At 38.8% G+C, this 144,179-nt stretch overlaps 10 protein-coding genes and 1 long non-coding RNA gene across 11 annotated transcripts; 3 read left to right on the top strand and 8 right to left on the bottom strand.

Moving 5' to 3' along the window:
• Positions 1–1,328: 1,328 nt before the first annotated feature.
• On the bottom strand, positions 1,329–5,178 carry LOC102796361 (chemerin-like receptor 1). The gene is made up of 2 exons (XM_006794767.2): positions 5,067–5,178; positions 1,329–2,440 (listed from the first exon to the last, which is right to left on the bottom strand). Exons 1-2 carry the CDS (start codon positions 5,176–5,178, stop codon positions 1,329–1,331), a joined length of 1,224 nt encoding a protein of 407 aa, XP_006794830.2.
• Positions 5,179–17,867: 12,689 nt separating this feature from the next.
• LOC148100502 (uncharacterized) lies at positions 17,868–19,824 on the bottom strand. Its single transcript, XM_087847747.1, has one exon. It carries the CDS (start codon positions 19,704–19,706, stop codon positions 18,264–18,266), a length of 1,443 nt encoding a protein of 480 aa, XP_087703873.1. The 5' UTR covers positions 19,707–19,824; the 3' UTR covers positions 17,868–18,263.
• A 4,284-nt stretch (positions 19,825–24,108) lies between these two features.
• Positions 24,109–33,370, bottom strand: LOC102783111 (chemerin-like receptor 1). The gene is made up of 2 exons (XM_087847748.1): positions 33,349–33,370; positions 24,109–25,178 (listed from the first exon to the last, which is right to left on the bottom strand). The coding sequence occupies exon 2, from the start codon at positions 25,162–25,164 to the stop codon at positions 24,109–24,111; it is 1,056 nt and encodes a 351-aa protein (XP_087703874.1). The 5' UTR covers positions 25,165–25,178; positions 33,349–33,370.
• Positions 31,897–32,877, top strand: LOC102794800 (uncharacterized). The gene is made up of 3 exons (XR_436927.3): positions 31,897–32,066; positions 32,211–32,376; positions 32,529–32,877. It is a non-coding gene; the product is annotated as an uncharacterized LOC102794800 (long non-coding RNA).
• Positions 33,371–43,529: 10,159 nt separating the features above from the next.
• On the bottom strand, positions 43,530–44,581 carry LOC102794150 (chemerin-like receptor 1). The gene is given in 2 exon segments (XM_035909490.2): positions 43,530–43,576; positions 43,579–44,581. Coding segments are annotated over 2 exon segments (1,050 nt in total).
• Positions 44,582–61,401: 16,820 nt separating this feature from the next.
• Positions 61,402–62,448, bottom strand: LOC102793858 (chemerin-like receptor 1). The gene has a single exon (XM_006794939.2). The coding sequence runs from the start codon at positions 62,446–62,448 to the stop codon at positions 61,402–61,404; it is 1,047 nt and encodes a 348-aa protein (XP_006795002.2).
• Positions 62,449–83,146: 20,698 nt separating this feature from the next.
• On the bottom strand, positions 83,147–84,232 carry LOC102796076 (chemerin-like receptor 1). The gene has a single exon (XM_006794766.2). It carries the CDS (start codon positions 84,230–84,232, stop codon positions 83,147–83,149), a length of 1,086 nt encoding a protein of 361 aa, XP_006794829.2.
• Positions 84,233–93,585: 9,353 nt separating this feature from the next.
• Positions 93,586–97,043, bottom strand: fpr1 (formyl peptide receptor 1). The gene is made up of 2 exons (XM_006794765.3): positions 96,988–97,043; positions 93,586–96,239 (listed from the first exon to the last, which is right to left on the bottom strand). Exon 2 carries the CDS (start codon positions 96,226–96,228, stop codon positions 95,092–95,094), a length of 1,137 nt encoding a protein of 378 aa, XP_006794828.3. The 5' UTR covers positions 96,229–96,239; positions 96,988–97,043; the 3' UTR covers positions 93,586–95,091.
• Positions 97,044–102,881: 5,838 nt separating this feature from the next.
• On the top strand, positions 102,882–104,144 carry LOC102795480 (trypsin-3-like). The gene is made up of 5 exons (XM_006794764.3): positions 102,882–102,943; positions 103,110–103,263; positions 103,364–103,626; positions 103,728–103,864; positions 103,944–104,144. The coding sequence occupies exons 1-5, from the start codon at positions 102,904–102,906 to the stop codon at positions 104,091–104,093; spliced, it is 744 nt and encodes a 247-aa protein (XP_006794827.1). The 5' UTR covers positions 102,882–102,903; the 3' UTR covers positions 104,094–104,144.
• Positions 104,145–107,693: 3,549 nt separating this feature from the next.
• has1 (hyaluronan synthase 1) lies at positions 107,694–109,770 on the top strand. Its single transcript, XM_006794763.1, has 4 exons — positions 107,694–108,389; positions 108,487–108,712; positions 108,828–108,960; positions 109,095–109,770. The coding sequence occupies exons 1-4, from the start codon at positions 107,694–107,696 to the stop codon at positions 109,768–109,770; spliced, it is 1,731 nt and encodes a 576-aa protein (XP_006794826.1).
• Positions 109,771–127,683: 17,913 nt separating this feature from the next.
• Positions 127,684–132,619, bottom strand: spaca6 (sperm acrosome associated 6). Its single transcript, XM_006794762.2, has 9 exons — positions 132,373–132,619; positions 132,197–132,283; positions 131,935–132,006; positions 131,687–131,710; positions 131,504–131,581; positions 130,919–131,022; positions 130,367–130,523; positions 128,075–128,255; positions 127,684–127,916 (listed from the first exon to the last, which is right to left on the bottom strand). The coding sequence occupies exons 1-9, from the start codon at positions 132,584–132,586 to the stop codon at positions 127,838–127,840; spliced, it is 996 nt and encodes a 331-aa protein (XP_006794825.1). The 5' UTR covers positions 132,587–132,619; the 3' UTR covers positions 127,684–127,837.
• Positions 132,620–144,179: the final 11,560 nt, after the last annotated feature.

Below are 144,179 nucleotides of genomic sequence, written 5' to 3' on the forward strand. Positions count from 1 at the left end.
ACAGTGGTAATGACTCTTAAGGCTGAGTTCAGACCGAGTAAGCACCAGTAAGTAATTAAAGCCAGAAGCAGTGTCTGCAGCACTGCACATCATGGCACCTGAAGTTTGAATTCCTACAACATATTGTTCTACCAGGAAGCAAAAACTTTTCTGTGAAGTATCTGGCGGATTTTTCGTTTTTGTTTTTTAGTACTAGGCTGACCATGCCAGTTAGTTTTGGATTCTTTTCTTCTTTTTAAGAGAAATATAGTTTTATTGTTTGGACCGCCTGAAATTTGCCTAATTTGTTTTTTTGTGGACTTAGACAAAACCTGCCAGGGGAAGTTCACTCTGGGATGGAGGAAGATGTAAGAAAGACAAAAGGGGAAGAAGAGAAGTTTGATTTAAAGCAAAATCCTGCAAAACAAACTAAGTATGCTAATATTGTGTTCCCTTTCACTGCCTGTGTCCTAAATAACAGATTCAAGGTGAGTACATTCGTTAGAGTTAGAATTTAGATTTGAAAAATTAGCATTTTCATATATTAATATTACTTTATTGTCATATGAATATAACAAAAGTTCCAGTTACCTTTGCATGGTTACATTTTGCTTCAAAGTTTAACTGTCATGTATCCAAATGTAAACCACTTGTCTAGTTATCATTTTTCTTACACTGATTATATTTCAGAGCCAGTACCATTTTACTTTTACTTGATTATTGAAGTTGATTCAGTTTTTCAACTTTTATTAACTTTAACTTTTATTATTTAGCAGAAGTATATATACTTTTATTTAAGTACAGAATGTCTGTACTTTGGCCACCTCCGAGTATATCACGGTTGTCATATATATTAACAAGAAATAACACAGACTTCTATGTTAAACAAATAAATGAATGTTAAAGAAATAAATACATTTCATGAGCATTACAGGCTGATTTATTTAATGAAAATGAACAGACAGACTAAATGAGTTATACTTGGAACATTTAACTTGCTAACTTAAATAATATCTTACGCTGTGGAAACTATCATGTATCCAAATGTAAACCACTTGTTACTGGTTGTGTAACAGAGCCTCAATCAGAAAGAAATGTAATGCTGATTTTGAAATCAATGAATGATTCTTTTCACAAGAAAGTGGCATTGTATAACTGCTTTTAGTTCTATAAAAAAGTAACCTAAATGGACTGCTGTGATTCATAGATTCATACAGTCATGTATCAGATTAATGCTATGGCTAGTAAAAAAGCCCCAACGCATTTTGAAATATTTTTGAAATATTTTGAATCATTTTTAAGATAGTTGTCACAATTGTCTGCCATTTACAGTTTAATTATTTGGTTTCTTATACCTCAGTATTCAAATCTGAGCTATTTTTGCTTTGACTGGTGACCACTGACCCTGTGTAAGTGCGAGTGCGTGTCTCCTCTTCCTGGAAGACAGTCTCCAAAACATTTCGGATGGATTTGCGGACTTTGTCCTTAAAATCATGGCCCATGAACACATACAGCAGTGGATTAAAGCAGCTGTTGAGAAAGGCCAGACTGGTGGCCAGAGGCATCCCGACACCTATGACAAGGTCTAATGTGTTGCTCTGAGTAGCAGACGTGAATTTCACTAGTTCAATTACACCAATTATGTAAAAGGGAGCCCAACACAGGAAAAAAGTGACAATAACAGCAGTGACAATTTTAAACGTGCGTGTTGATTGGCTGGCCATGGTGCGGTTTCTCCTCAGATGATGGATTAGGACAGCATAACAGGAGACAATGACAGTGAAGGGAACTGCAAATCCCAGGAAGAGACGAGTGATAGTCATGGCTAGATGACGAAACTGAGTCACAGATAGTGCTGTATAGTTATCAGAAAGAGCATAGTTGCTGAAACAGAGGATTTGGTTTTCAGACATTTTCTCAGTGTCCCTGAAGATGAAATATGGAGCACTGAGAATCAAAGCCACCACCCAAACACACAGACTCACATAGGATGCTTTGCGTACATTTCGGTGGTTCTGTGCCCAGATGGGCCACACCACAGACACACATCTGTCCACACTGATCACCACCAGAATGTAGACACTGGCAAACATGTTCAGAGAGCTTATGGTGGTGTTCAGCTTGCACATGAACTTGCCAAAAGGCCAGTGGAAATCCAAAGCTACGTAAGTCACACTGAGGGGAAGAAATGCAGTGAAGAGGAAGTCAGCCACAGCAAGGTTGAGGTACCAAACTGTGTTAACAGTTTTCTTCATCTTGAACCCAGTCACCCAGATAACCACTCCATTCCCAAGCACACCGAGGACAAAGGCCACCGAATAAAGGATTAGAGACATTGTGTTGAGAGACTGTTTCAGCCCATCATACTTGTCAACATACACAGAGTCATTTTTATCAGGTGCAGCAGTTGTATTAATTTGATTGAAAGAGTTGTTGGTCATCTCCATCAATGTCTTCAGATCTGCATAGAAAAAAACGTGAATTTATGTAAAAGCCATTTTTGATATTGATAATAATTCTGTCTTCACATATTGCACAGAAATATAAATAAATTACTCTTAAATTAATGTTTAATTTATAGTTAGTTATGAATCTTAGACAATAAATGCTCAAAATGAACAGCAAATATAATGCATTTAGCAGTGAAGGTCATCACTTGTAGTTGAGAGCACTGTTTTCAGCTCAAATTAGATTATAATCCATCCATTCAGTGTTAATGGCTACTTCAGTTCATGATTGCACTACTGTGGCAGCAACATTCACAATGTGATATGAAAATTCTTAACTGGCTGCTGAGCATAATGTATTCATGTACTAGTCACAGTTATCAGGAAACTGAAGAGTGTCCAAATCAGCAATGATGTTACAACACTAAAAGAGTATGTCACCGTAATTTCCCAACAATTGAACGCAAACATGAAAAAATAAATATCTGACCAAGAACTTCAGAAAAACTTAAATTATTCTTAAAATTTGCAGTCCTCAAAAAAAAAAAGTATACATTTTTATTTGTTGGAACTGATTGCAACTGAATTAGAAGAAAAACAATGCAGACTTGTGGAATGCAAAGGAACAACAAATGCTATATTGAGAAGCGTCACAGAAAGAGCAATTAAACTTCAAAAATATCTGTACTCATGTTTTATTGATGACATGAAAGCCTTCATTAGCCATAAAAATCTAATAGTTATTATTAGTTCTGAACAATGGCAAAAAAGACCTATTATGAAGAGCATGCACTTGGAACAAACTGTGGCAATCAGAAGTGACAAAGAAATTTTCACTTCTGGTTTCGAAATTTGTCAAACTCAGAAGTGGTGTGGGGCAAATTTGTGTGTTGTCAGCTGATCTGTTTCCTCTATACAGAGATTATATCTTACGAGATTAAAGGAGTGCCAGGCATTGTGGTTGATGGGCACCTCATTAATAACCCGAGATGTGCAGATGACACTGTAATCAATTCAACATCTACAGAAAACAAATAGTTATTGTATATAAGAAGAGTGAAGAAGTGGGACGGACATTAAGTCCCACATTCATTTTCTTGAATCTCAAGTAAACTTAGACAATGATCATTTCCAAAAAGAAAGACAATGTAGTGCAACATCATACTAAAGAATTCCACACAACAAGGCAATAAGTTTAAATATTTGGGTATTACCGTGAGCAGTGAAGATTGTTACATAAAATCAAGAGGAAATCAAAAGGAAAGAAAGCTACCTCTGCAAAGATTACAGTTGATTGACAAATTTCCTTCAAGACAAGAAAGTGAGTCCTAGATGTCTGCATCACACCTATCTTCATGTATGGAAGCAAAGAAAGACTGACTAATGAAAAGGTTTTAAAACGCGCACACACCAAAAGATCATTAAATAAAACATCAGAGAGAGACAAGCAAGACTCTCTGGACAAGTACTGAGAAAAAGACAATTGGAATTAAATCTGGAAAAGATTAAAGGGACCAAAGACAAGGCAGAAGGCGAGAAACCGTCACTGGCAGAATACAAGACCGAAGGAAGAAAACACCAAATGAGTTGCTGGACTGTGTGAGAGAGAGGGCATCTAGTCTAATCGCCAATGCCATCCAATAAGACACTTAAGAAGAAGAAGAAAATATGGCTCTTCTGTCAGGTGTGGGTGGATGTGCAGTAGAAGAATATCAGAACAAGCTGTGACACATTAATACAACCTAGACTAAACAATGTGTATTTGCTTTTCAAAATTAATCTTAATATGCTCAATTAAAAAAAGATCATTTAAATTATAGGTGATATTTTTCAGCTTTGTTGGCCACTTGTTGACTGACCCATGATAAGTAGTTTCTCAGTTTACTAAATAAAATAACTATTAAAGGGTTTTTGACAATCCAATCACAGGTTTACCTAATCGTCCATTTGATGTACTAAAAGTTGGGCAATAACATCCATCATAATGGTCATGATGGCTGTGTGGGGTTGGGTGAGAATGTGGACTTTAATACTGACTGTGCAGTGGCTGAGCAACACTATGTCAGTGGAATTGGAAAAAAAAAATTAAATTACAGCTTGTTTTTCTTCAGTGAAAAAGACCTTTACTTAACCTCTAGGTCTGACAGATGATAACAAACTTCTGCAAACTTCAACACATTTTGATGAATAAAGAGGTCAAAGAAGTTATAACTATGCAAAGAACCTTACCGGCAATTACTTTAAAAGTCACTACCCTCATGAAAGTAATGCTGTCTCTTAAGTTCAGTGGTTTAACTTAATTTTAAGAAATTAGCCTATTTGGTTATTTAACACTACACTTCCAGTGAATAGATATCCCAGCAGTCAGTGTTTCTACGTTATGCAATAGTGTAAAAAAATGAATTTCCTTCTTTTTAATTTTTTTTAATATATATGTATAAATATATATTCCATCCATTCATGCATATAGATATTCAGGGAACTGAATTTTTGGGGGCGGAATCTCGAAAATGTATTAATCATGAGTGACTTAGTAATTAAAAACTGGGAAAGTCTTAAGTGTCAGAGGTTTATCTATTAAAAAGTAAATACGTGATGATTTTACAATCGTACAACAGCAAAGAAACAAAGACGGCATACCTTTAGTAAAGCTCTCTTGTTGGTTGTTGAAGAATCTTCTGCAGATGAATGCCTCATCAAACTCTGGCAGGTTATTATAACTGAGACTAATTTGCGGGTATTCTTTCACCATTCATAACAAGGCAGATCCACCGGAAGTTTGCAAAAGTTTGCAGACAAATGAAAGAGAAAGAAAAAATGAGAGACAGCACTGTTGTCTTCAGCATGGCCTTAGTATCACTATCTTATTTTTCCATTTTCCTCCAGTTTCTTTCTTAACTCTCTAAGGCAGTGGTTCTCAAATTTTTCACAATGAGTATCACCTCATGACATATATGGCTCTTGAAGTACTCTTATGACCGACATTAAAGTACACCACATACAGTTCACACGAGACAATTTTATTTCTTATGTAAATGTTATTTATTCTAACTGTCATAAACAGGATGTGACAAGTGATAATAATAACAACTGTACTTCATTAAAACATTCACAGCAGGTGGCATATCCAGTCTTTAAGTGATGACGTATGAACCCTGCTTCCGGGTCAAAACTACTCTGCATTTATTAAGGCTGTTGTGTTTTTAACATGTTTTATTGCTTTGTATCTTGTTCTATTTAATCTGAACAAGCCCCTAAAAAAAGTCAGTGACCACTGTCAGCCTCTCTCGGTTTTTATCATCACTATTCATTTTAAAGCTCAGTTTTTAAAACCTTCCGATGCAACTACAGCCCAGCCCTTGCAGCAGTATTTTAATTACTAACCTCATATTGTGGATAGCTTATCTCAGTTGTTCTCCTGACTGAAGCTTGGTCCGTTTACATCATTGCAGAATAATTATTACCTCTATAAAGTCACCACCTATAAAAAGTCTTTAAATGTTATAAAGCATAAAGGAAAGACTTACCAGATCTCTGGGAAAGTACAACTGAATTGGGCAGAGAAAGAACAAGGTGTTTAATGAATCCTCTGGTGTGGAAGTACAGAAAAGTTTTCAAAGGAAGAAGTTGTTAGGTTGGCTCAGGTTTACTGATTTGGAGATAAAGTTAAGGAGGTGAGGCTGAGATGGTTTTAACACGTGCAGAGGAGGTGGAGGTGGATAATTCACTGCGGCAACCCCTAAAGGGACCAGCCAAAAGAAGAAAATCGAGCATTGAGCAACAGAAATCAGAATGAAAACTGTTTTTCCCTGTCTATCAACATCCTGTTTTGCAGTCTTGTTTAACTCTACTTCTTACTCTAAAAGTCAACTCTCCACTTCTTGTATTTTTTCATGTCATGGAATAATTCCATGACATTGCAAGGAAGTGTAAAACTACTTGTGGAAACACCTTATGTGTTGTGATCAGAATGTAAACCATAGACCTACAATATGAGTGGGAAAGCAGTTAAGCTAAAAATATGTTATTAATCGAAATGTTATTCACAAAAACAACTAAAAACACAAAGTATTCATAAATAAGTTTAAATTATATGGTAATATAAAATATATACCAAAGCTGCTGAGTTTGTTATGATTTTGTGATTCATTATTTTGGATTCAATAGATTCTCAAGTTTTATTTCTTTATTTGTTTTTTGTGTTACTTTTGTATTCTCTAAAGCATTGGAGTTTGTTATTTCAAGTTCCTGGTTCTTGTTTTATTACGTTAGTTCCCTTTCATGTACTGTCATTTCCTGACCTTGTCTTGTCATCATCATATCTTGTTATTGTCTATCTAGTCTCTGTTTTTTGTTATACATTGTCTCCTTGGTCATAATCCTGTATTTGCCTGGGCTTTCTGTGTTCTGTCTGGTTTCTCTGTCCTTTTGTCTAGTCCCTGTGTCAAGTTCAAATGTCTCAATCTAGGTCTCAGAGTGTGTTGTTTCCTGTTTTATTTTGATAGACTCCTGCCTCATGTGTATGATGTTCAGTTTTGCTTCTCCTATCTCATCAGTCAGATTCTTTTTAGCTGTGTTCCCCAGGTGTGTCCTCTGTGCCTTATCCCTTTTCCGGTGTATATTTTGTCTGTCTTCCAGTGTTCTTTGTTGTGTTCTCTCTCATGGTGTGTGAGTTTTCATCCGTCCGTCTGTCCATTCCTCAGTCTGTACGGTAGTTTGGTTAGTTGGGGGTCTCTCATTGCCCCTGTCACACCTGTCTCCCCCCTGCTTTAGGGATGGGAATCATTAGGCTGCCTATCAATCCTGCTTATCGGTTTTCACCATGATGTGTGTCGGAGGAGGAAAATAGTGGTGCATTTTACAGCATGGATATGGACATAACTTTTATTTTTATTGCACAAAAGGATGAAAGCACGATGGTAATGTGGAGACTGCTCCAGGACAGAAACTACTGCATCATATTGCTACCACAACTTTGGCTCTTTGCAAACACCTGCACAGACACCATTGTAACGCTAAGCTAGCCAAGTACCCAGTCTGATGTTAAAGCTGAGCAAATTCTGACCCCTGCCCAACACTGTGATGAAGTGAGCTATCATTTTTGGTGAAACTGCTGCTGAACTTCAACAGATAACAAACTGATGAGCAGTCAGGCCACAGCCTCGGTTTCTATTGTTTCTATCGTTTCAATCGTCACAGTGATTCTACTTATGTTTCTACAGTAGAATTACTGTGACGATTGCTTTGAAGTCTCTTTGTGCTGATTTTCATCTTTGCTTTGTGCTGTCGGCTTTGTGTTCATACCTAAATACTAAGAGAAGGATCACCTGTGTCCTCACTAGAATAGGGATTTGTGTTGGTGTGTGGGGCTGTAGCTTGTAGGTGTATTAATTGGTAATTATGAGACAGTATATTTTAGATTATTTTACAGAGTAATATGAGTAACGTAACGAGTATTATAACCAACGTCTTTCTCCTTACTTTCAAGAAAAGTGTCCTGTGTAATAACTTTTGTATTTTACTTAAGTTGTTTACTTTTGAGTAATGACCAAACACTGATTACAACAAAGAGGGGAAATACCTCCAACATGCATAATCATTTGACCAAGCAGCATATAATTAATTTGCATGTAATGTAATGTCTTTAATATGCTACTTAGAGATAGTAGTGACTCTCAAAGTGGAGCCAGTGGGAATAGATAAGGAAATGACTAAGTGATAGAAATAATGGAATCAGAATAATTAAATTCTTATCAATTCTCATCCCTACCTTTCAGCATTGAAAGATTGAAAAATTGTCATCTGTTACCTATGGAATTGGTAATAGATTTCCTAGTTCCATAGGTATTAATGTGCCTCTTTTCTCTTTAGTCTGAAAATGCATCTATATTTTCCAGAGAGAATTGAAAGTTCTTTTTGGAACAGTTACATGACAAAAGTTGAGGGTTAGTTAGATATCTAACTACCAGTCAGAAGTTTGGACACCTTGTCATTTAATGTTTTTTCTTTATCTTCATGACTATTTACATTGCAGATTCTCACTGAATATATGAAAACTATGAATGAACAGATATGGAATTATACAGCAAATAAAAAAGTGAAATAGTCAAAATATGTTTTATATTTGAGATTCTTCAAAATAGCCACCCTTTGATTTGATTACTGCTTCACTCTTGGCATTCTCTTGATGAGCTTCATGAGATCACCTGAAATGGTTTTCCAACAGTCTTGAAGGAGTTCCCAGAGATGCTGAACACTTGTTGGCTGTCTTGCCTTCACTCTGCGGTCCATCTCATCCCAAATCATCTCGGTTGGGTTTAGGTCAGGTGACTGTGGAGGCCAAGCCATCTAATCCACCACTCTCCTTCTTGGCTAAAGAGCCCTTACACACCCTTAACGTGTGTAAATGGTAGCCATTCTGGTTCAGTGTGCCTTCAATTTGGAGTAAATCCCCAGTAGTGTCACCAGCAAAGCACCATCACACCTCCTCCTCCATGCTTCATGGTGGGAACCATGCATGTAAAGATCATTTGTTCACCTGTTCTGCGTCGAACAAACACAGCGGGTGGAACTAAAGATCTCAAATTTGGACTCATCAGACCAAAGCACAGATTTCTACTGGTCTAATATCCATTCCTCATGTTTCCTGATCTAAACAAATCTCTTCTGCTTCTTCCTTTTCCTTAGTAGTGGTTTCTTAGCAGCAGACCATAAAGGCCTGATTTTTTTTTTTTTTTTAAATTTTTAATTTTTAGCAATTTTCCAGACTGACTGACCTTGAGTTCTCAAACTAACGATGAACTGTTGTTTCTCTTCACTTAGCTATTTGGTTCTTGCCTTAATATTAATTCTAACAGTTGTCTAATAGGACTATCAGCTGTGTACCAACCTGACTTCTGCACAACACAACTGATGGAGCTCATCATGAAGCTCATTGAGAGTAGACCAAGAGTTCACAACGCTGTCAACAAAGCAAAGGGTGGCTGCTTTGAGTAATCTAAAATACAAGACATATTTATCAATGTATTTATCATTTTTTTCTTTGCTAAACAATTTCATATATCTTGCTTCATATATTTAATGTCTTCAGTGTGTATCTACAATGTAGAAAGTGAAAATAATGAATTACATGAGAAAGTTTAGAAACTAATGACTGGTAGTGTATATATGAAACAATCCAAGAAATATAAAGTCAAACACAAGCAGGCAGTATTCAGTATGACATGAAAACTAACCCAAACCCAATATGACAGGGAAAGTAAAACTACAAAAAAGACACAACAATCAAAGTAGAACAGAAACTCACTGACAAACATTTAGAGAAGACTCTGGTACAATACAATTGTATTAGTACCTACTCAGATTGACTTGACATGGTTCACCATGGTTTTCAGGTTTTTCCATTAGGCCATAGAACCTGATACCAGGTACATTTTTAGAACCAGCTCGGCTTGGGTTCCAAGCGATCCAGCCAGGTACTAAATTGTGACGTTGTCAGACTGCATGCCACCGATTGGCTGGCTAGTAGTTTTCACTCGATGAGTCATGAGAGCATTTCGTTCACAAAAATCAAAACTTTTTTTAAAGCCTATTTTTAAGTCTATTCATAGTCTTCGTAATTTCTGAGATCATTCCACAATTTATTGATATAGCCTTTTTTTTCTTTGCCCATCTTTACTTCTTCTGCCTATTTAAGGTAATCTTGTCTCAGTCTTGTTACTGACTTGTTGCCAGTTAACCCAATTAGTTGCAAAATGTTTCCTCAAGCAGTTTCTTTTTAGAATGACTTACTTTTCCAGCCTTTCGTTGCCCCTGTCCCAACTTTTCTGTTGCTGCCCTTAAATAAAAAAACAACAACAACCAGTTTTTGTCATGAATAGTAAAATGTCGCAATATAAACCTTTGACATACTTTCTGTCTTCCATTGTGAATAACATATGGCTTTATGAGACGTGCAGGTTGTTATGTTTTTTTTTTTTGCAGGTTTGAGGTTGCAGGTCTAGATTCCAGTAAAGAATGTGATGAAGAAGCAAACAGCTGTGATGATGGCGAATTTATGAGATAAACTAAACAATCTGAATCTGCAAAGTTATCATAAATTAATATCTCTAGAAAATTAAAACCGCCGCCCAAGCATACAGATCACTAATAATTATAGCTCACTAATGATTATTTACTTTCCTTGACCGCAAGTAAAGACATGTTGATTCATAGAGTTCATGGGATTTTACAATTCATGAGAGGGACGGAAAAATTAGAATATAAACAAGCATGCTGATCCACACAGGTGTGCACACAGGTGTTCACAGATACAAACTACACCTTTCTTGGCTGCTACCTCAAAGCACATTGTGCGCTGTCAATCTTGCGTACTGCACAATAACATGCAATATTTAGTATCTACTGTTATCTACTGTTAACTAGTTTATTGTGATGGTGTTGTATTTATTATGTTTCTTTTTTATTTGTTTTCTCTTCTGTTTTTTCTTATCTCCATACAGGTGATCCAGGTGTTTTGTTTGTTTTTCTTTTTTTTATTCCCCCCTTTCTCACATCTCTTCTCTCCCTCTCATTCTTTCATTCTTTCTCCCTCTCCTATCACCTAGTCATGTCTGTCCCGTCTGTAACAACCGAAAATCAAATCAAATAAATGCATAATTATAATAAAGGTCAATCAAATGGACCAATGTGGCAAGGCCATGATGATCCAATTGGTAAAGTAAATCCGCTTGGCATCTTTCTTAGCCTTCAGACAACAATTCTGATGGCTAAAGATCCAAAAGGGATAGGCAAAAAAAAGGAAAAAAAAGAATATAAACACTTGTGTGCCGATCCTAATAGTGGTAACATATCTCACAGATGTCACTGTGACTTTCAATTTGGAAATAAACATGAAAAAGGAACACCAAAGGTTTCAGGAAATAACAGTTTTGAAACATGGGGTAGCATGATAGTTAACACTGTTGCCTCACAGCAAGAGAGTCCTGTTTTCAGATCGACTGTGTGACCGAGGCCCTTTCTGTGTGGAGTTGAACCATGAGAAGTTGGTATTCATAAAACTATTAGAAACAAAAATAAAACAATGCAGTTGTTTGTTTTCATTTTTAAAAATGTGTTTTTAATAAAAATGGAAGTGTAACTGCCTGTCCTTTGACTTGAATGTGTACTCAAAGTGGCATTTGTTATGTTTATCATAATAACTGTCGCTGCCTGGAGTTGGGTGAGAAAGTTCAGTCCAATAATCACCGTGTAGCTGCTGAGCAAATGTACTTTATTGAATGTAAAACTAAATTATGATTTCCATCAAATAAGAATTAAATAAAGAAACAAAATACCCATTTCTTATCCACTAGGTCTTACAGAGTTCAACCAAAACCAAAACTATATCATGAACTACCACAGTTACTCAATACATGTGGCTTCTTGCTCCATGTTGTTTTGCATGTCTGTATTTATGTGTGTGTACAAGTTAGTTTAGCCTGTATGAATTCCTTTCTCATAGTCACATGGATATGTAACTTTTTTTTCCCACTTGTTTACTTTACGAAGAACTTTGAACTCTCAGGTTTTGATTAATCCCCTATTCAACAAGTTTCCAGTCCGATTTATGTGCAAACTAGATAATAGGTGTTTTGTTATATATGTTTGAAATTACTATTGTAAGTAGTTATATATTTCTTGCCTTATCTATTTACACATGAGACACTATTAGAAACACATTTCAGTGAAGTTTCTTTTTAACATTATTACGAACGTACACTGCAATTAAAGCTGATAAACTCCTTATTAGAAAGTATTTAACTCCTTGGTGTGAAGGGGGGTGTTGAAGGTAGACTGGTACACCCTGACACTAACACAGAGCATAACCAAGGAGCGGCTGCCTTAGGAATGTGTGGGGGTTATGGGAGGATGGTGTTCCTGTATTTGTGATACCGCAGCAAGGTACAGACACTTTAAGGCTGACCCCACCCTAGAGGAAAACATGTAGAGTTAAAACCTATCCATAACAACTGCAGAACTAGGGTGGACTTTTCTCATACAGAACAAGACCCCTGACTGGAGGACAGGTACGATTGCCATGCGGAAAGGCCACAAGGAGGACTAACCAGGGAGGGCTAAAGTTTAAACCATGGCCTCTCTCCATTGATAGCCAATCACAAGTATTTTCTGTTTTGAATATATTATTTTAGTTACGAAATGTACAGGACTTCTGGGTGTGCACACTGCTTGACACTGAGAAGTCCACAGTCCTGGGGTATCGAAAAACATGGCAAATTTGTTTATTTCACAGCTAGTTGCTAGTCAATACAATATGCTGCCAGATCCCAGAATACACGTGTATGTTACAGTCACAACATTTCTTTAACAGTCTCAGCATTTTTCCTTCCTTGTTTCTATGGGTATTTCTCCAAAACATGCATTAATCATAATTGTTGATTCTCTGGTATATTTAATACTACTACTACTACTACTAATAATAATAATAAATCATTCTTGAGAATTCTGCATTGCTAGCAATGCAATGGATCATTATTTCACAGGGGAGTATTATCAAGATGTGACAATAGCAAAAGTGGCCAGTAGGTGTCACTGTCAAGCTTGGTTTCAGATTGTTTTGAAACTTTTGCACAACGGCTTTGAATGTGTCATTTGTTTTCACAAAGCCTTGCTTTGCTCATTACTGGCAAACACTGACATTGCTCCAAGAACAGGTGCATGATCCCTTACAGATAAGTGGGGAGCAGTGTTGGTCAAGTTACTTGAAAAAAGTAATCAGTAACTAATTACTGATTACTTCCCCCAAAAGTAATCCCGTTACTTTACTGATTACTTATTTTCATAAGTAATTAGTTACTTAGTTACTTTTTAAAAACTTGATTTACAACCTGAATAGGTAATAAAGCAATAGATCTTTCAGCCCAATTCTACTTACTGCCTAATCCATCATATAAAATGTAATCAAATGGAAAAGTCTCTTTTTAAAATTTGTTTTATTAGTTTTAATCTTTTAACTTTATGCATCAAGCAAAAATTAAATTATATGCAACATTCTCTGACTGGAAGAAATTTGTTTAACATTTAAACCTATTTTCTGCACATTCCAGCACATCAAATAATTTTTTTGTGTGTTTACACTCACTCTTTCAAATAGATGCAAGTAAAACACAGCAGAAAATAAATAAAATCAAAGACTAGCGGTTATGTTGCTCTATTTTCACCTGTATAGCAGGAGTGGGGTAGGCGTAGGTTTGCCATGGTGTAGGTGTGTTGTAGCGGTCAGTGGAAGAATTCGCGAGTTTGTCTGTGAATTTCCCATTACGTGGTAGCGTACTCGGTGCTTGCTCGGAAGTTAAGGGGTTTTTTCTCTGTAAAAAGACGTTTTCTTCCCACGCAGTGAACAGCGGACGCTAATGTTTTTGTCACTTTTTATGGAATCAAACCCAAAATAAGGTCAGTACTTCCACGCTTTAAACGCTGCACGGTCATATTCTCTCCCGCATTTGATATATTATCTATTCTTGATTTGCACACAGCTGTTGCCACGAACGTCGCACTCGCTTACGTCATTGTCATGAGACACTCACAAAAGAATCACGGTTTTAGTAACGCAGTAATGCAGCGTGCTTACGGGAAAGTAACGGCAATCTAATTACCTTTTTTGCAAAAGTAATCCCTTACTTGTTACTTGAAAAAAGTAATCGGAATGCGTTACTGTAATGGGCAGTAACGCGTTAATCTCTGGTGGGGACCCAGGACAGGAATCCAGGACACACACACACACACACACACACACACACACACACACACACACACACACACACACACACATATATGCAGTGACATGTAAAACAATAACATACAGTAAATGCAATGACAATGATCTCAAACACACTGACATTGCAGTAAAAGCATACCTGTGTTTTTTGATGCAAATATATGGTCACAAATATAATTTGTTTTATCAGTTAGTTGGTGAATAGGTCTTCCTTACTTTAGTATTGAAAATAATTTTACATGGGTTTATGGAAATGTAATTGTTCAGCTTTGCCACAAGGGGGAACTAAAGCTGGGTATGGTAGGCTGCTGACCTACCATTCCCTGACAACAGATGAGAAAGAGCCTGCAGACAGAATTATCTAATCCAAATGCAATTCTAAAGATTGAAAACCTTTGTATGTGTATCTTAAGATATATAGAAAAGGATTCAAAGCAAACTGATCAGAGTGTTATTACTCGGAAACTTTTTTGTAAAGGACTCTGTGAGATAACGCAGTTATTTTGTATATTTATAGACAGAAAACAAAGTAACCACGTGGATTAACAGTGTGATTTGATGTTGTGGTTTTTGTTACGAGAAAATTGTGGAGAAAAAGATAAAAGAATGTGTACATGAGCATAAAGGATAAATATGAAAATTCTGTTTAACAAAATGAAATAAAGGAAGCAGAACTCACATCTCCCGTATCTACCTTTTGTATATAAATCAGAGCCACCTGAAGGCTTGCTACAGTTTTCCTCTTTAGACTGCTGCCCTTTAACACTGAAGCATTTATATAAAACAGCTCCCTCTGCTGGTATATGTAATGTGTTTTCTGTGATTTTTATGATTTCTCATCAAATGAGTTGTAGAAATGGCTGTTACGTTCCCCTAAAAGGGTCCAGGCGATTAGGGAAAGTAACAAAAAGTGTCCGGGTAAAAGGAGGCAGAGAGGCAAAATGATTAAATTAAAGAGTTTTATTAAAGTTTCTATTATTAACTGAACTAAAAGAGATGAACAAGCCACTATCACCAATTTAAGAAACAAAACAAAACTCAAGCGTCGGTCAGTAAACTGAAAAGTAAGTCAGAAAAGGGTTAGTAACCAAACACACTACTCTCCACCAAGCAGGAGCAAACAATCACAAGATTCAGCTCACTAGCTGCAACCACCAAACACTCACACAGCTCACTAGGTAAAACCCCTCACATGGCACTCTGGCACCAGACCTCACTCACCTTTCTCTGCCCTTAAATACCTTTAATTGCTGATGTGAGTCAGCTGTACAAAAGAAAAAGGTGGCACCTAAGGAAGGAGAGATGGTAGGACATGCTCACATAGGCAACTTCAGGAGGAGGCCTATTGAAATTCCTCTTGAAAAATTTATATTAGGAATAGGATTTTGTTTAGTTGACTCATGTAGTGATTAAGATGTGAGCTGTAGCTCTGTATCCATATATATCTATATCCATCTATGGGCAAAAGTAGTTTATTAATGTGTGACAAACAATACTACCAATGAAGCACCACTCTCATGTTTCGCAGGTGGGACGCAGATAGACTCAAAGGCAGGCTGACATAGACCAAATAAAAGAGTCCAGGGAAACAAAGTCCATTCTGTGAAACAGCAAAGTAACCAGCAAGTTCCCAATAAAGGAGTAAGGGGGGTGGGGGGACAAGGAAGACCGCTGGAAAGAAAATGCAGTTATATGCCAACAGTAAGGGGATAATCGGTGGGGGGTGGGGGGCTGAACTGATTACCAGAAGGCACAAAGACTATCAAAATGAAACAGGAAGAAGACAAGAAACACAGAGACAACACAGAGTTCTGAAATTAGGAAGGTGGAAGGTGAAAATAGGAGAGACAGGATAAACTTACAATTAATGAACAAACTTTGGACTAGAGATGGACCTATCCAATATTACGTATCGGTATCGGTCCGATACTGACCTAAATTACTGGATCGGATATCGGAGAGAAATAAAAAAATTAATCCGATCCATTAAATATCACAAAAGCACCTCAGAAAACTTATGACATGGCGTAACTCAGCTCATAACCTTAGCACGTCGGAGCTGTGGCGTGAGAGACCTGTCGGTGGTGTGGTTGAGCATTTGAAGCCTCGCTACCAAACCGGCATTTCATCTCCGAGGAAGTTATCCCATGAGAGAAGTAGTGATGGGTCGGTCGCAAACGAAATGGCTCTTAGAGCCGGTACTTTGACGTGAACGACGCGAGCCGGCTCCTTATCACGAGCCCTGTTTTGTTTTTTTTTCTTTCTCTCATCCTCTCTCTCGCACTTTTTTTCCACTTCACTCAGCATGCGAGCCTTGTGCTTTACGCTGGGAAGAGGGGGGAGGGGCGGTAGTTACACAGTAGCACAGGAACAGAGCAGGAGGGAGAGAAAGAGAGCCAGGGACAACAACTTCACATTAGAAAGGTATAGTAATCATCCACTGTACTCAAGCGCTTGAATTCAACCTAAAAGCTGTGCTGTCATACAGAACCAAGTACCCTCCGTGGAAACTATAGCTAATGTCACAACTGGATCTGATGAGACAGCTATGATTTCTGGACTCGAAGTAAATAATCCTGAATCAATTTATACAACATCAGTTTGTTTGTTTTGCTTTCATAACAAATAGTTTGAGCCTTTAAAAAAAAGAAAATAAAGTATCATCAAGAGAAAGACAATAAGCTGCCTAGTTTGTTCGAAATACACCGCAGTATAATATTATATCACATTTTTTATCTCTAGTTTTTCGTGTCCAGTTATTTACAAATGAATACTGTGTAATGCTTGTGTAAGTGAAAACCTGTCCGTCTACCTTGATCAGATTTTTACTGCACTACAAACTTCTAGTATGATTAAAAAGAACAAAGAAAACACAATGAATATAAACAGAATATAATGCTTTTCACTTAAAAGTAAATACTGCCCAGAGAGTAAACTACTGTGGTGGAGTGCTTCTGGTTTACGATATAATTTACACGTAAGCCTTGAATTCCAGTTTATGAAATGGCTCTTGGTGATCATGCAAATACCTCTCTGCCCTGTCCTCACTTTCTTATATCTTTGTTCCATGAAGTTGGGACATATTAATGATATTTTTTCCTGTAAAATTCAGTAACTCTTCCTTTTGCTAACAGTTCCAATGTGTGTCAAAGTGTACATGTCCTTCTCAAAAAACTATGATTTTGTGATAAAGTTCATTATTTTCTGTAATGTACTGATAAACATTAGACTTTCATATATTTTAGATTCATTACACACAACTAAAGTAGTTCAAGCCTTTCATTGTTTTTATATTGATGATTTTAGCATACAGCTCATGAAAACCCAAAATTCTTATCTCAAAAATTAACCATATCATGAAAAGGTTCTCTAAACAAGCTATTAACCTAATCATCTGAATCAACGAATTAACTCGAAACACCTGCAATCATAGAATGATTAGAATATTGAAAAAAACAAATGCCTGAATCCTAAATTGTGGATATCCTATTGTTGTGGTCTAAAATGTAACACTAAATGTGATTAAAACACTAAAAATCTGGACTCCTGGGCTCAACGACTGCAAGGATCACCAGCCCGAGGAAAACACAAAATACACATGACCCCGTGACAAAGACAATTCATTCTTGAATGAAGACATTGATCTGACTTTTTAAAATTTTGCCAATTGTGTTTATTATTAATTTGGGAAATAGAAAGGGGTGTGTGTGTGTGTGTGTGTGTGTGTGTGTGTGTGGGGGGGGGGGGGGGGGGGGGGTTGTAAAGAAGAAGGGAAAGAAAAGGGATAGAAAGAAGGAAAGAGATAGAGGAGAGAAAACCCCAACAATCCCCTCTGAGCAAGCACTAGGTGCGACAGTGGATAGGAAAAACTCCCTATAAAGGAAGAAACCTATGACAGAACCAGGCTCTAGAGGGGGCAGTCAACTGTCGGGACTGGTTGGGGGGTAAGGGTGAAAAGAGAGAGAGAGAGGGGGGGGGGAGAGATGGGACAGGTGTTAGGAGGTAAAGAGAGACAGGGGAGGGAGAGGTGTCAGGAGAGAAAGGGAGAGGAGAGGTGAAAATTAAGATGGGACAGAGGTGGAGGAAGACGAGGTGACATCAGCAGTAGAAAAAGTAGAAAAAGAAGAAAAAGCAGGAGTGTTCTTCCTCCAGAAGAAGCGGAATCTTTTTTTCTTCTTTTCCATCAGCTTTTCCACGAGCACTTTTTTCTCTAGGATGAGGGTTCTCAGCTGATCGATTGTCTCTGCATTCTCCTTCTCAAGTCTCTTACATGTTTTCTCCACTTCTTCTAATTTGGCTTGTTTGTCTTCAAGCCTTTCTTTCATTTCTTTAGATGTTGCCTCCTGCGTTAGCTTTGCCTCGTGCAGCTCTGTATGACTCTGTTGTAATTTGTTGTGCGTGTCTTCCAACTGTTGACTGCTCCTCTCGATTTCTTGAAGTGTACACTGCAGGTCTTCGTTTGTTTTCTCCAGTTGTTGCTTTAGCACCTGCATCTCAGTGTTTTTGCACTTCAAGTTGTCTGAAAGTTCCTCGAGTTCTGTGTTTTTTCTCAGCATGTCATTGAGCTTACTCTGCATCTCTGAGCATTGGTTTTGCAGCTTTTCCTTTTCCTCTTCCAGTTCAGTTGTTTTGTAGTTCAGTTTGTTATAAAGTTCTTGCAGGTTTTGTTTTTTCCTCTCAAAGTCCTGGAGAATTTCTTTGTCTTCTTTCTGCTTTATTTGCTGTTGTTCTTGGTCTTGAAGCAGCTCTTGATATTTGTGCAGTGTTTCATCAAGCTTTACCTGCAGCGCTCCGTGTTGTTCCTGCACACCTTGCATGTCTCTCTGGTTAATGTCCAGTTTTTCTTTCTCTTCAAGAATTTCTTTATTCTTTTGCAGAGCTTCATCAAGCATTACTTGCAAGCCTTCGTTGTGTTTCTCGATGTTCTGAAGCTTGCAATCCAGATGTTTCTGTTTCATGTCTTGCTGTTCTTTCTCTTGAAGGAAATCTTTATTTCTCTGCAGTGCTTTATCAAGCTTTATTTTCAGCGCTGTGTATTTTTCCTGCACGTCTTCAAGCTTGCAGTCCATCTGTTTCTGTTTAATTTCTTGTTGCTTTTGTTCTTGAAGCAACTCATTATTTTTGTTCAGTGTTTTATCAAGCTTTACCTGAAGCGCTTTGTATTTTTCCTCCATGCCTTGGAGTTTGCACTGCTTCATGTCCTGTTGATCTTTTTCTTGGAGGAGCTCTTTATTTTTTTGCAGAGCTTCATTAAGCTTGATTTGCAAGCCTTTGTTGTGTTTCTCCACGTCCTGAAGCTTGAAATCCATTTCCTTCTGTTTTATCTCCTCTAGCCTTTTTTCTTGAAGAAAGTCTTCCTTTGTGTGCGGTCTTTCATCAAGCTTTACCTGCAGCGCTCTGTATTTCTCCTCCATGTCTTGGAGTTGGCACTGCAAGTCTCTCTGGTTTATTTTCAGGTGTTCGTTCTCTTCAAGGATTTCTTTATTTTTTTTTCTCTGAGACATGTTTGAATCTGTAAACTGTCACTCTCAAAAGGATCCAAATGTTTTAAAAGATTTCTCTGGCGAATGTTTGAATGCTACGAACATAAATGCTGCGAATAACGGACTAAAAGTGGTTGTGTCTCACCCCTGTTTGAGGGTTTTTTAGGATCAAAGGATCAAAGGACAAAGTGGTCATAAGATTCTAAACGTGTCATAGTTGCCAACAGATGGTGGCAGTTGTTTTGCATTTGAAAATAAACACTGGGCTGATTTCAACACCATTACAAGAAGTGTTGTTAATCATTCTTTTTAAATCATAATCAGGTTACCACAAATTGTTTTTTAATTTAGTAGAACTCAAAATGTTTGTCAGTGGGTAAACAATTCATAATGCACCTTCAGGAACATCAAGTTATTCTTAGTACTGCATACTTGCAATGAATAAGTTGTCCTAACAGTCATCTTAAGTAAACTTTACTCAATTTTTTGGAGGTAACGAGTTTGCATAGTTTTTTTGAGTTCTGGGAACTAATTAGATTTTACAGTGCAGTAGTTTGAACATTTATAATAACATTTCTGCACACTGGAACAAACCTGTGTCCTTTTCTAGAACTGTTGCTAACACTTATGAGATGAAAATGAATCTTCCATTGTGAAGATAGAGAGTGACAAATGTTACTTTTCTTTTTTTCTTTATATCTAAACTTTAAAAACAAAAAACTGTTGAAATTACCCGGACTGCCTCAGCCCAGGTGATGTAACATTAGCAGACAGAGGGTTTGATGTTGCAGAATCTTTGGAGCTGTACCATGCTGAACTGAAGAGCCCAGCTTTCACCAAAAGGAAGAACTAACTGGTGTTATGTGTCAAATTAACTGACATGTTAGCTGGTGGAGTACCCACTGCATTATATATATATATATGTATATATATATATATATATCATCTCTTTTTTATAATAAATAATCAAAAACTTTATTTAAACTAAGATTTTAAAAATATGTGCAGTGATCGATGTGCTCTCAGGCATGTGCTTCAATCCACACACAAATACAAAACGACCTGACCACACGTACAACTGTTTCACAAACTCTATAAAGCATTCACACTCCAATGGATGCATCAGAAAGCAACTTGGGATTACAATCTTGTCCAAGGATATTTTGCCTGCAGACTGGAGCAGCCAGGGATCAAACCAGAAAACTTTCTGATCAAAAGCTGACTTGTCCTAAATCCTGAACGGCAGACACCCCATTTTAGCCAGCCAAGATTAAATGGCACATTCTTTAATTACAGAGTTAGGGATTGTTACATGGAACTCAAAAGAAATGTTGAACCCATCTCGTGTCCTGTGTCTTCTAAAGCTGTCTGTACTTTTACAGACAAAAGTTCATCAGCAAACCGTTTGCAGGCCTCTAATTATCAGGCTGTACTCAAGCGCTTGAATTCAACCTAAAAGCTGTGCTGTCATACAGAACCAAGTACCCTCCGCGGAAACTATAGCTAATGTCACAACTGGATCTGATGAGACAGCTATGATTTCTGGACTCGAAGTAAATAATCCTGAATCAATTTATACAACATCAGTTTGTTTGTTTTGCTTTCATAACAAATAGTTTGAGCCATAAAAAAAAGAAAAGAAAGTATCATCAAGAGAAAGACAATAAGCTGCCTAGTTTGTTCAAAATACACCGCAGTATAATATTATATCACATTTTTTTATCTCTAGTTTTTCGTGTCCAGTTATTTACAAATGAATACTGTGTAATGCTTGTGTAAGTGAAAACCTGTCCGTCTACCTTGATCAGATTTTTACTGCACTACAAACTTCTAGTATGATTAAAAAGAACAAAGAAAACACAATGAATATAAACAGAATATAATGCTTTTCACTTAAAAGTAAATACTGCCCAGAGAGTAAACTACTGTGGTGGAATGCTTCTGGTTTACGATATAATTTACACGTGAGCCTTGAATTCCAGTTTATGAAATGGCTCTTGGTGATCATGCAAATACCTCTCTGCCCTGTCCTCACTTTCTTATATCTTTGTTCCATGAAGTTGGGACATATTAATGATATTTTTTCCTGTAAAATTCAGTAACTCTTCCTTTTGCTAACAGTTCCAATGTGTGTCAAAGTGTACAGGTCCTTCTCAAAAAACTATGATTTTGTGATAAAGTTCATTATTTTCTGTAATGTACTGATAAACATTAGACTTTCATATATTTTAGATTCATTACACACAACTAAAGTAGTTCAAGCCTTTCATTGTTTTTATATTGATGATTTTAGCATACAGCTCATGAAAACCCACCCTCTCTTTCCGCTTCACTCCGCATGCGAGCCTTGTGCTTTGCGCTAGGAAGAGGGAGGAGTTGCGGTAGTTACACTTGCAGTATCACAGGAACAGAGCAGGAGGAAAAGAGAGAGAAAGAGAGTCAGGGGCAACAGCATCACATTAGAAAGGTATAGTAATCATCCACAACTATTTTTTTTAGTTGCGGATGATAAAGGATTCAGAAAGTTTATTCATGTAGGCCCATATGACAGAGAATATGCATCTTCTTTTTGTTTTCATATTTCAATTTATATTTAATTGTGTTGTGGTTTGCAGTGTTTTGTGTTGTTTCACTTTAAATTTTTCGAAAAGAAAAACCTGAAAATTTAAATAGTTAAAAGTTGAAATGTGAATAGTTGATTTTTGTATTATATGATTTATTTATTACTTATTATTTTATGTGGAGTGAACAAAAGACAACAGAAGTGCTCCAGGATGCTAGGGGCAGTGTTAAACTTTTTGGAGTTTGTACGTGTTTTGTCTCTAGGGGCCACCACATATATTTATATATATAAACATATATAAATAAAACCACTTTTTTTTTACATTAGTAATTCCTTTTGTGCATAATTTTATATTATTGTTAATAATAAATTAATTAAAGCAACAAAACAACCTGAAGAGCCGGTTCGGAGCCAAAAGAGCCGGCTCTTTTTAGTGAGCCGAGCCGAAAGTGCCGGTTCTCTAAAAAGAGCCGGAAATCCCATCACTAGAGAGAAGTAAAGCAAGTGTTTACGTTCATCTCTGAATGTTTCTAAAGCATTCTCACGTTAAGCTTAACAATCGATATATGGGGGGGGGGGGTTCACCATGAAAAATGAAGGGACTGAGACAATCTCATTTAAAATATCTAGCTTTTAATAAATAATTATCTGAATCTTTCACCCAAAGTTTTAATCTCTTGTAAAATGTATAGAAGTCCATTACTGTATATAGCAACTATTAAGTCTAATATACTCTAGTAAGCTATAGTACCAGACTTTGGGACAGTACTATCTTTGCAGTCTGCAGTTCTGTTGAAGAAAGATGTTGAATCTATTTAATTATTGTGGAAAAATAATTGATTTCTGTGAATTTTCTTTTACACGTGCATTAAATTAAAGTTGATTACATCGATTAACGCATCACAAAGTGGAGGGTGGGGGGTGGTTCCCTATTTTTTTTTGGTGTCAATCCTATTAGTTAGGTTGCTTAATATTTCTGCTAAGTACTGTTTAAAATACCAGAATAGGGAGGATCGTGTAGGTTACGTTTATTAGATTGATCAGTATTGCTGAACTATAAAATAGTTTTTGCATACAGACATAACAGAATAGCTTTAGTGGTTTTTTTTTACTTGAGTATGAACTTATACAAAATGCAGCAAGATATTTTATTGATTAAAAAATACACTATATCGGATTCATATAGGTATCGGCAGATATCCAAATTTATAATATCGGTATTGGTATCGGACACAAAAAAGTGGTATCGTGCCATCTCTACTTTGGACACAGAGAAAACTAGGTTCTAAAATAAGTAAAACTAAGAAAACATAAACACAAAACTGAGACAACCAGAAAGAAAACAATCCATTTCCACAATTTGTAAATAAAAGTACAAAACCCAAAATAAATAAACACAAATACAAAAATTATTGCGAAAATAAAAACTTGGGCAAAAGATACAGGGACTGAGACAATTGCAGGTAGTATAGATGGATATATTAAGTTGCTCCTGTTTGTCACTTTTTATGTGTTTCTCACTTGTTTTTGGTACATATGGAGAATACTGTGCATAATAGGCATTGCATTATTTTGTTTTTTGATTACGAATGTTAAGAAGGTACACTAAAATATTTTAGCATTCCAAGGTGTTTCAAATGCCCCCTTACACTTGCTGTACAATATCACAGTAATAATATATAATATAGTTAAAAAAGAGAATGCTTTTGATCAACATTCCTAAAATTAATATTATTAAATCATAAGAGATTAACTCTATAATTTGAGAGGATCCGATCCATGCATTTAAAGAAAAGGTTATTTGTTAGACACAGTTAAAGTCACTATGTACAGTACAATGTTGTCATCTCTTTAATCGCATTACAACTGTGTGTCAGACTCTGACTTCTTATTGTTCTGAGTGGTTGCATTTGTATAGATATAAGAGCGAGGAACTTCTTCCTGGAAGGCAGTCTCCAAGATGTTGTGGATAGATTTGTGGACTTGATTCTTAAAATCCTGGCCCATGAACACATACAGCAGTGGATTCAGGCAGCTGTTGAGACAAGCCAAACAGTAGGCGAGAGGGATCCCGATAGCCAGGACAAACTCTAATGTTCCACTTATAGTAGCAGATTTGTGTTTCTCAAGTTGAATTAGACCCATAATGTAAATGGGAGCCCAGCACAGAAAGAAAGTAATGATTATGGCAGTGATGATCTTAAAAGTGTGACTTGATTTCCTTGCCAGAGTGCAGCTTCTTCTCAGACGATGGATTATGATGGCATTACAGCAGACGATGACAGAGAAGGGGATTGCAAATCCCACGAGAAAGCGGGTGACTAATACCAGCTGAATGAAAGATGATGATTTTAAGTCATCATGAAGAGCAAACTTGTTGAAGCAGATAATTTTGGCTTTAGTGTCATTCATTTCCTTTGTTTCCATAAAGAAAAACCATTGAATGCTGAATATCAGATTCACCAACCAAATACACAGACTCACATAGGATGCCTTGCGTACATTTCGGTGGTTGTGAGCCCAGACCGGCCACACCACAGAAACACATCTGTCCACACTGATCACCACCAGAATGTAGACACTAACAATTAAGTTTAGAAAGAGTAAAGTGGTGTTTAACTTGCACATGACTTGGCCAAAAGGCCAATGAGACTGTAACAGGTATGTAACTGTAATGGGAAGAAATGCACAAAAGAAGAAGTCAGCCACAGCAAGGTTGAGAAACCAAACTGCATTAACAGTTTTCTTAATGCAGTTCACCCAGATAACCACTCCATTCCCGAGCACACCAAGGACAAAGACCACGGAGAGAAAAATGGCACACATAATGTTGAGAGAATGTCTCAACTCAGCATACTGGTAAACAGGTGCAGTGGTTGTGTTGAATTGATGAAAAGATCTAGTGGTCATCTCCATCACTGCCTTGGGACCTGTAGTGGTATCACACAAAAAAAAAGAAAAGATAAATGCATTACGTAAAATTCATCTTTCATTTTTTGTTTCTTTTACAACTAATTGCATTATGAATATTTAGTCATTTTTTTCAATTGGTACTTAATGTCTAGTTAGTTGTAAATAAATCTTAAACACTAACTACTTCAATTAAACACTGACTGCATTTAGCAGTGAAGGGTCACTTGTAAGTCAGATCCCACATAGCAGACAGGTCTGGCCCGGATCTGGTCTCAAGCCGGCACTGCTGGCTGACTTCTGGCATGGTAAGTGGTATGTCATCCATATATGGGCCAGGCCTGGGGTAGATGGCACTGTTTATGTGATGGCATGGGACATCTGGCCCAATTGTGGTTTGGTTTATGTGATTGATTGATTGATTGGTCATTTATTTCAACATCTGAACAATATACAGGTACATTTAGAAAAGAAAATAAGAGAGAAAAAAAAATACTATACAAAATACATACAAAAACCCCGTTCTGATTATGTGGCCCAGGCTCATAGAAAACAGGTCTTCCCTGGGTCTGGCATCAAGCTGGCACTTCTGACCGACTGGCGTCATGGCAGGGTGTATGTCAACCAGATGTTGGCCAGGCAATAATGTCACTATTTATGTTCCTATTTTCCTATTTTATTTAGAAGACCCAAATGCCATGTGTGACAAAGTGGCTAGGAGAGAAGTCATTTACTTGGTAGCAAACGTATCAAATGCAGGTTTGAAAGGTTTGTGAGAGTACACTTTATCCAAAACCTAGTGAGGGTTTACTCGTGTCTACCACTGGGTTGCTGTAGCTCAGGAGGTAGAGCAGGTCACCTACTTATCGGAATATGCCGTATATTCTGCACCACATCACTGTGCGTTCATCATTTGTTTGAAGCCAGCTCACCTCCTGCAACCACTTTTCCGAGAATACGCACTTCTTTTGCAGTTCGGACTCCTTCTGACATTTCTTTGGAGGTGGAGGAACACCAATGTAATTGCTTAAAGGAGCTTGCTTGTTTGACATCTTTAAGAGTTCTAAACAAATTTTGCGGTATGTGGGCCATGTGTAAACACATTGTGTGGGCCATACCTATTTTGCTATGTGGGATAGCTCAGATGTAATCAAGACTATGAAAGCGGCACAGAAAAAAAATGTAGTTAGCTTTTGTTGTATAGATTATTTCTTGATAGAAGACCATGAACAGTGACAAATTCCTTTACAGATTTTGAAAATGAATTAGTTCTAGACTTCAGTAGTAATGAGTAGGGATGGGTAACGGTATCCAGAATCAGAATCAGAATCGTGTTTATTGGCCAAGTATATGTGCAGACACATACAAGGAATTTGGTTCCGGTAGATGGTGGCTCTCAAGCACAGCAATGTAAATCACACACACACACACGCACACACACACACGCACACACACACACGCACACACACACGCACACACACACGCACACACACACGCACACACACACGCACACACACACACACACACACACACACACACACACACACACACACACACACACACACACACACGTCTATATATACATTACACATGCATACACATACATACACAAAGCTGTGTAAGCCAACTATAAATAACCAAACTAAACTTATATATATAAAATACAGAAATGAAATGAGGTGGAATGAATACAGAATGTACATAAGGTGCAGTTGCAGTCTGGCAGTGGGAGCAGTGTGACAGGTCAACTGTTTAGAAGGGTGATGGCGAGGGGAAAGATGTCGGGTGGTCCTGGTCTGCAGGCTTCTGTACCGTCTGCCAGGGGGCAGCAGATCAAAAAGTATATGTCCAGGGTGTGAGGGGTCTGTGATAATTCTCCCTGCCCATTTCCTGGTTCTTGAGAGGTACAGATCCTGGATGGAGGGCAGGGGGGTGCCAATGATCGTTTCTGCTGCCCGTACAGTCCTCTGCAGTCTGCTCCTGTCCTGTTTAGTGGCTGCACCATATCAGACTGTGATGGAGGAGCACAGGACAGACTCAATGACCGCAGTGTAGAACTGGATTAGCAGCTCCTGTGGAAGACTGTACTTCCCCAGTTGTCTCAGGAAGTACATCCTCTGCTGGGTCTTTTTGAGGATGGAGTTGATGTTGGTCTCCCACTTCAGGTCCAGGGAGATGGTGGTACCCAGGAACTTGAAGACCTTCACAGGCGACACAGGGCTGTCTGATATGGTAAAGGGGGGCAGAGTTGAGGGATGTCTCCTGAAGTCCACTGTCATATCTACAGTTTTAAGAGTGTTCAGCTCCAGATTGTGCTGACTGCACCAGAGTACCAGCAACTCAACTTCCTGCCGGTATGCAGACTCATGACTATCCTGAATGAGGCCAATGACAGTGGTGTCATCTGCAAACTTTAGGAGTTTAACAGCCGAGTTCTTGGAGGTGCAGTCATTAGTGTAGAGGGAGAACAGTAGTGGTGAGAGGACACATCCTTGAGGGGCACCAATACTGAGGGACCAAGTTTAAGAGGTGATCTCCCCCAGCCTCACTTGTTGATTTCTATCTGTCAGGAAGCTGGTGATCCACTGACAGGTAGCTGGTGACACGCTGAGCTGGGAGAGTTTGGAGGAGAGAAGTTCAGGCACGATGGTGTTAAAAGCCGAACTAAAGTCCACAAACAGGACCCTGGCATAAGTTCCCGGGCGGTCGAGGTGTTGCAGGATGTAATGCAGCCCCATGTTCACTGCATCATCCACTGACCTGTTTGCCCGGTAGGCAAACTGCAGAGGGTCCAGCTGGTGGCCTGTAATGTCCTTCAGATTGGCTAACACCAGTCGTTTGAAGGATTTCATGACCACAGACATCAAGGCGACAGGTCTATAGTCATTCAGTCCTGTGATGGTGGGTTTCTTGGGAACAGGGATGATGGTGGAGCGTTTGAAGCAGGAGGGAACTTCACACAGCTCCAGGGATCTGTTGAAGATGCGAGTAAAGATGGGAGCCAGCTGTTCAGCACAGGTTTTGAGGCAGGAGGGTGAGACACCGTCTGGTCCGGGGGCTTTCCTGGGCTTCTGTTTCTGAAATAGTTGGCTCACATCCTCTGTGTGTATTCTGAGTTTCAGGGAGGAGGAAAGGGGGGTGAGAGGTGTGATGGAGGTCGTTGAGTCTAGATTGGAGAGGGTGGTGGTGGTCATTGAGTCTGGATTGGGGAGGGTGAGGGTGAAGGGGGTAGAGGTGGGAGGTGTGTTGGGGGTCAATGTCTGACGCAATGTCTCTGGGGAGGGCAATAGCCACATTACTTTGTGTGGTGGCTATCGCGGAGCTTCCACAGTTTCAGTAACATTAGCAAGTGGTGGAGGCCAGCAGGTGGATGAGGGAAAGGGGAGGCAGCAGGAACAGGTACCCGAGGCGGCCGCCGGTCCGAGTGTCAGGTGAACTGAACTTCAGGTAAGAAGTTATGACCTGCAGTCTATCTGGGTCAGATATGAACCAAGTTTAGGTGGAGTTTATTTTCGTTGTGCTGACTTTTTCGTACTGCGTACTAGCTTGCATGACTGGGTTTCTATAGGTGGGTGGGTGCTATGATGTTCCTAAAAGTGAACTTTATTTTGTTCATAAGGTTAATTATTAGAGTTGCCAACCATCCCGTAAAAAACGGAATCAATCCGTATTCAGAGAAAAAATTACGCGTTTCGTATTGAGGTGAAAAGGAACACAGTTTGTCCAGGACTTCAGCTACAATGAAAAACAGACAAAGCTGGAGTTATTCTGTGTCTTTGCTGCACAGCTGCCTCTTATTCTCTTATTCTCTCCCCCTCCCTCTCCCGTTTCTACTTCAATCATGAAACTGATCAATGATCAGCTGATCGGCTTTTGTCTCTTGTTTGTTTATCGCCCACTTTACACCAGAAAGAAGAAACCAGCGGAGGTCGCGTTAAACAACAACAGCACGTTTAAGCTTGATCAGCTGTTGTTAGAATTTATTTAATATTACTTTCTAGTATCAGCTGATGTTTGCTGGAGCCACAGCTGTAAAAGCTGCTGGTCATGATGTCGGTTTGGATATCTGGTGAGAGGGAAACGTGAAGATGAAACCAGGAGATGTCCTTACTGAATCATCAGAGCTGAACAGGTGATGGAGAAACAGGTTTACCTTTTGGGTGACATTAATGAGTTGAAGGGAAGTTATGAACTGTTTCTAAGAGACAAATAACACCAGGATCCTTTTCTAAGCAGCTGACAGCTGGTAACTGTGCAGGGGCGGGTCTAGCAAAGTGTTGCCAGGGGGGGCAGGTAGGGCATTAACAGGGAGAGGGGGGCACAAAGAAGTACTTTTCTTTCTTATTCTCATTTAAAATATCTAGCTTTTAATAAATAATTATTTTATTGAATTCTTTAATCTGAATCTGACAACAAACGATTGATAGATTGATACATATCATCAGAACAGTGTACATCACTGTCACAACAGCATTTGTTTTCATTCAAAGGCTTTATGATTTTTCCTATAATGGTGGGCCGGTCCGTCAAAGCGCCTGGGCCGATTTTTTGTCCCAGTCCAGTCCTGTATGCAGCTCATCTGCAGTCTGGTGTTACCTACATCTTCCTATTCAGAAGGAAGAATCTCCAAGTTCTGAGTACAATCGAAAGCACCACGACTGCAGTTTTTGTGTTGGATGTAAAAAGCGCACATGACGCTGTGACGTAGGCTAGAATCATGTCTGCGATCAACGATGGTCCAGGGGTGAGATTTCTCTCGTGGAAATATGCAAATTATCTTTTCCTTTCTATTGGTAGGTGGCACAGTGCACTTGTGGCAAATAAGCAAGCTAGAAGACTGGCACTCTCGCTGGGTATCCAGCTATGGAAGCAACACATTAACAAGAGAATTCTGAGTAAAACCAAAGTTACTTTCCCTAGTAACTAGTTACTTTGAAAGTAACGAGTAACTTGAAGTAACTGAGTTACTTTTGATAGAAGTAACTAGTAATGTAACTAAGTTACTAATTTAAAGTAACTTACCCAACACTGTATATCATATTTGTATATTTGCTGATTATATGTTATATCAAGGAAGACTGATTTTTAAATGATTACATGCCATTAAAGGAGGTAGTGTTGTTTTTGTGTGACATGTATACACACTGGTATAACATATTTAATGGTGTCACTATGTTGAGTATGTTGAGTTGAGTATTATGACCAAAAAGCTCAAGTTGTGTTTGACCTATATAGACAGGTTAACTGTTGTCTACATTTATATCATATGTTACACTACTTATGCATGAACACCTGCTGATGCACAGCTGTTGTTTTGCAGACTGATAATTCATATAAAGAGGTAGTTTAGATAGTTTTATGTTTGGTTTTAATAGGTTCATGTTTCTAAAAAGAGGACATTTATTATTATTATTATTATTATTATTATTATTATTATTATTATTATTATTATTATTATTATTATTATTATTATCATCATCATCATCATCATCATTATTATTAACATATACGAAATAAAACATTGAGTCCATCAAAATTAAGGGACATGACTGGAATAAAAACTGAATGAAAACTGAAAATGACTAATGACGCTATCAGTCTGTGAGAGGTGTCGGAAAAGGAGGTCATGGACATTTTGTATTTCTTTGTCTGCCATGATGTATCACTCATGAAGCAGCATCTATAACTTTGTCAGTTTTGTTGCTTTGTGTTGACTGACAACCATGAGAAGTCAGCACTCAGTTAGCTAAAAGAATTAAGAATCACAGGGTGACTTTTTATTTGATTTCAATAAGTCAAAAACCTTGTTGCCTATCCATTATGTCTGACAGAGTGAAACCAAAATAAAAAGAGGATAATGAAGAAACTCTGGCACTCAATAGATGTATGTCACTGCTTGGACCATATTATAGAAGTTGGTGTGTGTATGTGTTCATTTATATTTGCATGCAGGTTGGTTTATCTAAATTACTATACTGCTGGTCACATATATTTCATTTGTGAAGACTTCAAACTCTTTGACTCAGAGGGTTTTAAATTCGATATGCAGTAAATAGCTGTTTTTATACAAAAAATAGTAATTTGCTAATTTCACCAAATTTTACATTATTACAATACACTGGTCCTTAACAATCATAGTTACACACAAGAAGGCTTATTTCACCAACCTGACCACTGAGTCTACCGCTCATGTCACTAAATGTAACAATTAGTGGGTCATTTGCTTTGATCAGTGTTGTTAATTTAGTCATTCTCTTGTATTTAATCTATTTAAATGTGTTTGTTTTCTCTTTTAATGAGAATTGCATTGGAATTATGTTAAAACTCACCATCTTCACAAAAGCGGTGCTCTTTCTTAAAGAAAACAGTGTAGCTTATATACTTAACCTAGGTTAAGTATATAAGTATATATACCCACAACAACTTACTTAACAGGGGTTTGTTGGTTTTATATTGTATAAAAATAGAATACACATGGTTTGCTGCTGTTTCTCTTATTATTTATTATACACAATGACCAACAGGAAAAAACAGCCTAACATGCCAAAACATTAGGCAGTTTTTTCCTGTAATTGATCATAATTTTCATTACATAATAAATAATAAGAGAAATAGCAGCAAACCGTGTGGATTCTATTTTTGTACAGTGTGAGGCCTGCTATCCAGCATTCTTGTGGAAACCTTATTTGTAAGGGTGAGCACATTGTCTTATTGGACTCTTGTCTGTTTTTAGGGAATAATTTCATGTCTGCAAGCCGCTGGATGATCAGTTTGGAGGGCAAGGTATTTTATGAGCCTGAGCAGATGCATGACTTTGCCAGCACCCTTGCTGTCTTCTTTGCGTCATACTACGTTTTCAACCTTGAGTATCAGGAGTCAGCGTCCATCACACTGGAGATGATACAGAGGTAAATACTTTACACCATTAAAGCTTACACCATTTAAGAATGAAATATATGTGATAGCTTGACTACAGTTGCAGAAACATATAGGTGATTGCTGTAATGTATGTTTTAATTTTGAAATTAAAGCAGCCTTTTTTCCGTTAAAAGGTTCTTTGTGAGGATCAATCCAGACATGGGAACAAAATGCCCTGCAAAACTTGGTACAAGCCGCAAGACAGGTCGTGTCGTAAAGAGGAAGGTTACAAGCATCAGCCCTCGGATCACCACCTTCCTCCAGCGGCTCTCTGAGTTTGAATGGAGGACTTCCAACTAGGTAAGAATACAGAGATGATAATATTTTTTACATAGCTGATAATTATATACATACTGTACACACATCCATACAACAGTATGAATGATCTCAGACAGATGTGAACAAGTGAATAACCTGAGCAAACATGAATATTGATGATGTGTCTTTGACAGGTGGTGATAAAGACTACGCTGAACCCGACCATCCTGGTAACGGAAATCTAAATCCCATGTCACATTCTATTTCCTGGGACCCACTGATAATTATTACATTTTGTAAATGATTTTTGTTTTACAATTGTAATAGTTTATTTAATGTTCATGCTGGTGGGTTTGTCCTGTTTTTAGTGGAATGAAAAACTGTTTTCCTTAAAAAAATCAGACACAGAAAGGTGAAGGACTGTGTAGTTTTCGTGTTCATGCTTCTATTTATTTTGGTTATTGACATTGTTTTTATTCAGTTGAAAAATGTTTTTCTTGTTAAAGAAAAATTATCAACAATAAATGTTGGTTTAATTCACTATTCTGAGACTACTTTATTGAATTATATTGTTTTTTGTAAATGTTCTTATATTGAATATGAATGTTAATATTATTTTATATGCTGTAAAACACAATTACAGTCTACACAAATTATACTGTACACAATTACAGTGTTATACCATAAACCACATTTGCAGTACAGTGATACTATAAAACTTAATCACGGTAAGTCTTTCTAACTGTAAACCACGTTTACAGTAAAGCTGCATTACCACAAACAACATTTACAGTAAAGCTGTTATACTGTAATATATGTTTGCAGTAAAGTGGTTGAACTGTAAAACATCACAACAGTAAAGATACTGTAGATCAGTAATTACAGTAACTTACTGGCAATAGTGTTGCCAGTAAGTTAATGTAAAAATACAATAAAATGTCTAACAGTGCTTAACAAATTAGTTGAGTTCATTATTGCCAATTTTACAGCAGCAAAATAATAAATATTATTTACCTTTAGTAAAGCTCTGTTGTTGGTTGTTGATGAATCCACTCCAGAAGAGTCACTGATCAAACTGTGACACATTAATATAAAGGAGGTATGTTCAACCCATTCTGAGAAAAAAACCTGCTGAATTTGGCTTTCAGAAAAAGTCTGAAACCAAAATGAGATCATCTGTATTTTCCAGTGGCTACCGTATGGGGTTTCTGTCAGCATCCTGTTTTGTAATCTAAATGAAGTCTCTTTATTAGTCGTGAAAGACGGCTGTAGTGAAAGAAGTTTGAAAAAACACCTTGTGTGTCTTCAAAAAGTAACATGTGACTAAAACATCAACAGCATCAAGGTTGGATTCTTGTGGAAACATAACGTGAGGATTGAAGCTAAACTGATTTTTTAAAAAAAGATTTATTGAAAGAAACCTTTGCAAACAGATCAAAACCAGATTTGGACAAATGAGAAGGATTTCCCGTAATAATGTCAGTTTGCTTTTCTTTTTAATGCAACATTTCTAAAAATACTCTATGATCTCACAGGATGACGTTCATCCTACACACTCTGCTTCACTAGAATTGGTTTTCACAACCACACATTATATTTAAGCCTGTGAATTCTGAGCCATCATTGTTGAGGAATCTAACCCTACGCGAAGTTTTGCTTTTTCTAAATTGTTGCGTTGTCAGCAAAGAATGTAACAATTCCTACTAACATGCATCAAAAATGACATTTTCTCCAAAACATAAAGGTTATGGTTAGGGTTTAGGGTCATCGTCGATGCTGACTTATATATCTTTATATTTTTAAAGCAAAACATAACAAGGCCTCATCTGCTGGTTAGGGGTAAAGTAATATAATTTGTCTTCTGCAGTCTAAATGATCAATATGATCATATTTTTAGTCAGTCAACAGACAAACAAGTCGCTCTGTAACTGTAACACTCTGTAAGTGTTTTGTGCACTCATGTTTGGATTATGATGGGAGATGTAGGTTTATGAGTTGGGAAGCAGTTAAGCAAAAATATTTTATTGATGGCAATGATAGATTGGATTGTCCTTTAAGACAACCCCCACTATGGTTTTTCTAAGAGGGGAGAGGAAGAACCTGATGAAGGAATTCGGGCTGTAGAAGCTAAGAGGAGGAGTGAGGAGGGACAGGAAGTTAAGGAGGATTCTCAGATAGGAGGGAGTGGAGACAACAGGAGGGAAAGAAGGGAAAAAGGTGGAGAGGAGGAGGCGGAAAAGGCAAGAGAGGAGTAGTACTGATCAAATGGTTTACTCTAGGAAGAGAGCTGAGAGGGTAAAAAACAGATGCAGTCTCGTGAATTTTCTCAGCCAGGAGGTCATAGGGAAAAGTTGGTGGAGCAACAGGTGCCCTCTAAGTGTCCTTTACGGAAAAAGGTAATTGTTAATGAAAGAGGGGAGGGGTCAGACAGGGGAGTAGGAAGAAAGGGAGGAGGTGAGGATGACAGGCTGTGAGGAAGAGGAGCTGTCAGACTTAGATGTGTCAGGGCTAGAGACCAACTGTGAGGACAAAATAATTTCTTGAAGAACATGAAAAATAAGAAAATGTTTCTCTGTTTTCATTTTTTCCTGGAAAAATGATTATTATTATTCAGGTTTGGAGTTCAACACTACAGCTGTAAAAGAACTATATAAAGAAAGATCTCTAATAGTAAGAGGAAGTTTTCAGGGAATGAATCTCATGTTTGTTAATGTTCATGCTCCTAATATAGGTGGGGTGAGCCACACACAGTTTCTGCAAAACTTTTGGGTAATATGCTGAGAGTCTGAGGCCTTATTGACACATTTAGGTCTATGTACCCATATAAAACAAGTTTGACATAATAATCATGTATACTTTATTGATTCCTCTTTGCATTTAACCCATTCACTCAGTGAAGCAGTGGGCAGCCATTGGGCACCTGGGGAGCAGTTTGTAGGGACGGTACCTTGCTCAGGGGTACCTCAGGGTAGCTGTTCATGGGAATGGAATCCCTGACCTTCCGATCATGGTGCAGGCTTGGGGAAGGAGACATGACAAGAGCAAGGCTGGATCATTTTTATATATCTTTCTGTTCATGCTAATAAAGGCTGAAATTTTTCCCTCGGGTTTTTCAGACCATCATATTGTTTTGTTTGATTTTATGTTCTGTCAACAAGAGTCCATAGGTCTGCACGTTGAATTTTCAAAGTGAGGCTTTTGTAAAATCTCTTTTTTTGTCTAGGTTCAGAGACTGGCAGGTACAGAAACAGAAAAAGGAGGCCTTTGTATCTTTCTGGGCTTGGTGGGATGTGGGGAAGGTACAGAATAGGCTATTTTGCCAGTAATACTCGGCTCTGTCCTCTGCAGAGCTGAAGAGGGTATGAGCTGATTTAGAAAAAAGTATTAGTGGCTTGGAAGTATAAATTATGGGGGAAGGGGTTGGGGCTCTTGCAATGACAAACTACAGCAGGTGTTGACGCTCCACAACAGTCTGGGAGTTCACCTGCTGGAAGAAGCAAAAGGGGCATGCACCAGAGCTAGAACCAATGTGTTCAAAGGAATAGATACATCCTTTTTCTTTGTCCTTGAAAAGAGAGTGGCTGAGAGGAAGACCATGCACTGCCTAAATCTTGCCACTGGGAGAATAATTGCAGAGGATATGTGCGAGGATCGGGTATAGTTTTACTTTGAATTACTTAAAGCAGAACAAATCGACAGTGACTTTCTCCTGTCAGAGATTCCTCAAATCTCTGACTCTGACAAGACTTTCCTGGATGGGCCTGTGCTTCCTGATGAACTGTTAAAAACTTTGTCTCAGATGGCCATGGCGCGGGCTCCCGGGATAGAGTTTTTGAGACATTATTGTAGGTCTTTTCAGGACTGCTGTCTTTTATCTGTGAATTATTTAGTATATAAACATTTCCATTCTCTGGTAAAAATTATATTAATAATTTTTGCATCCTGTTTGTGGTGATTTATTAATGGTAAATTATCACCCATGTTAGATGTCTTACAGATGGAAGGAATTGATACACATGGAGTGTGAGACTTTTATTTATAAATGTACATTACAAAAATATTTTTGTTTTGTGCACAAAAAATGTTCTCATAATATAAATCATGATTTGCAAGAAAAGCCATAACTGTCATTATCATCATGTACTCAGTCACCGAGGCTGAATAAAACTGACAGAAAGAGCTTATTCATGTGTTTGTTTAGACAAAGAAGAGAAGTATAAAACTTTTAAAAAATAATTGTACAAAGCAACTGCTACATCAAGCATAATAAAATCAGTTATCATATATACACTGTTCAAAAAAGTCAAAAGAACACATAATAATTTGAGTAAAGCATCAAGTCAATTAAACGTCTGGGATATTTATCGGGTCATTTAAGTAACAGGAGGGGTTAATAATTTTCAGCTGCTTTTGTATTTCTGAAATTAACAACAGGTAGACTGTAATGTGCAATAATGGGATAAACCCCAAGACAGGAATGATTTTACATGTCGAGGCCTCATTGTTTCAGACTGTTTGTTCACTAGTTTTGCATTTTGCTAGGGCCAGTGTCACTATTAGTATTGATCCCAAAGGAAACTGGGTTAAGGTTGCAGGCAACCATCTCCATCTTACGCTTCTGACTGTACATACAGACATCACATGGGGAAGGCAGGTCGGAGAGGTAGAACAATGGAAATACACAATATGAGGAAAGACGAGGAGAAAAAAAGAACTCCACCAAGACTGAGCTCCTAAAGGGAGATTAATCTGGGAGAACAGAAAAAAAAACACCTCAACACACAGGATATGAATCATCACATCCCACAACATAGAAGACATGCATTGGAGGCGTTTGAAGGTGGAGGGTGGGGGCTGGGGGCTGGGGGGTCTGTGTCAGTGTACATGCGTATGTGTGTGTGCGTCCCATGTTCAACTGAGAGAAGGTGTCCCTTCACCCAATTAAGTCAAATTCAACAGTTCTTCCGTCGATGCACGTGGATGGGGTTCGAGTCAAAACACGGTCCCGTTATCAGGGAGAAGAATTTATTGTTCTGGAGCCGCATGAGTGAAGAAAATGGTTGTTTGGGTTAGTACAAACAACTGCCTTCCAATTTCGCAGTTTGTCTAATGTCCATCACTGGTCACCAAGTCTATCAATTCCCATTGAAGAGCCATGAGCTTCTCCGAGATCGTATCCATATTGCGTTCAATAAACACAGTCTGAGTAATCATCGTCAAAATGACGGCCAGCCTTGTGGGGCTTTAAACAGCTGTAGCTACTTCCTTTGTTCTTTGATAAGCCAGGTCTGAGCCAGGTCCGATCAGCCAGAACTCTGTTATCATCGTTCCGAATAGGTAGATGTCATTCAATGTCCTCCATCGACAGTGTCACAAGGCACATAAAGCAACTGACCATTGAGTATCTGGCAGCAAACGTCTGCAGGACAATGCTGCAGGATAGGCTTCTCAATAGGGTTTTAAATTTCGTTAAGGGACCAGTTGATCAAATCCATAATTCTTTAGGTTTCAGAGAACACGACTGACAGACTCTTAACACTAGAATTACTGAGCCTTTTTTTCCCTGCTGCAGTCCCTACTACTAGATTTACTAGCCTGCGCAGATTTGCGTAAATTCCCCCCGACCCTAACACCTCTTGGCACCCCGCTGAGATTTTCACAGGTCTTCAGCTCCATTGTTCTCCTGCTTTTGTTGTGCAAAGACACCCTCCCCCAACCCCCAACCATGAGAGATTCAGGTCTTTCCTTCCCTGCAAGGCTACTTTCCTTCCTTACCTGCAGCGTACAATACACCATGGTAGTTCTTGTCAATCCTTGTCACTACATTGCATGCCTGCCCATAAACACATATACACAGAGTTGTACATATATTTATATACCCACACCTTACATATTATGCATAAAGTCTAGTTATACACACACACACACATCTATATCTTTATATATCTATCTATATCTATATATCTATATATCTATCTATATATATATATATATATATATATATATATGTATAAATGTATGTATATATATATATGTATATCTATATGTGTGTATATATATATATATATATCTATGTATATAGATATATATATATGTAGATATAGATGTGTGTGTGTGTATACATACACCAATATTTTTGAATACACGTATCCATATTTATGTTTCCAGATTGTTTGTATACTGCACTTTCTATACCGTGCTCTTTGTACAGTTTTTATTTAGCTGCTTTTGTCTTGCACTGTCCACTTTTTTGCAATGACAATGCAGATTTTCCACTTGTGGGACAAATAAATGCAGATTTGCTGTGTGTGTGTGTGTGTGTGTGTGTGTGTGTTTGTGCAACATTGGCATTTGTTTACTCAGATCCAAGGCAGGCAAAACCTCTGTGTTACAACCTACATACAAAAGACACACATTCACAATATATGGGTACACAAGTCTTTTTTATTTCAAAGTATTTCCGACTTTACAGCGTTTGCAGACCCAGTGTCCATCATCCCTGCATTTGGCACAAGTGAATTTCTGACATGTTGCACAGGTAAACCTGCTGCGATTCCTGTTGCAGCTCTCTTGCACCTGGCACTGCGTCGTCTTTACAGTCCCTGGCACAGCAGCTGCAGCAGCTTCAGCAGCCTGCCTCTGTGCTAATATTTCCTTGAGCTGCATGAATCGGCAACGAAGTTGCTGAGCTAGAAGACTCAGAAACAATCTTCTTTTGCCTGTCCACCCTGTACATGCCTTGTACAAAATGTAGGCATTCACTGCCGCCAGGTCCAGCATATTGTAGAAAACCGCTACTGGCCACCTGCATGTTGCTGCTCTTACGGAATACATCCGCGCCATTTGGTCCAACACGTCTACACCATACTGTAAAAGCAGAGACAGAGTCATGAGTATGTATTTTTCTATAGGCCTGTATAGCACACATCAGAAAACATTGTATCACTGGTGTAAAATTGTACACACATTCACATACCTTCATGTGGTTATAGTCTGCTATCGTGTTGGGTTTCCTCTTTCTGTCGTCACCGATCATCACGTCTTGGTGCATGGAACTTAGAACACACACAGTCTTGTTTTTTTAGGTGCATAAATTGTCAAGGAGACACCGCCACTTCTAAGCACTGAAGTGGAGAATACCTCTCGCTTTGCAGTATCTTTTGCAAGTTGAGGATGTTCACGCCGGACTTTATTCACCGTGCCCAGTAACGTTGTTTTGCGCTGCAGCAGTCTGTGCGACAGTGACAGTGAAGTAAAGAAATTGTCCGTTGTGACGTTTCTCCCATCATCCAAAAACGGCTCCATCAGTTTCATGACCACGTTCTCTGCCAGCCTCTCTCCCTTCTGATGACTGGGGTCCTTTCCCAAGTAAGGAGATGCACTGCAGACATATTTGGTGTCCAAATCCGTGGCCATCCAGAACTTGATCCCAAATTTGTCTGGCTTGGTTGCAATATACTGTGTGAATGGACAACGAACCTTGGTAGGGAACAGCTGTTCATCTATGGTCATGTGTTCTCCTGGAGTGAAACTCTTAGCACAGTTCTCGTTGAAGCGTGTCCAGATGTCTGAGATCGCCACAAATTTGTCTGTTTTCACCCGTTCTGCCCGCGTGTCCCTGTCATCAAATCGAAGGTGTTGCATAATTGAAATGAATCTATCTCGGGGCATTGTCTCTTTGATTACTGACACCAGAAATCCTTCTGACCAGCAATCCACAATGGCACCAACAGGACACATGATTGCTCTTACATACAGGACTGAAATGAATGCCATCAGTTCATGAACTGACAAATTCCAGTCCGGCTCTGTTCTGCGAGCTTGATGTACCGTACAGTCTCTGATGGTCTGCAGCATTCCCACGTCTAACAGGCAAAGGAAGCTTTGGAGCACACTTGTAATCTTACGTTGTCAGAAGATAAACAAATAGAGAATGGTAAATTTACATGAACTTCACTCTAAATGGGTTTATATAAATATCATATGTAATATGGCAATGAGGTGTGAATGTGTGTCTTTTATATTTGCAGGTCAGTCAATGTGTGGGATATTTTGTATAGATACGGCAGGCATTTCTGAAAGTTGTAACACAGAGGTTTGGCCTGACTTGATTCTGAGCAACTCAGAGTAAACAAATGCAAATGTGCCAGGCCTCAAGGATAATGGGTGGTTTGCACAACAAAAGCTGGAGGAGAAACGAGCTGACGACCTGTGAAAATCTCAGCAGGGGTGATTAACACCTCAGGACTTGCACCAGAAAATAAAAAAGCCAGTAATTCTAGGGGGGTTTGGGTTTAGGGAAGTTACGCAAATTTGCGCAGGTTAGTAAACCTAGTGTTAAAGGGGTAGAGTTACACTAGACAAAGACATGAGAAGCCAAGCATGGAAAGATAGGGGAGAGGGAGAGGAGAAAATGCAGAAAGAGGAATCTGCTCCTTTGTACATAGGGGAGCAGGATTCGCACTGCCAAAGCTCTACATTATTAATATTAAAATGTATAGACTTTATAGATTTGTCCACTAGGGCCAAGAAACATAAAAATACATTATGTTCATGATAAGTGATTTTTCAAGTTCTTTAGGTTCATGAAAAAGACGTGATGTATCTGCAGTTCTACAAATATGTTATTTTGTGAAGCTCTTTTTTTGTGAATGAATTCAAACTCCTCAAGATGGGTGGTGACCATGGTGGCCATTTAGAAGTCGGCCATCTTGGATACAACTTTTGTTTTTTCAATAGGAAGAGGGCCATGTGACACATCAAACTTATTGGTAATGTCACAAGAAAAACAATGGTGTGCTTGGTTTCAATGTAACTATATTCTTTCATGAGTTATTTACAAGTTTCTCTTTGTTCACAGCCATTGACATGTTGAAGAGGTTAACACGTGAGGAGCAGATCGAAATTGTGTTGATATCTGGTGAACGTAGTAACCAGGTCATTGCAGCAGATTTCAATGCAAGACACCCTACGAGACCACCCATCTCTCATGCTACAGTTAGCAAACTGCTTGCTAAGTTTTGTGAAACTGGTTCAGTGTTGGATTTGCCAAAATGTGGATGCAAGAAAACTGTCACTAATGAAGACACATCAGTGGCTGTCCTAGCTTCATTCAGCAAGAGCCCACAGCGTAGCACTCGCCGCATGTCACTGGAGAGTGGCATTAGTCGAACTAATCCCTTCGGCGGATATTAGCTACTCACAAATGGCACCCTTACAAACTCCAGCTACTGCAGCATCTCAACAAGGATGATCCAGATCGGCGTACAGAATTTGCAGAATGGGCAAAACAAAAATTGGAACAGGACCCTCAGTTCACGCAGAAGATTTTGCTCAGTGATGAGGCAAACTTTTATGTGAATGGTGAAGTTAACAAACAAAACCACTGCTATTGGTCTGACACTAACCCACATTTGATGGATCCCTCCAAGACCGTTGGAACAACTAAAGTGATGGTTTGGTGTGGTATATGGGGTACAACGATAGTGGGTCTATTCTTCATGGAAACCTCAAGGCCACTGGATATTTGAAATTTCTACATGATGATGTGTTTCCCTCTTTATGTACTGAAGCTGGCACGTTCCCTGAGTTTTTCCAGCAAGATGGTGCACCACCACATTATGGGTGCCAGGTCCGAGCATCCCTAGATGAACAGTTTCCTGGAAAGTGGATTGGTCGTCGTGGGCCAGTTGAATGGCCCCCAAGGTCTCCCGATCTGACCCCCTTAGACTTTTATCTTTGGGGTCATCTGAAGGCAATTGTCTATGGTGTGAAGATACGAGATGTGCAGCACCTGAAACTATGGATACTGGATGCCTGTGCTGGCATTTCTCCTGCGGTGTTGCTATCAGTGTGTGAAGAGTGGGAGAAGAGGGTTGCATTGACAATCCAACACAATGGGCAGCACATTTAACACATTTTATAAGTGGTCAGAAACTTGTAAATAACTCATGAAAGAATAAACAACAAGTTGACATGTTGGAAATGTAACCAACATGTCAACTTCTCAAGGAATAGCAGCTGAAACAGTATCTGTAACAACAAAGGATAATTTATTATAATTTTTCATTTTTCTGGAATGGAGTGTGTACATTCTTACCATCATCATCATCATCAGCCTTCTCACATCTGCCCTGCATTTGGGATTTAAAGAAAACTTAACTTACTCTAACAATTACCAAAATTTGACCCTTTGAGCGAGTATGGTAAAATCTGATTTTCTGCTCCTTTTAACTTCTGATCAGAATTGAAATGGAGAATTTTTTGTTTTTTTGCATCAGTTACAACACTTCCGCTGATGCTGTATTACAACTCATTTCTGCTTAATTCTGAAACATGTGCATATTTTCTTGAAGTTATGGAGTCCTTTCTCATACCTTGAAAAATAAAACTATAATGTCTTCAGCAAATGGCAAGAGAATGTCACTAAATAGTCCTTGAAATAAAAATGTAGAAGCTAACCACCAAACTTAAAAAAAATAAATAAAAAAATGTGTATCTATATAGATCACCACTCGCAGCAAGGAGAAGTAATTTTCTGATGCTGAGTTATAAGGCTGTTAAAGACGTGAATAAACGGTACTGAGTAGAAATAACTTTATAAGAAATCACTTTTTAAACAATTTTTAATCAAAAGTTCTCTTTGAGTTTGAGTTTGTATATATGTATATGTATATTTGTATATATTTATTTATAGATATACAATAGAATACAAAATATATATATATATATATATTGAGCCCACATGTGGTGATTATAGGATGTATAAGTGGAGAAACAGTTAAGTCCAAATATACTCTCAAAATTTAAATGATGGTATGAAAGAATGATCATCATTGTCATCTTTTATTGATGCCACCATAGCTGAGAAGAAGTGAAAAAGTGGAAAAGTACATATTCTTTACATAGACATAGAAGCTTTTACAAAGAGTTCATTTTGTTAAAATTTTAGAAAAATATTATACAAAGCAGATGAGCGTAAGAATATAATAATGATGACAAATAGTGAAAAAGGAATTTTACAATTCCTTTGAATTTCAAAAACAAGCAGCCTGAATGCACAGCTGTGAATCAAAGAAACCAACAGCAAGTCTGCATAGAACAACTGCATCAGTCACATATCTGAATCATACTTAAGGTAGTAAAAAGCCCATAAGCAATTTGACATATGCTTTACAGCTTAATTATTTTGTTTCTTATACCTCAGTATTCAAATCTGAACTCTCTTGGTTCTGACTGGTCTACTGACTTTGTGTGTCTCCTCTTCCTGGAAGGCACTCTCCAGCACAATCAGGATGGATTTGCGGACTTTATCTTTAAAATCTTGGCCCATGAACACATACAGCAGTGGATTCAAGCAGCTGTTGAGAAAGGCCAGGCTGGTGGCTATTGGTAACCCAATTATGGTGATATCATCTAATATCTCACTTGAATATTCTGGCATGTGATTTGCCATCTCAATTAGACCCATGATGTGAAAGGGAGCCCAGCACAGAAAGAAATTGATGATAATGGCAGCGATGATCTTAAAGGGGCGACTTGACTGATTGGCCAGTGTGTGGTTTCTTCTGAGACGATGGATTATAACAGCATAACAAGAGACAATGACAGTAAAGGGCACAACAAATCCCAGTAGGAAACGCGTGATAATCATGGCCTGATGAGTCTCATGATATGTGTCCTCGTCACCAGAAAGAGCATAGTTGTTGAAGCAGTTGATGATATCCTTATTGTGGTACGATGGTCCGACGTCCCTGAAGATGAAGTATGGAGCACTGAGAATCAAAGCCACCACCCAAACACACAGACTCACATAGGATGCTCTGCGTACATTTCGGTGGTTCTGAGCCCAGACGGGCCACACCACAGACGCACATCTATCCACACTGATTACCACCAGAATGTAGACACTGGCAAACATGTTCAGAAAGCTGATGGTGGTGTTCAGCTTGCACATGAAGTTGCCAAAAGGCCAGTGGAAATCTGAAGCTGTGTAAGTCACACTCAGGGGCAAAAATGCAGTGAAGAGGAAGTCAGCCACAGCAAGGTTGAGGAACCAAACTGTGTTAACAGTTTTCTTTATCTTGAATCCGGTCACCCAGATAACCACTCCATTCCCGAGCACACCGAGGACAAAAGCCAGGGAGTACACAACGATAGACATGGTGTTCAGAGAATGTCTCAACTTAGCATACTGGTAAACAGGTGCAGTGGTTGTGTTGAATTGATGAAAAGATCTAGTGGTCATCTCTATCACTGCCTTGGGACCTGCAGTGGTATCACAAAAAAATAAATAAATTAAAAAAATAAAATAAAATATATATATATATATATATATATATATATTTCTTTCTGTTATAACTAATTGCATTGAATGATACTCAGTTATTTTTTAAATTGCTACTTAGTTGTGCGACTATGTCTAGTTAGTTGTAAACAAATCTTAAACAATAACTGCTTCAATTAAACACTGACTGCATTTAGCAGTGAAGGGTCACTTGGAAGTCAGATAGCTCAGGTATAATCAAGGCTATGAAAGCAGCACATATGAAAAAAAATTGTAGTTGGCTGTTGTGGTATAGATTATTTCTTGATAGAAGAGCATGAACAGTGACTAATTCATTTACAGATTTAGAAAATGAATTAGTTCTAGACTTCAGTAGTAATGAGTTAAGTAAAAGGAAGAATTAAACAGTGAAGATAATACATTTACGAGACTATATAAAAAACAACAGCAAAGTTATCACAAAGATAATTGTTAATATATAAAATGAAAACTACTGTACACTCCACACAGAATGTCATTTTTTTTTGTCTTGGTTGAAAAATTATATATTATTTCATGTACATTGTGTGCATAATAAATGTTGTATTTATATATCATATGTGTATATTCGCTGATTATATGTTATATCAAGGAAGATTTTCTGATTTTTAAATGACTACTTGGCATAGTGGCAAGGCAAGTTTATTTATATAGCACAATTCAACAACAAGGTGATTCAAAGTGCTTTACAGACACATTAAAAAACAAAAACAAATAAAAATCATGATTTAAAATGGGGGGGAGGAAAAGTAGATAAAACCAGTAGTTAAAATGTAAGTTTTGAAGTTTAAGCTTACAAGTAAAACAGTGTGGATTTGGTGCTTTATTCAAATGCACAGGCAGCCAGTGTAAAGACCTCTGAGCTGAGCTGATGTGGTCCACTTTTTTGGTCTTAGTGAGGACTCGAGCAGCAGTTCCGAATGAGCTGTAGTTGTCTGACTGATTTTTTTAGGTAGACCTGTAAAGATGCTGTTACAGTAATCAAGCCTACTAAAGATGGCAGGTAGTGTTTTTTTATGACATATATACACTGGGATAGCATATTCAATGGTGTCACTATGTTAAGTATTTGACTAATAAGCTCAAGTTGTGTTTGACCTATATACACAGATTAACTGTTGTCTACATTTATATCATATGTTAACTCTTGATGCACAGCTGTTGTTTTGCAGACTAATAATTCACATAAAGAGGTAGTTTAGATAGTTTTATGTTTGGTTTTGATAGGTTCATGACTTATACTTCTAAAAAGAGGACAATTTGTTGTTACTTTATTATTCCTATTAACATATACGAAATAAAACATTCAGTCAATCAAAACTAAGGGACATTGCCAGGATACAACTATAACTGAAAGTCACTAATGACGCTATCAGTCTGTGAGAGGTGTAGGAAAATGAGGTCATGGACATTTTGTATTTCTTTGTCTGCCATGATGTATCACTCATGAAGCAGCATCTATAACTTTGTCAGTTTTGTTGCTTTGTATTGACTGACAACCATGAGAAGTCAGTGCTCAGTTAGCTAAAAGAATTAAGAATCACAGGGTGACTTTTTTAATAAAGATTAATTAGTGTCACCCTCTGTACTTTAACGTGAATATGTGCAAAATATGGCATTTGTAGGCAGTTACATATGTCATATTTTTAACAGTGTTGTTGGGTGAGAAGAGGAGGTTTCTGACAGATTCAGAATAAGCTGAGCAATTGGATTTCAATAAGTCAAAAACCTTGTTGCCTATCCCTTATGTCTGACAGAGTGAAACCAATTTTTTTTTTTTTATTATTGACAATTTTACAGCAGCAAAATAGTAAATATTATATACCTTTAGTAAAGCTCTGTTGTTGGTTGTTGATGAATCCACTCCAGAAGAGTCACTGATCAAACTGTGACACATTGATTATATATAAACCCATTCTGGGAAAAAAAACCTGCTAAATTTGGCTTTCAGAAAAAGTCTGAAACCAAAATGAGATCATCTGTATTTTCCAGTGGCTACCGTATGGGTTTTCTGCCAGCATCTTGTTTTGTAATCTAAATGAAGTCTCTTTATTAGCCATGAAAGAAGCTGTAGTGAAAGAAGTTTGAAAAAACACCTTGTGTGTCTTCAAAAAGTAACATGTGACTAAAACATCAACAGCATCAAGGTTGGATTCTTGTGGAAACATAACGTGAGGATCGAAGCTAAACTGATTTTTTAAAAAGGATTTATTGAAAGAAACCTTTGCAAACAGATCAAAACCAGATTTGGACAAATGAGAAGGATTTCCCGTAATAATGTCAGTTTGTTTTTCTTTTTAATGTAACATTTCTAAAAATACTCTATGATCTCACAGGATGACGTTCATCCTACACACTCTGCTTCACTAGAATTGGCTTTCACAACCACAGTTACTTTTAACATAATAAATAAGCCTGTGCGTTCTGGGCCATCATTGTTGAGGAATCTAACCCTACGCGAAGTTTTGCTTTTTCTAAATTGTTACGTTGTCAGCAAAGAATGTAACGATTCCTACTAACATGCATCAAAAATGACATTTTCTCCAAAACACAAAGGTAATGGTTAGGGTTTAGGGTCATTGCTGATTCTGACTCATATATCTTTACATCTCTAAAGCAAAACATAATGTGGTGGCGCGAATCAGGGACACACACAGACTCACACAGGATGCTTTGTGTACATTTCGGTGGTTCTGAGCCACATCACAAACACACATCTGTCCATACTGATCACCACCAGATTGTAGACACTGGCAAACATGTTCAGAAAGCTGATGGTGGTGTTCAGCTTTCACATGAAGTTGCCAAAAGGCCAGAGGAAACCTGAAGCTTCGTAAGTCACACTCAGGGGAAGAAATGATACAAAGACGAAGTCAGCCACAGCAAGGTTGAGGAACCAAACTGTGTTAACAGTTTTCTTCATCTTGAACCAGGTCACCCAGATAACCACTCCATTCCTGAGCACACCACAGATAAAGGACGGGGAATAGAGTATGAGAGACATTGTGTTGTGTATCAGCCCAATATCATTGCCAATATCAGGTGCAGTTGTACCGATTAGATCAAAGGAGTCGTTGGTCGTCTCCATCACTGTCTTAAGAATGACATAAAGAAACAACAAAATTAAATCATTTTGTAATGTCTGTTTTTCAAAGCTCTTCTTTCAGATGTGCATGCACACTATCAGTAAAAAGTTTGGACACACCTTCTCATTTAAACGTTTTTCTTTATTTTTTGTACTTTCTACATTGTAGATACATAGTGGGGACATCAATTACATGATGCAAGATATATGGAATTATGTAGCAAAGACAAAATGGATAAATAACTTTAAATATGTTGTATTTTTTAGATTCCTGAAAGTAGCCACCCTTTGCTTTGTTGACAGCGCTGCACTCTGATTGGGGCCATTGTCTTAAGGTCATTGCCTTGTTGAAAAATAAATGATTGTCCAACTAAATGCAAACCAGATGTCATTGCAGAATGCTGTGGTAGCCATGCTGGCTCAGTGTACCTTCAATTTTGAATAAATCCTTAAGATGAGCGGGTGAATTTTAAGACTGAAGTTGTTGAACAAGCTTATTTGACTGAAAAGAAACAAGATCCTTTTTTTAATCCACTAGGACAAAGAGTATTATCAAAACTAAAATTGTATAATGAAATACTAAAATAATCAATAATGAAAAGATTTTTTGACAGAAAAGCACTGAGATTTAAGACATGCAGAATGTAAGCTTATCGATTCACACAAGGCAAGCAAGAAAATCGTTTGACTTGAGCAATGGTGTCAGCTCTGAGTTTTACCATGTGAGAAAGTGAAAATAATGTAAAGAATAGACAAGCAGGCATACAGCAAGACAGGTGAATAGAATTTCTCTTTATTGAACTTAACCATAAGCTTGATTTTGGTGTTTTGTTTTTGACGTTGCAGATAGATGGACGAAATCAGTCACAGTCTTAAAAACAAAACATACATTGACCAAACGGTTTATAGAAGCTACAAATATGCCAGGAACCTTACTGTGAATTACTTTAAGTCACTATCCTATCAATTGGGCCAACCTACTTAATTGTAATAATGCCAGTGACAACATATTCCAGAAATCAATGGCCAGGCCTGAGGCTTGGGGACGCCATGAGCAGCTGCACTGTGGATTTTGAGCTGATGTGTCCCCAGCTTCTCACAGGCAGACTGCAAAATGTGCGCAGCGACAAAGACTGTTGAGCAGATAGTCCAGTTCATATGCACTCTTGAAAAAAGTTCCTTTTTCAAAGTTTTGCACAATAAAATACAATAAAATAAAAATAAAAAAGAACCATATATAATGCAAATGTTCTTTGAAACCTATTTAACACACTGTACTCCTTTTAAATGGAATTTTAATTTTTTTCTAAATATTATAAGCGTTATTAATTACATTTTAACATATATTACGGAACTCACTTTAACCACCAAAGAATTAAGAGAAGTTGTAATTCTGACAGCTATAATTTAAAATATGTTACAAAGTCATTGTCCTTACAAAAGCAACACTTTCTGTGAAACACAGTGGTTTAACTTATATAATCTTAATAAATAAGCCTATGTTATTATTTCGATCAGAGTTATGTCAGCATGATTTCACAATTCTCCAAGATCAAAACAGGAAATTATCAAAGAAAGATTGCATAACTTTAGTAAAGCTCTGTTGTTGGTGTGGATGAAGCCACTTTTGAAGAATCCTGGAACAAAGTATGAAAGGTTAATATAAGTCAAGCTAAACTGCATAAAAACAAAAAACAAAAGGAAAGGTGAAATAAGAGAGCAAAATAAGAGTCAATGTACCCATCACAAGCTAAAATTAAAAAATAAATAAATAAATAAATAAAAAAGCAGAATTTTACTGCAAGCAGAAGAGAGGGGACCAGTGTGGGGCTGCTAACATCCTGTTTTGCAATCTTGCTCGTATAACTTCGACAGTTAGCTGTCTAGCTTTGGTTTTTGACCAGTGTAAAGTTACAAAATCAATTTGAGGAAACCCACAACCAATAAGACATAATAGCATAGAGTAGAACATACTATTTAGCTTGTTCCATCTGTTCCTGATGTTTCTGCTATGAAGAGCATCCACATCAGATTTTAACTGACCAAAGATATTTCTCTGCCATCTAAAGCTTACTTGTGAGCTTTATTTTGATGTCCCTGAACTAAATTCACATCAGTTTAGATTTTACTAAATCATTAGTAAATTTAAATAAGTTTGTCTGCCTAGTGCAATGTAAAGACTAGATGATATACATGTAGCTTAAAACTACTGGGTTAGTTTTAACCTTATTTTTAATCTTTATTCAACTTTAATGTCATAGTATTTAGTGGATGAAGAAAATGAATGCATGGATGGACAGTTTCCTATGTCAGACCAAAGCTAAACTCTTAGCAGTTTCCTCCTGTCCAAAGTGAAAGACCCAGGATGTTATGGCATGCCATCTCCAATACCAGAGAACCTCGGGGCCAAGGGCGTAGATTTGGCATGGACGGAAGGGACATGTCCCCACCAATATCCAGCGATTATTGAATTGTCCCCACCAATAACTTGATCTCTTTGAGTAAAGAAAAACAAACCCGATAGAAAGAAAAAAAAAAGATCTGTCAACGTCTCATTCACCCAGTGGTGCAGAAAGAGTTAAATTACGTTCTCTACTGCAGTCCTACGTCATGTGACAAATATGGCCAATGTGATTGGCTGTGCCTTTCAGGGAGCTCTGTTTAGTTTTAGCAGCGGCAAGCCTGCCCTGCGAGGAGGAGAGGAGGATGGCAGCAAAAAGGAAGAACCTGGATATAAGAAAGTATTTTTCAAAGAAACCTGTAAGCCACTTAAAGTCAAGTTCACTCATAAAATGTGTCCGCCATAATAACGTTACAGGCTATGCTAGGCTTTAGCCCACATCAGTCTAAAATTGTATGTAACCATGAATAACGTGTTTTGGAAACTAACTGCACAACATGCAGCACTATTAGTTATCTCAGTCTCCCAGAGTAGCATTTCTAATTTTGATTGAAGCTGTCAGAGAAAACGGCAGCCTCGAGCAAGCCAGGATATTAGTTTACAGAGGTTGTTAAAATTATATGTCTAACGTTAAAATGGTGACACAATAATTTCATCCTAATGGTACTGACATATTCATAGGGTTCATTTTTGAGACATGATTTTGCAAATATTCCACCTTGTAGTGCAGTTTGCACAAATTGTTTTAAAAATGCACTCAGCTTACAAACATTACTGATAAGTCAAGATCTGCACAAACTGACAGAAACACTGAAGCAGCTACACATTTTATTCTTATTGTCATGTATGTCCTATTTGTCAGGTGACAGAAGAACCAACACAGAGCTCAGAGAGTAATGGTGATGCAAGATCACAGGTGAAATTGGATGATGACTTGTTGGTTCATGACTGTATTTGAAGCACATGTGTGACTGCATGTATGTAGAATGTCTCACTGTTATTCATCAGGTGACAGAGGCAGCTCTGCCATGTTGTAGCTCAGACAGAGGTGAAGATGCGAGGTCACAGGTGACTGACTGATGATTTGGTGCTATAGATTAAATAGTATTTATCATCATAACAATTGTTAGGCTGCTGATGTAAATTGTTTCATTAGTGTATATTTGACAAAGAATCTGAATTGACATGTCTCACTTTTTGTATGGCATGAATCAATGTGTTATTTTATCAGGTGGCAATATGTCCTAGTGCAGTCAGAGGGGAAGAGCCAGGGCCAAACATGAGGAACATCAAGCACAGAATAATAATTTTAATATGAGGATAAAACACATGTGCTGAGGCTGAAAGAAGCTTCAGTGCTCTCAGAAGACTAAAAACATGGCTAAAGTCAACAATGACTCAAATGAGATTAAACAATGCTGCTGTATGCCATGTCCACCAGGAGAGACTGGACAATATAGATGTAAAACAAATATGCCAGCAGTTTATCTCAGTTAATGAGAGAAGAAGGCATGTGTTTGGCTCCTTCAAATAGTGGACATTGAGTTGTTGTGTGGGACACCAGTAGTCCATGTCTGTTGCTGTAACAGTAATTCATGTTTAGAAGAAAAAAAATCCCAGCTCACTGACTTGATCGGGGCAATTGTGCCTAAAATATTGCATAATTTTGCTGAGAGATCTTTTACTTTGTGGTAATCTTAGATGAGTAGTTTTATGGACAAAAACCACCAGGTCATTCAGTGTTCCCTTAGTGCTAATGTATCAGAGATGTTGGTGTACTATAACTGAAGTAATGTTGTTAAGTCCTTAAAGTCATATTCTTTTATTGTCATGACTGTATTTGAAGCTATTTTTATTTTTGTATGATACCTGATTTATATGGAATATGGCTGAAGTAAACTAAAGTCTAAAATACTTAGTCATTTGTTTAATAGTAATTTAACATTATATAATTCACATATAAAACGATGAATTGTAATTGGTTTAAAAGCATGTAGAATAGCATATGTAGGCAAGTATATTTCTCCTTTTTTTTATTATCAAGAAGCACAGACAAAAAGGTAAAAAAATAAGAAACAGGGCAGGGTTCGATGGTTGAATCATCTGTCCCCACCAATGCCAAAACCAAATCTACGCCCTTGCTCGGGGCTGTGTCCTGAGTCAGTTTCTCTTTTCCCTCCACACTAATGACTTGATCAGCCCTTCAACAATTACAGAATAGCTGACGTAGATGAAATGACCATAGTTGCACTGTTTAATCCGTTTAATGACAATAACTTAGTTGCAGCCTAAACACACCTGAAGGTAATAGTTAACTAAATGGAAAACCAGCATTTCAATAAGGAGAGATCTAGAAAGAATGAACATGGTTTATTGATTGACAGAAATTAGAGGTGTTTGGCGGTTAGGCTCCGATAGCCCCTCTTGATGGACTGGAACCTCAGCTGTGAAAGGGATTAGAGCAGGGCGCCGAAGAAAGAAAGAAAGCTCGGCAGTTCTGGCCTGCACGTTAGGAGTAATGCATAGCACTGAGAGGCATAGCAAGCATAAGCACCGAGAAGAGTGAGAAACTGGGAAGGTCTGAATGGATCTCGAACAAGACTAAAGGCGAGTCTGCTGGATTGAGTAACAGACTGTCTGGAGCATCAGCATGAATGTTGGGCCTGGTGGCCACCTTCCAGTGCCATTCGATCAGAAGATGTCAAGGCCAGGAGAGAAGTACAGCTTGGGTTAAGGCACAGCACTGCAGATGGCCAAGGGAACAGAAAGGAAATAAGAGCTTCAATGGTGTGGGGCCGCTGATGGCTGACAGAACAGAATACCTGCAGAAGGCTGAAATTGCAAGTGCAAGAGCCCAGCTTAGACTCGGGGCTGTTGATGGCATAGAGATAGATAAGAAATCATGCACAGGCTTAAAATGTAACCCCACAGGTCCAAATGACTCCACAAAACCTCGCTCATGAACATTGGAGCTAACAGGCAGTGAGTTATCCCTCTCCAGGGAAAGTTATTCCAAAGAGAATCTGCACAAACAAAGACAACGGGTAAGTATTATTTCAAGTACAAGGTGAACAAGCAAGCATGTGAAGGAGCCAGGCTTCACTAACTGCATGTAGTACAATGATTCAGCAAACACTGAAGATCAGTGCTTCTTAACAAGGACATCAGAGAGAGAAACACAATCACAACACATGCAGTGGCATGGACAAGTACAAATGTGTTGAATTGATTCTAACATTTACACTCCTAATGCCTGGAAATGTTAAATTAGCCAAAAGAGTGGTCATACAAGACAGATCTCATTGTAACATGCATTTCTATAATATACATCACCAAATTAGTCTGAAATGTTCTTTTTGAGTAAAAAAAAACTGTTCTAGATAGCATACTTCTTTTGCCAAACGGCGGCACTTCTTGCTCTTTTTCCTGTCATTCACTGAAGACTCACAGCTTGCAGCAGATGAATTGGAGGAACTGGAATTTGATGGGAAATGAACACACACTTATCACATTACTTTTCCATTTCTGGTGTTTTCTTTTTCCTCCAGCTGTCTTTACTGTTGGTGAAGCTGAGTCATTGAGATGAGTATTCAGGGAGTGTTTGTTATCTTAAAATAAATTATTTAAAAAGCAAAAATGTATTTAATATGAAGGCAATATGAGCAGAGAGTACAAGCATGTTGAGGGACTGGCTGTGTTAGTTCAGTGAGAGAGTTATTTGTAAAGAAAACAATTTTCACTAGCAGTCAAAACCAATGTATCCACTTATGTCTACATTTTTATTTTATTAAATATGAACAAAATTATAGCAGAAGTGCTGCCATGAGAGAGAGTACCATTTTGTTTATTTGGTAGTTCAATGAAAGGCTTCAGTTGTCATAGGCTGGGTAAGTGGCTGCTTTTTTCCTTGTTTTCACTCGCAGCCCCACCTTTTGGGCAAGGCTCTCATCAACGCAGCTGGTAGGCTCACCTGACGGCAATCCAGGGATTACCAGCCAGCAGTATTTAAGGCCAGCGGCTTCATTTGCTCTCCACTGGTTTGTCTGCTAACCACGTTACTACAGGTCCCTCTTGTTCATGCATTCTATGGTTTTTGTGTCTCATCTTGATTCTTTCCGTGTAACATAAACCAAGCAGCCAGGAACACACCGGTAGAAATGTAAACTTCAAAAAATGGGTTTTATTATATCCCAAAAAGGACAAGATGGTTATACAAATTCAAAATGACAAAAATAAACTTTTTTAAGAACCAAGTGGGCCCATAAAAGAGGTTAACTTAACAAAACTATTCAAAAGTTACTTAACAAAACATAACTCAACAAACTGACCTGCCCAAATGAGAAACAGCTCCAGTTATATAGCAAATGAATAAACCATTATATACACCAAAGGTGAAAACTAGAGAGATAACAGCTAACCATCATTCAAGAAGAACCCATTCCCCGTACATGATCACAATAGATGGTCCAGCCCATTTGATTGGCTTCTGCATTTAAACCAGCTCCACCCCCAGCCTCCTCTTTCAGCCAAACCAGGAAGGACTGCTGCGCAGGCCAGGTAACTCAGAAAGAACAGAAATATAATTAATATAACATATACCCATATAAAATACAGACACCTGCAGCTCTCTGCCTGCCTATAAAAAGACCTACAACTGTGTGACCTGTTTTCCCCCCTCCTGTGAATATTTTAGGCATTTGAGTTCTGTCCTGCACATACATTTCCCTGTGAGACATCTTGTAAATAAAATCTATGTTTTGTGTCTCAGTCTGTTCGTGTCTGCTTCTGTCTCTTTGGGTCCACGTTCTCATAGTGGCCCCCAGGCCAGCCGTGACATCAGTGAAGAGTAAGAAAAAAAATTGCATTCATGTTTGCAGTTTTGTCTTGTTATACAATATTTGAAATAAAAAACAAACAAACAAAACACTACATGTTTGGAAATATTTGTGGGTGTTTTCTTGTTTGTTTTTTTTGTACTACTTCCACTACTTACGCCTTACAATAGTAAGCACTTTGAGGAGACTGTTGTTGTTATTTGGCACAATATAAATAAAATTGAATCGAGTTAATGAACAGAGAACCACTTCTTTTGGCCAGAGGAGGACTGCATGCTGGGAACTCAAGAAGGGATTACCTTAGAACTCAGGTAAGTAAGGAACACAAGAAGCAACTAAGCTGGACCTGGTCACTACTCTAAAAGGCAGATAATCTATCAAATAATCTAGAGGAGACTGGATGGTAAAGCTGGTCCATTTGTACTGCTGAGGATGATGAGACCCAGGTGATCTAGCCAGGGAGTGAAAAGGCCCAAACTCGACCCAAAAGGGGTGGAGAGCACCTTCCCAACCCATCCTGGCTCAGAGGATGAGAAAAAACACACTTCATTGTTGGGTCATTGCTAATTGCTAAGGACTTAGGAAAAAGGTGGATAGGGGTAAAGACCCCTACAGAGAAACCCCAACAATCAGACAGCCCTCTATGAACAAGCACTTGGGTAACAGTGGGAAGGAAAACCTCCCTTTGAACAGTAAGGAACCTCTGGCAGAATGAAGCTTAGGGAAGTTGACATGACCAGTTGGGGGTGAGGGACCGCTGCCGTGCTGTTTTCAGAGAGAAACACCTACGTGAAACCTGAGCTCACACTGGATTTTCTAGCCATTAATCTGCACTCCTGTTACTGGCTGTGTGTTTCTATAAATATCATATAAAGTTAATAGATTTTTTTAAAAAATATTTTACTGCTGGGATCCTGTGTAATTCCTTTCCTCCTGTTGTTAAGGATTTGACCTTAAAGATTTCAATGACAGCAATAAAATTCACTCCAACCATCACTTATCCTAGTTGTCCTGTACTCATTTTAAAAATTAACCCTAAATACTGCAGTACAACAAAGGACTTTACTAATGAACACTGATCATAATCTTTAGCTGATATAGCATTCTCCGTTCGTTATCAAAGGAAGCAATTCAACAAGAAGCAGATTTTATTCCAGTAGTGTGGTGAATTTAACAAACTGCATTTGTTAAATTTATAAAAGCTATAAATATATCAGGAGGTTATGGCGTGGAATGGAAAATACAGCTGCAATAAACATTTATATGCTCTGCTCAACTTTGTTTCTCATCTTAATTGTTTGCATGAATAGTTGCTGGCTACTTCTTTACTTAGTATTTGGAAAATTGGAACAGCTCTTATAATGGCTGCCACACAGATACTTCCAGCTCTAAGTTAGGAACCTTCCTCAGCAAAATGGATAATTGGAAAGCACCAACAGACCAGTGGGAGAAGGGTGCACAATAGTACAGGTCACCTTAACATTGACAAATGTTCTGTCAATACTTTACTGCTGCCACTGCTGTCATACAGTATATTTTTAAGCAACTTTGAAAGCCATGTTGGATATTGTATTGTTACGAGATGCAGAAGTATACCAATATATATGTGACCAATGGAGTTAGAACCTTTCATATTTATAGAAAGATAAGCAAAAATCTCACTGTACCTCTTCTTACTTGAGGCACATTGAGTGTCTCTGGGGAAATAATATATTAATAATAATAACAATAACAGATTGCAAAAGGTTGATGATTCAGAATGATTTGGCTTCACTGAATCATAAAATTACATAAATTTGAAGTAAGCACAAAACTGTCAACAATTATGTGTGTGTATATACTCTTGATTTACAGCTTAGGTAAAGTTTAGAAGTTGCAATTCTGGGCTGATTTTTACTTGACAGGACTGAGGTCTGTTATTTGTGGAATGTTTAGCATATAAACAGCTCCCTCTGCTGGTCAGTACTATTAGTGCGTGTTATGTTATTGGATAATTAGAAATTATTATCTGGTGTATTATCTCGATTTTTCATCAGTTTCAATCCTTTATCGGTTCTTTCATCAATTCCAATAAATTGTCATTTAACCAAGGAATGCATTTCTAATTCAAATGTTATAGAAAAAATATCAGTAGTATTCCAAAAAAATTGGGCTGTATTCATCCAAATTAACTCCTAGTAACAAATTAAAGTAATTTTCTAAATGGCATTTTGGAAGCATTCTTACTCCATTTGGGGGATTCCAGATAATTCTTCTAATTTTCAGTATCAGGTTATGATCAGACAATCCAGCAATCAGGTTTACTTTAAATTCTCTCAGGTCTGTTACTAAACACAAATCCAAAGTGTGTACTTGCCAAAGTAATAATTCCTCTAGGTCCTTTAATTGCTTACATCAGATGAAATTGATCAGTTATTTGTTCAATCTTTCTTTCTAGCTATACTGTCTCTCCAGTTTATATTCAATTCATATATTATAATGTTTTTCTTAGAATTATATTATTTTTTAACATAGTTTCAATTCCATTCTATTGAATTCATTTTTTAATATAGCACCAGATCACAACAACAGTCACCTTTAGTTGTGATCTCGATCCCCAGCAATCAGCCAGCTCAGCTACTTTTGAGCAAAGATTTGGCAACAGTAATTTGCATGGCTGCATGGCTTAAGCCAGAAGAAAACAATCTGCAAATACCAGTAAAAACAGCTGGACATAGGTTCATGTGGTCTTATAATGATGGAGCCATGGGAGTTTCTTTTCCAGTAACTTTTAATAATAATAAAAATAATAATGATAAAAATAGAAATACGCCAAATAACTTCAAACATAAATGATTATACTGAATGCTGGATAAACTCAACATCAAGAACAGGAAAAACGTCTTAAATGTGTGGTGATGATTAAGATGGGGCACAGAACAAAATCAAAAACGATAATAATTACAGTTTCAATTAAACAAAATACTAACGTAAGCAAGTAAATTTGTCTCCTTTTCACAATATAGTTTTTGGTAAACATTTAGAAGTTAACTCGGAATTTCATAGGGCATACATGGTGGATGGACACATTGCGTCTAACTAAAACCTAATGAGACATGACATTTTACTTCATTTTATGACAGTCAATACAAACGTCATTATTAGTTCTCAAGAAAACCAACAACTGGAACGTAATGGAACGGAACGTCTAATAAAACGTGGCTTCCTCTTATCAGGTTAAGAGATTGTGTGAATGACTTTTTGGAAAGTCTGTAATAGGAACTCCTGTGGTTTATGCAGGTATTCCATAAACCACAGACTAAAAAAAAAAAAATCAATAAGCTTCACCATTAGCTAGGTTTGTTACAGATTGGAGACGGCAGTTTTTAGGGACATCAGACATAAAGAAAAGGTGACATGGGACAGTTGAAGACAAATGACTCTGTTTCTTTACTGTGACTGTGTGTTTCCTGTTAAATTTGTGCTATATAATCATAATTTCAATTGCTCCAACAAAAGAATTGACCAAATATTGTCAGGTCTGCACTGGCAGACCGCATAGAAAGGAGAGAGTGGACCCAAATGCAGACTAAGGAGACGGAGTAGAACAAAAAAAACAAGCCTTTTATTTTTGGCTGCATAAAATACAAACTCAAAGAAAAGGGAGACAAAGAATAAACTAACAAAACCAAAACTGGGAAACAACTAAACACTAAGTACATGGAACATGAAGGTGAGACACAAAGGGAAACTTACACTATAAATATAACATAAGCAGAAAACAACTAAGAGAATCAAAACAATGAATGATACCAAATCAAAGAATATTAATAAAACCCCAAAACACATAGACATTGACCATGACAAATATGAGGCAACAAAATTATCAATCATTATCACATCCACTAAAAAATAACTGCATGTAACATGATGACACCTTTTCCATTCCTCTAAAATATGCTAAAGTTAATAAGTACGTCAAGTTAGTGACATATACTATTTTTTTTCCTTTCCTTTAAAAATTTGAATTGATGCTTTGTTATTATAGTGTAAGTACTGGTAATCAAAGTTTTTAGATAATTTAAGTTACAAATTAAATTAAGAGTAAAGGGGTCTGGGTTTTATGGTGCTTCACTTCCTTCTTAGAGATGAGCACAGCGACCCCTTGGACTAACCCATCTTCTTTTATCAGGTTCTGCTGCATGAAAGTGGTTTCCATGGGTCATTTTATTGAATACATGCTGATCTCAAGAAGTGCAGAAAAGACAATGACTCCAAGACCACCTATGGCTTGGATGGCTCAGAATGATGTAATTCCTTAATGGTACCCAAGTATCTTGGTATATCAGCTTGGCAGCTTTCAACCCAGTGTCAGGTGATCTCAGTATCTGGCCTTTATAGTGTCTTGTTCCAATACTTTGGATGCGTAGATATTTGTAAGTATTTCTTGTGGTAATGGGCACATTGCTGAGTGTACATGGGAGCCATATGCTGGTGGTGATGTCTCTTTCAAACATAACTGCCATGCCACAAGAACTTTGGCTACAATGTAAAAACATTAACTCTGAGATGAGGGAAACACATGACATCTAAAGAAAGAGGACTAAACTCTAAGCCAGCACCATGGTAACTAGGACACTAAATGTTTATCTTTAGACAAAAAATTCCTTGAATTCCTCAGACTGTATTAGTCTCATTGTACCCAACAGCACAGCCATAGTGTTAATCTTGGAGCCCAGAAACGTTGATTCAACCTCCCTGTCCTATATAATAGTAAATATTTTATAATAAATGTAAATATAAGAAGAGATTCATGTGAGGAGAGGAACTGAAGACATGACATTTGATTTAACTTATATATAAGAATATGCCTATATAAAACTAAAGACTAAATAATTATACAAAGCTGCTGTTTTGTTAAACATAACATCATACCATTTATCTTATACGGTACATTAATAGGAGATAAGCTGTTATGCTAAATAATTACTATAAAATCTAATTATTTACATGGTGTCGTTTTAAATGTACATATGTAGCCGCTTAGACTGGTGGACCTAAATCTTCACCACCACGTCTGTATACATACAAGCGAAAAGGGGGAGTGAGCGGGTCAGCGCTCAGGGCACAGAAACTAAGCTAGCTTTGAACACACAGAATTTATTTACATAAGAAAACACAGCCAGAATCACAAATACAAGTTAAAATCCCCCGTTTACAATAAAAAGAGTATTCTCAATGCGCTAAAAACCCTGCCGCCAGAAATAACTATACACTATTAAAACAAAGCTAAAAAAATGTTTTCCATATGCTAAAATTACCCTCCCACAGTCCCATAATCCCACAGTCTAGCCACACATGGGCGAATGGTCCTTATCTGAAATAGGAGAGGAATTTCTTTTCCGGGATGGAAACCACGCAGGCCAGAAGAACAAGGAGGGGGCTCCTGTCGCAGACCAGTCTCCTCCTGACAGCACGTCGCCGCACAGTCCCGCCCCACTCCACACCTGAACACGACCTCCCTCGTCTCGCCGTCAGATGCAGGCAGGGGGGCATCCCTGCCCCGTTGTGAATTGCGGCCATCGCCACCCGCTGTTGCTGTTTTTGCCGTTGGGACTGGATCGCCGAACGACTCGCGGCACCCCACAGTCAGGCAGCAGTTCCTTCAAGACACGTGCGGGCTTACACGCGTTCCTTTTTCTTCTGCTCACCTTTCGTGCGTCGCTCCTCTCGTCTCTGCGCTCACTATCCCCTTAACAGGTCAATCTGGCGGCTGATAGGTCACCTTGGGGAACGCCCCCACCTCACAGGTGCCTACAATTGTCTGTTTAGTCCACAGTGGATTAAAGGAATATGGTACAACAACATTAACACACATAATATAAATACGAGGATAAAACCGTGCAATATAAATATGAATAAACAAACGTGCAATATAAATATCACAATAAAATCATGCAAATAAAAACACTATGTACCAATACACCGATTGATAAAACATAAAAACACAAATTTCCACTGTGTGACACATACAGACCAAAAAGGTTATACTCACTGATAGTGTTTAAAGTGTCACTTTCTACTTAACCAAATCATACTTGTTAAAGGTTAAAAGAACCAGTAAAATGAACAGGAAACAGAAACATATGTAATACTTATTTTGAAATTACTGACTCGCTCTTTTTTTCCAGGAAGTGGTATTTTACAATTACTTTCAGCTCTGTAATGGTACAAACTTAATGCAAACTTAATGTATGACTTAAGAAACAAACGACATTAGCCATTTCCATTAAATTAACATTATAAGAGCAGTGAAATGGGTATAAATATTTATTAAACCTTTTCATATATTTCAAACAACACAGGTCTAGAAAGATTTTCTCTGAAGTAATATTGTTTCCTTATGGTTCTTTGTGTCATTAACAGCCTTACACATCAGTTTTCAAAGCTGAAATGTGTTTGTGCTAACTGACTTAGTATAACTCTGAGAGCGTTTCTCCTCTTCCTGGAAGGCAGTCTCCATTGCAGCTAGAATGGATTTGCAGACTTCTTTCTTAAAATCTTTGCCTACAAACACATACAGCAGTGGATTCAGGCAGCTGTTGAGAAAGGCCAAATTGGTGGCCAAAGGGATCCCAATGACACCACTTGAAGTATCCATTTCTTTCGCCAGCACAATTAGATCCATAATATAAATGGGAGACCAGCACAGAAAAAATGTGATGATAATGGCAACAATGATCTTAAAGGGGCGACCTGATTTCCTTGCCAGTGTGTGGTTTCTTCTAAGATGATGGATTATTACAGCGTTACAGGAGACAATGATAGAGAATGGGACTGCAAAAAGCACAAGGAAGCGGGCGATGATAATCGGTGGATAACGAAATTGTCGCAGTATATTGGGAGATTCTGCATTATAGTCATCAGAAATAGCGTAGCTGTTTAAGCAGAGAGTTTTGTTTTCATTCTCACACGCTTGCTCTGTGTCCATGATGATGGAATATGGAAAGCCAATCATCAAAGCCACCCCCCAAACACCCAGAGTCACAAACAAGGCCTTACGTACATTTCGGTTGTTCTGAGCCCAGACAGGCCACACCACAGACACACATCTGTCTGCACTAATCACCACCAGAATGTAGACACTGGCAAACATGTTCAGAATAAGTACCATGGTGTTGAGCTTGCACATGAAGTTGCCAAAAGGCCAGTGGAAGTCTAAAGCAAGGTTTATTACATTGAGGGGTAGAAATGCTACAAAGATGAAGTCGGCCACAGCAAGGTTGAGGTACCAAACTGTGTTTACTGTTTTCTTCATCTTTAGCCCAGTCACCCAGATAACCAGTCCATTCCCGAGCACACCAAGGAGAAATATCAGGAAGTGAAAAATGATAGACACAGTGATGAGAGACTTTCGAATCTCAGGAGTAGTTGTACTGATGTGAATGCAAGAGTTGCTGGTTGAGTTACTGTTGGTCATCTCCATCATTTTCTTGAGACCTGCGGTATTAACATAAAGAAAGAACAATATTAATGTAAGTCAAAGTCAGTTTTAGTTTTTATACTCAATTTAATTACTCTTACATCACAACTTGATGTCAAATGGAAATTACAAAGAAAATGAATCCTGTTGATATGAGCACTTAAAACATATTTTGCTAAAACAACACAAATAATGTTGAGTGTTTAGATTGAGGTACTAAAGTGGATGTAGATTACAATACTGATGAGCCCAAAAGAACCTCAAGAAGAGCAGCGATGATTTCAATTCAGTTGATGTAAACAATTAAAATCAGTAAAAGTTATCTAATGTACTCTCTCATCTGTTGGCTCTCTCTGCAGTACAGTATCACTTCCTGATACAACGCCTAGTGGTGCTATTCTGTAGTTTATCTGTGTAAGCCATTCGATGAAAACCTTTTAGATAATGCCTTATTTTATGCTGTCAACTTCATGTGCTTTATTCATTCATGTAAATATTGAAAATGACAGCTTCAGCCTGGCATTTAATCTATTATTAGACCCAATTGGCTTCTCTCAAAATGTAAAAGAACTCACCCACCGCTTTAACATCACTCTGGATCCTTTTCTGACATATGACATAGAAACTTAACATTTAACTGTAACTGTAACTTCTTTAAACCCTCCTTTTGTCAGATCATTTCCTAGTAACATTTAAATTTACGATAATGGATTACAGTTCATAAGGGAATACATTTCATCAAATAGATGTCTTTCTAGGGGTCAGGTGCAGTGTGTGCTCGACAGTGGCCAGAGGTGTACACCCTGGTGGACTGAACCCAAGCTACCAAGACTAACAATTGGGACATGGAGTGTCAACTCTCTGGTGGGGAAGGAGCCTTAATCCCACTGAGTTGGTGTGCGAAGTTGAGAGGTACCGGCTCTATAGTCAAGCCCACTTCAACACACGGCTTGGGCTCTGGAACCAGTCTCCTAGAGAGGGGCTGGACTTTGTCTCAGTCTGGAGTTGCCCTTAATGAGAGGCGACAGACTGGGGTGGTTATCCTCGTATCTGCTCGGCTTGCTGCCATACATTGGGGTTTTTCCAAGTGGAAGAGAGGGTTTGTACCCTGCACATTCAGGTCTGGGAATGGATCCTGATTGTTGTCTGCGCTTATAGCCCAAATGACCCGGCCTTCTTGGAGTCCCATGACGGGGTGCGATTGGGAGGAACGGATTGCAAGAATTTAACTCGTGTGGTGTTCTGTTACTGGACTTCTGTGCAAACCACAGGTTACCCATAACAAACACCATGTTCGAACATAAGGGTGTCAATAAGTGCACATGGCACCAGGACACTCTAGGCCACAGGTCGATGATTGACTTTGTAATCGTGTCATCAGATTTGCAGCCGTATGTTCTGGACACTCAGGTGTGGAGGTGCTGAGCTGTCAACTGATAACCACCTGGTGGTGAGTTAAATCAAGTGGCTGGGGAGGATGCTGGAAAGACCTGGCATCCCTGAAAATAGAGTGAGAATGCATTGGGAATGGCTGACAGAGACCCCGGTCTGTGAGCTTTCAACTCCCACTTCTGACAGAGCTGTAAGAGCATTACGGAGGAGACTGGGGACATTGAGTCTGAATGGACAATTTTCAAATACACCTTTTCAAACACAAACAAAAGTAAATCATAACACATATGATAATGAACTTATGACGAGGTTAACTGGAAATCAATTCATTTCTTTTATATATTCCTCATAATTAAACAATAAGACCAAATACTCAGATGTCTTGTATTTATTATGAAGGTATAGTTTGAAATATAATACTTTTGATTTTGATTTTCCAAACACATTACGTTTTTGTACAAAGTATCAGTATCGGGTCAGTATCGCTGATAGCAGACTGAATTTTACTTCAGATTTATTTAGATCATAAAGGAAATCGGTGGTATTGCACATCACTACCACAGATGCTGGAGTTTTTGCGCATCGTTAAATGCAGTTTGTCCGACACTGTCCGACAAATTAACTATGACAGCTTATAGGTGCAGACGTCCCGGGATTGAGCTCCAAACGGAGCATTTACGTAGGGCCCGGTCTCTGACATTTTATATTCATTTTACAGTGAAACAGCTTTGAACCCCCCCCCCCCCCCCCCCCCCCCCCAAAAAAAAAAAAAAAAACAGTGTTGGGAGTGGAAACCCGAAAGAATTTAAAAAGTCGATAAAATTCACTCTGTGTGCGCACACTGCCGAGAAAAAAATGGAGAGGTGCTTTCATTTTGTTCTAATCGCTGCATAGAAATATGACTAAAAGCACGACTCTAAACCGTCTGGTCACTCTAAAAAAGAAAATTGGCGGTCTGTGAAGCAACCACAACTTTGTATGCGTCGTGTATCGGGATTCTTCCTGTTCCTCTGATGCTCCAAATTCAATTATATTCTGTCCTGTTTCAGAGAAATACCTGTATTATTAATAGAGATGGCACGATACCACTTTTTTATGTCCGATACCGATATCATAAATTTGGATATCTGCAGATACCGATATGAATCCGATATAGTGTGTTTTTTAATCAATAAAACGTTTTTTTAATATCTTGCTGCATTTTGTATAAGTTTATACTCAAGTTTAAATAAATAACAACACTAAAGCTATTCTGTTATACCTGTATGTAAAAAATACACTGCGCCCAAAATATTTCATAGTTCAGCAACACTGATCAATCTAATAAACTTAAACCTACTCCATCCTCCCTATTCTTGTATTTTAAAGAGTACTTAGCAGAAATATTAAGCAACCTAACTAATAGGGTTGCAAACTCCCAGCAAAAAAAAATAGGGAACCACCCTCCACCTCATGATGCTTAATCGATGTAATTAAATTTAATTTGATGCAGGGGGAAAAATGCACAGAAATAAATTATTTTTCAAGAATAATTAAATAGATTCAACATCTTTCTTCAACAGAATTGCAGAATTCACAGATGGTACCTTCCCAAAGGAAAAAGTACTATAGCTTACTGGGGTATATTAGACTTAACAGTTACTATATACAGTAATGGACTTCTATATATTCTATATTAAAAGCTCGACATTTTAAATGAGAATAAGAAAGAAAAGTATGTCTTTGTGCCCCCTTTTCCCTGTTCATGCCCTATCGACCCCCCTGGCTAAACTTTGCTAGATCCGCCCCTGCACAGTTACCAGCAGTCAGCTACGTGGAAAAGATCCTGGTGTAGAAAGTAATATTAAATAAATTCTAACAACAGCTTATCAAGGTTAATAGTGCTGCTGTTGCTCAGCCGCTGGTTTCCTCTTTCTGGTGAGAAGTGGGCCAAAAACAAAGAAGAGAGACAGACTGCCGATCAGCTGATCATTAAGCAGTTTCACGATTGAAGTAGCAGCAGGAGAGAGAGAGAGAGAGAGAGAGAGAGAGAGAGAGTCGCTCCATATATCAGTTGTTAAGCTTAACGTGGGAATGCTTTACAAACATTCAGAGAAGAACTTACACACTTGCTTTACTTCTCTCTGGGGGAGATGAAATGCTGGTTTGACAGCGGCTCTATCACCTGATGCATACTGCTGCAACGTGCTACGATTATGAGCCGAGTTACGCCGTGTAGCAAGTTTTGTGAGGTGCTTTTTTGATATTTAATGGATCGGATTACATTTTTTATTTCTCGCCGATATCCGATCCAGTAATTTGGGTCAGTATCGGACCGATACCGATAGTAATATCGGATCGGTCCATCTCTAATTATTAAGTTTCATAAATATGTAGGGTCTTATTTAAAATCCAGGGTGAGGAAGGTCTACGGATAAGAGCCAAAGATACGACTGTGAGCTCACAGCTTTGAGCCATCCATGCACGTCAATTATGCACTACTTCTTAAAGCATAAAACATAAATGAACACTCATAACAGCAACTATCACAAATGCAAGAGACACAAAATAAGTTTTGCTTCTTCAGAATTAATTCTAACACAATTTGCAGTAAATTGCTTCTGTAATCAGGCAAGTTGCGTTTGTGTGATATGCCCTTCTTTCAAAGCTCGATAGCTTTTTTTTAACTTAAGTGATTGAAATTTATTTACCTCAGCAGCCCGAGATACCTGATGTCTTCATCTTCCGTCTGTTAATTAACTAATCAGTGCTCCGTCTTGATGATCAGAAGCCCGCACTGCTAAGCATTATAAAGCCATTCACTTCTTACGTTACCACTGACCACTTTTGCTGGGAATCTAACTTCCTCCGGGGCAGTGTATGTTCAAGTTAAAAGATGAATAGCTATGAAATCACCGCCCACTAGCTAATCAGTTCTCCAGAAAATAGCGCATCTATGGAAAATTCCTCTGACGTCCGTGCGCTGATGGGGTCTAAAGTTTTTCTGTTTCCCGCGTGAGAACTGCTATAGTTTCTCACATGGTTCACTGCTACAGACATTTGTTATTGTTTTGGTGCACGTCTCATCTAAATCTCACAACTCATCAAGACAAGTTGTAATTTTTCAGTCAGTGCCAGAGGTGCACAAAGAATAAGCGTTCTTTACCTTAAGTAGAAGTACAGATTTTACATATGCTGCATACATTTCTACCAGCTTTTATGTGCAAAGTAACTGAACCTGTTTACTATATTAATATGATAAAAAATACATAGTACATGAGAATGCAAAGTTTTTTTCCACACCTAAACAGAAAAATGAGTATAATCAAGGGTTAAAGTGAGATTTCTCAGGAGAAGATTTGGTGAAGGAAGATCAGTTGTAGTGGCTCGATGTAGCGAAAAAATATTATAATCAAAATATTTCTTTTGTGCGTTCTAATAGATTTTCTTTGTGTGTAGGTTGTGATCAGCTGACCTGTTGCTGTGAGATTTAGTGCTCTTTGTGGATTTACGCTACTGAATTCAGCAAGATGTTATTCAATATTTCCTAATCTACCCAGGCTTATTCCAATAGCTAGACGGACAGCATACTGTTTATACTACACAGTATGTAGATTAAATTCAATTAACTAATCTACGCATCATCAGCTTAATCACTGCTACACATGATGTAACATAAAACTAAACATGAATACAGCAGCCCAACACACTGCTTTGCTTTAAATTCACATTGTAATCCACACAAACCTGTTTATTTTGCTCAGAATTGCCACAACTGCTGAGTAGTTTCATGAAAACCTTGAAGAGCACACAGTATACACCTCAATTTGTATTGCAAGGCGTTTCACAATATGAAAGAAAAACATAACACCATATACAGATCTAATATGATTTTAAAATGAGGACTTGGGTAAACTTTAAGTTTCCACTTTATCACATGTCACTGAGGAGTTCTTATCTTTCAATATAACCTGTTTTCTCCTGTCTTTCTTACATCTTTCTCCATTTTTGGGTGAAGTTATCTTGCACTTTTCTCTCCCTGGGAAATGCAGCAGCTGGATCTTTGACTTGCACTATATGACAAATGGCATAACAGTTGTTTGCTTGCTGATATTGTTAAGCTGATAAAATGTTGCATTTGAAAGTACAGGACACTTAAAAACATTGCTCATAATGTGAGTTGGGTACAGTCTGACCAGCTTCAGTGGCACAATGATATGATCTTTGCACAAATGCTGTCTTCTTTATTAAGTTTTTTCTTAAGCTGTGTGAAGTAATTTCAGCTGGTGGGCAGGTTGTTTACTGCCTTCTCTGCATAAATGTTTTTGTCTTCCATTAAACCTTTGTCACTGTTCTTGGCTTACTGGTGTGTGACAGTGTGTCTGCTGTTATCAGGGGAGTGTAAAATAAAGTAACTGTTAGTGGTATGTAATTCCACAATTTTTGGCTTCAATCTGATTACAAGTAAGTAAAAGTGATAGTGGTGTGTTATGATTTATGAGATATATAAGTAATTTGCCAAGCTTGAACACATTTTAATAACCTCAAAATCACTGTGGTTTTTACTTTCCAAAATAAGTAGTGAACCCAATAAAATATATAATATATGATTTCCGAATATCATGATTATTTTTTAGGGCTCTATCAGTGGTATTCACTTATAGTGTTTTGCTCACAGGAGTTGCCCACAGCATTTGTTTGCGGTGAATTGCTTCAGACAGCTCACTGATCTGTCTGCTTGCAAAGTTGCCTGGCTATAGCAGCTGTGTGTGGGCCTTTGCCCAGGATTGTCCTGGGGGCTCAGGCTGCCACAAGAAGTGTGGTCCGTCATTCCCTCTATGGCGGCTTTTTGTTTTTTGTGGCGGCCTTATCTCAAACAGGCTTTATTATTTCTGCCCTAATCAGAGACATAAAGGTAATTTGGTTTGATGGTTGTGGGCAGCTTTTTCCTGTTTTCGTGTCTCATGCTAAAGAACAATTTAAATCCAGTTTCTGTATGGTGTTCATGCTATCTTCATAAATGAGACCCTTCCTCTGGTTTTTGTGCTCTGCTTTCTTGTTTTCCTTGTGATGTAATTAGACAACCACCTGTTTGACTGTGGGCAGCACTGTCCTTCATCTTTCATACTACATAAATAAGCAGTTTCAGTTTCAGTGTATTTGAAATTGAATTGATAAAGACAGTTTCAGCGATATAATCATATACAGCTGCAAAAAAGTATCACTTAACCTACGTTGTGGCCATAAAATATAGAAGTTACAATCCCCATCATTTTGAAAAGAAAGTCCATGTGGTCTGTTTGCCCACACCCCCACAAATGTGGCATAAATAGAAAGCCCAGGATGACCCATTGACAGTACAGCATTACTCATATAGATTGCATAAATGCTGCTTGATAGTTTCAGACGTATGTCCCTGAGATAAGACAAAAATTTATTGCTGGGTCTTAGGAGGATAAACATATTTTTAGTGGCCAACACGGATGGGATTGTTTACAATGCATGTACAAAAACACTAAGTCATGAAGATACTTTAAAAACAGGTATTTTTAATTTTTTTTTTTCATCAACAATTTTTATTTATTTCATTTTAAACTTCAATAACAGAACTTAAGGATAACTACATAAATAAATAGTTTAAAAAACAAACAAACAAAAACAACAACAAAAAACAAAAACAAAACAAAAAACAAAACACAACAACAAAAAAAAACCCCAAAACAAAAACCAAAACAAAAACCAAAACAAAGGGAAGTTATCCTATTCTTTCTTCGCACACCAATCCCCACACCACCACTCATTACTCCTCTGTTCTTCAAGTTACAGAAAGCCAGCTTGTAAAGGGGGACCAAATACAATCATATTGATGCAATTTGTCTAATAAACCATGAGTCACTTTTTCGTAAGACGCCAACTTAGCCATTGTCTTTAGCCACTCTTCATAGGGAGGGGGGTTCTTTTTCCGCCAATGTCTTAGCAGGACCCGTTTGGCCGTAGTAAGAGCCAGAATAATCCATCTTTTTGTATAACTGGAAAAATCTCCATCAGAACATTCTGTGGTTATACCAAGTATGGACAGTTTTGGTGAGATGCCAAATCTCCTTTTTAAAACACTGAAAATTACCTCCATTATATTTTCCCACCAATTCGGCAAGTGCCGAACAGCTCCATAAGATATGTAAAATCGAAGCATTTTGACCATCACATCTCCAACATTCGTCCGTAGAGGCCAGGTTCCATTTATACAATTGTTGCGGTGTTCGATGCCAGCTATGGATTATCTTAAGTTGAATAAATCTACTGCCTGTTTCTTTATACATAGTATTAACATTTTGAAAACATAAAGGGTCCTTGAGCAGTGTGGTGTCATATGCCGTGGGAGTGTCTGGTCGGGTGTGGTCCAGGTTCCTGTTGCCCATTCCCTGGGGTTGAGTTGGCCAGCTAATAACCTGCTTCCAATTTCTGGGCCTCCATCTGGAGGGTTTTTAAGCCAGCGCTGCCTGCCACTCCTCGCCAGTTCGTCCTGCTACCACTAGTGGTAAACTTGGCCTCCACTGTGTTTGGCATCCGTCTGCCTGGATCTTGGATTAATGTGTTCTCTGTCTCCAGTGTTCTCCAGATACATCACCCGTCGTGCTCATCAGCAGCGCTGGTTCTGTTTTCACCCCGTTCTCCAGTCTGCCTAGAACCCTAGGACTACATACTCACCATCTCCTCAGCCTGCCCTCCTGCCCGTGCTTTAATGATGGATCTCTCTCCCCTGAACACCCTGGAACCTGGACCAGCTTCCCCGCATTCTCAGCTATCCCTGGGACGCTCCCACGGCAACCCCTCCTCTGCCTAATAGCTGGTGTTTCCAAGTAAGAACAAGACTCTCCACTAGAACCTCAGCCCTTTAATTGTTTCCCAGATCAGTAAAACCTCTCTGCTGTGTTTGCAGAAGTTCCCGCCCGTGTTCTCCTTGTGTTCCATGTCCGTTTCTCCGTCCTCCGGTCTCCCTCAGTTCCTGCGTATAGTTTCTGTTAGACCCAGCCTTGTTTAAGTACTTTTTCCCTTCAATAAAATCAATCAATCAATCAATCAATCAATCAATCAATCAATCAATCAAGGCTTTATTCGCCACATGCAGGTTGCCCTGCAGTGAAATAGAACCTCCCCCCCCCCGACCTTACACACACAACACAGACATCACATGGGGATACAGGTCAGAGATCGGTAGCGTTACAGAAAAAAAAACACTGAAATATACACTACAATGGGAAAGTACAAGAGGAAAAAAAGAGACCTCTACTCATGCTGGGCTCCTGGGAGGACAGCATGAGAACAGGAAACAAAAAAACTCCTCTGCACAAAAAAGCACATAAATGTCCACAGCACAACACTATGGAGCACGTGACAAGCCACAGGGTCGGGTGGGGGGTGAGGAGTAATCCAAAGCAAACATCAAACATCAAACAATCCTGCCCAGCGCTACCATTCCAGCGCGGGCTCAGACCCGCCGTGTTCCCAGGAGGGAACAAGCATCGAAGGCGTTTGGAAAGGGAGGGGGGATGAGTGTGTGCATATCAGTGTATATGTATGTGTGTGCGTGTACATAGATCGAGCAATTGAGTCTGCTCTTGAGCCCACAGCATTCTTATTTGTGACACGTGGACTCAATTATTATTATGTGTTTTCGCTGCATTGTGCTGCTGTGTGTGTCCACGTTTGTATGTATAGGCAGGTATGTGTGTGTGCAGTGGTATTCTGACAGGCACCTTCAGGCCTGGTGGGTGTGGCCCTGCTAGGGGGGCTGGCCACACCTGAAGACCATGCCAAGCTCGTTGGGGGAGCTATTTAAGAGCATGAGGAAGCTCCTAAGGGCAGGGGATTGTTGAGTTAGACTCCATGTTAGTGGTTCTAGTGTTAAGTGTATGCCTGCTGGAGTTTGGTGTCCTGACAGCTGCGTCTGTTGTTTTTCGTCAGGAGGAGAGCGGACCACAGGACTGCAGCATGCACAGGGTGTGCGGAGACACGGGAGCAGAGAGCAAGGAGTACAGACACTTGGGAGAAGGCACGACACAGGAGTTGAGGGAGCGCACTGGAGATTTATTGTGTGTTAAATTTACTTCACTGTAAATAAAAGCACTATTCCAGGATTTCGGTCCCTTCTCCAAATGGCAAACCATGACAGGTATTTTCTAGAAAGCCAATCAGAAAGTTAAGCAATGGATTAGGCTGGACAGCCTATCCAGCTGATGAGGCTTAAAGGACATATGCAGCTGATTGTTATCGGCATAGAAATGATAAGAAATGTCACTAAAAGATCGAATAATACCGGCTAAAGGAAGCATATAGAAAGAAAAATAATTATGGACCCAAAACTGAACCCTACAGAACCCCACAGGTTAGGGAGGCAGTGTTAGAGGTGAACTTGTTAGTCCTAACAGAGAAGGTCCTATCTGATAAGTAGGAAGAAAACCAGTTCAAGGCACAGCCAGATATACCAGCCAAAACCTCAAGCCTGTTAAGTAGAATTTTGTGGTCAATGGTATCAAAGGCTACACTGAGATCAAGCAAAATGATCACAGAACAATTCCCTGCGGCAGCCATTAAAAGATTAAAAGATCTCAGTTGAAAAAAAGGGAAAGACCATCTCTGAATCGAGGAGGGGGCCTAAGGGTACATCTTTCGCCATCTTACAATGCTGTGATTGCAGCAATTCCCCAACTCTCTGTGAATGGTACTCATGGCATTGATCAGTGGTCTTTGATCAGTGGGTTTTGGTCAGTGGTTGTTGATCAATGGTCATGAGAATTTGCATAATTATGATTAAGGAACTGACCTCACAGCCCATTGTTCCTTCAGTGGGCTGGTTTCAGTCATTATGCAAATGTACTGTTTATAAGATTGGGGAAACCTGCAGTCAGCTGAGACTGAAGAAGTCACTTGGATGAGTGACGAAACGTTTCTCCCAGAAAACGCTACGTCCAGATGAACAGAATCAACTTTTGGAGATACTGATCATTTGGTTTTGCCGTTAGTGCTGCAGAAATTGTCTTACAAATCTGCATTTGTTATTAGTCTGTATTTGACTTATGGACTCAACACTTGTTAGTTTCAAAACTGCAACTACAGACAGTAAAGACATTTTTTTATGCATGTGCTGAAAGAAATTTCTGTTTTCTTTCACTGTCATTTCTGCAGATGTGTTATCATCTCTACACAATTCCTGAGGGCTAGCAGAGGAAACTTTCTAAATGAATCACTAAATGGGTTTTTTTGTTTGTTTGTTTTATTATTTAAGATCCCAGTGATGTGGCATGTTCTCTCCAGTTTCATTAATCCCATTCACCATGGAGGCTGCACTTCTTTCTGTGTGAGCTTATTATCAGACATGTAAACTATTTCTCACAACAGCAGTACAACACAGTTGTGAATTGTATTCAGACAGGACTGAGGAGAAAGAAAATGAAAAAAACATATATAAAAAGACAAAAGAACATAGGATCTGTGTACCCTGCCCAGGATAGGATTACTGCCCCCCCCCACCCCATTAGGCATTAGCCCAAGGGTCCTGACCTTCTGTAGGCACACCACCTGCAGGAGGCGCTGCAGGGTTTGTCTACTGCATACATATGTTATGTCATTTTAAGACAGATCTGGCCAAGACAGCAGCAAATATATATAGTAAATATAGCATCACAGCTCTATAACCTCTTAAGACAATTAAGGGGGGGAAAGAAGCGTGTTGCATCAAAATATCTTCAATATATACACATAATTCCAAGGTCAAAATGGGAGATGCCCCCTAAGGTGGTCCAGAATGACCGAACTTAGATCCCGTGGGACTTCCAGATACTGACGGACAAAAATGTTGATAGCTAACCATTTATAGGCTGTGTCCAAATTCAGGGGAAGGATGCTCCGATCATTCGACGGCCGGGTAGGACGGAAGTGAGCCGCTGTGAAATTGGACAGCCTTCTAGCCTTTGTTCAAGTCCGTCCTTACTTCTGTTTTTTCCGCTGACTAACGCCACAGCGCGAAAACTTTAAAATGGACTGATAAATATCGCTCCGTTTTTTTGTACATTTTTAATCCTTGAGGAGCTAGAAAAACTTTATTGTTGTTGCCGGCATGTTTTGTACCTTAGGCTCATCAGAGACAATCATATCCAGGTAAAATAATTTTCTTTAATCTACACGCATATAGGAATTACTTTAAATAGTCCTGCCTAAGATAATTTGGCTGTATACTTTTTGGACCAGCAGACCTGCCATAGTTCTTCTCCAATGAAAAAGGCCTTTTAGCTAAACTTCCTGTCTTTTTCATTTTTTCTTGTTGGGCCTGAAAGAGCACTAGCCTGTAAGTTGTTGCTATCTGTTGTGTTAAGCTTTCCCACTATAGTTTTGTGTAACTGTTTAGAGTTTTTTGTGAGAAACTTTGACGTGTGGGATAAAGGGCCACGATGCTAACACGTATGCCCATCTATGGGATTTCTAATATAATGTTAACATTGAGCTAACCGTTAAATACCTAGGGCAAATAACCAAGGTTTCAGGATATGTTGATGTGTTTACGTGTGATGTACATGATAGTGCATGGCTTAGTGTTTAGTACTGTAAAGGCAAGTCAATTATAGCAGAAATGCAATATTTAGTTTTTCATGTCTGTATTACAGTTTTACAGTGCTTACAGTAACCATCTAAAATGTACCTGCTGACTCCTGGATGTTTATTGTGGACCTGTTATGCTATCTGCCAGTCTAGAAACCAGCTTTACACCCTAGTCAGGGCAGAATAACCCTTAATTCCCTAATTACATCCTTAGGTAAAAGAATGTACATGAAGAGAGATAAATGGAAAATTCAGTTTAAAAAAAATAAAATGAGCAATAGTTTGTAGGCAGAGCATAACTCACATCTCCTGGCTTTACTTTTTCTGCATAAAACTGTAAAAGTTTATTCATCTCGTTATTCGCCTTACAACTCTTTGCACCCACTTCTGAGCATTGGGTTGGAAGGTATAGGAGGACCATGTCTCTTCCTGTATGGAAAATGTTTTGTCTGTTTTTTTGAATTCTCGTGGGAAACTGAACAGCTGGCAGTTGTTAAACAGAGCATCAACATTTTCTCTATGTTTTTAATCGTTGTGTCTTTGGTGGAAATGCATTGGAAACTTGTCACTTTTCTGTCTTCTGGATCAGACTCTATTCCTTTCTTCAAAAGGAATTCCTCCTGCTTTTCATGCTACGCTCTGGTCATTTCACCTCGAGGTAAATGTGTTTCTCATAGAAATAAATGGGGACGAAGTAGCAGGTGGATATTATGCAGACTGCAGGACCTTAATGATTTTGAATAATCAAGATGAAGTATTCCTGCTGCTTTTTACCTAATCTGACAGCAATAATGTGTGTGCGCTTATTTTGCCCACAGGCTAAGAACATTTCATCTTATAAACACTATAAATCTTGTTTCATTTGTTTACTTACTCTTGATAATATTTGGTTTTGGAAATCTGCCAAAAGTACTTATGCTTCAGAAATGACAAATGATTTCACCCTTGCCTGTGTAATTGTAATTGTAAGAGAGGGCAAATGTCAGAGGACACTGACTGTTGCAACTTAGTCATGTGCTGCTGTGTTTTGTATTATTGACATGTGTTCTGTTATTGGCTATTTGATAATCATCTTCTTGTGTTAGATGTATTACATATGGGATCAATTAATACACATTTGACACTTCATTTGTAAATGCAGAATAACAAAAAAGATGGTTGTTTTGTGCACTCATGTAGTGATTATGAAATTTACATTATATGTGCATAGGCAGTTAAGTCATAAAATACTCTGGCCATACTAATTTAATGATGGTAAGCAAAAAAATTAAAAGAAATGGGAGTGAAACAAAAAACATTTTTGAGCATGCACTTTATTGAAAACAACACTTGAACTGAAACAGGCTTTTCAAAAGTTTAGGACCACACCCTCAAAAAAAACCTGTAAACCCCCCCAAAGCAGAAATCAAAGTTCCAAACATGAACTTAGTAATGAGTAGCTCCACCGTTATTATTGATCACTTAAAAACTTTGTTGCGGCATGCTTGATGCAAGCATTTCCATGAAGTAAGTGGGAACATTTCACCAAGTGGTGAAGACGGCCGCACAAAGGGCATCTACTGTCTGGAACTGTTGTCCATTTTTTTTAAACTTCCCTTGTCATCCATCCCCAAAGGTTCTCAGTTGGATTTAGATCAGGGGAACACACAGTATAGTCCAAAAGAGTAATCTTATTCTCCTGGAAGAAGTCCCTTCTCCTGCAGGCATTGTGTAATATAGCGTTGATCTGTTGAAAAACCCAGTCATTACCACACAGACGAGGGCCCTGAGTCATGAGGCACTCTCTCTGCAATATCTGGACATAGCCAGCGGCCATTTGACGCTCCTGCACCTCCCCTCGTCAAGCTCCATTGTTCCACTGAAAGAAAAAGCACCCCAGACCATTATGGCATCCCCTCCACTGTGGCACATAGAAAACATCTCAGGTGGGATCTACTTGTCATCCCAGTAACACTGGAAACCATCAGGACCATCAAGGTTACATTTTTTCTCATCAGAGAATAAAACTTTCTTCCACCTCTCAGTGTCCCATGTTTGGTGCTTTCTGGCAAAGACCAAACAGTCAGTTCGGTGGCGTTCAAGGAGACGATGCCTTTGAAGACGTTTTTTGTTTTTGATGGTTGTGGGGCTGCAGTCGGCACCAGTAATGGTCTTAATTTGTTCAGTCGTTCAGTGTCTTGACGGACAGCCAGTTGGATCCTCAGACTCAGTGCTGGTGAAATTTCTTCAGGTCTTCCACTTGCCGTTTTTGTTCCATAACCTGCAGGATTATTTAAGAAATTCCAAATGACTGTCTCACTCTCACTTGCATCCCACCTTAGCAGCAATGGTGCGCTGCGAGAGACCCTGATTATTCAGTTCAACAACCCGACCGCGTTCAAAAAGGGAATTTTTTTTTTTGCCTTTGCCATCAGAATGTCATGACAATGTGACTACCTGACAGAAAATGACAATGAATCCATGTTTTTGCACAGATTTGGCTTTTTAAAGGCTGTAAAACAGTTGATCAGCTGTAAAACAACCTGTTTCATTTTAAGTGTTGTTTTCAGTAAATTGCATGTTCAAAATAATGTTTTGTCTCACTCCCATTTCGTCTTGTTGCATATTGAAGGTCGAACCTTGTTAAGATCCAACTGTGCAAAATATGATTTTTTATTTTTCAAGTACTCTTAAACTTTTGATCGGGACTCTATATATACTATCTTAGGTATGTCTTAGATGGACGTACAATGGTTCTTCGTTTATCGTGGGAGTTATGTTCTAAAAATAACCCGTGATAAGTGAAATCCATGAAGTAGCCAACTTTATTTTTTACATTTCTTATAGATGTTTTGAGGCTGTAAAACCCCTCACTAGACACTTTATACACTTTATACTCAGGCACGAACATTTTCACACCTTTCTCTCTTGTTTAAACACTCAACACAATTTAAGTGAGATCAAACCATTGAACAGTTTTAAATATCCAATGATTACTGGTTCAGAATGTGCCTTGTTTTCCCCAACACTGGGATGCTCTTTGCTATTTTTGTTTTTAGATTTCTAACATGAGGCTTCCAGCAGATTTTGCAGTCTGACGTCACACCCCTTCTATAATATTTTTTCTGATTACAAATCAAACATTCAAGATGTGATAGAAGTGGAGACTATATAGACTTTATAACCATAATTCTTTATTTGTAACAGGGACAATGCACTTCAATAATCATTGCTTTAAATGTACCAGATTTAGCTATGAGCCAATTTTTTATCTGTAGTTCCCAGACAGAAAGAAAAGATAACAGAAACACAAGCAAAGGCTGCAGGGCATAGACCCTTATCGTGATGGAGCCAAGCCAGTTTGTTTTCAGTACTCTCTAATGAAAAAAGAAAATATAAACAAACATAAATGATTATGATACTGAATGCCTGATAAACATCTAAAACAGGAAACAAAGTCTTAAATGTTGTTGTGATCATAAAAGATGGGATCAGATACTGAACAAAACTAAAAATAGATATATATTTAGTAAAACTAAATACTAACATATGCAAGCAAATATGCAAAATATTTTCTCTCTCTCTTTTTTTATGATGCCTAAATTAAGACTAAAACGAAATGGCATTTTAGGCAAAAGAGGGAAATGTCACAATTAACAATGGTGGAAAAGACTAAGGTGAGAAGAGTGCAATTGAATTTAAGTTATAGAGTATATAATAATATGTAAAAATAAAGAATAAATAATTATACAAAGCTGCAAATGTTAAACACAATAAAACACAACAACCATAACTCTTATGTCATATATTAACAGGGAATATGCCAGACTGCTGTTATGCTAAATAAGTAAGAAAAAATATGAAAATTCACATGATGGTCTTACAAGGGACTCAGTGGTATTCCGGTCATAATAAATATATTGACTGAATGTGTTATCTTTATTATATAGTTAATAGTTTAAATGCCCACCTCTCTTACCTAATATGGCATTTGTGGGACAAGTCACATGTCCAAGTGTTGTGTTACACAAAGTCGACCAGAAACAAATGTAATACTTATTTTGAAATTACTGACTCATTCTATTTTCCAGAAAGTGGCATTTTACAACCACTTTTAGTTCCATAATCGTACAAACATAGCACAAACTGCAACTGTGAGTTAAAGAGACATGAACAACTTTAGCTACTGCCATCTAATTAACATTATAAGAACAGTTATATTTTTATACAATTCAAACAATCAGGTTTAGAAAGATTTCCTCTGGAGTAATGTTTCTTTTGTTTCTTTGTTTCTTTAAGTCATTGCAAGCCTTGAACATTAGCATTTAAAACTGAGTTGTATTTGTGTTTACTGACTTATTGTAAGTGTGAGAGTGTTTCTCCTCCTCCTGGAGGACAGTTTCGAATACATTTATAATGGATTTTCAGATTTATTCCATAAACACATGCAGCAGTGGATTCAGGCAGCTGTTGAGAAAGGCCATATTGGTGGCCAAAGGGATGCCAATGATACAATTTGAAGTATCCATTTTTTTAGCTATCACAATTTGATCCATAATATGAATAGGAGCCCAGCACAGAAAAAAAGCTGATGATAACAGCAATGGTCTTGAAGGAACGACTCAACTGGGTGGCCAGTGGTTTCTTTTGAGATGAGTTTTGATTGTGACAACATAAGAGGAGACAATGACAGTGGATGGGACTGCAAAAAGCACAAGGAAGCGGGCGATGATAATCGGTGGATGATGAAATTGTCTCTGTATATTGGGAGATTCTGCATTATAGTCATCAGAAATAGCGTAGCTGTTTAAACACTGATGCTCTTTACAGGAAGGGTCAGAGCAGACTCTACCTGCTGAGGCTGAGGTCATTTAGAGTCCAGGGAGCGCTTTTAAAGACCTTCTATGACTCTGTGGTGGCATCTGTCATTTTTTACAGTGTTGTATGTTGGAGCAGCAGTTTATCGGCAGCTGAGAGGAAGAGGTTGGTTAAACTCATCAGGAAGGCCAGCTCTGTTCTGGGATGCACCCTGGACCCAGTACAGGTGGTGGGAGACAGAAGGACTCTGGCCAAAATAACATCTCTGATGGACAGAGTCTCCCACCCCATGCATGTAGATGTTGCTGAACTGCAGAGCTCCTTCAGTGACAGACTGCTGCATCCTAGATGCATGAAGGAGCGTTTCTGCAGGTCCTTCCTCCCTGCAGCTGTCAGACTGTACAATCTGAACTGCTCCCAACAAACATAGATGTTTACATCAATGCTGTAACTGCAATAAGTTAGTTAATTAACCAATTCGCACTACAACCAAATTTCCCCCTTGTGGAACAATTAAAGGATTATTCTATTCTATTCTAAGCAGAGAGTTTTGCTTTCTTTCTTACACACTTGCTCTGTGTCCATGATGATGGAATATGGAAAGCCGATCATCAAAGCCACCCCCCAAACACCCAGAGTCACAACCCTTACATACATTTTTTAATCACCACCACAATGGAGACACTATCAAACATGTTCAGAATAAGTACCATGGTGTTGCGCTTACACATGAGTTTGCCAAAAGGCCAGTGGAAGTCTAAAGCAAGATTTATTAAATTAAGGGGTATAAATGCTACAAAGTAAATGAAGTTGGCCACAGCAAGGTTGAGGTACCAAAATGTGTTTACTGTTTTCCTTATCTTGAATCCAGTTGTCCAGATAACCAGTACCATTCCTGAGCACACCAAAGAGAAATATCAGGAAGTGAAAAATGTTAGACACAGCAATGAAAGACTTTCTAATTTCACTAGTGGTTGTACTGGTGTTAATACAAGAGTTAATGGTTTGAGTTATTGTTGGTCTCCATCATTTTCTTGCCAAAGTCAGTTATAGTTTGGTTATACTCAATTAATTACCCCCAAATAATTACTTGATGTCAAATACAGTTGAAGTTACGAAGAAAATGAATTTTGTGGACATGAGCCCCCAGTGCTAAAACAACACGAATAGTGATCCGGATTAAGGCACTAAACTATGCCAAATTACAAAAATTACAGTAGTAATGAGTAAAAATAAATAACTAAAAGTGAATAAGATAAGAGGTTAATTATGGAGTTCCACAGGGTTCAGTGCTAGGACCAATTCTGTTTACATTATACATGCTTCCCCTAGGCAGCATCATTAGAAGACATAGCATACATTTTCACTGCTATGCAGATGACACCCAGCTCTATCTGTCCATAAAGCCAGATAACACACACCAATTAGTTAAACTGCAGGAATGTCTTAAAGACATAAAGACTTGGATGGCCGCTAACTTTCTGCTTCTTAACTCAGATAAAACTGAGGTCATTGTACTCGGCGCTGAAAAGCTTAGAAATATGGTATCTAACCAGATTCTTACTCTGGATGGCATTACCTTGGCCTCCAGTAACACTGTGAGGAACCTTGGAGTCATTTTTGACCAGGATATGTCCTTCAACGCACATATTAAACAAATATGTAAGACTGCGTTCTTCCATTTGCGCAACATCTCTAAAATTAGAAATATCCTGTCTCAGAGTGATGCTGAAAAACTAGTTCATGCATTTATTACTTCCAGGCTGGACTACTGCAATTCATTATTATCAGGATGTCCAAAAAACTCACTGAAAAGCCTTCAGTTAATCCAAAATGCTGCAGCAAGAGTACTGACAGGGACTAGAAAGAGAGAGCATATTTCTCCTGTTTTGGCTTCCCTTCATTGGCTTCCTGTTAAATCCAGAATTGAATTCAAAATCCTGCTCCTCACATACAAGGTCTTAAATAATCAGGCCCCATCTTATCTTAATGACCTTGTAGTACCATATTACCCTATTAGAGCACTTCGCTCCCACTCTGCAGGCCTACTTGTTGTTCCTAGAGTATTTAAAAGTAGAATGGGAGGGAGAGCCTTCAGTTTTCAGGCCCCTCTTCTGTGGAACCAGCTTCCAGTTTGGATTCGGGAGACAGACACTATCTCTACTTTTAAGATTAGGCTTAAAACTTTCCTTTTTGCTAAAGCATATAGTTAGGGCTGGACCAGGTGACCCTGAATCCTCCCTTAGTTATGCTGCAATAGATGTAGGCTGCCGGGGGATTCCCATGATGCATTGAGTTTTTCCTTTCCAGTCACCTTTCTCACTCACTATGTGTTAATAGACCTCTCTGTATTGAATCATATCTGTTATTAATCTCTGACTCTCTTCCACAGCATGTCTTTTATCCTGTCTTCCTTCTCTCACCCCAACCGGTCGCAGCAGATGGCCGCCCCTCCCTGAGCCTGGTTCTGCCGGAGGTTTCTTCCTGTTAAAAGGGAGTTTTTCCTTCCCACTGTCGCCAAAGTGCTTGCTCATAGGGGGTCATATGATTGTTGGGCTTTTCTCTGTATCTATGAAGCGCCTTGAGGCGACATTTGTTGTGATTTGGCGCTATATAAATAAAATTGAATTGAATTGAATTGAATTGAATTGAATAAGTAATAATGTCAAGTTATGAGGTTAATTAAACATTTGAAATGTTCAAAGTTATCAAAAATTTATCTAGAGGCAAATTATAATACAAATATAGTATTTATAGTTACTACAAAGTGAATCAATATATTCAAGGTTCATTCCATGTACTTGAGTTTTATTCAATATATTCAAAGTTCATTTTATTCCATTTATATTTATGTTTATTTGACTAGATTTTATCTTAATCTGAATAAATGTCTTTGAGAATATGCATTTGTATTTGCTTTCAGGTGCAACTGTGTGGCTGAACACAAAACTGTGCTGAAAACAAAACTGTTCAAAATGCATGTTTCATGAATTTTATATATTTGTTTGTGTTGTGTGTTTGTTTATTTATTTACACAGGATAATTACATGTCATCTTATAAACACTGTATTGTCTTAATTCACCCTTTATTTCACTTGTTTGCCTACTTTTAATAAATAGCTTTGGCATAAGAAGTGCACCAAAAATGATTATGCTTATAAATGGCAGATTTAACCATGCACTTCCTGTCTAGTCAACACATAAGAGAAACAAAGCGCATTTTGTCTGATTTTCTTAATTTAGTTATTAGAAGTTGCAACTCAATCATGCGTGGCGGTGCAATGACGTTTTAGTATGCAAACAGCTCCCTCTACTGGTTGATGTTATAATAATCAGTGTTTTCTGTTACTTGTTTTTGAATAGTGATAAGCTGCTGTCATTAGATGCTTCTTATTAGATGTTGGATTAATTGATACACATATGAGGATTTATTTATAGATATACAATACAATACAATATATATATATAGTTTGAGCCCACATGTGGTGATTATAGGATGTATAAGTGGAGAAACAGTTAAGTCCAAATATACTCTCAAAATTTAAATGATGGTATGAAAGAATGATCATCATTGCCATCTTTTATTGATGCCACCATAGCTGAGAAGAAGTGAAAAAGTGGAAAAGTACATATGTATTATATTCTTTACATAGACATAGAAGCGTTTACAAAGAGTTCATTTTGTTAAAATTTTAGAAAAATATTATACAAAGCAGATGAGCGTAAGGATATAATAATGATAACAAATAGTGAAAAAGGAATTTTACAATTCCATTGAATTTCAAAAACAAGCAGCCTGAATGCACAGCTGTGAATCAAAGAAACCAACAGCAAGTCTGCATAGCACAACTGCATCAGTCACATATCTGAATCATACTTAAGGTAGTAAAAAGCCCATAAGCAATTTGACATATGCTTTACAGCTTAATTATTTTGTTTCTTATACCTCAGTATTCAAATCTGAACTCTCTTGGTTCTGACTGGTGTCCACTGACTTTGTGTAAGTGTAATTGCGTGTCTCCTCTTCCTGGAAGGCACTCTCCAGCACAATCAGGATGGATTTGCGGACTTTATCTTTAAAATCTTGGCCCATGAACACATACAGCGGTGGATTCAAGCAGCTGTTGAGAAAGGCCAGACTGGTGGCTATTGGTAACCCAATTGTGACGATATCATCTAATATCTCACTTGAATATTCTGGCATGTGATATGCCATCTCAATTAGACCCATGATGTGAAAGGGAGCCCAGCACAGAAAGAAAGTGATGATAATGGCAGCGATGATCTTAAAGGGGCGACTTGACTGATTGGCCAGTGTGCGGTTTCTTCTGAGACGATGGATTATAACAGCATAACACAAGACAATGAAAGTGAAGGGCACAGCAAATCCTAGGAGGACGCGTGTGATAGTCATGGCCTGATGACGAAATTCCCTTAACTTTTTCACCGATGGTGTTTCATAGTCATCAGAAAGAGCATAGTTGTTGAAGCAAATCATGTTGTTAGAGCCTTGTTCAGTGTCCCTGAAGATGAAGTATGGAGCACTGAGAATCAAAGCCATCACCCAAACACACAGACTCACATAGGATGCTCTGCGTACATTTCGGTGGTTCTGAGCCCAGACGGGCCACACCACAGACACACATCTGTCCACACTGATCACCACCAGAATGTAGACACTGGCAAACATGTTCAGAAAGCTGATGGTGGTGTTCAGCTTGCACATGAACTTGCCAAAAGGCCAGTGGAAATCCAAAGCTGTGTAAGTCACACTCAGGGGCAAAAACGCAGTGAAGATGAAGTCAGCCACAGCAAGGTTGAGGTACCAAACTGTGTTAACAGTTTTCTTCATCTTGAACCCGGTCACCCAGATGACCACTCCATTCCCGAGCACACCGAGGACAAAAGCCAGGGAATAAATTATGAGAGACATGATGTTAAGCCCACCATTACTGTCACTATTCTCGGAGCCATTTCCATTAGGTGCAGCAGTTGTATTGATTGGATTGAAAGAGTTAGTGGTCATCTTCCTCACTGACTTTAGACCTGCAAAGAAAAACAATAAGTAAAGTAAAGTAAAGTCAAGTAAAAAGTTCAGCTCCCAGTCAAAGTTAATAGGAAACTGAAACTGAACTATGGTGACATTCAGTCTAAGGCAGTATGTCAGCATAGCTCCCAGACAATTAGACAAACATGAAAGGACATTATCTCAAAATTTGAAATCCTCAAAAAAGCACACCTTTTCTGTAATCAAGTGTTGTAAGTAAAGTTGTAAAGTGTGATTTAGTTTTTTTTAGTTTTTCTCTCTTTTCTCTGCTGCACTCTTTAAGGGTCACCAGAGTGGATCATTTGCCTTCATGTGACACTATCCCACATAGCAGCAGTGTTGGGTAAGTTACTTTGAAAAAGTAATTAATTATAGTTACTAGTTACTTTTTCAAAAAAGTAACCGAGTTAGTAACTGAGTTACAAAATTCTAAAAGAAATTATTCACTTGAAAAGTAACTATTGCATTACTTTAAAAAAAAAGAAGTGGGGTCCAGGGTATAATTGGCCATTTTTAACTACTTTTGATGTTTCCTCTACATTTCACCTTTAAAAACTCTTTACTTTGCCTTGTTTGGTATCATCCTTTTCAGCACAACCTCACGTGTCTGAATTTACAGTTATGTTTTCATTTTGACATACTGTATTAACACAATTGATCTAAATTGAGACAAAAAGCATAAAATCCGAGTAGGAAAAGTTATATTTTTTACTGTAAATAACCATTTCAAACTATTTACATAACAATCAGGTGTTCTGCATTCAGTAAGATGCCACACAAATTATTTGTGCCACTCCAAATATTTCTGTCCACTATAAAGGAGAACATCACAGCCTGATACCTGCAGGTCTGACAGCAGGTGTATCACTGCTGGTTTCTATCTGGAGACAGCAGTCGCCTCATTGTTCTGACACACAACACAAAACTACCCACAACACTACACAAGACAACACACTGATTACACACTGGCTACACACTCCAAACACGCTAAAGGTCACAAATCTCTCACATCTCAAAACTCTCTCTTTTTTCCTGCTCTCTCTCTCTCTCTCTCACTCCTAAAACTTCCCCCTCTTCCTAAACAACCAAATGTCATGTTGCCATATCATTTTTGATTGGTCGACATGGTACATTTTCCCACCAACACAAAGGGCTGTTTTTGTCTTGTTTTTTTACATTTTTGGTCATAAGCAGAGAGTGCTTGCTAGCACTGTCCTTAGACAGTAAACGTGGCGAAAGTATTCAGGAAAAAAATAAGCATATATATTGTTTATCATGACTGTGGTTTTATGTGGCCTATCAACACAATTTAAAAACTGGTATATATCACCTCGCTGCTTTGTCATCTTGAAGTGGTCATGTGATTGGCTTGCCAATACTTTATTCTTTCTCAGTCAAACAGCAGCACTCATTTGATTGTTTTGCCCCCTAGCAACAGGTGTTGTGCCAAAAAGTGATCGTCTGCCAGAAAGTGATTGCCGCCCGCAGGAGCGCGCGCAGCTGCTTAAAGCTGCAGCACCTAGATTACTTACAGCTACTTCCGTGCAACTGATATATGATGTGGTAAGCTGAAGACAGCTTCAACCATCTGTTTGTTGACAAATAGTAACGCGTGTTGCATGTTCTGGCACATGTTGTTATTACATGGCTTGATTAAGGTACACATTAGGCTGACATCTGGGGCCAGAGCTGAAACTGTTCTGGGCCAGCACAGGGCCAGCAGTGTGTCTGCAACTGGCCTTGTGCTGGCCCATGTGTGGGCCACCTCTGGCAAACCAGATCTGGGCCACCAAAGGGCCGTCATTCTTTGTGGTATGTGGGCCATGTGTAAGTACATTGTGTGGGTCAGATCTGGGCCATACCAATTTTACTATGTGGGATGCTGAGCATAATCCTCAGTCACACAAACCTTCTGCATGTTCATGTTATAAGACATACAGTACATCTAGGAACTTTGACTAAGATTTTGTTTTTTTCCCCATCTTACACTTCCTTTGTCCAATATATATCCATTATCCCTCTGCACATGTCAAAACCATCACAGTCTTGCCTCTAATGTTCACCTGAGGTGTTCCTCTGAAGGACTCATTTCTAATTTATGTACTCAAAATGGTATTGTTTTTGCCACCCCATCTGAATCCCATGTCACTCACAAGCCACGCTAACAAAATTTCTCTAGATTTCCCTGCTACTCTGTGAATACCGTCACCTCTTCAGGTTCTCTTCCACCTGCTCAGTCCTCTCACTAAAGAACACAATGTCATCATAGTCATCATCATAGTCCACAAAGACTCCTTGCTGACCTCATCTGTCAACCTAATGTTGCAAACAAGAAGGGGCTCAGAGCCGATCTCTGATGTAATCCCACCCTCACCTTGGATCCAGCTGCCACTCCTACTGTCTCGCTGTTCTCATACATGTCCAGCACCACCATCACATACTTCTCTGTTGCTCCTGTATGAATTCTGACCTTCTTTATACTTTGCATCTACATTCTCAAGGCAAACATTACATCTGCACTGCTCTTTCTTGGCATGAAGCCATAATGCTGCTTATCAAACATCGCCTCCCTTCTTAACCTGACTTCAGCAACTCTTTCACATATCCTCATGGTATGGCAACAACTTTATCCCTCTGTAGTTTAGATACAGCTTTGCACATCACCCCTGTTCTTGAAAACTAGCACTAGTCCTGTGAAATTCCTGTGTTTTTACATCATGTGACAGTGTAAGAAAATGAATTTCCTGTTTTTTTATGCACATATACATATTTAGAGCAATATTCCTGGGAAATCTTTCATGCTTGGTGAAAAATGAAGTAAATACCTTGTGAAGCTGTCTTGTTGGCTGTTAATGAATCCTCTGCAGAAGAATGTCTGATCCAACTCTGACAGCTTAGCTGAGACTCGTGTGGGGTGTATGTCGTTGCTGATAAACATGCAAATCCACAGGAAGTTTGTAAAAGTTAAAACATGAGAGAGCATTGTATGATGGTTGGGAGCATGAGGGTTTGCAATGCCCTCATGCAAATTGCAAAATTTGGACTGCAACATATTGCATCAAGAATACAGCATTATCTTTCTAAAAGCAAAAGACATGTAATATTAGAACATATATATTCTTGTGAGACGGCCACAGTGTAACACGGCTAACAGCTGGCTGTTTTGCTATTTAACACCATTATCTTTCTGTTGCAACCTTGGGTTTGGTGAGTATCAAGTCATGAAATATTCTGAGGACAACCAACCTGTTTCCATAATCAGTAGCATATAATATAATTCGGTAAATAAAAGCAAAATATGCACTTTCTAACTTATTGTCCCTATGCCTTTTTATTTGCAAGAAACATAAAAAATACTTTATGTTCATGATTAGTGATTTTTAAAGTTCTTCAGGTTTATAGAAAAATATATGATGTATCTGGAGTTCTACAAATATGTTATTTAGTAATTTAGCAAAGCTTTTATTTTGTGGATGAATTCACTGAAGATTAATGAAACAGTTAATGGATGATATGTCAGCCCTTATGAAGAACTAGATCTACAGGAAGTTTGCACAACATTTAAAATGAGAATGTTTCTTTTCAGTGATGCAGTATGGGTCTCTTATCAGCATCCGGTTTTGCAATCTTGATAAACTACTTCTTACGCTGAAGGTCAGCTGTCCTTTTCTTGTGTCTGCACAATATTCTCACGAAAAAAAGAAAAAAAAAAACTCCATGTGGAAATGTAACCAATATGTCAACTTCTCAAGGAATAGCAGCTGAAACAGCATCTGTAACAACAGAGGATAATTTATTTATTATCTGACAGCAATTTACCATCTGTGTCCAGATGCTCATACCTTTTTTCTGGACTGTACATTCTTAACAGCTTCAGATCATCATCATCATCATCATCATCATCATCATCATCATCATCATCATCATCATCATCATCATCACCCTTCTTACATCTGCCCTGCATTTGGGATTTAAAGGAAACTTAACTCACTCTAACAATTACCAAAATTTGACCCTTTGAGCAAGTATGGTGAAATCTGATTTTCTGTTCCTTTTAACTTATGATCAGAATTGAAGCAGAGAATTTTTTTTTGCATCAGTTACAACACCTCTACTGATGTTGTATGACAACTCATTTCTGCTTAACCCTAAAACATGCGCATATGTTCTTTAAGTCGTTGAGTCTTTTCCCAGTCCATGAAAAACAAAACTATAATGTCTTCATGGCAAGAGAATGTCACTAAATACTCCTTGAAATAAAAATGTAGAAGCTAACCAGTAAACCTAAAAAAAGAAAAAAAAAGTGTATCTATATAGAGTGCTATATGAAATGTATCTGTGAGTACTTTGAGCCAAACGCTCAGTGGTCCAGAAGAAGATGGAGCAGCTGCTGCTCGCCCTCCGACATGATAGCAGGACAGCATTACACTGCTTGTCTTGAAGAACCAAAAGGAAAGTCTCCTCACTAGCAGGAGATTTAATAATAGTGTCATTAAGGCTATCAGGTGTAAAATTCACACTGTTGGCTCACACAAGCTCTGCCAAAGCTCCAGACCACATGAGTTCATCGCCCATGAAACAGTCAGGCATGAAACAGTTATAAATCGACAATATAATAATAATTTAAAATAAAGGTAAAAGGTAAAAGTAGTGCATATTTTCTGGAACTGAATGTAACTGCAGCTTCATGACAACATGACACAGTTATACAAACAATAATAATAATAATAATAATAATAATAATAATAATAATGAAGCGCACTCTCTGGGCTATTCTCTTCTAAGGGAATATTATTGCATTTGGTATATAAAGTAAGTAATAAATAATAGGTACTGAATTTTGCTTCTAATCTGTGGAAGAAAAACATTCACTGATTCTAATCAACAAGAATGATTCCCCTGCCAGCTCAATTTGAAGTATATTGTCTTGATATCCCTGGAGCTACAAAGGAGTTGATTCTATGTGAGTTTGCAGTTTAACTTTGAGTGGGACATTTACATGATAATCTGTCCATCCATTTTCTTAACCGGCTCTCAATCAGTGGAGAAAGAAAAAAATGAAGAAAAATTATATATATATTTTCCATAAATCATGAAGGTTGGGGTTAGGATTCAGAGCTACAGTTAAGGTCATCGCTGATGTTGACTTAGATGTCAGAGGGTTGACCTTTGCCTATCTCCATTTTATTAACTGAATAATAGTCTTTGACACCTGATTTCTATGAGACTCAGACCAAAAGTGCTTTTCTTTATGACGCATAAAGCAACTAAACTCATTTAAAAAAGATGGAAGAGTGAAGAAAAACTAGTAGTAACTGACTTTTATTATATAAAATAGCTTATCAAAGTCCATTTATTTACCAGCAGCCTGACTTCTTGACCAGAATACACTTACAGTGACAAAAAGATGGGGGTTTACTGGCTGATTTGTACCCAAGCATGTTGCTGCAATTACATCAAAAACTGCAAATCAGCCCGTCTGTGCTCATGTCTTCTTCTCAAGACTGCTGCACTATATCAGTAAAGCAAAAGCGTAAAGAGTCCCTCTGCTGGTCAGATATATACAGTGCAATGAAAAAAGCATTCGCACACTTCCTGATTTGGAAGGAAAAGCAACTGGACTTCTTTAAGTTGCTTGAAGACGTTTCACCTCTCATCCGAGAAGCTTCTTCAGTTTGAAGGGTCAAATGGTGAAGAGTCCCAGATTTAATGCCCACTCACACCCTGGGCCATTTGACCTCAGGAAATCACATGATAGGCTGGGTCCAGGTTTCACAATGAGCTCACCCGAAACCCCGGCTGATTGTGACCCACACCTGTTTTCACACCTTGGCTTGTGTGATTAGGTAGAGGATCATCAGGGGGTCCTTCGTCCCTCTTTGGGGGGAAACTCCCACTGGGTTTAAGGCGTCTGGGAAGGGATCTCAAAACTAGATTATAGATGGCAGACAGTTGGCGTTATAAACCACCGCCTCTGTTCATAGATGGTCGCTCACAGTGGACATAAATGGCTTCTTTCACTCCTCCTACATGATATGCATAACTTTACCTTATTTAACCTGAGATATCTCGAACAGGTTGTTTGTGCCCAAAAAATCTCCAGTTTTGCACAAATTCAAACATTTCTGCAAAGAGGAGTGTTCCAAAATTCCCTCACAGTGATGTGAAAGACTCATTGGCAGGCTCGGGGACAACAGTATATTTTACCTAAACCCAGTCATTCTCAGTTCTGTCACACTAACCTACCCATAATTATGAGAATTATGCTAAAAGTAAACTATACCAGGTTTGTCTCATGCAAGGCAAGAGTTTGAATGTTAATGTGAAACTGATTGATTTTACAAAAGTATTTAAAATATATAACCGCAGCAAGAGGTGATAAAAGCAATCTTTTCAATATCATCCCTTTAATGTGACTCCAGCCGCCCACTGTCATTGGACTTGTTAAAGTGGACAAACAAGTGATTAATTCACATATTTACATGATTTTAGACATGTGCTTTTGTTGGTTGTACACCTTTACAACCCTTATTGTAACTGTTCCTTCACAATAACTCACCCACAGTTGTTAAATATACATTTTGAGATAAAATAAGATAAGATAACCTTTATTAGTCCCACACATGGGACTAATAAAAGTTATCTTATCTTATCATCAAACCAATTCGCTACTCTGAATTGTTCTTTTTGATCTTCACTTTGCTAACATGTGTTTCCATGTTCCTCGTGTGTCACCCAGCTCACTCATCGGGAATCTACCAATTCCTGTTTACACACTCATCATGCTTCATGACAAAGCACCTACCTGTTGTGAACCACCTCCCAAGCACCATTCCTTTTACTCAATCCCTCCCTGCTCTTTCACCTGCTCATCCTGCACTCCCCTTCTCTTCAATCCATGTACTGTCCCTCATTCACCTCCAAAGGCTTTTAAAATGAAAACAACAACAACAAAGATGTTGACTTCTAATGGAAAGTTCTAATCTGTCAGTTATGTTCTTGTTCTTAACTTCAATAAGAGTAAAACAACCAATGATCTCAATAATCTAATATAGACCTTGGAATAAAGATATGTTGACTCTTAGCCAGTTTATTAATCATTTTACAGAATGGAAAAAGGTTGGGGTTTCTCATTTCTGTGTCTCATTTTTCCTCTGTCTCTTAAGACCTGAAAATTATTTCATTTTGGCATCTTACAGGATGCCAAAATTCATCTGGAAGACAGAGCAGGCTTCATGGAGGAGGTATGATAAGTGATGCACATCCTATGTAAATGATTTTATCTTACAAGGAGATGTAACAAGAAGTTGGAATGTACAAACCGTTAGGACTCTGAATTTGGAGGGGTTTTTTTGCATTCATATGTTTTAGTTACTTAAGATTACCAATTGTTCATCTAAATTTCTGTCAGGAATTACTGTATTGCAGGAATTACTATACAAAAACAATACAAAAGCAGGAGCAAGGAACTAACAATCCAGGAAGGATCAGAGAAAACACAGCTTTGAGGTAGAACGTGACAAAGAACAAAGGGAGGCTTAGACAATAAATACACAGCAGGTAATGAGGCTAAGGGAAAATAGGTGGGAAACATAACACACATGGGCAAATAGACTTAACTGTGACAGTTCTGGGTCAGTTTACCCAGTGTATATATTTTGGGCAGAGGTTTTATTTATTTAATCATTTATTCTTTTTAATATGGAACGCCTGGACTGCCATAATGAATTAATTAAATACACCATTAAATAATTAATTAAATGTGTCAATAATTAATTAATTACATGTGTCATAACTATTTATTTAATTAATTATTTCCCATTTTAATTAATTATTGACACATTTAATTAATTATTTAATGGTGTATTTAATTAATTCATTATGGCAGTCCTGGCGATCCATATTTTAAATATATTTTTGTTATTATTTATTTTATTTTATTATTATTTTTTATTTATCCATTGTGATCCCTGGTTTGTTAAAGGTTTATATTTACTTCATGTGTTCTTTAGTGTGATTAGGTTTGCTCCTAGTTCTCAGTTGGTTTAGAGTTTAGCTCTTTTCCCAGTGTTTCATCCTTCGCAAAGTCCATTCACATGTCTGCGGTTTCCCTATTTAGTTCTGTCACTTCCTGTTTTATTTTGGAGGTTGTGTTCCTTTTTCATTGTCTTAAATTTTGCTTCCTTTCTCTGGTCTGTTATTCTCTATTCTGTTCTATTTGTTATCTTCACTGCTGTAATCACCCTTTTAAGTATATAGTTATTTTCTTCTCCTTGGTCTTTTTCAGAGTGTCAGTTCATTTTCCCCTCTTATTTTCCAGCTCCAGCACTCCCTTGCCTAGTATTAGTTCTCAGTTTAGGTTTCGGTTTCTTTTTTTCCTTTAGTTCCTTTTTTGTACTTTGGTCATCAGTCAGTTTTTTGTTTACTCCATCTACCTGTGAGTCTGAGTCAAAAAGCTCAAATAATCTCAAACAGCTTTATTAAGCATGACAGTGAATTAGATGACCTCCACAGTCACCAGATCGCTCCAATAGAGCACCTTTGGGTTTTACATAATGGATGTGCAACCAACAAATGTGTAGCAACTGTGTGATGCAATCATGTCTATGTCCTCCTGAGAAACAGAATATTCATTTATCTCCTATTTGAGCTACCCTATTAAGGCCTGATCTACTAAATAGAGGACATCATGGGCTTTCCATTGACAGCTTGTGTATATTGGTGGCTTCTTTTAGCTCCAAAGAGGAAGGAAGTCTTAGGAAAAAAGAGTAGATTCTTCTTTCCCCGGTTCAGGAGAATATGGATCAAAATCTCTGAGGAATATTTCCAATGTTTTATCCACTGCCTGGCAACTTCACTGTAACACACTAAAGAGGGGAAACAGATTGGAGCCTACTGACTGATTTAAGGCCTTTAATTGTGCAAAGTGGTTCAAGGCAGTAATCACTCGATTAAAAGCTACAAATCAGTCAGCATGAGCTCATCTTTATCTTTCAACACTGCTGCGATACTTCTCATCAAAGGTATAGCAAAATAATGTTATTTTAATAACTACTGTGTTTCTCAGTATCACAAATCATCCTTTAACCCTCTCAGGCTCAAATTAAACTTTTTGTTGCTAATGCACAACCAAGTCCTGCAGTGGTACTTCTGAGTAAAAAAAAAAACTCAGAAAATATGTATGTGGGGTAATCAGGTTGTTAGTTTTTAACTGTTGCAAATCAGCAACACCTGCCTTGAGAGGGTTAAATATTCAGTAGAGGGAAATAAGTTGTTTTCTGCATTGATGTTTTGATAATGAAATGAGATGTAGGTCGACATTATCAGTGGGAAAGCATTAAAGCCAAAAATGTTTTATTGATGCAAATAATGTTGACAGAAATATTCACAATAATAATACAATACTTACAGACATAGACAGACATTTAAAGACAAGTAGATTTGGCCATTTGGGATAAAAAAAAAAATTAAAAAATACATTTTTTCTTATAGTGGAATCAAAATTTTATAATGTTGACGACATGCTTATCAAACTCATAACATTTTTACTGATTGGATGATTATTCATTTGATAGATCGAGGACTGGAAACAAGGCTGATAACTGTTCCTTCTAGTTTAGTTGTTGAGGTAAACCTCCAAAAGGCTGATTTTATCTCTGAAATTTAAAAAATGTAGATTTGTAGTCTTTTTGGTTACAAACAGAATTAATTAATATTTGAAGAATTATAGCAATACTTATGGAGGCCACAGACATTGACCTCTCACTCCCTATCAGCTTTCCAGTGGTTCTATAGTCAGTATGTATCCATTAGATCTGTTGTTCATTATACTCAAATAAATAAATACTAGAATAGATTTCTGTCAAATAAGAATTTGATTACAGGGTTACACATTTTACTTTCATATGTACCTAAAGGTGCCATTTGTTTTCAATATTGTGAGCAAGTTTTGTCATTTACAATCATAATTGTTATCAGTTAGTTCAGTGGTTCAAAACTTTTATTTCAAACTCCAGCATTTATACTGGGCAGAATCAGTTTTGTAGATTCATCTAATTTAAATTCTGTTGTATTTATGTAGTGACAAATCATAACAAGGGTCACCTCTAGGTGCTTATTTACTGGGTAAAATTTGATAGGTTAATTAACAGGACAATGTATTGTCTAGCAAGAAGCACAGTCTTTATTACTATGTCGGTGATCAGTAAAACCAGACGTTAAGGCCTATTCTTGAACTGGTAATGCACTTTTAATCTGGTTTCTTTTATGTCTCATGCAGAGAAGAAGAAATTTACTGGAGTGTGAACAAAAGATGCTTCCTTCCTACAGATGGTACATTGGTATTGCTTGTGTTGCATGAATTCAACCACAAACAAAACACCAATTCTGAAACTAGTTTCTCTTCTCCAAAAATATGCAGATTTTTTTATACCCTGAGTCTGAGAAAGTGTGACAGCAAAACTAATAAACACCACACGTACCACAGATGGATACATTTAACTCAGATTGTGAACACCTTAGAAGTAACACGCATCTCATTATAGGTGTTGCTATAAATACTAAATAGTTGCCACTGAAACAATTTTAACCATCCTCAATGCTTCAACACATAAATGAATTACAAGCTTATTGTACAGTATCACTAAAACAAAGTCTTAGAGGCTGTAGCTGAGAAACACTCTGCTGTCACAACAACAAAGTGAAGATAAAGAGAAAATCCTCCTGTACATGACAGATTAACTCTTTTGATTAAGAGAACTTTTGATTAAAAGTTGTTTAAAAGTGATTTGTTATACAGTTATTTCTACTCAGAAAGTTTATTCATGTCTTTAACAGCCTTATAACTCAGCATCAGAAAATGACTTATCTTTGCTGCGAGTGGTGACCATTGAGTTTGTATAGGTGTATGAGCGAGAAACCTCTTCCTGGAAGGCACTCTCCAGCACAATCAGGATGGATTTGCGGACTTTATCTTTAAAATCTTGGCCCATGAACACATACAGCAGTGGATTCAGGCAGCTGTTGAGAAAGGCCATACTGGTGGCTATTGGTAACCCAATTATGGTGATATCATCTAATATCTCACTTGAATATTCTGGCATGTAATTTGCCATCTCAATTAGACCCATGATGTGAAAGGGAGCCCAGCACAGAAAGAAAGTGATGATAATGGCAGCGATGATCTTAAAGGGGCGACTTGACTGATTGGCCAGTGTGCGGTTTCTTCTGAGACGATGGATTATGACAGCATAACAGGAGACAATGACAGTAAAGGGCACAACAAATCCCAGTAGGAAGCGCGTGAAAATCATGGCCTGATGACGAAACAACTGAGTCTCATCGTATGTGTCTTCATCATCAGAAAGAGCAAAGTTGTTGAAGCAGTTGATGATATCCTTATTGTGGTACGATGGCCCGATGTCCCTGAAGATGAAGTATGGAGCACTGAGAATCAAAGCCACCACCCAAACACACAGACTCACATAGGATGCCTTGCGTACATTTCGGTGGTTCTGAGCCCAGACGGGCCACACCACAGACACACATCTGTCCACACTGATCACCACCAGAATGTAGACACTGGCAAACATGTTCAGAAAGCTGATGGTGGTGTTCAGCTTGCACATGAACTTGCCAAAAGGCCAGTGGAAATCCAAAGCTGTATAAGTCACACTCAGGGGCAAAAACGCAGTGAAGAGGAAGTCAGCCACAGCAAGGTTGAGGAACCAAACTGTGTTAACAGTTTTCTTCATCTTGAACCCGGTCACCCAGATGACCACTCCATTCCCGAGCACACCGAGGACAAAAGCCAGGGAGTACACAACAATAGACATGGTGTTCAGAGAATGCCTCAAATCGGCGTGCTCGTTTCTGTAGTCATACTCTGTGGTTTCATCATACATAGAGCCATTACTTCCAAAGTCATCTGTTCCATTAAAGAGATTTGAAGGGGTGCCAGTCATTAACTCCATCATTGTCTTTGAACCTACAACACAAACAAACATGAATATGAACCTTTTTAGATTTTCCTGAGATTACTAATGACCAACAAAGCAAAACTCTTTAAATTGAAACATAGAAAGCAGTTCAGTCAAATAAAAAGAAAGAAAGGTTGCCTTTATTTCAATTCCCCCCCAAATCATACCGAAACATGACATAACTCCAACATGCCCTAAACAGGGCAACTCCATTATCCACCCATTTAGTGCACCCTAAAAGTAATTCGAGCAAATATGAAAAGCATTTTAATAAAGTTTACTTCTGCATGCTTTTTAAAGTTTAATTAAAAAAAGCTCAAACCTCCTCAAGTTTTGTGTAGCGTGCATGTGCAAATTTCCCACTGTGTTAAAATCACATGAACGTAAGTTGGGTTTTTGGTTTTTTTTTTAAAAGGAGAGAAAAATACGGAAGAGGATTTAAGGTTTAACCACAGAGAACTACATGCAAACAGTTCCCACGTATGAAAATATGGCTATACGTAATAATACTTACATTTAATACATATAATACTTTGCTAATTGCATAATGTTTATATAATTCACGGCTCTACAAAACAATTAAAAAGCCCAGTTCCCGACGTTTTTCCAAAAAAAAAAAAAAAAAAGCCCAACCATTCTAATGTGAGATGCTTCCGAGAAACACTGTATATTTCTTACATTTAATTTTCTTTTCCTACTTTTTCCCCCTTATTTTTCTTCGTCTGAATAACAAAGCAGAAAAAACTACAATCCTACCTCTCTCGGCGACCCACTCAGATCTCTTATGTCGAACACCCGCCCTTTACCTCCGACTGGGCTTTGAAAAAGCTGGAGCTCAGATCGCGGAGTCGTTAAATAAGTGACGTCAAATCTGTGACGGGGGGGTGCTGAGGTCCCGCCCTCCAACCATAACTCTCGCCGACAATGAACTTAAATTAACTTCTCGAACTTTTGATTTCCATGCATCGAAACATATTCTAATGCACAGTGCTAAACCAGCAGTTTGTCAGTGATGACTTATTAAATCTGTCCACACAGAGTGAAGATTTAAGTGTGTGTTTAAATGTGTTGCCTGCACACATTAAATCCAACCCGACAGTGAAAATGATGCTCTAATCCGCAAGAACTGCGCTAGTGCTTCACTAAAAATCCTGCCTCTGCAAGATTTTCTTCAAATGTCTGCCAAAATTGTCTTCATATTTCTTCGGGAAACTCCAAAAGTGAAAACCCTGAGTAACCAAACAACTAAATGTATAAATTGTGGGTTGTTGAAATGACTACCTGAGAAGGAGTGGAGCCTGGACTTCTCATACGCCCACCTGGGCTCCTGCTGCGTAATGTGTTTTTCTCTGCGTGGGTTGAGCTCATGTTTGCTTGTGGTTAAGTGTAATTGCTCTGTGTTGTTGACTGATTTGACATCTTTGCATGTTGGTATATGCATCTCCAGCCCTCCAGCATCTGTCAGTATCTGTTGTGCTTCTGTAGATAACAACCCGCAAAAAACAAACAAGCAAACAAACAAACAAACAAAAAAAAACAGATCTGGAGGAAGTCTTAGCAACACATTTATTTTAAATCTAAGTTGATACTGGAAGTATTTTGGATATTTCAGTTGTAAACTTGTTAGAATTAAATAAGCAAACTTTTACTTGTTAAGTAGACTTCAGTTTGTTGACCTGTAAATTTTGGATGGATTTTCAAGTTAAACACACTGGGATATCATGCAACACTTTTGGTCACTCATCACTGAAATCCATGTATTTCTCAGGCATTTTACATTTAGTGTATATGCCACAAAAAAAAAATTGGACCAGCAATCAACTCTAGACCTGATCACATACCTTAAAGAAAGAGGAATTCACACAACTACCCTGGAGCAAACCTAAACTGTAATCCAGAGCAATTTCATCCATGACATCTATCTGGCACGTTCCTCTTCTTTGCACTTTATGTGTGTTCTGTTGAGCTTCGAGAACTGAGAACTCATCAACAGTCATTTTCGATTCTTTAAATCAGTTTACCTTGTTTTCTATACTTACATCAGCCACATCTGGACCATCAAACTGCATTATGATAATATCCAATTAATCAAGTTTCAGGAAGAAGAGGGCTGAATAGTACATATATATAATAAGTTCAAGATGGTGGATCTAGGGAACTTTTAGCCACAGACAATGAAAATCAGTCCCACATCCCCCGAGTAAAGCCCTACCTTTCACTTGGGGTGGGGGGGGAATGTTCATCTGAGTTTAAATTCATACTCATATTTCCTCCCACATGGGATCCCGCTACTCTTGGTTTTGTTGTTCTGCTATCCACACATTTCTACATCTGTGTTTTATGTTTAGGAGCTTATCGTGTGAGCATCAATACTTTGTCTCTTTACCTTTCACATGGCCTAACTCTAAAGTTGCAGCTATACCGTTTTCTAAATTGGCTGCTAGTGGATTTTAATCCTCTGAATCAACCTGAAATACCCTCTCAAAATATCAGTCTCTAAAACAAATATTTGTAGCACCAAAAGAAACTTTGATGACACTAATAATTCAGGAAAACATCAAGCTAGACAATGGTGGTTATAATAAGTGAACTTGTTCTCACAGTAAAGCACAATGAGTTTTAACTCCTGCACCGATCAGATTCACACAGTTCAAGCTTCTGCTAGAACCTGCCCAACCCAGAAACTGGGTCCCCCTCTAATGTACACACATCACACAGGAACTGGGTCCTGCCAGAAGTCCAGATGTGAGGGGGAGGAAGAAATGAAAGAAAGTTGTGGGAGGGACAGAGGGAGGAAGAAACACTACATGTGTGCGTGTATGTGAAGATGTATGTGCTCTCAGTCTCTGTGTGTGTTCAGAACAACACCCTGATTTGAGTGTGTGGGAGGACCCATGAGTCTATTTTCTTTTCTTTTTGTCTTTTTCTAGCAGAGTGTATAAATATTTAGCAAGTTAAAAAAAATCCCCAGTGAACGATACCTGATGCTCAGACCAAACTCATTCCATTAGCTACAGGAAACTGCTTGCATCTTTTCATCTCCCTTAAACACGACATTAAGCTGTTCAGCTCCAAAACTAAAGTACATGCCTGTTTTAGCTGAAGTCTAGACAGCGTTTAATTTTATCACGGTTCTCTTGAGCAATACATCCACTATTTTTCTGCAAAAATGTGTGTGTGTTTTCCCCATTTTTCTGCTGTGCTGTTTTGTTACAGAACTTAAAGGCAAGGCATTTTGCTAGAGTCTGTAGAGGATATTAATAGCTATCTCAGGGCTATAGTTTGAGGGAAGCTTTCAGAGCCCAAGGCTTGATTTACCAACCAAACCTGCAATTATGTGTATGCCACACAAATACCAATTTGGGTGTGTAGAACAACCAGTGGAGGTTTAAAGAGAATATAGATTTAGCAGAGTGTGATGCACACTGTTGAAGTTTGGGGAAGGGGGGGGGGGGGGGGGGGAGTTATTATTTAATACAGCAGCTGTGAGCAACTGTTCTGGAAGGCACACCAAACATATATGTACATTTATACATGTATCTTTCCCTGTCTGTGCATGTGTGCGCCTTTGTGTGTGGGATAGTGAAGTACTAATGACATACTGCAGCTTCCAGCGTCACTGTAATACACCCAGTATTTTGCTTTTCAGTGCAAAACAGTGTGACCTTGCAACTTTTCTAAACTCTAAAAAGAAATGTGTAAATTCCCGAGTCGTTTCACGGGGGAACATAAGTGTTGAAACTTCTACACCTCCATTACACTGCCATAAAGTCACAAACAGTGGGAATCTGCTGTGTCTTGCAACCTCAAAGGTTTGTTGATCTTATTGCGGTGCTGACTGGAAATCAAACCCTCATCTCACTTGTGCGGAGAGGTCAGGAATTTTGTTTTTTGAGTCAACACCCGTGCCAACTGTTTTTGCTCATAAGGGTAGGAAATGTTATTTTTTTTCCACAAATAAACCACACACAGGGAAAAAAGCTGCACCTCAGTAACCCAAACCACTTCCTTACATTCGTCCCCACTTTAAACCGCAGTCCCCCTCAGCAGACCTAGTAAATATGAATACTCAACCTCAGCTCTGTCTGACAGAAAACAAGCATGGCACTGCATAAGTCATACAGATCTGACACAGTGCTCTCTGTCTTGTCCGTCTGAGAATATTTTGAGGTAAAGTGGAACGGGATTAGGGGAACCGGAAGTGGTTATGCAGGCAGTGCCAGATGGTGAAATAAATAGAAGTTTTTATGCTTTCCATATAATCTAAGCAAGCGTTAGGGTAGCAAATGTGGAAAAACAGATGCTGCGGTGTTGGAAATAACTGGAGGTCAATGACAGTCTTTGGCTGCAGAGAAAGCAGCAGTGAACATTTTTTTTCCTTTCTTAATTACTTAATTCATCCAGCTGATCACATCCTGAATGATGTCTTGCAGATGTGCAACTAAACAGGCATCTGGCTATCATATGTGAGACTGTCACAGATTTGAAACTTTCCAACAGTTAAATCAGCGACTTTGCGACTTAGTCTAATAAATACCACTGTGGGTTGCTGTGATGTCTTGCAGTGTTGTAACTTCTTTTGATATTGCGATGAAATTTGTCAGCAGGTCTTGTAAAATCTAGACCGAGAAGAGGTAAAGTGCTGCTCATATCGGGGAACAGATAAGCAGCCTGATGTGTTTTTGACTTTGGTGAGTAAGCCCAGTAAGTCTACCAGCAGAACCAAGCAGCTGTTTCCAGTCAGAAAAAGAAGAAACGAAGATACAGGTTGGAGGAGGAGTGAAGCAGACTATGCGAGTGTCTCATAGCAATGACAGGGTGAAGAACTTGCCTGTGCTGGATGGGAATGCGTTATATTTTAACCTTAAGTGTATAATCACAGGGTTTGGGTAAATGGGCCCTAACATTTCAATGTTTTCCTGTCTGGTGCTGATAAACACCTACGCTCACACATGAGTAACAGAGCTTTGTGCTTTTCAGTATATCTCTATTGGGAAATTATGACTCAGCAATAATTTAGCATTGTTGGTTTAATATTTTTGTTTAATATTTTAAACTGGACAGATTAAAATGATTTACTGATTTCCCAAGGTACCAGACAGACTGTGTATCAAGAGCTTAATACTCCAGCAGCACTTGTAGTTGTGTCTCTTGATGGAAGTACGTGAAGTTGTGCCAGAAAATTCTACTCTGTACAGTTTCAAGACAGGATTACTTTACATTTTCTAGATTTACTTCTGTAATTTGCTGTGTTAGTATATATTACTAAAAAGAACCAATGAAAGGAATACTTTCAAGGTCAAAAGGTGACATTTCAGTCCTTCTTCTACTTGTTCTTCTTCCTTTTTCCCTTTAGGGGCCATCCGCCCACATTACACCCGATCGCTAGAATCTTTCTCTGTCCACCAACCTTCTGCATGTCCTCCTTCACTACCAACATTGGGGTATTGAATTAGTGAAGTGGGGTTTTATCATCATTCAATAAAAGTTGTGTATTACACATTCCTTATACTTCTCTTAAAAGTAATGGAGTTTGTTGCTTAATTGCTCCCCAGAGAAAGTTACTTGTTACACTACCTATTAGATTACTTTTACCTTCTGTATTCTGTAACATGACCTGAAATGCATTGTAACATAATAACCAGTCCCACAAACAAAACACAAATCTGTTTTCTAATGAGGACACACCTTTGATCTTTATTGGGGGTCTATGTGTGACCACAAAGCTGACAAAAAAACCCAACCAAAGTTGAAAAGCAGCTCAAAGAGACTTCAAAGCGATTGTCACTGTGATGCTAGTGTGGAAACGTCTGCGTACACTCAGTTTCTTCAGTTGTGACACCAGCACTACACACCATGGGTGCTTTGCTAACTTTGTGTTAGCGTGCTGTCTGTCCAGATGTTTGCAAAGATCTGAAACTCTGCTAGCAGGATAATGCAGTTCTTTCTGTCCTATATGCAGCTATTATCCTTAGATGCAATACCACTACTAATATCACTACCATCTTGTAAACCTTCCCTTTCTCTCTTGCTGCTGTCATTCAGTCACAAATCACTCCTGACACTCATCTCCAGGCAACAACTTTCTTATTCTACCTTAAATGAAAAAGGCTACCATTTATAGGTTAAATATTGCCACCTTAGTTCTCTTTAAATGCATTTTTTGCTGTCTTTGTGCTGAAAAATGGTACGTGAGCATCTGTAACCACATGAGCTTCACCCACATGCACAGTCATAACTTCCATTGACGTCACTCTGTGGGTCACTTGAAGGCAGTGCATGTCATGTAAAGTATTCAATTTTATGATAAACCTGCAATAAAAAGTATAATGTCACATGACTGTTCTGTGAAGAAAATGTATTTAGGCAAAAGTGAGCTTTAAACATGCTCACGTAATGCAGCACAAATGAAATAAACAAGAATGTAGACTGTAAAGTGTAGCACTCACATTGTTTCCTAATCCAAGCTATGTTCTAACTTGTTATTGAACTGCTGTTTTTTTCTCCTATATAGTGTACTTCAAGTACAGTATCACTGGGGAAATGTAACACCTGTTTAGTGTCTGAGGCGTGCCTCTGGTGGCCTTGAGAAAAGACAGATAAGAGGGACTGAAATACCTGAAACCAGGAGAATTAGGGTACATTGATCTGCCAGTGAGAAAAACAGAAGGCATGAAGCTTTTCCTTCTCCTGATTCTCTCTGGAGGGGCAGGTATAAAATCTCATTTATAGATTCAAATGACGAACACTCAAGTGCCAAAATTATTTTATCAGTGAATCGGCATCCTATCCTAACCACTTAAGGATAGGATGCCGATTCACTGATAAAATAATTTTCTGATTTTGCCACTTATTTAATTGTATTTTTTACTCTACAGTTGCGCTGGAAGGAAATGACAAGATTGTTGGAGGATATGAGTGCCCCAAGAACTCTGTGCCCTACCAAGTGTCGCTCTTCACTGGGTACAACTTCTGTGGGGGGGTTCTTATCTCTGATGAGTGGGTGCTCTCTGCTGCACACTGCAAACCAAGGTAAGGCACACAATCACCATCAAGCCTGAATCCAAGCAGCTTTAAAGTTTAAAATGAAGTCGGGTGTGACAAACTCTCAAAGTGGGCTTTGTTCTTTCAGCTCAAATCTAGAAATTCGTCTGGGGGAACACAACATCTGGGAACCTGACGGGACTGAACAGCACATCATGTCTGCTGAGTTTATTCGCCACCCTGACTACGATTCCCGTACACAGGACAGCGACATCATGCTGATCAAACTGAGTCGACCTGCCGCTCTGAGCAGCTACGTGCGTCCTGCTGTGCTTCCTTCAAGGTGTGCCAGTGAGGGGACAGTGTGCCAGGTCTCAGGATGGGGGAATCTTCGTCCCAGCGATGAGGGCTGTAAGTTAAACTGTGCTATACGGCCTATCTGTGTTAGATTGCTTGAACAGGCAGTCAACTCAGGTATTTTTAAAGATATTGATCTGTTTGTGTCTTTGCAGCAAGATACCCAGATAAGCTGCAGTGCCTGGAGGTCCCTCTCCTGAGTGATGACACCTGCTTTAACGCATATCCTTTCCAAATTACTGAAAACATGATCTGTGCTGGATATCTGGAGGGAGGGAAGGACTCCTGCCAGGTAAGATCAAAACAGGAAATGTTTATGCACCGTGATAAAAAAGGTTGAACCACTGAAAAATCATTTCTTTTAACTCCAGGGTGACTCAGGGGGCCCATTGATGTGCGACGGAGAGCTCCAGGGAGTTGTGTCATGGGGGCACGGCTGTGCACAGAGGAACAAGCCTGGGGTGTACACAAAAGTTTGCAATTATGTTTCCTGGATTAAGAACACAATGGCATCTGGATGAACAGAAAAGATTCATGCCAGCTGGTTAACTTCAGTAAAGTCATCTACATGATGTGTGGTGTGTACATACATGTCTGTTTGTGCGTCATTTGAAGTTTCTAAAAAGAGAACACGTGTCTGCCTTGTGCTTAATATTTTCCCACACATACGAGTTCTCTTTTAGACCTTACCTAGCAGTGACAGCCAATGTGCTAAAACAAGTGTGTCCAAAGTATTTGGCTTTGAAAAGCCCACTTGTGTGTAATTCAAACTTTAGTATGTAAGACCGTAAATCAAGATGTCACGCAGGAATTTTATGCAGCGTGTGACACATCTAGCAGCCTCACATGCCGCCACAGCATTTGCAGTTACAAGCCCCGACTCAAAATGGCTTTACAATGAATAGGCATACAAGTTTCATGCTCAGGGATGTCTTAGTAGTTAAGAAGCAAACCGAGCACTTAAAGTCAGGCAACAATAAATCACAAAGAGCAAAATACGCTGCCACACTCCTCTCCGTGGGTTGAAACTGTAAAGCATGTTGCACATAGGGCGACTCTCCATAATCACTGATTATAGTAGAGTGCTGCTGCAAATGTGGTACAGTCAGTTTCATGATGTATCGGTTTAGCGTTAATGTTAAGCTATCAACTAAAGAAGTAAGCATCTGTCACAGCAGCACAGCATCAGGTGCACACATGGGAATGCTCGATTAGAAAATCCTGAAATGATTTAAGTGGATTTCGGTTTCCTGGGTGTGGCGCAGAGCAGCTGAGTGAGTCACCAGGCACTTGCTTGACCACCACATAAAGACCGGGACCTAACAAGGTTTCTGAGGACTTTTATCCTCCTCGTAGCCTCCCTACAACTACCCCCCGAAAAAACAAACGGTGTATGGCATGTGGGGGCTGGCATGTTTTTTAGAAAACATGATCCTGGTCGACATGTTTATTCTGGCAACACAGCTGTCTGTGTTTTGAATCCATCTGGAATTCCAGAAACCATGTTTATGAGCTACTTAGAGGTTATGGCAGGTTGGTAAAAGCATCTTCATCCTCCTGCAGTGCGCTTTAGAGGACACATTCTTGATGTGGCCACAAACTAATGCAGTTTAACCATCAGTAACTGTAAGGATTAGTCAGGCATATGATAGAAGAAACCACCAGTTTAGCCATGATCTTTTCAAATAAGCTCTGTTATGAAAAGGGATGGGAAGCAAAGGAAAAAACTGAGGAGCTGAGTGGAATAAAAGTAACATGTGAAAAGCTTTTATGAACACTAAATGTGTGCATCTTAACATATAATAACAAAAACATTTAATAGAAATGATAAATTGAACTGACAAACCCATAAAAGCACAGCTTAATGTATACACTGACATGATAAATCAGTATCATATGAGACACTGGCACACAAGTCATGCCATATACAGCTGGACTTTAGGAGAAGTTTAAATCAGGAGCATTGTTTGAAGAAGTTTCTGTTTGAACCAATAAATCTGCAGCACATTGTTGGAAAGATTCAAAAACATAACCATTAAGTGAAGCCTGTTCACCAGCCCTAAGCACGCATGGGCTCCCTGCGTGACATCAACGTCCCCGTGGCTGCTATTTGGGCATGTTGATGGCTACAGCCAGCTCAGAGGGTGTGGACCATCATGAGTGGTCAACAGAGTTCCCTTAAAGAAACTCTCCAGGGATGTGATCATGTTTAAATCAAGAGTTGTAGGCAGCTGTGGAGTAAATCATCTGGGAGAGTTTTCTTCTTCAGAGAGGGCAGACTGTTTTCAGTTGTGACACCAGCACTACACTCGCGCGCGCGCGCGCGCACACACACACACACACACACACACACACACACACACACGCACACACACACACACACACACACAGAGGAGTGAGAGCCAGCAGCATTTACCAAAATTGCTGTTTTCTTTTCTTTGTTTGTTTTATTTTATTTTTTTAGTATTTTAGGTTCTTTTAATATGAAAACATAGCGCAATGTAACTGGTATCATATACATTTTTTTTTTAAATCACAGCCTCAACCCTTTTTTTTAACTTGACGTGTGGAGTTTCAGAAAAGAGCCACAAGAGGGCAACATCTAACTGTGAACAAACCCTTAAATGAGCGAAAATGCTGCACACACGGTAACAACAGCTTCTGTAAAACATAAAAACATAAAAAGGATTTTCAGCTTCAATACTTACAGCTACGAACAGCCTGATATGGTTTTTACACTGTTAGTGGATGGAAAGCTTATATCTGCAAGCTGCAGATCATTGTAAGATGAATTGTCATTGTAACTGAAGTTAAGATCGGTCTCATTGATAGGCTTTGACTGATTACATTTATATGTTGATTGTCACCAATAATAAAACGGCTAGCGATTTTTCATACATTAGATTTATGACATTTTGGATTACACTTATAACACATTAACAATAAAAAAGAGTTAAATATATATTTTTAAAAAACAACAACAATTATAAACAGATAAATAATGTTCGGAACTCCGCGACCAAACGTCGGTTCTTTGCTCCGCAGAGCATCTGTGAACTCCCTTCTTTACAGCAAACGGCAGCATGGTCGGAGGTCACTCTCTACATATCTCCATGGTAAAGAAAGAAAACAAAACAGCTGTATGCAATCTGCACAGTGATGCCCTCACGTTAAATGGACCACCGCCTTGCTCCTGACGCACGACTGACTCAGCGAGGTTGCGTGAGCGTGAAAAAATAGGAGGTCCCCCTCTTCTCCTAAAACGAGTACACTTTAAAACTCATGCATTTCAAACCAAGTTCTGAGACAAGGAGAACTCCGGGTGGATATCACATAATTCTACATGAAGCCAGTGTTAACATCAGGTAGGGTTAAAAATATGTGGTTTCATTATTTTTATTCATGCTCTTATTATTATAAATTGTTTTAGCCTATTCATGCATGGCCAAAATTTATTATTATTATTATTATTATTATTATCATCATTATTATTATTATTATTATTATTATTATTATTATTTGTTTTTGCTTGGAAACTACAATAACATTCGACTTAAGGGGTATAATAATAGTATATAGTATTATCCTATATTGAAAGTTTTATATATAAAATAGAATTAGATACACCAAAATTAAACAGAAATTATGATCAGTTACTTCAGCAAATTGTTATTTCTATATACATATATTTATTGTATCACTTTTTTCCGTATGCTTTTGCACAATAGGGCACAGTTCTTGCGACAACACCTTCTAGGGTTATCAGCCATGATAACTTGATCACTGGTTAATACGGTGCAATTATAGATAAATTCTGTGGTGTATTTCCCCCCTGACTGACTAGATTGGTAATGAGTCCCACAAACGTTTTGCATAAAACAGTTGTTTTCACTGAATTCTTTTTCTCCCAGTTTGAGTGTCTGTGTATATTCCAATGGATAAATTTAAAGCTATGACAAAAAGATCTGCTCAGAAAAGTTTCAGTCTTTAACCGATTTTTGTCATGTGCTGCTAAACAGAAAACATCTTTCACTGCAATGTGTTGACATTTTGACTGACTTCCTTGGCTGTATTTAAAGTTTTACTGATATGTGTTGTCTGTGTCTCCTTAGGTGAAATAAATGGAGCTAAAACCTTTATTGAAGAAGCTGGGTTCAATAATCCGCGCCATCCTCACTTTTGTCTTTGCTTTGGCCGTCCTGGGTGTGATGGTGTGGGCCTACGTTCAGGGCTATCAGCTGGTGTCGTCCATGTATGGAATCATCTCCTTTGGCATTTATGGACTCCTACTCTCACTCCATGTGTTGGTCCAGAGCTTTTTTGCCTTTGTTGAGCACCAGCGAATGAAATCTCGAACAAAACCATGCTCCTATACCAAAACAATCGGTTTTACTATATCGGCTTACCAAGAGGACCCTGTTTATCTCAGAGAGTGCTTGAACTCAGTCAGGGCCCTCAAGTATCCCCCTGAGCTGCTGCGCATCATCATGGTGATAGATGGGAATTCAGATGATGACCAGTATATGATGGACATGTTCAAAGAGGTGTTTGCAGACCAGGATCCGGGCTACTATGTATGGAATAACAACTATCATACCTGGGATCCCACCCAGGTCCAACATGATGAAGAAAATGGCTCAGCAATGGGCATTGAAGGGGGTGCTGATTATGTGGTAGGAGAGGATCCACAGAGAAAAGAAGTAGAGCGCCTGATCCAGACCAAGAGATGTGTGTGCATCATGCAGAAGTGGGGAGGCAAGCGGGAGGTGATGTACACAGCATTTAAAGCCCTGGGGTCATCGGTTGATTACATACAGGTATCTACATTTACTTAAGTGTTTTCTTTCTTGTATTTTTATGAAAATAAAAATGAAATGTTTCCAATTTTCAATGACGTTATGTCTCATTTCTCAGGTGTGTGATTCAGATACAAAGCTGGACCCTTTGGCCACGGTGGAATTGTGCAAGGTATTGGAGAGTAATCCCAAATATGGGGCTGTAGGAGGGGATGTGATGATCCTCAACCTTAAAGACTCTTACATCAGCTTCATGAGCAGTCTCAGGTACTGGATGGCTTTCAACATCGAAAGGTCCTGCCAGTCCTTCTTCAACTGTGTGTCCTGCATTAGTGGCCCTTTAGGTAAGGGAACTCTTTTCTAGCTAAATAGTATTATATTAAAGGCTTAAAAGCATTGATGTAACTCATTGTAACCAACATCTTTTGAATTTGTCATTTCTTGTACTTGTTCATGCAGGTCTGTATAGAAATGATATCCTTCAGCAGTTTCTGGAATCGTGGTACAATCAGACGTTTCTGGGAACTCATTGTACATTTGGTGATGACAGGCATCTCACCAACCGTATGCTGAGCATGGGCTATGCCACTAAGTATGTTTTCTAGATATTATTAGGCACAGAAATTACACAATAGGACTCAACAAAGCTCAGTAGCTACAATAATGATCCTACAACATCAAACAAGCCGGTTCTAAAGGTCTATTTTTTTTACCCCCTTTCTTCAGATACACTGCTCGCTCAAAATGCTACACAGAAACACCCGCTCAGTTCCTTCGCTGGCTCAACCAACAGACTCGCTGGACAAAATCTTACTTCCGGGAGTGGCTCTACAATGCAATGTGGTGGCATAAGCACCATCTCTGGATGACCTATGAGTCCATCGTGTCAGGTATTTTCCCCTTCTTTGTCACAGCCACCATAATCCAGCTGTTTTGGACAGGCACTCTGTGGGACATCCTCTGGGTTCTGTGCTGCATCCAGCTTATCGGGCTGGTGAAAGCAGCCTACGCCTGCATCCTGCGGAGAAACATGGTGATGGTGTTTATGTCACTTTACTCAGCTCTCTACATGACCAGTTTGCTGCCTGCTAAGTACTTTGCCATTCTCACGATGAACAAAAGCAGCTGGGGAACATCGGGCAGGCGTAAAATTGTTGGTAACTACATTCCACTCCTTCCCCTGTCGGTGTGGGCTGCCATTTTATTAAGTGGACTCGGTTACACCATCTACAAAGAGAGCAAAGAGGACTGGTCAACTGAGGCTAAAAAAATGGAAACTAGATTTCTTATTTATGGCTGTGTAGCCTACGTATGCTACTGGGTTCTTATGATGTTCCTCTATTTTGTGTGGTTCCACAGAGCATGTAGAAAGCGTTCTGGAAGTTACAAAGTGAACGTATAAAGCTGGGCATACACTGTGTGTTATTCAGCTCCTGCTCAAACTGAGTCGCAGGGGTTAGAAGTTTGTAGGTCACGATGCAGGGTCTCACACTATAAGGCCCGATGCTGTGATGCGACCTGAGTGCTCACACTGTGCGTCCATAACATGAAGTGATAACATGAAGCTTATAACACAAAGTCTGTCTCTCGCTCTCTGTCTTTCAGTCACACAGACACATACACCACCATCAACTTTTCTAAACTGCTAATGACAACATTGACCAGGCTGCTGCAATTGAGCAGCAATGTCCATCCAACTATGTCCATCCAATTTGGGGCGATCGTGGCTCAAGAGTTTGCAGGTTGTCTTGTAATCGAAAGGTTGCCGGTTCGAGCCCCGGCTTGGACAGTCTCGGTCGTTGTGTCAAAGTTGGGCATCCATTGCTTGTGTCCAGATCACACGCTCTACTGCCATGCTACTCTGTCATTCTCACTTCCATTTCTGTGTTTGCGCGTGCGGAGTGTGAGAGGTTGCGTGAAATCCACTCGTGGCACTGCTTCAACAGTGCAATACCCTCACAAGGCGCGACAGGTTTGCTTTTCTTGTGACCATACGATTGCTGATCGGGAGATGGTCGTGTTAGTGGTGTTAATCGCTTTTTGTTTACTACATGATGTACGACACACAATTAAAAATAAAATTGGGCTGATCCCCAAAATGGTCGTACGACTGAAAAATCGTCTCAGAATGGGGCCAAAAATCACACAGTGTATGTTCAGCTTAAGTCTGAAGAGCAAAAGTAATTTATTCAAATTCAAACCTCACTATGTGTATTTATTTTGTGTCACATTACTGAAGGACAGGGATGTTCTACAACGCTGCTAAAGAAATAAACTGAAAACTCTTTTGAGAGTCAAAAAAGAAGAAGAACAGTATTGTTTCTAAGATTGGGGAAACCTGCAGTCAGCTGAGACTGAAGAAGTCTCTTGGATGAGGGACGAAACGTTTCTCCCACTGAAGACGCTACGTCCAGATGAACCGAATCAACTTTTGCAGAAAAAGAATAGACATAGTCAATAATGAATCAGTGAAAAACATGCAAATTAGAGTGAAAATAATAAAATATTAAAAATCTGTATATAGAGACAAACAATTTTTTATATGAAGATGGTGTTGTGTATTCTTTTTTTAAATTTCACTGAGATGTTTTGTTGTCTGAGGTTTTCTTTGAGGTTAATGGAGGAGATGCGTTTGCATAATATTTATTTATCAGAATTGTGTTTTTTTAAAAATGTTTGTGTATGTCTATATTGATAATTTAATTTAATTTTAATTTTACCAACACAACAAGTTCAAAGGTGTGTAAGCTTTCTACAGCATTGTTGGTGTCATTGCACTGGATCCTGGATGCAACTTTCTGCAGCACTGCAAGCTTACTTGAAAATAAATGTTACAATATACTGCAGTATGAAATTAAAACAAGCAGAAAACTCTTAAATTACTGCGACATGAATCAAGAAGGACTTAAATAATGTATCACATTGTTTGCTGTATCAAGAAAAGTGAAGTAGGGATGTATTTTGTACAGTGCACTTTATTCAATGCTTTGTTGGAGAGAAAATTTGAGAAAACATATGTATTTTTATGAATCATCTTAGCAATTGTTTGTAATGGTGGAATTTTTAGGAAAATGTGAAAAAGAAATGACGAAATAAATTTGTTTTATCATGGACACTTTTGTCTCTGGTCAAATCATGTTACCAATGGAAAACTATGGAAATGCTGACTTGGTAAATGAAAGAAAAGTGGACACAAAGTTACATAACACAAGAACATTTCTAACATTCCCACATAATTCACAAAGCACGAAACCAAGTCTTCAAATGTCTGTGCTGGAAATGCATGAATTATGGGTGCGACTATAGGGGACGAAAATCAGTCATTCACACAGTGATAGATTATGGTGCAAAGTACATTTAGGAATATAAACCAAACAAAAGTTTTTCCACATATGGCTAGGTAGTATATATATATTTTCACATATTAACAGATTATTATGGTGACTATTCCTGGACTGGAAATTAGATTAGCAGTGTACACTACAAGTCTGGAAACACCCCTTGTTTCTTTATATTTTGCTTCCAAGGAGACAGTCTTTACTGTAATTTTTAAAGTGGTCTTAAGCAGTAGGTCTCCAGGTTTTCTGAAGGTATTTCAGTGCTTTTCTTTGGACACTGGCTACTTTATTTTAAATTCATTTGTGGTCTAGTCCTGTTCATGACCATTTTTGTTTGTTGGTGGTCTGTAGGATCACTCTGGAATTCATGAAAAGGAAGCGACTGACAAAGATAAAAACATGGAAGTTAAATAAGGAAGAATAAGGAAAAATGTTGCACAGGGTTCAGGGAGAAGTTGGGACAGGGTCTGTGTGGTAGGAAAGAGTTACTATAAATAGCTGGAAAAGTACAGCTGTAGTGTTGTTGCAAGAAGGTGTTTGGTGTAAACTCTGAACAGAGGAAAAAGGACAGGAAGTACAGGAAAGTATTCAAAGAAAAAGTGGGAGAGGCAAAGTACTGGAAGGCTAAGTGTATGGGAAAGAGAGAGGTAACAAAAAAAAGAAAGGCTTATAGTGAGTTGTTTGTGAGGCTGGAAACTGAGGAAGGAGAACAGGGCTTGTATCAGATGGCTAGGCAGAGAAATGGAGCTGGAGAGTGAAACAGGTGTGTCAGTAAGATGCAAGGATTAGATGTAGTGAACGTAGATGAGAAAAACAACTCAAAGTGCAGTTTAATTAATCTCTGCACCTATTTTTCAAATATTAAGAAATGAAGGGTGGCTCAAGACCTTTGCACAGCACCATAAACACTGACGTAAACACCAAATCAGAGGTGAAACTCATTATAACGGATTAAACAAAAGGTGTGTAGCTGTGATAAAGTATGAATGACATTACAGGCTTTATTACTGGAAAACATCCTCAAAGGAAGGGAAGCTATATTTGCATGACATTGTAAATTTTAGTGGTAAAGTTAGATAGAAATGCTTTATTGCTAAACATATATCCCATATGAAAATAACAAAATGTTTATTCATGGGGCTTAAAATGTTAAAATAAGTCAATATTCTTTTCAAATGGTATTATAAAACCATTTTTTTGTTTTTGTTTTTTAAGACATTGTGCTTAGTAGCAGTTTGTAAGAGTGTGACCTGCTCCTCACCCATTAGCTTGCACAGGCTCCAGCCCTGCTAATTTTTGAAGGACAGATGGATGGATAACTTTATGGCATTATATCTGTTTATTTACAAAGCAGAAACATTGCTCAATACCACTTAGTCCCTATAGTATCCAGTCTACTCTCGATTCCAGCATTTCAAGAATTATATAACTTGAGAAATTCATTCTCAAGTTATATAATTCAGTCAAACTGACATATTGACAGATGACTTGTTTTACATAACATTCAGGGTGGGATACAGTACCTGTTTATTCTTTTTAAAGAACATGAGGATTGTGACCTGTCACTCAGTTCTGAACTGGGGAATTATCCTATTGATGATCAACACTTGGGATGAAGTAAACACGCGATTCTTTGTGTTTAGTAGAAGAGAAACATCATAAAGGTAGGTGTTTCTCCTTGTACAAATATGAAAACGCTATTGACATATGAACACACAAATAGCATTGGTAATATCAGGTGTACCTTTATCACTCTGTGCATTCTGACGGTGGGTGTGGATAAGTGGGATTCTCTTTACTCAACCGCTCATGTACACAGTGACACATGCAAAACCTGTGTTTATTCTGGATATTTAATGCAAGAGGTTGTATTTGACCAAGAACCAGTTGATTTTTCATATTATTACTAACTACATGAACAAATTTATCATAATAAATAGAGCAACATAATAAGAAAGATTTGTAACAGAGAACTTGGGGCAACACCACATTACGTAGTTTCACTTTGAAGTGATTAAAAGAAGGTGCTCACTGACAAATCTCTGTCACCATCTGAAAGGCAGGAGGAAAAAATAAATCAAAAGTGACCCCCTCATTGCCTGTGTGAGTGATTAGACTGGAAAGCCCCTGATAAGAAATGCACAGGGCAATGTGGGAGGAAGCATGTAGTTTAAGCTTAACAGATACTCAATATTATTTTCTCTGGCAATATTATCTCCACAAAACAACATTTTTGGACGTTGAATCTTTGTAAAAAGATGATGTCCTATGTTGTATTATTAATTCTCAGAGAAGAGCTGCTTTTGTGAAAGAAACAATTTGTAAGGTTTTTAGCAGAAAACATTCAAAAGTGAACTCACTGGGAAGATATAGTAATAGAGACAGTCTCTGTGTTGCTTTGTATATTAAACAAAATAGATAAACAAAAAATTAAAGTTAGTATGCTAACTGAGCTGTTATTTACCACTTAGTCCCTATAGCATCCAGTCTGCTCTTGATTCCAGCATTAATGAAGAAGACAAATTACAGTGTAGCTCTGCCTAGAGATCATACTTTTATTTTATACATCTTGGATTCTAACCTCCCGTAAGTCATGCTGAAGGGCAGGCAGGCAGTGAATTGAACAGTAACATCTGAAACACGTGCTAAGCAACCAGGGAGAACTGGTAAGCTAGGATTCATTTTTATCTAATAGCCCTTTTCCACTAGTACCTACTCAGGTCAGCTTGGCACAGCTCAACTTGATTCTTAGTGCTTTCTATTAGATACCTATTAGATACCTACTTTTTTTTTTAGTATGTACACAGCTGGGGTTCAAAGTGATTGAAGACAATCTTAAAATGTGATGTCAATGGACTGCTTGCCACCGACTGGCTATTCAGGGATGTCACTCGATAAATCATGAGATAAAAATCAGCTCTGTGTCGTTACGAATAGGGCCTGATTTTGACATCATGGTGCACAGAGCACATAAGGAGGGCAAGGACATCACTAATGAATAGCAATGAAAGTCTGGTCAACTTAAAAAATAAAAAACCACATGTAGAATAGAATAGAATAATCCTTTAATTGTCCCACAAAGGGAAATTTGGTTGTAACAGCAGCAGAAGAAAAGCACGTATACAAACACAACACGACACAGGCCAGAAACACACACAATTTGTACATTAAAAAAAACATTTACATCATGGACAATAGTATGTAGTAGTAATGTAGACTAAACGCCCCACTTCTGTTTCATTTGAAGCTATCTCACAGAGAGAATAAAACTGCGTCACAGATTTGACGTCAAAGAAACGCACCTGGTGTATTGCCAGGATGTTTCAGCAGATGCTATCCAGGGCCAGTGGTCGCAGACTAAAGCATTTTCTCATGCTCGGTAGATGTGACTAGAGATCCCACTGCGTTAGTCATTAGAGTTTGTGAAGATATGGTGGTCTCCAGCCAATGTGGGAATTAGAGCTGTGAGGTGATTTATTGGAGGAAATCACTTTTCATTTAGCTGGAGTTTTAATGAGTCAGAGAAAGGAGAAGGAGAGAAAGAAATGTAGAAGCATGACGAAGCCAAACATCACTTCCCTTCACGTCTGTTTTTAATTAACTTGTCTGCCCCCACCCTGTCTCAGCTTCCCTCCCGTCTGTCTGAGCCATAAGTCGCGTTTCACCCCCTGGTCTCATTCCATCTGAGCAGCTCACGTTGCTTTAGAGGAAGCTGTCCCACCAACCTTTCTCACCACTGCTGTAGCTCTGAAAACCAGCATGGTGATCATGATTAGTGTAACCTCCAACGTGGCTGATACGCTGAAATCGTATAATCCATACAAGGTTTGTACAGAAAATCAGGAAAGGGACTGATGTGAATGACATCAGTAATATATATAGCAGGTACACTGATATAATGTTGATTAATGTTATGTTTCATTGTTACAACATGATTACTTTCCTTACTACAATAAGATGATAAACACCCAGAAATTGGTTTTTATGTTTTTGTTTGGTGTGGCTTGTACTTGCAATTACCATTGTAATATTTTCCACATTAACTCGATTGCCTCCAGTTCTTTACCATACTAGTCTTTCCTGTTTAAAAAAAAAAAGGAAAAAAGAAAGAAAACAAAAATTAGATGGGCTGGGAGAAAAGAACCGTTATTTTGAACAAGAATGGACAACTCTGTTAGCTCATTTAGTTATTTCTGGCTCACAGTATATGAACAAATTAAACCGAGGGTGTTTCCCCATCTGCAGAGACAGCTTTAATCTGTCAACATGCAGTGCGCATACTCATGCTGGTGGAGCAGCCGTCACGTACTGGAAACTACGCAAAAACACATCGTTTGAAGCAGCATACCATGAAACACCAATGAGTGCCCACAATTGTTCCTAAAACTTTTTCAAGTTACTGGAGCAGTGAATTTTTTTAAAAAGCCTCTTTTTCATGATGACACAAACAGTGTAATGACTAGTCTGAGGTCTTTAGAGTCATTTGTCACGCTGGATCATCAAAAAACAAGCAAACGAAAGACTAACAAAGTTCTGATGAAGTAAGACAGCACAGTGATTGCTACACAGCAAAAGGTCCCGGGTTTGAATCCACCATCTGGCTGTGGCCTTTCTGTGGAGCACGTTCTCTCACGGTGTGTTTCAGCTTCCTCCTGTGGCAGCTGGGATATGCTCCAGCTCGACCTGATTTGAATAACCGGAAGAATATGGATAGATAATGAAATATCCTTTGGGAAGGTACAGTTGTATATCAGTTTGCCAGAAAGTTAGTCCCAGCTCCACTGTGAAGGTTTGGATTCATGGCCCAACTGGTTAGAGCCAGACATTTCCTTCTGTCAAACAACAGTTAAATTAACCTTTTAGTATATAAAATTGTTGCTACCCCTTTGTTAAAAAACAGCAAAACAGAGAGACTTCAACAGGAAGTTTTAAAAGAAAGAAGAAACCAAAATATAGTTTTAGAAGAGAAAGCAGACACAAATTTTACTGTAAGTAATTTTTGCATGTAAAGACTACCTTGTGTATTTTTAACTAGATTAAAAAGATTCTAACTTTTATTGTAATTGCTTAATTCATTAAGGCACAGACTGGAGGATGCCTTGGTAATTTAGTTCTATAGAGAGAGATAGAAAGGGTGCAGTATATTTGGCTTATATGGAAAATATTCCTGGTTCAAGACTGGGATGAGACAAAATCAGCCTCAGCCTCAAGCCTGGATAAATGGGATGGTTGCTTTAAGACGGCAATGGAGCCATCTGGGAAAAATTATTTTCTTTACAGGTAGCTTTATTTAGGAGGGACAATGCTGATGACATAAGCTTCAAACCAAAATAAGTTTGCAAAGACAAAGGAAACAAAATGAACAGAAGTATTCACCAGCTACACCAGCAACATCAACTTTTCATTGCTGAGGATAAAAATGGATGCCAAACAACAAGGACACACACACATACACACAGGCAACTTTATGTTAAAATACCTTCAAATTTCCTTGCTATGACTCTGTTTCAATTCAGTTTTGTTTTAAGGTATGACATATACACCTTCAACCTTTCTCACTGAGAGGGCTTGCCAGAGCTCTTCCCTTTGGAACCTATCTCTTCTTCTGTAAATTCAGCTAAAGTGTATCACGCTTGTATTTCAAAAATAATGTGTAATTACAATGTAAGAAGGGAATATTAGGCTACTCTACAATAAAGCTTGGATCTTAAATAAATGAATATTGCAATGCAAACAGGAGAGATTATAAAAATCTTTAATACAGTCCCCAATTAAAATGTAAAAAGCAGAAAGTCTTTTTCCTTAATTCCAGGGTGCTTATTAAATTAAAATGCTTTCACTATCATTTGTTTCTTCTTTTTCTCTAAAATGTTTTATGTGCTTCTTCTGTTGTATCTGTCTGTAACCAAAGTTATTGTCATCATCAAAATTAATCCATATCTACCAGTGATACGGTGCATACAAATATGCCAAAGGCAGCAAATTGCAACAAGCTAATGGTTAAGTAATTATATTTGCCAAAGGTCAGCTGGAGAAAAAAAAAACACTTCTATGTAATAGCTTATTTACTTATTTACAAAGTGATGATAAATTTCAAATAAGATAGCCTTTTTGTTTCTGAGTATTATTATGAGTGCAATGTAAACATAAATCCTCAAATATTCAAAGTCACAAGTTAACAAAAGGAGTTATACTTAACACTTTATTCACAGAAAATCCATCCATTTTCTTCCACTTATCCATTTCAGGGTCACAAGGAGGCTGGAGCCTATTGTATGCCCTGAACAGGTCACTAGTCTGTCACAGGGTCACCAAGTTATAAAAATATTATACAAGAAAAGATAGTTTTATGGTTCTGTCAACAGTGAGATCTGCCTAAGGAGCTTTTACGATAGCTGAAGGAAATTTCAGCCTTAATAATGCATTTAACTTCATTGCCACTCCTGTATGTGACCTTTAGTGGCCACATACAGGACTGGATGATAGGAGATGATAGGAGAAGTGAGTTGGAGTCTAAATGGCTCAAACAACCACACGACTCTGACAAAAGATATGATTCACTTTGGGGTCAAAAGGAAAAAGATAATCCAGAAATGGCTAAGCCCATTCCACGGCGAATGCATTTTCTCTCATGATCTGGCATAAGTATCAAAATACAGTACGGTGCAAAAGTCTTGAGTCAAATGAGAAATAGATGCAGTGATTTAATGAAAAATATGTAAATGTGCATATACAGTATGTAAGGCAAAAACAGAGTTGGTACAATTTTACCAAGCTCGAAAGTCAATATTTGGTGTGACCATCTTTATTCTTCTACACAACTTGAACTCTTATGGGTAGCTTTCTTGTCATTTCTTTAAGTCGTCTTCAGGAATAGTTCTCCAGGCTTCTGAGAGGACATTTTAAAACTCTTCTTTAGATGTTGGCCGGATCTCACATTGCTTCATTTATGTTGATTCTGAGGAGGAAAATCCATGACTGAGTGTGTTCCACTGTATGTTTTTCTATCCATGTCATGGCTACTGGACGGACTCACGCGCAGACAGTTCTTTCTTAGAGAACAAAAAGAGATTTATTTACAACAGTGTTCACCTCAGTGCTATATATATGTACAGTGAGTTGGGAGGGGGGTCCAGGGCTCCAGGGAGAGAAGGGGTTGGGGGGGGGAATCCACACACACGCTTCCTCCTCCACACAGTCACGGCCACAGCTCCTCCGCACACACGCACTCCTCTTCAGCCGCACTCGCTCCAAAACTCCACACACGCTGCCACACCTGGGCAGGTCCCGTGATTTGGTCCAGAAGAGGGATATCTACACACAAGAGGTAAGGTTAGTTCCACAGCAAAATACACACAGGGGTTTCTTTTGATAATGCCGAGAGCACGAACTCAGGAGGTTCAACGTTCCAGCGGTGAGCTGCTCTGTGCCACTGCCTTAAATAGCAGCTGGGGAAATCAGCCAGATCAGCAGCAGGTGGACACAATCACACAGGTGCGTGGGCCAAGAGCGAGAGCCCGTAACGAGCTCCACCCAGGCAGAGAGGAGGAGGAGAGACAAAGAAAAAACAAACAACAACAACAAAACCTGTAGCCAGTGTGAGCCAACCAGAGAGACACGGGGACCATGACAATCCAGGTATGTTTTGCTGCACTGCCATTGTGTTTAGAATCACTGGAACACTGAAAAATGAAGCTGATGCCAATCAGATATTTTCCAGATGGCATTGCATGGTTGATCTAAAACCGGACAAGATCACCAAACCCACAGACCGAAGTGCAACCCCAAACGGATCAATTGAGGTTCCTTGCAGGATTCTTTTCCCCTCTTAAGGACATGACTTTCAGATACTGTTTATGTTGTGTAGATGGATTCTACTACTACTTGTTTTTTATTTTGTTTCCTGAGACTTTTATATTTGTGTTTTAAGGAACACATTGCACACCTTGTGTGTGTACCATGTGTTTGTGTTATTTTTGTGTTATTTATTTTTCATAGATTAAACCAGAGGAATGGAAACAAATTGCGCTGTTTTGCAATGCACTGGTATTAGTAGAGTGCCTGAACATACAATTTAAAATTAGTTTTTTGCTAAGTTGTCTGTTATGTATAGAGACAAAAAGGTTCTTTAAGCTGGGGCCTTTTTTCTTTTCTTTTTTTTTTCTTAGCTAGATATGTGTTAAGTGTTGTAACAAACAAACAAAAAATCCTCTGAAAATGGTGACGTACAAGGACTGAACTAAAACTGAGTAAAGAAATTGAGAAAATGTAAGAGTATAAGAACATCTGGACAACTATTGCTAAAGCCCAAATTGCAAAGAAATCTTGTTCCTTGGAACTAAAATATTAAGATTTCAGAGATGACTAAGGCCTTTTTTTTTGCACAGTACTGCAAAAATGTATGTTCTCATTTTGATTGCATCAAATGTTGGCGTGGCAACAACGCAAGCAAGTGGAAAAATACAAGTGATCTGACTGTTAGATGACATGATGAATGTTGAGTCATGTGTGACTAAATTTAGAATCTCCACAAGAGCTTTATAAGGGTTAGAGATTGCAGGCTGTCTTCATATTGTCTTTCTCCACCAACAGGACACTATTCATGTCAGGAAAATACAGACACTCAACAGATTTATTTCTCTTTTGGACCAATTGTTATAATCTTACAATTAGATTTATTAACATTCCTCTAGCTTTCTCTCAAAGCAATTAACCAAAAAAAAAAAAATTAACAGAATAAAAGTAAAAAGTGTGTTATAGAACATTTTAAACAACAACAGGTCTTTTAAACGTCATGTTAAAGTCCTGTTTCTGAAATAAAGTATTTTAGATAGATAGATAAAACTTTATTAATCCCTCGGGTGGGTTCCTCTGGGAAATTTGTTTTCCAAAAAGCACAGCACCGACAGAAGTTACAGAGTTAAGAATATTATATATATATATATATATATATATATATATATATATATATATACACACACACACACACATATATAAATACAAAGACATATATAGATAAAATATACAAAGGGGATAAATAGAATAAATAGGAATAAAAATAAAAATAAAAATACAAGTGAATTGCACATTTCAAGTATGGAGTCTATTGCACCGCTGATTATTAACAAAAAGTATTGCACAAAGGTAATTGCACAGTGAAGTGGAGAGGCACTACAGCTTAGTTGTTCCCCCCTCCTTTGTCCTCCTGTTTCCCCTCCCTCTTCCCTCCAGAGAGGAGTTAAACAGTTTGATGGCGTGTGGGACAAAGGAGTTTTTAAGTCTGTTGGTTCTTGTCTTTGGGAGAAGCAACCTGTCACTGAACAGACTCTTCTGGTTGTTTATGGCCGTGTGCAGAGGATGCCCAGCATTGTCCATAATGTCCAGCAGTTTCTTTAGTGTCCTTTTCTCTGCCACTGACACCAGAGTGTCCAGCTTCATGCCGACCACAGAGCCAGCCTTCCTGATCAGTTTTTCCAGCCTGGATGAGTCCTTCTTTGCTGTGCTGCTCCCCCAGCACACCACAGCATAGAACAGTACTCCTGCAACCACCGACTGGTAAAACATCCTCAGGAGCTTCCTGCAGATGTTAAAAGACCTCAGCCTCCTGAGGAAGTACAGTCGGCTTTGGGCTTTTTTGTACAGGTGCTCTGTGTTGCATGACCAGTCCAGTTTATTGTCCACCCACAGCCCGAGGTACTTGTACTTGTTGACCACCTCCACCTCCTCCCCCTCTATCTGAACCGGCAGTGGACCTGCTCTGGACCTCCCAAGTCCACAACCAGTTCCTTAGTCTTTGAGGTGTTGAATTGCAGGTGGTTTGTGTGACTCCATGCGACAAAGTTCCTCACCAGACTTCTGTACTCCTCTTCCTGGTCATCCCAGATACACCCCATGATGGCTGTGTCGTCTGCAAACTTCTGAATGTGGCATAATTCAGAGTTGTAGCAGAAGTCAGAGGTGTACAGGGTGAAGAGAAGAGGGGACAGCACAGTTCCCTGTGGTGCTCCTGTGCTGCTAACCACAGTGTCAGACGTGATGTCCTTCAGCCTGACGTACTGTGGCCTGTCGGTGAGGTAGTCGGAGATCCAAGCCACCAGGCAGAGGTCCACCTGCATCCTGTTCAGTTTCTCCTGGAGCAGACAGGGCCGGATGGTATTAAAGGCACTGGAAAAGTCAAGAAACAGGATCCTGACCGTGCCTTTTCCCCCATCGAGGTCTGAGTGGGCTCTATGCAGGAGGTACAGGATGGCATCCTCCACTCCGACACCCGCCTTGTAGGCGAACTGTAGTGGGTCCTGGGCATGTTGTACCTGTGGTCGGAGGAGGTTGAGGAAGAGCCGCTCTTGAAGAGATTTTTGTCTTTTTTGTGTTTACATGTGCTCCTTAAACAGATTCACTGAGAGTCAACTTCTGTATCTCTTTCCAGCAACGCCAAATCTTTTTTTGGCAGTGATCATTTAGCCAAACAGTGCTGTAACCTAGTAACAACTTATCTTTAATGACTGTAATTTAGTTGGAGTTAACCTGATGGCTAGATCACACTGATATAAAAATTGTTTAATGCTTGTACAGCTTCAGCAATTTAGAACCACTGCTTATGAAGACTTATGAGTCTTCATAAGATGTGTCAGTGCCACCAGTCGGTGGCACTGACAATTTTATCAGAATTTTTAGAGAATAATGATAATGAGTTTCAAATTCATCCTTTTATCCAACAGGATAACAAAACAGGAAGTAATGTTTGAAGATCCGTGTTGATCCTGACCTTTGGTCCTTGATTTTGAAAGTTTAGCTTTACTTACAAAGGTAAATCTGTAGGAGGTGGGGGACTTGACTTGAGACATGGCAGTAAAAGAATCCTGAATTAAAATTTGTGGCTGAATTCTGTAAAGATGGAGCAAAAAGTGTGGCTGTGACTAGTGCAGTTAGAGAATAATGTCCTAAAATTGAGTAGCAGGATCTTTAGTGCAGTGGTTCTAAATTGCTGAAGCTGTACAAGCATTAAACAATTTTTATATCAGTGTGATCTAGCCATTAGGTTAACTCCAACTAAATTACAGTCATTAAAGATAAGTTGTTACTAGGTTACAGCACTGTTTGGCTAAATGATCACTGCCAAAAAAAGATTTGGCGTTGCTGGAAAGAGATACAGAAGTTGACTCTCAGTGAATCTGTTTAAGGAGCACATGTAAACACAAAAAAGACAAAAATCTCTTCAATGTAAGATCGGATCTTTTTATATTATAATGAGCCTTTAAAATATCAGAAAATATTTGCATTCACATTAAAAAAATTATCTTCCCCATTATTTTCCTCTCTCTGAAAAAACTCTGTGTAAACACTCTTGGTATCAAAGTAAAGCGAACACTTGTGAGATTTCATCAGAGGTGTAAATATTACAGCAGGTGTTACTGTGTCAAAGTTACTGAGGCTGGAACACAGAAAAAGTAAGCAGATTTATTCCTCGCTTAATTAATTAATTAATTTTTGTTTTAGCATGTAACCCCTTTAAAAATATGCTTTAGTTCACATTTTAAATATAAAAAAATCATTAAACAACATATATACACATCACCTGTGCAAATATCTATGCTTCTGAAGTGAAACAGTGAAAAGTGTCTGCACTTTCAATAAATAAATATTCAGGTGTGTAATGTGTCCAAATCTGGCACACATTGCACACCATATATGAGTTGAATTTTTCGGGTATGAACAGCAGAAATTATTTAATTTAATTTACGTGCCTAGAAAGGCTTGTTTTTTTTATATATTTTTGAAGAATTACCCATACACTCATGTCCAGTGGGCCCATTCTCCTTTGCGTCATATATGGTATAAATGGACTCTGGCGCTTTAATCTACAAATTTGTGATTTTTGTGTTACATTGAGTACTCACAAATGCATGCTTTGATAATAAGTAACATTCACTAATAAGTAAAAAGCCATTTGAGGACATGTACATCTAATATCATATAAATATTTTTTGTATATCTTTGAACTTGAATATTTATAATTTGCACAGAAACGTAAAATTTTTTGGTTTCACAAATCTGATCCTTTTTATGTTCAAAGAGCTTTGTGTGCGTAAAAATATCATAAAAAAGATGGTTAAATGTGCATGCACGGATGACCTGCTGTGGACAAATGTCATGTTTTGCATGCAGGTTTTGAGACTCATTGACAGCAATAAAAGATATGTGCAGCCACAGTTTATGGATTCTGACACATGAAGATGTGCAATTTCTCCATCTTGATCCGGATGAATTGAAACTGATGTTACGAGTGAAGGGTGGATCTCCCTGTTAAATTGTGTGTGGAAGTTTGCTTAGGAGGAGTAAAACATAAAGTTCAATTCAGTTTTATTTATTAGCAACAAATCACAACAACAAGGCGCTTCATTGTTTTTCTTTTTTAGACTCCTTTTTTTTAAAAATTAACCAAAGTAAGTGACTGGGCCCATAAACCCGTTAGCAAAATGTAATGAGGTCAAGTCCGGTGGTCATTTTTAAGACTTCTATAGAACAAGAAGCCTTCATATTCACCATACATTCATCTTTTATACCAGACCTTCCCAAAGTGTGGGGCCCGCAGAGCCATGGCAGGGGGGAAAAAAACAAAACGCTTGGACACTGCTAGCACGGGCGCCCACAGAAACGCAAAGCAGGAGATGAAGCATCGCTGAATATGTTTCCAAACCAACTTCATTCTTAGCCAAAGACTAGAAAATATGGTGAAGCATATCTTCCCTTTGGCTTCACCTGCACAAGTGCCAAGCTAGGTCTCCCCTGCATAATTGGTTTTCCCTTTGTCGGAAGCAGCGCTGGGCTCTTCAAATCACGGACAAACAGTATCCCACATTCTTGATTTTTAGTTCACAAACACTTGTTGTAATGACTAACTACTCCTGACATTTTGGAGATGTGAGCTCTTTATACAGTAAAGTTACAGCGGGATACAAATAATATCAGGCTGATCCTGCCACGATTTGTCCCCCGATTCAAATCACGGACAACCAGTATCCCACAGTTGTTCATGTTTTTAAACCCATTTTACACAGAGAGGCATTTTTTGATTTGATAGCAATGTTGAATATTATTACACAGGAAAAAAACAAACATGGAGGGACAGTAACTGCGTGTATATATGTAAGCTGTAAAACCTGAAGATAGTCAGATTAACAGAAACGGTATTTTGTCTCTATCTTCCATTCTGCAATTCATCTCATGTAAACAATAACGTGGCGCACAGCGTGATGTGAAAAAGGCACATACCTTTGACATTGCATGATGAACTCTGTATTCCTCCTCCACACTTGAACGCAAAAAAGGAGTTTTAAAAAAATCTCAGTTTTCGGTGATTCGAAACGCCATTTACGTGTACAGCTGCGTTTTCAAAAATACCCGTGTAGTTGCGGACATAGTGTAAAAGAGTTAGTAGTTTATTTTCTTACTACCTGTAATTTATTGCAGATTACTTGTATTTTCTTAATTGTTTAATAAATGTTTGAGGTGTGAAATAAACCGCAATGGAGCAAAATATGGGTGTGTGTGGTTGGAGGATGTGTGCGTGTGTGTGCATGCGCACGTGCACGTGGGGGTGCGAACATTTTTCTTGTAAAACAAAGGGGGGCCTAGCAAAAAAAGTTTGGGAACCACTGTTTTATACTATCATTGGACTCCTTTTACATGCAAAAATCCTCAAAGTGTCAAGAATTGCAAATTGTGGACCTAAGTGGAGACTGCCAGGCAGACAAACAACAAAACAAAAGAAATGCTGGTCAGTGCTACCCTCAGCTTCCAGAAGACACACCTGTGTCATCAGTTTCAAAATCTTACGTCACATTGTTCTCAAGTTATTGATTTCTCAAAATTTTCAGAAAGCTTACTCTGACCATGAACTTAAGATTGCTGAGATTGAAAGTCATCCAAGATTTTTTTGTAGATACATCCACGGTATGAATTTTAGAGTTATCGCATTCACAAGATTTTTATAAGACTTGACCTTAGACCTTGAGGTCAAACTCACTGAGATTTGAACTCATCCAAGATTTTTAGTAGCTGTACTGATAGTATTAATTTAAAGCTCCCATGTCAGCTCACTCTTGAGATATCACATTCACAAACCTCGGTGTCCACACACCTAAGAAGAGCTTTATCTTTATTGTCATCATATAAAGAAATGCATCTTTATTGGATCGAGGTCACTGGTTATATTGTTGTCATGTGCTTTTATGTCTGTGTGCATAAAACTGAGGGCAGGTGTGGCTTTTTTGAAGAACAAAACAAAAAATATAGTTACTAAAATAACTAAATGCTGATTTTTTTTTTATTGATAGTCTTTTCTCATCATAGGCTATTGGTGATTTATAACATTTATCCATCATAAGACATGTCTACATACTAGTCAAAGTACAGTATAGGCTGAATTGGTTACATAATGCTAAATGGCATCAGTTATACTGCCATGGTCCTTCCTTGCTTGGCTAACCTGTCATTTCTTCTTTTGTTTTTTCTTCCACCTCTAGCTCTTTCTCTGCCTCCTGTATGTGTGTATATGTTTGTATGCATGTGTTCTTGTCTTTGTGCAGCATAGGGACCTTGAAGAAGTTCCTGCTCTTGAGCCACACACCTGCTGATAATCCACACGCCATCAAGGGTCACTTTAGTAGAGTGGCTGAGCTTCAGTCAACGCTGGATCGTTGATTAACAATAGCCATTGGAACCCTGCCTCATGCAAAGAATTGAACATGTTCAAAGTTCAAAGAATTTAACTTGTCATGTTTTTCTGAGTAAAGGAAATTAACCCTCTGTCCTCTCTGTGTCCAGCAAACCTGTGGAGAGTTTTGGAGAGAGCACTAAGGCTTTTGTAAATATTTTGGAAGGAACTGTGGAGTTTTTTTTTTCTTTTTTTCTAGGAATTGCCGCACCCACCGGGAGCTGGGACTATCACCACTGAGGAAATCACATCTTGTTGGAACTGTTTTGCACTTTTTTCACTGTAAATAAACTCACTGTAACTGTGCATAAAGTCCTGCGACTGGGTCCTGTTCCTCTGCCATTCAACAAACCTGATCTATACATTCCTGTGCAAACCATAATCACACACTTTGACATCAAAAGCTTTTGATTGGGGTTTTCAGATTTGAGGATTGGTCCCAGCATATGAGCGACTTTTGTAAAACAGTGCGTTTTGTAACAGAGTTTCTTCATCATATGATATGTGATTCAGCCTTTGATGGTGTTGAGGGGGAGGGGGGGGGAGTTGTGATTTATCTTTTGCTGTCGTTTACGCAACCAAAACCAAACCACAACAGTAATGTGACACTGTGGCAATGTAATAGCAAAGTTCAATGCAAATTCCTGCTGAATATATTTAAACATGTCAAGACTGACTACTTCTCGTGGTTTCATTTAGACTGACTGTAGTCGGTAGCTTGTTGCTACCTCTGTCTTTCTCTGTCCTCTCTGTTTCTGTGTTCTGCTTGTGAGTGATGAAACAAAGGATTTTCCTTTTACCCTTTTGACTGCACAACTGTCTGGACAGAACTGAGTCCATCAGCCACTCAGAGTGTAATCATGGTCACAATGTCTACACATGACCTGTTTTACCTCATCACTTTTCCTTACAGTATTTCTCAACTCATACTAGATATCGGGTTCTTCTGTGTTGATAGTTAATAAATTCTGTCTTGGCAAAATGTTCTGTCAGGATGCCTCGACTGTGTAAATATTTTGCTCAACTTCATCTCTCTGATTTTAAGCTCAGCTGCTTTCTGGAGTAGCCAAAGAATCTAACCCTAACCCTCAAAGTCAAAGTGCCCTTAAAGTACCTTAAAGTGACCCCCTAAGGTCAGTTTAAAGTGGTTCCTGCTTCATGACGAGTGATGAGGACCATTTTTCTTTTTCATACAAGGACACACACACACACACACACACACAAATATGAAAGCAAGCCCAGCTGCTCTACACTATGTGGTTGTAAAATGTTTACTAGGTACTACTACTAATAAAGAGGTGGATCCTGCCCTCTATTGGTGGAAGGAGGGACACACATGTTGTCTGGACTATGACGTATCACTCTGCAGACTTGATGAAATGCCTTTGTTGCTTCAGATACATCTTCCACACACTCTAGAATAAACCTAAATCTTCAGCCTGATGTGTTTCTTCAGTATGACTTTGCTCTTGTATGGATGACCAATGCAGAACCCTGAAACAACCAAAGAAAAAGAAAATAAAAACATGAATACCACCTCATCTGTGCGCCCTGGAGCATCATGTATTCATATAACAGGTGTGAATGTCTAAATGACTTTGCGGTTAAAATCTGTTAAAGCTGATACTGTGCAAATAATAGTTCTGTTTTACCCCAGGGAGAGACACAGCAGCAGCAGTAAAGCGGTTAAACAGGCGGCGAGAAGCGGTAACAATGAGGCGAGGAAGGAGCGGGGAGAGTCACCAGACGCGGGGAAAAACTGCCCTCCTGGGAGCAGAGACAGGTCAAATGTCTCCTGCAGCTCTGTGTGGCCTGCCACAACCTGGGGGGTCACTAAGACAGACACGAAGGGATGAAGACAGGGAATATAGAGGAGAACTGACGATGAATGAAGTGAAAGGTAATGGTTGAGGAAGTCTGCAGTTTTAATTGTATTTGCTTAGTAGGAGTTTCCTCATTTATTAAGCACAAATACAGAGGTAGTTAGTCTTCTGTACACAGTAGTTGACATGTATCACTAGTGGGTAATAACCCACCAATTCAAGAGTTGTATAATTTAAGAAAAAATGTGCTAACACAGAAAACTAAAATAATTATTCAACTAATCATATAATGTTCAGGAGGTGAGATGCACATGTGCTTTTAACATTATACCCATATACATAATTACACATGCTAAGCTGTGTAACAATGCATAATCATGAATGCTAATAGATGCATTCATATAGTCAAACAGTTATTTTTGTTCTTTCCTCCTTTCTAACATCCCCTTTAACTCCACTTTTCAGTAAAACACTATCTGTACACAGGGAATTGTCTGCACAGGGCTAATTTACATTCTGATATATTCTTCCACATTTCTTTAAATGTGTTAACAACTTTGCTACCAAAGGCATACATCCAGCAGGCCTAATTTATTTCCCTGTAAGAAGAATTTGGCTATAAAAAGCAAGGGTATAGTCAAACTGGATGTGCTTTAGATTAGTTAGTATTCCGTGTTAGTTATTAGTGCTTTAGATGGGTTAGCCTTTAGATTAGTCAATATGTTCCTCTTTTGTTTTCATGCATATCACTCCCTCTTGACTCCAAACAGCCAGCGCTTGCTTTGCCAGCCAATAGCTGTATTAAGATACCTGCGGCAGCACGTCCTCGCAGCAACACACTTTCAAAATATATTTTATTTGCAAGGTCCCTCAGTAGTAGTGGAATAGTGTTTAGAAACCTTGGGTTCATCATAATTATAATTTTATTTTACTGGATGTGAACATGTTTGGAAGCGCACCTGAGCAATAGACTCAGAAATAACAAGCTTCTCAGCAGCTCAACAGTCCAGTCTCTTTTTATTCCCTTTTTCTTCAGTGGATTAGTGTGCTGTATCTACATTGCAGACTGGTTAGACAAACTGAAGAAAAATCAAACTAAAAAAATTTTTTTTTTTGAGAAAACAAAACAGCTAGTGTTTTCAACTTAAATATTATATTTCAAAACTAAATCAACCTTCTAAGGAACAATTCTGCAACAGGCTAAATCCATTATCAGTGGGACCTTACAGCCCTCTGACCTGCTCAGCATCACAGCCTGACACGCAACAATCCCTGAGAGAAACTCCTGGCTATATAGTTAATAACTTCTCTCATCCCAGGAAATAATACTTAAATATCAATAAATATTAAACTTATAGCAGTGCACAGTGTCTCAGTCAAACACAATGGTAAAAAGTTAAGTTTAAAAAAATAAAAGTAGATATATTTATCTATCATCTATTTATTTCTTAAACTTCAGACTAAAGTCCCCCTCCTTCATACCACACTTCCAGGAAGGTGACCATAAAAAGCAGTCCCAAAGTGCCTGGACATGCACAGCACAATGAAAATATAAACACTGTGGAGTATGTTTGGAGGTCACAGGCCTCCCTGTGACACACAGTAGCCAGCTTATTTAGAAAGGTGCGTGGCTAATTTACAGTGATTTTCCAGAGGATGCTAATTTTGGACAGAGAAGGCTTTCAATTAAATGCACTTACTGGAGACTTTAGAGACTTTCTAGCCAACTACTTAGAGTGTCTCTGAGTGCAATCAAGTGGTGAACAAGACAAACAGGAGCCAGCACTCACGTCTCTGGACATTTATGGGAGAAGATTTGACTGGTGATGGCGAATTTAGAAAAGAATATGAAAGTTCAATGTACCCTCAAAAACATTTCTAAGCTGTTCTTTCTCATTTAAAAAAGTAAAACTACAATGTAAATAATATAATATCTTTAAAATAGTTTCAATACATGTCAAAGTTTGGACCTATTTACTTATTTCATCAAGTGTTCAAACATTTCTCAGGTACAAAGTAATGCTGCTTTAAATGTGAAAAAGTTGCCTTTTTCCTGGTACAATGACTCTCCGCTTGATCAGTTAAAATTTCCAAATATCCTTCTAAAGTCAGCTGTTTTACCTGAGACATAGTAGTATACTCGGATAAAGGAGAGCTGGCCCGAGTACACCTCACACTGGTAGGTGCCCTGATGCTTCAAAGTCACTGAGGGGATGGAGTAGAGCCTGTCAACGCCCACAGTCACTTCTTTAAACTGATCCAATTGCTGCGTTTCAACCTGAAGGATTGAAATGTTCTCAGTTTTTGTCTGCTTCACACAAATAAACAACAAAGTGTTAATAATAACAGCTCAGCATTTTATATTTATTAAATCTGTTGTCACAAGAAGTCAACTCTGTTCATGTGGTTATAAATTTGCAAAGATTTGTAGGCAACTGAGCAAAATCACGCACTGACAAACACACCTGTTATTAGGAGACATCTTTAAGTCTGTAGTGCAGAGCTAACTGTCTTCCAGCTCCAGCCTCAAATTTCAAAGATTTGAAATCACGTTGCTCATTTCGTCTAACTCTAACTCGAGTAAACTAGCGTGTGTATTTTGCAAAAATGTTGAACTGTTACTTTTAACAGTATGGCAGTGACCCTGAATGATTCACCATATGCTGAGCGTACCTCCTCTGCAAACCTCCAGATCACTTCAGTATCAGTTGGCAAGGCAAATGGCACGTTGCACCACATTCGAATCCTGCTGTTTTCCATAACTTTAATTTCTTCCACTGAAATAAACATATAGCCACCCACATGCACACAGACAAATGCACACACTCAGATAACATTCGCAGCTCTTGCAGCCTGAGCTCTCCTTAATGATAATATTTAAGCCCAGTCTCAGAGGAGTCGAGTAAAAGTGATGATATGCTGAAGAGTGGCGGTGCTGTAAAGGCTTGATACGAATACCATGTGTGTGGGAGTCAACTGTCACCTTGCATAAAGAAACCAAGGACTTAAAGAGTACCTCGGGGGCTCTGTGCAAAAGATATAATGTGTGGAAATAAAACCTTTCCTCTGTCTCTCTTTCAAATCCTCACTTTTTGCTAAGAGCATTTCAAGGATCAAGAGTGGATGCTTATGGAGGTGAAAATAGGGCTATTTAAGGATATGTCACATCTGGATTAGTACTTATTTCTTTAGTTGGAAATTGTGACATAACATAATCAGTGATGTGTTAGAGGTAATAATATCAATATCAGTGCGCACCTGGGCAGTCGAGAGGAAATTCACAGGAGTCGTACTGGCAGGTAACACAGTCGTACACTGCACCTGCACTCTGAAAACCTGATGGGTGAATGAAACCGATACTGATGCCAATATTATTTGGTTTCTAAAAGAAATGATTGTTATGTTGTAGAGTCAAAAAAATACAATAAAATCAAGACAAACCACATGGAGGGATACATCCAGAGACTGTGAAGAGAATAAAATACTGATTAATAAATATTACTGATACAGCATCCAGGAGTGAAAGCCAGTTAAAGCAAACCACCTTCTGGATCCTTCATGGTATTTTAAAGACTCTAAAAATGTAACTGTCATCTTAGAGAGAGTACAGAGATCACTGTAAGATGTGATGACCTAATATAAGCTATTATGGACAGAAAAATGGAGGAAAAGGGAAGTCCGTGGCTCACCTCTAGGCAGTTTGGAGGCAGCTGAGATGAAATTGTCTGCTGCTGTCTGCAACCTTTGCTCGTACACAGTGTCTGATAGATGGAGGGGAGGAGGAGGAGGAGGAAGACAGAAATATTTGGCTCAATTCATACTGGGGAATTGTGTGGCTGGGGGCATCATTTTTTGTTTTTTCTAACTTCTCTTTTTCTGACCTCACTTAGCAAATGTATTACTCTTTTATCGATGCAGCTATACAGTCTGCTTAAACAGGTGTTTAGCTACCGTTATTCAGCTTTTGGTCAAACTCTTCCAACAGCGGGAGGACCTCTGCATCCAGAATTTCCTTCAGTTGGATGTCATAGCCTTTACCTAAAAAAATCAAAAATTACATATCACCTAGATTTTTACATGTTGTCACAAACTGTTCCTAAATTTGCAAAGAAGAAACTCTTTCGCACCTACTCTACCAGCTTCAATCACTGTCTTATTATTGTTGAATATGCGGTCCAGCTTCTCGAAGCAGGCGTCAACGTTTCTCACATTGTACTCGGTCAAAACGTGACCCCAGCACAGACGGAGACTGTCTTCCACATCCACAAAACACTGATAGCAGCTTTGAGACAGGCACAACAGCAGGCTCACACACACAAGCCGCAAAGCAGATGTGTGCATCTTTCAATATGAGCTTTAAAAACTCAACTAATGTTTCTCTGTAGGTGTTTTGATTCGAATCCTGGTCTCATAGTGACAAAAAATGTGCAAATTCTAAGGTTTTTGCTTTCTTTTTTCTTCAGGGCTTGATGAATTAGAGCCCTGTATTTATGTTCACATCCCACACGGGGACAAAAGTAAAGTCTTGAAAGTGTATCACGCTCATCTTTTCTCGACACGACAGGAGAGCATCACAGACTCCTCTCTGTATTTCCCACCATTCTATTGTCTCTAGTCCCCATTTCCTGCTGCCTCAATGCACCAGTTTTACTGCAGAGCACAGAGATGGAGCGAGCCAAGGAGGGAGGTGGCGGCAGCGAGAGGGAGAGGGGCAGATGAAGATGGAGTTAAATGCTTGTGTACGTGTAGGGGATGGAGTGGGAAGGGTGCCGGCGTGAAAACCCAAGAGAAATATATAATATGCGATAAATGAAAGTCTACCCGGCGGTGTGGGGTGGGGGTGGGGGGTGGACGGCGAGACGGAGAATGAAAAAAAGCCAAATATGAAAATAAAGAACAAAAGGGACAACAAAATCGATGGGGTAGCAGAGAGAGAGAAGGAGTCAGTGCACATTCTTGATGATGAAGTTTAGAAAAAATAGAATTGGTGAAAAACAAAAACGTGAGAGAAACAGAAACAAAGAAAAGACAAGAGGAGGTAAGGGAGGACACGCAAGTGACAGGCAGAGGCAGGGAGAGAGGGAGCGGGACTACAAATCAAGTCGACTGCCTCATCGCATCCTGTATCCCCCTCTCGTCTCCCATCCTCCTCATCCCCTCCAACACCCCTTCTCCCTTGTCCCTCACTCCTGGTGCATCTCCATGGCAACCAGACAGGGTGCCTAATACATGAACTTAATATATTTCCAGTGGCAGGGTGAGCTGGGTACTAATGCATTCATCTGTCTCCACACAGACAGGCCAATCAATATTAGGCAAGAGTGTGCTCCAGGACTGCCAAAGTCAGACAGCTAGTCAGATGGTTGGACATGGAAAATCCCAAATGAACGTGTGTGTGTATGTTTGAGGGCATTTAATTGTGTCTAGTGACAAGGACACTTTGATCATTTGTGCTGCTACATATCCAAACTCACTCAGAGCTTTCAAAATGTCTGGCTGTGAGAAAAGATGACTTTATGTATATGGAAGATTTGACACTTAAAACAAACAAACAAACAAACAAGCAAAAAAAAAAGAGAAGGAAATAGTGCAGGATCAGAGAATTAAATCCCTAATCTCAGAGACTGTCTAGATAACATTAGGGGAAAGCTGGGATACAGTATATTTAGTGCTTTTTTGTTCATCATCCAATGACATGTTTGATTAAAAGAAAAAAGAAATACACAGAGTACGTTTTCACATTTTATTAACATACAATTGTTAAAAACAAACAAACAGGAAAATATAAAAACTTGTACATGATCAAAAACAAATGATGCCATAGATTTTTGAAGGTGTCATATATGCCGGGGTCACAACCCTTGGCTGTCTTCTTATTTTGCCCCCCAACTGGGGTCTGTAACACAAAGTCAGCCAGAAGGGTCGGCTCCCTGAGACGGTCTGTGCTGCAGGACAAGCAGCCGTTGTCTTCTTCAACCTGAAAAGTCTTGACGGTCACTTACAGATACTGAGATGCATGAAATCCAGAAGAAACAGTGACAGGTATCGCCTGTCACTTTTCTTGCACTTAAAGTCCTTTTAAACATACCACTTTAACTGCAAGTGGTATCAAATATACTTTGTAGAAGAGAAGGAGTGTATCATGTCGAATATATTGCTAAAATGATCCCCTCCTCTACAGGATGTTGAAACTGAATGCAGCCCTGTTCCCGAGGACCTCACCTGTGACCTGCTTTGACCTCACAGGTTAAGGGTCTCAGGGACAGAGGGGCATACTGTAAAATTAAAATACACTGAGAAGGTGTAAAGACGGATCCAGTTATTATACAAAAATGCCAAAGCAGAGTTTCAATCAGTTTAAACTCATTCGAGTTAAATGAGAGAACTGCAGAGTCACTGCACCGAGACAAAGAAATGACCTCATCTGACATTTGGATTCTGCGGCACCAACCGGTCTCCTGGTTTGCTGCAGATTAGAAGCAAAGCTGATCAGTTCAATTAAAACATAATCGGTGCATAATCATGACAGATTTGTCCACGTTTTATCCACGCTAATCTTTTTGTTCTGCAGTTCATCAAATCAGATATAAAGTAACATTTTTAACAGCAGGCACACATACTCTCAGAAACGCAGCCGCTGAGAGCTCATTGCGGAGGAGACACAATTAATTTAGAGGAAACAATTAATTCTAAACTGTTGGTAAATGCCACAGGAGTTTTGAACATAATTTCTCAGCTAGCATGGACAAATTACAGTTTCTAATAGCTTTTCTGAGCCCACTGAGCTGAAGAGGTTTTATAAATCAATTTGTGCTCGTGTAAAATACGTTACTAGACCATTTTACACGCTGGAACTTAACACACATACACTGAAATCTTAAAGTTGTCAAAGCTGACAAATAATTATTTAAATATGTAAGCATACTTTGCATAGGTCGCATTTTCTTTTTGTTCTCTAGTAACTGTGGCGATACGACTGTTAAATTTTCCACAACTCGCTGTAAAGAGGACTTCAGATTACTCCATCCAGTCTGAGACTTTTTCATTTCAAAGCATCTTTCAGGATCGACGGTGTCTCCGTGCAGTTCTTATCATTACGGCGTCGCACTGTGCTTTGTCCGTCCACTTCTGAATGCAGGGCAGCATGTGTCTTCTGACTTACCAGCAAAAGAGGAAATTAGTTTTCAAACATTATGAAGAAAAAAGAAGAACCCGAGCAGGACACAGGCGGCATGCAAATTATCAATCCACCTGTAGATGACATAACATTATTACACTGCTTGGTCACTTAAACTATGGTGATATCACTATAAAGCACTTCAAAGAAATAAATAAATGTCATTGCGTAGAAGTATTAGAAGGCAACGCCACCCACTGGTAGACAGACAGAATGACTGGAGAAGACTGCATATGACCATACATTTAAAAAATAAAATGCAAATATTTGTATTTTATAGCTCATCTGTGGAGAAATAATGTTTCATCTTGTTTTAATACATTCGCATTAATTTGAATAAAATGAGACGCATTGTGTCCACATCAGTTTGCTGCATTAAACTGAACTCCATTAATGCATATTAATGCATCACGAAAAACCTACAGGTTAACTTTATAAACGTCAGGCCTTAACATTTTGGGACACAGAGGTGCGATTTTTGAGGTTTTCTTTGTTAACAGTTGCAGCTGGGGCAGACCACAGGGAACAGCCGAAATGACTGGAATAACGGCAAAAGAGGTGGAAATGAACATTTGTTTAAATCTTGTCAGTATCCAGAGAACAAAACTGAGTTAATTACATAGCTCACAGAAATGATTATATCCAGGTTAATTAAAATGCGTGTCATTTTATTGCCTGTCATAACACTGAAATTCATTGACAGCTGTGAAGGGGAATAAATTAAAAAAGAGATGCACGAATGAGGTGCAAACAGAAAATGTGAATTAAAATGAAGGGCAACTTAGACACAAAATGCAGACATGACCTCGACAGCATAGAGCATGGATTCTAGACACTAATTGAAAGGCTATTCAGCATACGGCAACAAAGACAGAAGAGCAGAATAAATACCACAAATACAGGCACTTACAGGAGGGCTCTCATGCTTTTTCATGCACCATGTTTTATCACAGTCAAAGAGAAGAATGGGAAGTGAATTAGTGACGAGAAAAGTTTCGTATTATAATGCATTTTAAAAGCGGCATAAAAGAATACCACTCTTACTCTACATTGAACTTGTGACATAAAATGCGTTTTAAAAAAAAGAAAAGAAAGAAATTCACCTTACACTCAGCCTCTTCTTTCCTTTTCTTCCCCCAGTCAGAGTGCTTCTGTGTTTCCTCTCAGCTCCCTCTCTTTCTGATGGTCTCTGCCGGGGCCAGACAGGGAGCCCGGTGGCAGGTAGGTTACAGACAATAGTATTGATTCCATTATTCTTCTTCTCACTGCCTACCTGCCTGACTAACAGCAGCACCTATACCACACTTCACCTTTTGTCTCTGCAGGGCTGTTGTCAAACACACAGAGCTGCAAACAAGGGGAAAATAAAGAAGAGAGAGGGGTGAAAAAAAAGAAAGAAGAGAGCTCACTTACTTGTGCGCTCACATTCTCGTGTACACACCAACCCGCCTGGTGCACATACTATCCAACAGTTAAAAACGACACACACACAGACACATGCACATTTACCCTCCGTGCTGCATAAGTGGTCTCCAGCCATCTCTTTTTCCTTTCCCTCTATCCAAGTCTCCTCTCCTCCTTTTCTCTCTCCTTCTTTTACACTCTCTGGTCGTCATCCTTCCATCTCCCTCTTTTTCCTCACACGTATTTCCGAGTCTCGTACAAACCCGGTAACCTCCCCAACACGCTCGCAGGCACACACGCACGCACGCACACGGTCGCACACACGCTCCAGTCTGCGAGCTCCATATATCTGTGTGAAAGTGTGAGTGAGGGAAGGAGAGAGGGAATGTGAGTGCCGCGAGTGCATGCAGGCGTGTGTGTGTGTGTACGAGACAAACTCCGTGTGTGTATGTGTGTGTATATGTGTGAGGGGGGGAGGGGGGGAGAAGCAGGGAGGCTAGCAGAAAGTGGGGATGGAGGGGGAGGGTCAGAATCTCTAATAGGATGAGAATAGAGAGAAAATATGAAGCCCAGGAGTCTCATGAACCTGAGAGGCTGACATTACTGCCTCCTCATATGTGTACAGCAATCATACCGTCATCAAATTGATTACAGGATTTATGGTGTTGCTCCAACACTGCTGTAAATTGCAGCTGGAGTGACTTCAAACACACTAAATAAAGCCGTGGTGGAAAGCTCTGCTAATTGTAAAATGCGTCTTGATTATACAGCTTGACATCAGAGGTGAACAACATGCATTTAGCCATCCTGTACAGCCGAATTCATCCAAATGAGTCTGAAATGTGGGGAGCTGCTTAAGGAAGAATGAGGAAATAACATAAAACCTGCGCCCGTGTTGCATGCATAAGTAACAAAACTGCAACAGCTTTGCACATACGGACAAATACAATCAATATTTCTGCTCTTTGTTCAATCAGCTCACATCTCTTAAGGCAGTTTGATTCTAATATTTGAGCTCGTCTCCGGGAGGAAAGAGAGTTGCCATTGTGCTTGTTGGGTAACAGAATCATACAGCCCCCAGGGAAATTCAGAAATGAAAGTAAATCCAATTTGGACCCACTGATTGGCTGTCTCTTCAGCGAGAGCGAGCATAAACACTACACTTGATGGGTAAGCGTCATTAATGGCTCTAAAGTGTTCTGACCATGTTTTACAACGAAGCATATCACCAGTGCCTCACACATTTAGAGCAAATGGGGGTAAACTGACAACAAAAACACATTGCTTTTGGCCACAAAGTAGCTGCAGTGAGGAATTGATAAAAAAACTCAATGTAATGAAAAGCTAGTTAAGACCTTGACAACTATAAAAATAAAATAGGCGAGGAGATAAAGAAAACAGCAGGAATAAATAGAAGCACACTGATTGCTTGTATCATTAGGTGAAAGTTTCAAAAGCCCTCTCACTAAAAAGCAAGAACTGACCAACAACAAATGAAGTGAATCCATCTTCACCTTATTTCAAAAGGGATTTTTCATAAATACACAAAGCAGGAAAAAGAGCATTCATTAATAACACTTTGTTAATTAACCTGCATGCATATAGGCTATATAGTAGTCTGTGTCACTTTGCCGCTTGTATTCTATACATATACTCAATTTACACTCTTCAGACTTTTAACATCCTCCTCCATAGCTGCAATCATACTGTAATGGCAAGACACATAAATTTGCATAGAAACAGCACTACAGAACGTGTTTACACAATCTGCTGGGATGTGTGCATTCAGAGGTCGGCGCAATTCCTCTGCACCGAATGAGAGTTCCTCGTCTTGTGCAGCACATATAATCCACCTAATCCTGCTTTAATGTCACACAGACAAACGGCTGTGCGTTTATAACACACATATTCTGGCTGTGGATGGATTTCAGAGTGCAGGAGCCTTTGCCTGCTCTCCTCTGCCAGTAAACTAAAGCACCTCTTTCCAAGACAGAGGCAATGTGGGCGCCATTTTGGCAGAAGAACCAAGAAAAAGTCCCTCTCTAGCAGAACGGCAGTATCCGAACCCAAGTCACAAATGCATAACGTCACAGTCACAGACAGGTGTGTGTGTGTCTGTGTGTGCCTGCAGCTGCACTCTGCAGTGCCGCTGACAGACAAAGCACTGGGAGTGCTCCACAGGGATGACATCATCAGTCTGGGATGATGTCTGCCTTGTCTGTCTTAGGATCAGGATGCTCTAGTTCGCCGATGCACCCCACGAGACTGCACATGGCACTGTTTGTGGCAGCGCCGATTTTCACAAAGTATCGCGCAAAGTCTGATGTAGGCAGAGTAATGTAAGAATTTCTGCCTGAGCGAGCGGGCACTTCAAGGAACTCGCAGCACTTCATATAGAGATTGTAGCATTTTACTCACAGTCCCAACAACTCCTGCAGGCGTTTTTGTAAGGAGCATATGCGCATGCGGACGTCATGAGAATATGTTCACATAACAATCTGCTCACACATATGCACAGTCTGCTGCATATGCGGAGATGGAAACCAGGTACAAAAGGTCGCGAACGCAAACAGTCTTTACTATGTCAGCATGTGACACAGACAGAACAACATGCGAGGTTAATCGCACTTCCTCCCATGCACATTATTATCACTGCTCCACACACCTAGCAGTTGTCTGATGTTCAACTGTCTGCTCAGGCAAGAGAGCAGTGTTGCGCGGTGGATGATAAAGAAGGCTACGACTGACAGTGCAGAATCAGCACATTTCTGATATATGCCCCCTATTTTCCACCCCTTCCAGGAGGCGCGTGGGGGGGGAGAGACTGTAACGCACTGCAGATGGCTGCTGTTTGAACCACCAGTCTGACTTGCTGAGGGGAAGAGAAGGGGAGGAGGCAGGGAATGTTTCAGGGTAATGAAACGGGTATAAGTACAACGGCAGACACGCAAGGCTTCTCAACCTGTGGTAGTATACAGCAGTCCGTGGATACTGTGAAATGGTGCAAAAATACAGGCAGGGAATTCATGAATGTCACAGTGAGGCTGTGTATAATGAATGTCACTTATGTGAGGTAACTGAAAGAGGGGGAGAGTAGTATTTTCATTTAACAAGTGTAGTCTTACATTTTTATATTAATTAAAAGTCTTATTTCATCATTTGGAGCTTTAAAAACACCTAAACTAACCTGTGTGGTTATATGCAAACAGCTTGTTAAGCAGCCCCTTTCCTCACAATATAGGGCAGCTGGATTATTTTCTAGGGTTTTTCTTTCTTTACGTATTAGTTTCTACTCAAAGTCAGAGTCAGCTGCTTGATAAAAATGGACGTTCGGCGTCCTGGCTTAAGGGTATTTCTGCTGCAGTACGAGCCACTGATTGCTGTACAGCCAACAACCTGTCAAGCAGCGGGTAGTCATCCCAACAACTACAATCCAACTGCCACAAATATTGCCCATGAAATGACACAGACCCGGGAAAGAGACTTCATGAGGGTTTGCCCAAAGGAGAGAGCATCATGATAAAGACCTTGAGGGGATAAAAGGCGCTGCAGTTGAAAAGGACGTGCCGTGTCATTAAACACTAGGAGATCCGCTCACAGAGTAACAAAGCATACTTACCTCTCTGCTGGTGGTACACTAGACGTGGCTAGAAGTGACTCCGCAGGGAAAGCTAGAAGGTTGTACAGTTATCTCCATGCTGTTTATTATGCGAAACCATACAACCAACTACCTCACACTGCAGAGCACAGACTGTAGAGACTCCAGACAAGATTTCAACAGCAGGACGTAGGCGTCTGTGTACATACTCACCTTTCTGCCTCCTACCCCATGCCCCGCTTTACTCTTTCAGCAATACATTCATAGTGTAAGTGCCCTCTTCACTACAGAATTCAGCAAGTGTTGAGACTGAGTCGCACAAACTCAAATGGGAATTCATCCTTTGATTTCCTTTTGTGCACTTTTCATTGTGCTATGGAACGTCTCTGTTTGCTCTTGGATTTGGGCAAAAAAATTGATTCACTGACATTACAAAGGGCTGTTTTTTGTGTGTGGGGGGGGTTCTATTGAGCTCTTTCAGTGGCGTGTTTTCTATTTCTTTTTTTATGAATAGCAGGAAAAGAAGAATAAGAGATGCATGTTACTTCTGATCAGTAATAAATGGGGACTGAACCTGCAATCATGATTGAAACGTGGGAACTGGAGGCGGCTGCAACCACACAAAAATTCACCTCCTGTCCTGCAGTGATGCCACGGGAAGGAAGATGTTAAGTGGCTGCAGTGGCACATGTTGTACAGAGCACATGTATACAAAAGCACAAAGACTCGGCATGCATATGTATGATGCTGGAGGATGTCTTATGTAATCAAATGTACTGTAGGAAGGAGAAAACCTTGCTGGTCTGAAATTTGACAATGCTGGAACAGAACTATGAAAATCCTTTTCCTGACATCTAAGCCTCTCATGCAAGTGTGAGTACTACAAAAACTTCAATTTATCCATTCATTCATAGTATTTCCAACCATTTCTTAGGACTTGTTGCCCTCTACTGGTGACTGGGCAAACTCCTGCTCACTTCCCCTTCTGGCCCTTGTTCTATCAGTGCCACTAGTCTGCAATAGAGCAGCACTGACAGCTACAAAATACGATTCCAGGGGTTGACTGTCTAAGAAGAGCAACATGCACAGAATTACAATCACAGTCTCATATTCTATCAGAGCCTGAATTTTGTCTTTGGAGAAAAAAAAGTCACGAAGAAAAATTATTCGTCGACCTATTGTTGAACCAAATTCCTACATTCACTGACTGCAGCATTTCATCCACATCAACTGTCCGATTTCACTTAAGCGCTGACAGGTTTTCATGAGAGTTAAAGGCCATCTGCCATAACACTGTCACAAGCATCAATTCTGCTGTCAGCTGTTACATCTAAATCTGGGGGACTTCTGCTTCACAGTCAAGCAGGAATTTCCTTCACATTACAAAATGATTGCTAAACTGAAACTTTTTAGGTGGATGTAGATGCTCTCTGTAGAAATTGCAATTGTTGTGTGCTGCGGTGCTACATTTGCTGGCACAGTGATACATTCCAGCAGAGACCAGCCAGGAGTGATAGGCTACTCTGAACACTCATTCAGACATAACTGGGGCAAGATGATATGCTGTGCAAATGGTGTTTAAAGGATTCCAGCAGACCCTTATCAGGGCAGAAATGTAACAAGAAATGATATCAAAGTAAAGATGATTATAGAAATGTAAACACTTCTGTGATCAAGAAGTTAAAACGTTTCTGCATGCACTGACAAAAGAGAGCTATATGTGTGGGAGCTCTGCATTCTCTGCATGAAACCACTATGTAGGGTTTAAGGAATCTGACTTCCAACAAAGAAGCATTAGAGACAAAGAAAAGAAGAAACTGAATAGCCTATCTTGAAAGCCTTGAGCCAATTGAGCTGCAGTTAGGTGTAACTTAAAGAAAAAAAAAAGCTAGGTTAATATGTGCACATCTTCCTCCTCTTCCTCGATTCTTTCTTAGTATGCATTTATAGTCCAAACCACTCTTTTTCTGCCACTCCCTTTCAATCTTCTGTCCCAAAGTGTACCCCCACTCCTCCTTCCCCTCACCCACTCAACCTTTTTTGGCTTTTTTTTCCTTTTTTGCTTCATCCCTCATGGGTCCCCATTTCCCGCCTCTTACCCTTTTAGCCACCCTCTGTCTTCATACCCCCCTCCTGCCCTTTGAACACACACATGCCGGCATTTTTACATACCAACAAGCTCCTCTACTTTACTCCGTGTGCAGTATTTCACAGTCAAATCACGCAGAAATGCAGTGTAATTGTGCCAGTGTCAGCTATCATTCACCCGCTCCCTCTTTGTCTTGCTCGCTCCACCCTTAAGCAGGCCTATTGAGCATTTAAGCTGTAAAAACAAAAAATACTCCACTATGAAAAATGTGTGCAGTAATTCCCGAATGGGTTGGTGTAACTTCAAGTTCAAAATTACTCGCATACTTGAGCATCATCCACGAATGCTGACGCAGAATGTGACTCAGTCTTTAAAAAAAAAAACTTCCCTGATTTACAAGTTGACACAACAAATTTACTGTAAATGATTTCTTGCTGTAGGTGATGATGCAACTAGGAAAATGTAAAGTGGAAAATACCTGTCCTCTCTGAAAGTGTGCAGTACCATCTGATTTTTATCAACCAGGTTTCTAAATCATGTATTAGCATGCAACTTCTGCCACGCCCTTTGCATTTCCAACACTATTTCTGACAGAAGCCATCTCCACGCTGTTGTTGATATTTTTACTGTTACAGAGTGACAGTGATCTGACGTAATGTGTGTTTTTTCCCCAGGTAAAAGCAGTTCTAACCTAAAGTAATCTGCTTTGGTTTACGCCAACCACATATACCAAGATGGCAAAATGAATGTTGCCATGGGAACCTTTTGCCTGGCAACTCTAACAGCCTGGCAAATAGCCAAACTGTTGCTATGGCACAGCTGTCAAGCTACGTATACTGGGATTGGTGTGTGACTGGCTGTTCATAATGCCTCCCATCCCAAGTTTCCAATCACATGCCTGATGAAAGAATGGATCTGATTGGAAATGAAGTACTTGGGTTTTAAAGGGGATGGCTTTGTGGTGGTGGAGGGGTGTTTAACTGAAAATGAGCTTGGTGCATTTTTTTACCCAAAAGCATCCTCATTTGAAATCTGATTGCATCTTAAGGTTTCATGATTTTACTTTGCATTTTGGTTTAAAATCACCTTTTAGACATCACAAAATATTTTGATGTTGGGTTTTCAGGTGCTGGTAAAATGCACCACAGGTTAAATTTAACTGAAATGTAGGACAAGCATTATTTAATGTCTAATAAGTCAAAGACAGATATTTTATACTCCTAAAGCGCTAAGGAGTTATTCCAATCCATTGTGCCTCTGGGCTAAAATTTGTAAAACAAAGTGGCGTGAGTGTATGTTAATATATCTGTGAAGCCTGCCCTTTGGCTTACAGCCTTTCTAAATGTCACTTGAAATATGATGATAATGAATTAATTTTGTAAGTAATGCCAATGCCATCTGAGTGATCTCTAATTTACTAAAGATCCATACATTTCTAAATTAAAAAATAGATGTAATGACTATTGAGGATCTTTTTGTACAGATAACAGAGATGATGAAAGAGAGCTATTAGTCTGCCAGAGTGCAGATATTTCAATCCGCACACTTTACAGTGAGACTATACATGACTCAGGCTTTGGACAAAGATGCTTTTACTACTAAGTCCCTCGGGAGACTGAAAAGATTTGGCATGAGCCCCCGCATCCTCAGGACCTTCTATCGCTGT

Source organism: Neolamprologus brichardi, chromosome 11, assembly GCF_056152115.1.
Source record: "Neolamprologus brichardi isolate AB-2024 chromosome 11, ASM5615211v1, whole genome shotgun sequence".
Taxonomy (NCBI): domain Eukaryota; kingdom Metazoa; phylum Chordata; class Actinopteri; order Cichliformes; family Cichlidae; genus Neolamprologus; species Neolamprologus brichardi.

What these genes read in the sequence shown, in the direction of transcription:
- LOC102795480 (XM_006794764.3), top strand. Translation starts at nt 102,904, where the DNA reads ATGAAGCTTTTCCTTCTCCTGATTCTCTCTGGAGGGGCAG. An exon ending in GATTCTCTCTGGAGGGGCAG is followed by an intron (nt 102,944 to 103,109) that starts GTATAAAATCTC and finishes TTTACTCTACAG; the next exon opens with TTGCGCTGGAAGGAAATGAC. An exon ending in GCTGCACACTGCAAACCAAG is followed by an intron (nt 103,264 to 103,363) that starts GTAAGGCACACA and finishes TTGTTCTTTCAG; the next exon opens with CTCAAATCTAGAAATTCGTC.
- spaca6 (XM_006794762.2), bottom strand. Translation starts at nt 132,586, where the DNA reads ATGCACACATCTGCTTTGCGGCTTGTGTGTGTGAGCCTGCTGTTGTGC. An exon ending in TGACCAAAAGCTGAATAACG is followed by an intron (nt 132,007 to 132,196) that starts GTAGCTAAACAC and finishes TCCATCTATCAG; the next exon opens with ACACTGTGTACGAGCAAAGG. An exon ending in AGTATACTACTATGTCTCAG is followed by an intron (nt 128,256 to 130,366) that starts GTAAAACAGCTG and finishes TGTCTGTCTTAG; the next exon opens with TGACCCCCCAGGTTGTGGCA.
- fpr1 (XM_006794765.3), bottom strand. Translation starts at nt 96,228, where the DNA reads ATGATGGAGTTAATGACTGGCACCCCTTCAAATCTCTTTAATGGAACA.
- LOC102796076 (XM_006794766.2), bottom strand. Translation starts at nt 84,232, where the DNA reads ATGACCACTAACTCTTTCAATCCAATCAATACAACTGCTGCACCTAAT.
- LOC102793858 (XM_006794939.2), bottom strand. Translation starts at nt 62,448, where the DNA reads ATGATGGAGATGACCAACAGTAACTCAACCAGCAACTCTTGCATTCAC.
- LOC102783111 (XM_087847748.1), bottom strand. Translation starts at nt 25,164, where the DNA reads ATGGAGATGACCACTAGATCTTTTCATCAATTCAACACAACCACTGCA.
- LOC102796361 (XM_006794767.2), bottom strand. Translation starts at nt 5,178, where the DNA reads ATGGTGAAAGAATACCCGCAAATTAGTCTCAGTTATAATAACCTGCCA. An exon ending in ACAAGAGAGCTTTACTAAAG is followed by an intron (nt 2,441 to 5,066) that starts GTATGCCGTCTT and finishes TTTTCTATGCAG; the next exon opens with ATCTGAAGACATTGATGGAG.
- has1 (XM_006794763.1), top strand. Translation starts at nt 107,694, where the DNA reads ATGGAGCTAAAACCTTTATTGAAGAAGCTGGGTTCAATAATCCGCGCC. An exon ending in CATCGGTTGATTACATACAG is followed by an intron (nt 108,390 to 108,486) that starts GTATCTACATTT and finishes CTCATTTCTCAG; the next exon opens with GTGTGTGATTCAGATACAAA. An exon ending in AGCATGGGCTATGCCACTAA is followed by an intron (nt 108,961 to 109,094) that starts GTATGTTTTCTA and finishes CCCTTTCTTCAG; the next exon opens with ATACACTGCTCGCTCAAAAT.
- LOC148100502 (XM_087847747.1), bottom strand. Translation starts at nt 19,706, where the DNA reads ATGTCTCAGAGAAAAAAAAATAAAGAAATCCTTGAAGAGAACGAACAC.